Raw genomic sequence first — 144179 nt, forward strand, 5'->3', positions numbered from 1 at the left:
GCACTCCTGTTAACGGGACTAATTCAGTGCAAGCTATTCTAGTCTCGTAGATTAACTGAGATATTCAGCACCACAACTGGCCCTTTGGCCCAACTATCCATGCTGACCAAGGTGCCCACCAGAGCTAGCCCCACGCCTGCATTTGGCTCTATCCCTTTAAATCTTTCCTATCATGGGATGTCCAAACCACTCAGAGATTAGTCAAATTTTGATTGAAAGTTTTCACACTTGTTGGTGCACGTAACAAGAAACAGTTCAATTCAATAATCCGACAAGGCAGGCAACTTGAAATATGTAGCCATTCCAAATCAAAATGAAATGAATGAGATGCATTTCTTCAGTTATTATGATTATTTGTGAATGGCCAAGTGGTTGTACCAAGCTACTCACTGAGATTTAGACTTTGTAGTTGTGATTAATTGGGGAGAGATGGGTGGAGCAAATGCTTTTTTATTGTTCATTTTGGAACCTGTTCTGTGAGTTTTACATTAACCTGAAACTTAATTCCAGTCTTTGTTGGATCAGCTGTCATTGTAAAGGAACCTCCCTAAAAACTGGGCTCTAACTGAGCACTGGAGTGTTTATAGTGAACTCACACAGAGTGTATGCAAGTGTATGGGTGTGTGTGTAAGGGGCACCATCCCACATTGACAACTACAAGCTACAAAGAAAATCAGTGTGAGACTAACCGATTCACAGATCAGAAATCATGTTTTCAAAAAAGAAGCCGTTCAAGATTTCGTCAGGCAGCAAGTATTCCAGGTACGTGGGAATCCTTCCAAATCGGGAACAATTTGGAGCTGACAGTGTGAATGGATTTTGATCTGATGCTGACGAGTAGCATTATTTTCATGCTGCATTTTCTCTTAAACAGAGTTATTGATCTAAGCAGACTGCCAGGTGGTAGCTGAAGTCTGAGGAGCTGAGCTAGTCCAGGGTCCAAATAAGCTTGGAATCAGTGCAGCATGCTGGCCAAATTCATGCAGGAACAAGGCAGAGAGATGGTGGACGTGGGAACAAGAGGTCGAGGCGGTCACCCAGATTAGGAGAGGCAGAGGTGGATAGCCAGCATCTTTTTCCTGGGGTGGCAGAGTTGAAGGGAGGAAAATTTAGGGGAGATGTCAGAAGTAAGTTTTTTTTACACAGTGGTGGGTGCCTGGAATAGATTGCCAGGGGTGGAGGTGGAGGCTGATGCAATAGGGAAATTTAAAATATTCTTAAAAAAAGGTGATGGGTGTGAGGGAGGGGAGGGTTCGATTTATATGAAGTAGGTTATATGGTTGGCACATCGTGGGCCAAAGGGTGAGGAACTGTGCTGTATGTTCAAGAGGCTGTGGTAGTAAATGAAGGATTACTCTTGTGTTTGCTGAATCATTTTGAGGCAAGATTTGTGAACTCCAAACTGTAAATTTACTTCTGGCTGCAGCTGGATTCTCAGGATGTATTTTACGGATGTATTTGAAAGCTGCATATTTGACACCTGTCCATTCATTTTGTGAATTTTGCATTTGTAAACCCGGGAGTTGGGTCTTTGGGAACGAGCAGAGCTTTAGGAACCACATTCTTTAAGAAGTGCAGAGATAACGAAGTAAATGCGAGCATTCTGCAGCTTGTCATGGGCAGACTTGGGCAATGCTTGCTGATAAATATTCCCATAAATTCGAATCCATGTCTCCGATGAGTATGGTTTAGTTCTGGAAATAATAGGGATGCCATATCATTCAGTTTAACAATGGTGATGACATCCTCAATTAAAAGGAGGAAATTCATAATACTGGATGATTGTTATGTTTAATAAATCAGAGATGTTGTTGTCAGTGATAACTAATTCTTCAGAAGCATTGAATCGATCCAACTAATTTCTGTGGGGCAAACCAGAATATTCAAACACTGGGTGTTAATTCCAACGAAGAGACGGATCATTGAGACAAAATGATCGCTTCTATTGAGAGAACAGTATAAATTGAAATGATCTTATATGACTACCAAAAATTTGCGAGAGGGAAGCTTTTTTCCACTTTACACCCATGATTATCCTTGGCCTCTGTCCAACATTCTGCCCGTATCTGTTCTTCAGAACCATTCCATTTGGATGAAACTTTGGGGATTATCCTGAAGGGAAATTAACACAAGCGGTTTTTGTTACACTTTTCTGGATGATAGTTTTGTCAGCTGGTGGTGGGCTGTAGAACAGAGAAGTGTAAGTGGCAAGTGATCATTTATTTCAGCACTGGGGTTCCTTGAAGATGAGATGTTAAGCAGAGGTTTGCACATATTATTGTTGAGGTGGATGCTTTTGGAAGAGAACCCAATGTTTCTCCCCTCCCCCTACAACAACTACCCACCTGAACATCCCTCCCATGACAAAGAATACCTTTCCCTCTTATCTCAGTTTCTGTGTTTAGGGATCCTGCTGTCCACATCCCAGATGCTGCATCAGTTGGAAGGTGTTTGCAGTGCCGTGAAAGTGTAGATGGACACCAGTTTTCCCAGCTTTTCAGCAAGATTAGTTTCCTTTATCAATGGGACCATCAGGAGTCCTCTGGGCTTCACTTGTGAGTGGAGCCTTTACCCGAAAGGTTAAGAGTGAAACAAAAACTGGCTTCTGTCTCCATTTTCAGTGCATTGCCACATTTTCCAAAGTATGCAGTGGCTGGGCAGGCACAGAAAGATCCCATAAATGGAAAATTAGACTAGAGGGAAGGCTAAAACACACAAATGCTGGAGAAACAGCAGGTCAAACAGTGCCTTTATGTAGCAAAGGTAAAGATACAGAACTGATGTTTCGGGCTGCAGCCCTTCATCACGGCGTGGGGAAACATGAGAGATGTCCCGTGGAAAGATCATTTATATCTACGACTATGTACTCAACCAGATTAGATTTAGTTCGGACATCTCTCATGTTCCCCCACACCTTGATGAAGGGCTCAAGTGTTGGTGATGTACCTTTGCTACATAAAGGCACTGTTTGGCCTGCTGTGTTTTTTCACTTAACCACCAGTGTCAACAGAATCCTGTGTTTTACCCCAGAGGGAAGGCTGTTTCCAGGAAGAGCGAGTTGGTCTGTTGTTAACCTCCCCTCTTCAGATGCTGTCAGAGTGCAGTATATTTTCAGACTATCATATTCCAGAGTCCCAATTTTTTTTGTTTGGTTTGTTGAATGCCTACAGGTGGTTTTCAATTGAGACTGAGGACACCTGTCTCTGAAAACCCATGTAAGAATGCCAGGAATTCAGGGTGGGGTGAAAGTAAGCCAATGGAGAGAACTACACCCCATTCTTCAGCCGCAATGGAATTATTATCAGAATTGTTAACCAGTAACTTGGCGGGGTGATTGTGATTCACTTCCATCAAGGGAGGGTGTTTAACTAGTGGTGATCACAGATCCAAACCATTACTAACTCCTCACTTCAGTGTCTCTGGGCACCTCCTCAGGGGCAAGTAACCACCCTTTAGTTCCTCCTGTAAGGTCACATAAGCGTGGAAACAGGTCCTTTGGCCCAAACTGACCACTCTGACCAAAATGTCCCACCCACACATTAGTCCCACCCACATTCATTTCAGCTGCCTGCATTTGCCACGTATCCCTCTAAACCCATCCCATCCATGTATCCGTTCAATTACTTCTTAAACGTTACAATAGTCCTCGTCTCAACCACCACTTCCAGCAGCCCATTCCATACACTCCGTGAAAGAAATCTTCCTATTAAATCTTTCCCCTTTACCTTAAACATATCCTCTGATTAAGGATTCCCTTACTCTGGTGAAAAAGACTCCTGCATTCATCCAATCTACTCCTTTCATGACTTTGTATGCCTCTAGGAGATCACCCCTCATCCTCCTGCGCTCCAAGGAATAAAACCCCTACTTGCTCAACCTCACCTCTAGCTTAGACCCTCCAGTGCTGGCAATATCCTTTAACCATTGATCGTTCACTCCTGAGTATAGAAAATTAGAGGTAGGCACCTAAGGTGAACGTGGGCTTGTGGTTTAGCCCATCATTGGTTTACTTCCATCCGCTCCCTGTTTGGAATGGCTTGGACGAGTTAATTCAACTCCAGCAGAACTCCATCCGAGCTCATGTCCTGAAACCAGAATTCCCTGGTCTTCTTGGTGATGCTCCGCCCCAAGGCATGGAAGGCTGAAGACCAGATAGTTTCTTTCCAATGGCTGTTCAGGTCCTGAACCTCCCCCCACCCACCCCCCTCCTTGTTACACCAAGCAGGGATTGCTCCAACACCCCTAAAAGGACAGTCTGCACTATTTTAACACCTTTTTTCTTGCACAGGGATAACTGTAAATATCTTTCTATCCATTGTATATGTTATCTATTTTTAATTTAACATACATTATTGTAGTTGTTTTTCTCCCTTATTAAGATCCCGTTTGGCTGCAGCAAGTAAAAATGTTTCAGACAATAATCTCATTATCAGTTTCTTCATTACCTCAAAGAAAACTTCCCTGCTGTGAGCTCTGGGCTTCCTGATGCACTTCTGCTGGCAGGGAACTTTCGAACTGTTGCCACTATATCGTGCAGAAAGAGCATGCGCAGAATCTGGTGATTGTCTAGAAATTGAGTTTGACCTATTTAGAGATTCAAAATTCCTTTATTATTATGTAACATTACAATATTATATGAAGTTTGCCTTCTACCTGCTGTAAGACAGGCAGAGAGTCCCCATCATTGTTGCCTGGCCGTATTATGGTATGAGAGAAAAAGAAACAAAAAGGCTTCTTCAGGTGCGTTCTCTGCCAAGAATCTGCCTGCAGAAGCGGATTCAGACCTGTGGATTGGTCTTTCAGATGCCAGCGCTGAAAGTGCAGCACTGCCCATCTGAAAGAAACAGCTGCAAGGCAGGCATGTCGGAGCTCACTCCGGCTCCTCTCCCTTTGGGCTGTCAGTGCTGGGGCAGCCGGCGCAGGCTGTTAGCACTGGGGTGGCTGGCGTGGGCTGTCAGAGCTGGGGTAGCTGGCACGGGATTTCCCCACACTGCCCTATTTTCTCCCCACAGCCCGTATCAGTCCCCACACGGTGGGGTAGCCGGCGTGGGATGTCCCCACACTGATCCCACTGCCCTGTGCTTTTCCCACAGCTCTGTAACAGTCCCCACACTGTGGGGCGGCCGGTGCGGGCTGTCAGTGATGGGGCGGCCTGCGCGGGACGTCCCCACACTGATCCCACTTCTCTGCTCTCTCCCACAGCCCTGTATCTGTCCCCAGCTCTGACAGCCCGCCTGGGATGCCCCACACAATGGGGACTGATACAGGGCTGTGGGGAGAGAGCAGGGAAATGGGATCAGAGAGGGGACGTCCCATGCCGGCTGCCCCTGCCCTAACATCCCGCACTGGGGGGCAGGGGCAGCGGGGAGGAGGGATGTCAGGAGCTCGCCAGCTGATTGTCATCCCCTTAGCAGCCGCTTTCAGGTGGCTGCATTCATGTGCCGGGGGAACCTTAGTGTTCTGGCGATTATCCCTCCCGGAGGAGGGTTACAAAGTTCACCTCGCATGCGCCTCCTGTGCTTTCAAGTGGCCTCCCAACAGCCGCATATGGGCACAATATGCGGCTTTACATCGGGGTATCTTGGCCACCTGAAAGTGCCTGTAGAGAGTCCATTCTGTGTGTGGATTCACCTCCAGCACTCCCGCAGCCTCAGCAGCCTCATAGACTCCTGTCATCCTGGGCAGTCTCCGTCTCGGCCATCCACCATCCTGGCTATTCTCCATACCGGCCAGTCACCATCATGGGCAGTCACCCCTCCTCACCAGACAGATAGTACACAATGAGCATTGTGGGCTGAGTTTGCTGGAAACATTTGGACCGCCCCTTTTTTCTCATCGCCCCCGTGGTTCTTTCCACTGCCCCGTTTGGGAATGACTGGTGTAGGCTGTGCTCCATCCACATTACCATTGGAAGGACTTTAGCCAGAAATGGGGGCTTTCATCTTAACGACTTCAGTGTTCATTTTGCACGTAAAACATGGATACTGGGGAAAATCTGTGTTGTGAATCTGAATTTATTTTTAAATTTTAAATTGAGACATTCAACACGGCGACTGGCCCTTTCAGTCAATTACACCCAATTGTCCTACAGCCTCTGATACGTTTTGATCAGTGGCAGGAAACTGGAGATCCCACTTCCCTGCTCTCTCCCCACAGCCCTGTATCAGTCCCCACTCTGTGGGGCGTCCCGCACGGGCTGTCAGAGCTGGGGACAGATACAGGGAGAATGTACTAATTCCTTACAGACAACGCAAGATTTGAACCCTGGTCCTGATCACTAACGCTCTATCAGTGTGGCGCTAACTGCTATGCCAACCGTGCCGCCCTGCCCAATGGTGGCTTTAACCCACTCCAGACACAGGAGACGAGGTCCAACCTGCCATTACAGTGTATTCAACCATTTACATGAGTGGATTGGGATAAGGGGCAGCTCGGACAGCGCAGCGATTATCGCTATGCTATTACAGCAACAGCGACCCGGGATTGAATCCAGAGCTGCCTGAATGGAGTTTGTACTTTATTTCCATGACCTCCAGGTGCTCTAGTTTGCTCCACCTTCGAAAACATATAAGGGGTTATAGGCTAATTGCTAAATCTTGGGTGACACAGATTCATGGGCTGGAAGAGCCTGCTTCCGCGCTGTATGTCTAAATATAAAAACAATTTAAATAGTTGGCAGTGGGGAAGAAGCTGTCCTTGTGCCGCTGAGTACTCATCTTTAGGCTCCTGGACCTTTTCCCCGATGGTGGCAGAGTGAAGAGGGAATGGCTCGGGTGGTAGGGGATTGTGAGGATAGAGGCTGCTTATTTAAGACCCCACCTCATGTAGATGTCCTTGATGGAATAAGGTCTGGTGCCAGCAGGCTGAGTTAACAACCCTCTGGAGTTTATTCCTTTCCTGAAAGATAATGAGGTAATGTACATATGCACCAAATCATTACTTTCTGCAGTAAAAACACGGAACTGCTGGAGGTACTCAGCCAATCTTACAGCGTCAATAGGAGGTAAAGATATATAGCCGAAATTTCGGCCCTGAGCCCTTCTTTAAGGGGTGAGTGAAAAGCAGGCAGGTGTCAGAATTAAAGATTGGGGAGAGAAAGGGGAAAGAAAGGGAGGGGATAGGGGGAGGAGTCCAGACCAACAGACAAAGTTGTCAATTGGATTTGATAAGAGGAAAGGTTCTGGCTCTGTGAAAGGAGACAGAGGGAAAGGACACACACACACACACACACACACACACACACACACACACACACACACACACACACACACACACACACACACACACACACACACACACACACACACACACACACACACACACACACACACAGAGCTAGAGGAAAGGAGACAAGGGACAGAAACCAGAGAAGTTGATGTTAATGCCATCCGGTTGGAGGATACCCAGATAGAAGATGAGGTGTTGTTTTTCTAATTTGTGGTGGTCTCAGTCTGGCAGTGCATGAGACCATGGACAAGCATGCCAGTGAGGGAATGGGACGGGCAATTGAAATGGTGGCCACTGGGAGATCCACGCTATTGGAGCAGACAGAGCGGAGATGCTATGTATTTTTACTTCTTTGGCTTGGCTTCGCGGACGAAGATTTATGGAGGGGGTAAAAAAGTCCACGTCAGCTGCAGGCTCGTTTGTGGCTGACCAGTCCGATGCGGGACAGGCAGACACGATTGCAGCGGTTGCAAGGGAAAATTGGTTGGTTGGGGTTGGGTGTTGGGTTTTTCCTCCTTTGCCTTTTGTCAGTGAGGTGGGCTCTGCGGTCTTCTTCAAAGGAGGCTGCTGCCCGCCAAACTGTAAGGCGCCAAGATGCACGGTTTGAGGCGTTATCAGCCCACTGGCGGTGGTCAATGTGGCAGGCACCAAGAGATTTCTTTAGGCAGTCCTTGTACCTTTTCTTTGGTGCACCTCTGTCACGGTGGCCAGTGGAGAGCTCGCCATATAATACGATCTTGGGAAGGCGATGGTCCTCCATTCTGGAGACGTGGCCCATCCAGCGCAGCTGGATCTTCAGCAGCGTGGACTCGATGCTGTCGACCTCTGCCATCTCGAGTACCTCGACGTTAGGGGTGTGAGCGCTCCAATGGATGTTGAGGATGGAGCGGAGACAACGCTGGTGGAAGCGTTCTAGGAGCCGTAGGTGGTGCCGGTAGAGGACCCATGATTCGGAGCCGAACAGGAGTGTGGGTATGACAACGGCTCTGTATACGCTTATCTTTGTGAGGTTTTTCAGTTGGTTGTTTTTCCAGACTCTTTTGTGTAGTCTTCCAAAGGCGCTATTTGCCTTGGCGAGTCTGTTGTCTATCTCATTGTCGATCCTTGCATCTGATGAAATGGTGCAGCCGAGATAGGTAAACTGGTTGACCGTTTTGAGTTTTGTGTGCCCGATGGAGATGTGGGGGGGCTGGTAGTCATGGTGGGGAGCTGGCTGATGGAGGACCTCAGTTTTCTTCAGGCTGACTTCCAGGCCAAACATTTTGGCAGTTTCCGCAAAGCAGGACGTCAAGCGCTGAAGAGCTGGCTCTGAATGGGCAACTAAAGCGGCATCATCTGCAAAGAGTAGTTCACGGACAAGTTTCTCTTGTGTCTTGGTGTGAGCTTGCAGGCGCCTCAGATTGAAGAGACTGCCATCCGTGCAGTACCGGATGTAAACAGCGTCTTCATTGTTGGGGTCTTTCATGGCTTGGTTCAGCATCATGCTGAAGAAGATTGAAAAGAGGGTTGGTGCGAGAACACAGCCTTGCTTCACGCCATTGTTAATGGAGAAGGGTTCAGAGAGCTCATTGCTGTATCTGACCCGACCTTGTTGGTTTTCGTGCAGTTGGATAATCATGTTGAGGAACTTTGGGGGACATCCGATGCGCTCTAGTATTTGCCAAAGCCCTTTCCTGCTCACGGTGTCGAAGGCTTTGGTGAGGTCAACAAAGGTGATGTAGAGTCCTTTGTTTTGTTCTCTGCACTTTTCTTGGAGCTACAATCACACTACAATTACTACAATCACAGCATCCGCAGACTTTCCTGTTTCACTTCCTTTCTGCAGCCCAATAGAAAAACTACAATCATAAACTAATTCAATTAAATAATAAATATTCACAGTAATTCTAGTGCAAAAAAATGACTTGAAATTGTGCAAACAGTCCCTGATTAGTGCACTATCCTACTGTGAAACCTCTCCACATGATCCTCCACATGAAAAGGTTCAAGAGCCTGATATCTGTTGGAAAGAAACTGTTCTTGAACCCAAAGGGGCTGGTCTTTAGGGTCCTGTACATCTGCCCAAAGGTAGCAGTGAGAAGTATGTTGGCTGCCTTCTGGAGGTAGCATCTCACGTAGATGTCTGCAATTGATGGGTGGTCAGAGCCTGTGATGGACCTGGCTAGGTCTATTACCTATAGCAGCCTCCTAGGCACTGTGTTCCCATGCACCTGCAGCTCTCATCCTCCTCAGAACCAGATCCCATTTGTTTCGGAGAGATTGCTGGATGAGTAACTGCAGTGGTTTTGTAGATATTTAGGACTGTAGTGGCCAAGCACCAATGGGGAAGGGAATAAATAGTTAGGATTTATGATTAATGCTTCACTTTACTGCTGTCAAGCCACCAATCCAATATGAACTGTCCCACCCCTGCCTCAGCACAGACTCACAGCTGAACCATCTTTTTGGGTGAAGTTTTTGACTTTTGATCAACCAATGTTAATTTGCTATGGTAACCCATTGGTTAGGACACAAACTCGTGAAACTACTCCACATAATGGTGGAATCTGGGATTGAATTTGGTTCTCACTCAAGTCATTGGAACAAAATCCTGAATGGCCTCAGTTTCCTGATTGAATAATAGTTGGGACAGATATTAAAAAGGTCCCCATTTGGAGCAGAGGAAGGGGAGAAGTTTTTGAGATCGCAGATCTGATGGGCTCTTCTGAAGATCAGAGTGCCAGAACCAGCTTTTGCAGAGTCCCATATCAGTGACCATCCTGGAGTGACCTGGGCCCTGAACTCGCTTTCCATTCAAAGACTGAATACCAGCCAGAAGGAGGAACTTGGGTTCTCTTCATTATTCTTCTCCCTGGCTCAAGGCAATGAAGCAGGTGTCACCTTCCAGTTATCTATTGAGATGTGCAGAGCAACAAAGGGATTTAGGAGTGATGGTAAATAGTACCCTCAAGGCTGATACTCAGGTAGATGGTGTGGTGAAGAAGGCATTTGGAATGTTGGCCTTCATAAATCGGAGTATTGAATTCAAGAGTAGGGAGGTTATGATGAAATTGTACTAGTCATTGGTGAGGCCAAATTTGGAGTACTGTGTACAGTTTTGGTCACCAAATTATAGGAAAGATATAAACAAAATAGAGAGAGTACAGAGAAGGTTCACAAGAATGTTGACAGGATTTCATGGTTTGACTTACAGGGAAAGGTTGTGCAGACTAGGGCTTTTTCCTCTGGAGTGTAGAAGATTGAGGGGATAGAGGTGTTTAAGATTTTAAAAGGGACAGACAGAGTAAACGTGGATAGGCTTTTTCAATTAAGAGTGGGGGAGATTCAAACTAGAGGGCATGGTTTAAGATTGAAGGGGGAAAATTATAAGGGGAACATGAGGGGAAATTTCTTTACGCAAAGGGTGGTAGGGATGTGGAATGAGCTTCCGGCAGACGTGGTTGAGGCGGGATCATTGGTTACATTTAAGGAAAGACTGGATCGTTACATGGATAGGAGGGGACTAGAGGGGTATGGACCGGGTGCTGGTCAGTGGGACTAGGAGGGTGGGGATTTGTTACGGCATGGACTAGTAGGGCCGAACTGGCCTGTTCTGTGCTGTAAGTGGTTATATGGTTATATGGTAAAATGGTTATCTCCCAACCTGAGAACAAATTGCAAAAGAAAACAACTCACTTTTTTTTATAGCATCTTGCATGATCTTACCATGTCTCACAGACACTAAACCAATTGAATAATGATAAAATTGTTGTTATACAGGAAATGCAACAACTGATTGGTTCCTTAAACAAAAATGTGATTTTTAATGGATATTTTATTGAGTTTATTGTAGGACAAGCATCAGATGAGTATGAATGGAAATCAGCTACAAAACATTTTTAGATCAGTTGAACTAACGAAAAGTGTCAGCATCATTATGAGTAATTCTTTTTTTTGAAAATTTTATTTATTGATCATAATAAATCAGACAATAAAAATACAAGTAAATAGATAGTATTTTACCCCATATAACCCCCAACCCTAATCCACCCCTCCAAACCCCCCTCTAAACTACCCCAAAAGAAAGAAAGAAGAGAATAGAATAGGAGATCAAATTACATAACCGTCCACAATTATTGCCATGGCTTGGGGCAACACCATCAACTTGTGGGAAAAAAAATCTATTACAAATTCAACCTCATATATTTCATATACGGGTTCCAAGTTTTAACAAAGAAGGAATAATCATTACATAAATTATATGTTATCTTTTCCAAATGATTTCCAAATGCCTTCATTGAGTACTCAAATCAGTCTAGTTTTTTCAAAAAAATTGCCAAACATTTTCTATCTACAGCTAAGGCCAATCTCAAAAAAGCAATATGAAATTTATCTAATTTTAATTCCAAACTCAATTTTTTAATATAGCCCAGTAAAAGTACCATAGGATCAAGTGAAATTTTAAATTTGAATATAGCTTCTAAAAGTTCCTTAAATCTATTCCAAAAAGGTTTCACTGTCTCACGTGACAAAGTAGAATGTAAAAAGGAACCAACTTGTTTATGGCACCTAAAACATAAATCAGAAGAAATAAACATATTTCCTTAATTTCTCTGGAGTTAAGTATAACTGATGAAGAAAATTATAATGAACCAATCTATATCGTACATTCACAATTTTTGTCATACTATCCTAGCAATCATCCTGACAAATAGATATGGACAAATCTTTTTTCTATTATAATTTAGATTTATAAACATCCAGCTTAAGTATTTTATTCTGCAATAAAGCATACATCTCAAATATAAATCCTTTCTTACCAGTAAGTAAAATTTCAAATTTAGATCACCTAGGTAACCGTAACGTAAATTATCCAACAATAATGTTTTAACTAGATAATAAGAAAACAAAGCATTCAAAGATATTTCATATTTCTCTTTCATTCTTTGAAATGAAATAAAATATCCAGCTTCATAGCAATCTTCTACCAATCTAATTCTTTTCTGTTCCCACAACTTCAAAAGTTGATTATTAAATGTAAAAGGAAAAGCTTATTTTGAAACAAAGGAGTTTTAGCCGAAATTTTACCTTTAGTACCTATAATTTCATTCTTCTTAGTCCATAACTCCATTAAATGTTTCAACACAGGCAAATTATAATTATTTAATAACTGAGAATTCCATCTATAAATAATCTGATCCATCCTCTTCTCACCAATCTGAGATAATTCAATATTAGCTCATATCAAAGGTTTATCCACTTCAAACATCCTATGAATACATTTCAACTGTGCTGATCCATAATAATTCTGAATATCCTCCTAAAGCATACTTCTAAGTCAATTTCTGAAATGAAATACTCGCCATTTTACCTTTCTACAAAAATTTCCTCACTGAAGCATTCAAATCTTTAAAAAGTTTTTGAGGAATCTTACAAGGAATAGACTGAAAGAGGTGTTGAATATGGGGAAAGATATTCATTTTAACACAGTTAATGTGTCCTATTAATGTTATAGGTAATTCTTTCCCCCAATTTAAATCATGCTTAATTTTAGACAACAAAGGTAAATAGTTCAATTCATACAAATAATTATAATTACTATCTATTATAATACCTAAATATTTAATCCAATCAGACCACTTAAATTTCGAAAATTGCCTACAAAGCGAATAATCCACATCAGCCAAAGGCATAATTTCACTCTTTTCCCAGTTAATTTTATATCCCGATACTTCACCAAACTGCTCCAATCTATCATGCAAACTCCCCAAAGATTTCAAAGGTGTGTTATTTATTTTATATTCTTCTGCTTTCACCTTAATACCCTTACTATTACCATCTTGTCTAATCAACTGAGCCAAAGGTTCAATAACCCATGCAAATAGAGCTGGTGATGAAACACCTCTGTCTAATTAATCTAGAAGAAGATATCTGTCCATTTGTCTCAACCCTAGCTGAAGGATTTTTATATAAAGCCTTAATCTAACCAATAAAAAGAGCCCAAAATTGAACTTCTCCAAAAGTTTAAACAAAAAACTCCATTCCATTCTTCTTCTTTGGCTTGGCTTCGCGGACGAAGATTTATGGAGGGGGTAAAAAGTCCACGTCAGCTGCAGGCTCGTTTGTGGCTGACAAGTCCGATGCGGGACAGGCAGACACGGTTGCAGCGGCTGCAGGGGAAAATTGGTTGGTTGGGGTTGGGTGTTGGGTTTTTCCTCCTTTGCCTTTTGTCAGTGAGGTGGGCTCTGCGGTCTTCTTCAAAGGAGGTTGCTGCCCGCCAAACTGTGAGGCGCCAAGATGCACGGTTTGAGGCGTTATCAGCCCACTGGCGGTGGTCAATGTGGCAGGCACCAAGAGATTTCTTTAGGCAGTCCTTGTACCTTTTCTTTGGTGCACCTCTGTCACGGTGGCCAGTGGAGAGCTCACCATATAACACGATCTTGGGAAGGCAATGGTCCTCCATTCTGGAGACGTGACCCATCCAGCGCAGCTGGATCTTCAGCAGCGTGGACTCGATGCTGTCGACCTCTGCCATCTCGAGTACTTCGACGTTAGGGATGAAAGCGCTCCAATGGATGTTGAGGATGGAGCGGAGACAACGCTGGTGGAAGCGTTCTAGGAGCCGTAGGTGGTGCCGGTAGAGGACCCATGATTCGGAGCCGAACAGGCCTTATCGAAGGCCTTTTCTGTATCGACCAATTATCATAGGTTGGTTGGATTGCTCCTGAGAAATATTACTTAAAGAAATCAACTTTACAGTGTTATCTGCTGAATACCGATTTTTAATAAAACCCGTCTGATCTATATGGATCAAATCTGGTAAGTATTTAGCTAAATCTATTAGCCAGAACCTTGGCAACAATTTTATAATCTACATTTAATAGAGAAACAGGTCTATAAGATCCTGCTTCTAATGGGTTTCTGTCCTTCTTAAGAATAACTGTAATAATTGCTCTAGAAAAAGAATATTGGGAAGAACCAATCTCTGTTACCTGTTTCAATACATCCATCAATATAGGAAATAATAAATACTGAAATTCTTTGTAAAATTCAGAAGTAAAACCATCCTCTCCCGGATACTTCCCACTAGACATAGATCAAAGGGCTTCCCTCACTTCCCTCACTTCTGTAACAGTAAATGGCATCTAAATCCTTAATATTCATATTTTTCAAAGAAGGTAAAGCAAAATTGGACAAAAAATTATCAATTTTAGCTTTCCAAACTTCAGAAGTTTACAATTTCTCATAAAATGTACAACATTCATCTTTAATTTCCTGAGGTTTATATGTAATCATTGAATAATTGAATTATTGTTCTAGAAGCTTGCTCTGTTTTTAACTGCAATGCAAAATTTAAATTAGCCATATATATCCTACATGAGTGGTGAAGCACCTCCCCATGGCGCAATTACAAACCAGTATAAGGATCTTTCTTCAAAAAAAGAAACAAAAATGCCCTATACAGAAAAACCCCTAAAAGAATACTACAATACGATAATAGTATTACCCCCCCCTCAATTGTACGTGAGTGACAAATGCCATAAAGTGGCTAATGACTTTGGATGATTGGTAGTCAAATCAACTCCCCCCCCCCCACCCTGAATAGAACAATAAAAAAACATGCATAATTCAATAAATTCAATTTAATGTTTCTCCAACTTCCTATGTGATACAACAAATCTCAAATGACCTTTGTGTTCAGCTTGACGTTGACTGTCAGAATCCCTTTTTCTCATAAAGCAAACTTCTTGAAAAAAAGATGTCTTCAGTGTTTTCTGAATTTGAGAATTTCTAATAATTTGACTCTCGTATCTCATTTTTTTACTACTTTATTTATAAATTTTTAACCACAATATAATTATGTTACATTCAAATGAAAATGAATTCAAAAGAAATTACATATGTGGGATATTCCCTCCCATCCCCTTCAACCCACCCTCCTACCCACCCTTCCAATGCCTCACCCTCCCTCCCAACCCCCACCTCTAATAAAGAAAAAAGAAAAGAAAGGAAAAGGAAGAAAAATTAGAGAATGCCAAGAAATAAAACTTTTATACAATAAAATCTATTGGTGTTTTTCAGAGATTCAATCATCCATCCAAACCAACATTTTGTAAATATAGACTTCATACTTTCCAAAAAAGTATTAATCTTGCAGATATTAAGTAATTTTCTCTCGTGGTTTACAACTACAAAGTTCTGCATGCCACCTTTACATGCCTAAATCTATTTCTGACTTCCATGATATTACTGTACATTTCCTAGCAATTGCTAAAGCAATGAACATAAATTCAATTTGATAAACATTTAATTTTATTTTGGCCTTATAACCTTAGTATTACTCAGTAAAAATAAAATTGGATCCTGTGGGAATTTGACCCCTGTAATTCATTCCAAAAAATTACCTACCCCCTAATCAAAATTGTCTAACTTTAGGGCATTTCCAAATGGAATAAAAAAGGTTCCAACCTCAGAATGACATCTAAAAACATTAATTTGATACAGCAGAATTTAATCTATTTAATTTTTGTGGAGTCAATTATAACTGATGTAAAAGATTATATGGAACTAACCTATTAGACAAATCCATCCAGTCCTTTTCACTTATTTGAGTATTTAAATCTAATTCCCACCTTAATTCCCACTTACCATCTCTTTCTCTGGAAATGGCAGATTTAATACACGCTCGTCCCCACATCTCCCTCTGTGTCTGCTGCCTATGCAACAGATGGAAAGTTGTGTGATTGTGCATTGGAAGTCTCTCTTTTCTTCCATAAAGCAGATCTCCAATGGAAACATATAAAAACATGAGGGACATAAGTAAGATGAAAGTTTGTAGTAAGTATTTGAATATGGATGGGCAGGTGATAGAGAAGGGAAATGCTCTGGAAGAAGATGAAGGGCAATTGGCAGGAAAAGTAAATAATGTTGTTCTTAAAGATGAGGGAAAACAGGGATTAAAAAATGGGAAATCCCCGAAATTCATATATTTTAATGCCAGGAGTATTGTAAAAAAGGTGGATGAGCTGAAGGTGTGGATTGATACTTGGAAGTATGATGTGGTAGCGATTAGTGAGACATGGTTGCAGGAGGGATGTGATTGGCAACTGAATATCCCTGGGTTTCGTTGTTTTAGGTGTGATAGAGTCAGAGAGGCAAGAGGAGGTGGGGTTGCATTGCTTGTCAGGGAAAATATTACAGCGGTGCCTAGGAAGGATAGATTAGAGGGCACATCCACGGAGGCTATTTGGGTGGAACTGAGGAGAAGGAAAGGAGAGGTTACACTTGTAGGGGTGTATTATAGACCACCCGGAGGGGACCGAGACCTAGAGGAGCAAATCTGTAGGGAGATAGTAGATATTTGTGATAAGCACAGGGTTGTAATTATGGGAGATTTTAATTTTCCACATATAGATTGGGAAACACATTCTGTGAAAGGAATGGATGGGTTAGAGTTTGTGAAATGTGTGCAAGATAGTTTTTTACAACAATATGTAGAGGTGCCGACCAGAGAAGGAGCAGTGTAAGATCTACTGTTGGCAAATGGGATGGGTCAAGTGACGGAGGTTAGTGTTGGTGAGCACTTCGGGTCCAGTGATCATAATGCCATCAGCTTCAATGTCATTATGGAAAGAGAGAAATCAGGGCCAAGGATTGAGGTTTTTGATTGGGGAAAAGCTAGATTTGAGGAGATGCGAAAGGACTTGCAGGGTGTGCATTGGGACAATTTGTTTTATGGGCAGGATGTAGTAGAGAGATGGAAGTCTTTTAAAGATCAGATTTTGAGAGTGCAAAAGCTTTATGTTCCTGTTAGGTTAAAAGGAGGGGCAAAAGGTTTGAGAGAGTCGTGGTTTTCAAGGAATATTGGAAACTTGGTTCGAAGAAAAAGGGAGGCGTACATTAGATATAAGAAGCATGGAGTTAAGGAGATGTTTGAAAGATACATTGAATGTAAGAGGAATCTTAAGAGAGGAATTAGGAAAGCTAAAAGAAGGTACGAGAAAACTATGGCAAGCAGGGTGAAAACTAATCCAAAAGAGTTCTACAAATATGTTAATGGTAAGAGGAAAGCTAGAGACAAAATTGGTCCCTTAGAAAATCAGAGTGGAAAACTGTGTGTGGAACCTAGAGAAATGGGGGAGATATTGAACAGTTTCTTTTCTTCGGTATTCACTAAGGAGAAGGATATTGGGAGATGTGGGATAAAAAAAAGCAAATTGGGTAAATATGGGGAATATAGAAATTACAAAAGGTGTAGTTTTAAGGCTTTTGAAGAATATAAAGGTGGATAAGTCTCCGGGACCAGATGGGATCTTCCCCAGGACATTGAGAGAAGTGAAGGAGGAAATAGCAGAGGCTCTGGCGGTAATTTTTCAAATGTCATTAGATATGGGGATAGTTCCGGAGGATTGGCGCATTGTGCATGTGGTTCCGTTATTTAAAAAGAGTTCAAGGAGGAAGCCTGGCAACTATCGGCCTGTAAGTTTGACGTCTGTGGTAGGTAAATTAATGGAGAAAATTCTTAGAGATAGTACTTATAAACATCTGGATAGACAGGGTCTGATCAGGAGCACTCAACATGGATTTGTGGGAGGAAGGTCATGTTTGACCAATCTGATTGAATTTTTTGAAGAGGTGACTAGGAATGTGGATGAGGGTAGCGCAGTGGATGTTGTCTATATGGACTTCAGTAAGGCCTTCGATAAGGTACTACATGGAAGGTTAGTTAGGAAGGTGCAGTCTTTAGGTATAAATTTTGAGATAGTCAAATGGATTGAACATTGGCTGAAAGGGAGAGGCCAGAGAGTGGTAGTGGATAATTGTCTGTCAGGTTGGAGGCCGGTGACCAGTGGTGTGCCTCAAGGATCTGTATTGGGCCCATTGTTGTTCATTATATACATTAATGATCTAGATGATGGGGTGGTGAATTGGATTAGTAAATATGCAGACGATACTAAGATAGGTGGAATAGTGGATAATGAAGAAGGTTTTCAAGGATTGCAGAGGGATTTGGGCTGCTTAGAAAAGTGGGCTGAAAAATGGCAGATGGAATTTAATGCTGATAAGTGTGAGGTGCTTCATTTTGGTAAGAAGAATCAGAATAGGACATATGTGGTAAATGGGAGAGCATTGAGGAATACAGAAGAGCAGAAAGATTTAGGAGTGACGGTACATCGTTCCCTGAAGGTAGAAACTCACGTGAATAGGGTGGTGAAGAAGGCTTTTAGTATTTTGGCCTTTATCAATCATTGCATGGAATATAGGAGTTGGGAGGTGATGTTGAGATTGTATAAGACGTTGGTGCGGCCTAATTTGGAGTTCTGTGTGCAGTTCTGGTCGCCTAATTATAGGAAGGATATAAACAGAGTGGAGAGAGTGCAGAGAAGGTTTACCAGAATGTTGCCTGGGTTTAAGCATCTGGAGTATGGGGAGAGATTGGACAGATTGGGTCTTTATTCTTTGGAGTGTAGAAGGTTGAGAGGGGATTTGATAGAAGTATTTAAGATTATGAAAGGGATAGACAGAATGGATGTGGATAGACTATTTCCGTTAAGAGGAGGAAAGTTTAAAACAAGAGGACATGAGTTAAGAATTAAGGGGCAGAGGTTTAGAGGTAACATGAGGGGGAACTTCTTTACTCAGAGAGTGGTAGCTGTGTGGAATGATCTTCCGGGAGAAATAGTGGCGGCGGAGTCAATTGTATTATTTAAGAAAAGGTTGGAGGTGGAGGGTTATGGGCATTGTGCAGGGAGGAGGGACTAGAAAGGTGTGTTTGGTTCGGTGCGGACTAGAAGGGCCTAATGGCCTGTTTCCGTGCTGTAATTGTTATGTTATGTTATGTTATGTTAAGATGAATGGTCTCCGTGGTTTTCTCAGGCTAGGCAAGTCTGACATTTAAGGTGAAAGGGGAAAGATTTCAAAGGGACCCGAGGGGCACGTTTTCATACTAAGGGTGGTGGATGTAAAGAATGGAAGTTGTCTTGCAGGTACATCTTTACATTTATTGAAGACCCCTACCATCTATCACACAGGATTTTGACCCACTACTATTAGGAAGGAGGTATAGGAACATCCAGATTGCCAGGTTGAGAAATAGCTTCTACCTGCTGGTTGTGAGATTGAGGAAGAGTTACTTTGGGTCTCTTGGAAATAAAATGAGTAAATTATTCCAAAACATTTTAGATAATTATTTCATATTTTTATATATAAATCTATGGCAGTCTGTCTGCCTATCTATTGATGTGTGTGTACATGTGTGTGCGTGTGTGTACATGTGTGGGCGTGTGCGCATGTGTGTGCGTGCGCATGTGTGTGTGCACATGTGAGTGTGTGTATGAGTATGTGTGTGTGTGCACATATGTGTGTGAGTGTGTGTGTATGTGTGTGTGCATGCATATGTGCATGTGTGTGTGTGCATGTGTGAGTGCAGTGTGTGTGTGCATGCATGTGTGTGCATGCGTGCATGTGCATGCATGTGTGTGTGGTCTTTTTTGTGTGCGTGTGTGCATGTGTGAGTGCGCATGTGAGTGTGGTGTGAGTGGGCATTTCTGTGTGTACAGTATGTGTGTGTGTGAGGGCATGCATGTGTGTGTGCCTGCGTGAATGAGCATGCATGTGCATGTGGTGTGCATGCGTGTGTGTATGTGAGTTGTCTTTTGTGTGTGCGTGAGTGTGTGCATGTGTGTGTGTGTGCGTGTGCGCGTGAGCATGTGTGTGTGTGCGCATGTGAGTGTGTGTATGAGTATGTGTGTGTGCATATTTATGTGTGTGAGGGTATGTGCGTGCATGCATGTGTATGTGTGAGTGCAGTGTGCGTGTGTGCATGCATGTGTGCGCGTGCATGCGTGTGCGTGCATGTGTGTGTGGTCTTTTGTGTGTGCGTGTGTGCATGTGTGAGTGCGCATGTGAGTGTGTGTGAGTGGGCCTTTCTGTGTGTGCTGTATGTGTGTGCGTGAGGGCATGCATGTGTGTGTGCATGCGTGAATGAGCATGCATGTGCGTGTGTATGTGCATGCGTGTGTGTGTATGTGAGTTGTCTTTTGTGTGTGTGTGAGTGTGTGCATGTGTGTGTGTGTGTGTGTGTGTGTGTGTGTGTGTGTGTGTGTGTGTGTGTGTGTGTGTGTGTGTGTGTGTGTGTGTGTGATTTTTATGTGCTGTGTTTTATTTATATATGGGAGCACCATAATCCACAAAAACACTGTTTGGTCTGGTTGTATATGTAAGTTGAACTTAAATTTGGACAGATATTTGGATGGGAAATATTTGTTGGGATAGCAGCCAAATGTACTCAAATCGGACCTGGGCAGCAATGTGATGGCGGGGTTGGTGATGTGCAGGAAGGTGATGGCTGGGTTGGATGATGTGTAGGAAGATGATAGCTGGGTTGGACGATTGCAGGAAGGTGATGGCTTGGTTGCACGATGTACAGGAAGGTGATGGCTGGCTTGGACGATGAGAAGAAAGGTGATGACAGAGTTGGACAATGTGCAGGAAGGTGATGGATGGGTTGGATGATGTGCAGGAAGGTGATGGCTAGGTTTGATGATGTGCAGGAAGGTGATGGCTGGGTTGGATGATGTGTAGGAAGATGATGGCTGGGTTGGACGATGTGCAGGAAGGTGATGGCTTGGTTGGACGATGTACAGGAAGGTGATGGCTAGGTTGGATGATGTGCAGGAAGGTGATGGCTGGGTTGGACGATGAGAATGAAGGTGATGACTGGGTTGGACGATGTGCAAGAAGGTGATGGCTGCATTGGACGATGTGCAGGAAGGTGATGGCTGGGTTGGATGATGTGGAGGAAGGTGATGGCTGGCTTGGACGATGAGAAGAAAGGTGATGACAGAGTTGGACAATGTGCAGGAAGGTGATGGCTGGGTTGGACGATGTGCAAGAAGGTGATGTGGGTTGGACAATGTGGAGGAAGGTGATGAGTGGGTTGGATGTTTAGCAGGATGGCAATGGCTGGGTTGGGCGTGCAGGAAGGCCATGGCTAGTTTGGACGATGTGCAGGAAGAAGATGGCTGGATGGACGATGAGCAGGAAGGTGATAGGTGGATTGGAGGAAGGTGATGGCTGTGTTGGGTGTGCAGGAAGGCGATGGCTGGGTTGGATGATGAGCTGGAAGGTATGGCTGAGTTGGACGATGTGCAGGAAAGTGATGACTGGGTTGCACCTGCAGGTTGGTGATGTCTGGGTTGGACGATGAGAAGGAAGGTGATGGCTGGGTTAGACGATCAGCAAGAAGGTGAGGAATAGGTTGGACGATGTGATGGAAGGTGATGGATGGATTGGATGATGTGCAGGAAGGTGATGGCTGGGTTGGACGTTGTCCTGGAAAGTGATGGCTGCATTGGATGATGGACCTCGGCTGGAAGCCAATGACTAGGTCGTACAGATTGGGCTGATCAGCCTGTTCCTGTATTGTTGTTGGGTGCTACCAGTTGCCCCAGTAATCACAGAGACAAATACTGAGGGGAACGATTGACTTTACTATACAAGAGACTGTATAGTCTCTTCCACCAGCGTTGTCTCCGCTCCATCCTCAACATCCATTGGAGCGCTTTCATCCCTAACGTCGAAGTACTCGAGATGGCAGAGGTCGACAGCATTGAGTCCACGCTGCTGAAGATCCAGCTGCGCTGGGTGGGTCACGTCTCCAGAATGGAGGACCATCGCCTTCCCAAGATCGTGTTATATGGCGAGCTCTCCACTGGCCACCGTAACAGAGGTGCACCAAAGAAAAGGTACAAGGACTGCCTAAAGAAATCTCTTGGTGCCTGCCACATTGACCACCGCCAGTGGGCTGATATCGCCTCAAACCGTGCATCTTGGCGCCTCACAGTTCGGCGGGCAGCAACCTCCTTTGAAGAAGACCGCAGAGCCCACCTCACTGACAAAAGGCAAAGGAGGAAAAACCCAACACCCAACCCCAACCAACCAATTTTCCCCTGCAGCCGCTGCAACCGTGTCTGCCTGTCCCGCATCGGATTTGTCAGCCACAAACGAGCCTGCAGCTGACGTGGACTTTTACCCCCTCCATAAATCTTCGTCCGCGAAGCCAAGCCTAAGAAGAAGACAAGAGACTGCTGGCCCGGGTCAAGGCTAGGGAAAATGAGGAGAGGAAGAGGGGACTCCACCTTTATGGCTTGGGTCACATGGGAGGAGTCCAGGGAGGAGTCTAGGAGTGGATGTCATTGGGATGGCAGGCCAGCCTATACATACAACCACATAATTACAATTGTCTACCTCCATGACTCTAAATTAGCCACACCATAAAAACAGGTAAACGAGAAAGAACCGGTCAGTCCACTTTAATGAATGCAAGGACAGAGTTGTATTGCAGCAGATTGCTGGTTGTTCATGCAGTACTTCATCACCAACATCGAAGTACTTGAGGTGGCAGAGTCCGCAAGCATCGAATCCACGCTGCTGAAGACACAACTGCGCTGGGTGGGTCACGTCTCCAGAATGGAGGGCCATCGCCTTCCCAAGATCGTGTTCTATGGCGAGCTCTCCACTGGCCACCGAGATAGAGGTGCACCAAAGAAGAGGTACAAGGACTGCTTAAAGAAATCTCTTGGTGCCTGCCACATTGACCACTGCCAGTGGGCTGATATCGCCTCAAACCGTGCATCTTGGCGCCTCACAGTTCAGCGGGCAGCAACCTCCTTTGAAGAAGACCACAGAGCCCACCTCACTGACAAAAGACAAAGGAGGAAAAACCCAACACCCAACCCCAACCAACCAATTTTCCCTTGCAACCGTTGCAACCGTGCCTGCCTGTCCCGCATCGGACTTGTCAGTCACCAACGAGCCTGCAGCAGATGTGGACATACCCCTCCATAAATCCTCGTCTGCGAAGCCAAGCCAAAGATAAGAAAGAAAGAAGACGTGCACTGCCAAATAGCTTTGTGTTCCACTGTGCTCTTCCAGCTTGGTGAAGCCAGACCTCTGGTCACACTGAATCAGTCAGAATGAAACCGATATTGAGAGGTGAAATTGTGAGGATAATTATGTTTCAGAAGACCGAAGGGTCTGGTCTTTGAAGAGACACAGAAGTCTTGTCAGGGGTCGGACCTTTCAAACTGGGCAGTAAACCAAAGCCTCTAAACTGCCATTGAATATCCCTTCTCACTCTTCTGAAGGCAATAATTATTCCACAGGCAACCATACAAAAGATGTAATCTATTAATGTGTTGGAGAAATACAGCAGGGCACACTCAGGGAGTAAAAGGCTAACCAATGTTTTGGACCTGGGCCCTACCCTTCACTTCCTGTGGATGCTATGACGTGCTGCCAGCACGTTTGTGTATTGCCTTCAACCCAGCATCCACAGTATTTATTGTTTAACCAAAAAGAGGGCAGACTCTCTGGTCCTCATCACATTGCAGTTTGAGGATTTTACTGTTTGCAAACAGTCTGTCATGTTTACTGTTTTGATGTCAGTTACTTGACTTCACAAGTTCCTTGAAGAAGGGCTCAGGCTCGGAACGTCAGTTATTTACCTCCTATGGACACTATGGAGTTACTTCAGAGATTCTGTGTTTTTACTTTTTTCACAAGTTGTAAAGCACTTGAAGCATTGCCAAGATAAACTAATGCCCATGCATTTACTAAACAGCAGGTGAAACCAAGATACAGACACAAGAATTGCCTTGGCCATCAGAACTCTCTGGGTGTCACTGAAAGAGTGTGACTGGGTGGAGCGACTACACCAGGCAGCTGTGGGATTGATATATTGTGTCTCATTTGCATGACGTTGGAAGTTTTTAAACATTTGTCATAGCGGATGTGACTCCACCTGAATTCCACACCTTCAGCTGCTACATTATCCCTAACTACAACACACACAACGTGTTTTATTTTTGCTCATCTGGTCCATTCTACCCCTCCCTAATTCCCTGTACAACTCACTCTCTTGGACATGACTATCTTCTACCCTTTGATTTTGCCACGTATCAAAAGTGTGGCCATTTAACCTATCAGCTTGCCTTTGAGATGTAGGAGGAAACTGGAGTGCCCAGAGAAAGCCCATGTGGGAACAAGGAGATTGTGTGCCCTCTACACAGACAGCACCCGAGGATGGGATTGAATCTGCAGATGTGAGGCAGTAATGAACATAAGAACATAAGGAACAGGAGCAGGAGTCTACCATCTGGCCCAACGAGCCTGTTCTGACCGTGGGCTCAGGTCGACCTACCCACCATAATCTAACTATTTCAGACATATTTAATGAGCCACCTCTAGTTCTTCCTTGAGCAGTTTCATCACTCTCCGGGAAAAGCAGTTCCTCCTCATCCTCGTCCTAAATCTACTCCCCCAAATCTTTTTTAAAATATTTTATTTAAAGTTAAACATCACAAAACATAACAATAGTTATTTGATTACAATAGTTACTACAATGTGATTAATCATTTTTTTATAAACCCACCCCAACCTCCCCAACCTCCCTATCCCAACTACAAAGAAAGAAAAGGAGATAATTATTGAATACATACAGTTTTTAAAGCTTCTTGGCTGCAGGAGTGGCGACATCCACTGGAGCAGACTGAGACTTCACATTTTAACATTAACAGTTTTCAAATAGGGGCTCCAAACTTCAGCAAAGAAATAATATTTATCTCTCCAATTATATGTAATATTTCTTTAAGGAATACAAGCTTTCATTTCATTATTGCCATCTTTTCATCCATAAATTCAAATCTGATTTCCATGTAATAGCTAAACACTTTTTAGAAACCGCACATTAGGGTTAGGGTTAGCGCAAAAATTCAATTTGATACACATTCAATTTCGATCTTAAAGCTATTGATTTAATATCTCCTAATAAAAACAACATTGGGTCAAAAGGTAAATTTATTTTTAATATCTGCTCCAAAAATAATTTAATTTGCAACCAAAAACTTTTAACCTGAGGACAAGTCCATGTCGAATGGAAAAAAAGTACCTACCTCTTGGCCACATCTAAAACATAAATCTGAAGAAGGCTGGCTTCACCAAGCTGGAAACGCACAGTGGAACACAAAGTTGAAAAATTTTCAGTTTATATGGAGTCAAATACAATTGACGTAAAAGATTGTAAATTGTAAAATAAAGTACATTTATTTCCTTTCATCATACGATCTTTACACTTATTTTTCCAAACATTTTCATCAATCTTTCTATCTGCTTCCCATTTCATTTATGATCAGATTTAGGTAATTTATTTTGTAACAACTTGAACATTTCAGAAATAAATTTTTTCGATTCATCTTTAGTAAGTAGTAATTCTAAAGAAGATGGTCTAGGTGGTTTTAAATCATGACTCAATTGTTCTAATAAAAATGTTTTAACTTGGTAATAACAAAAAAAAAGTATTTGAAGGAATTTGGAATTCATCTTGCATGTGGTTAAAGGACAAAAATTTCCCTGCTTCAAAACAGTTTTCAATTTTTAAAATTCCCTTTTGATTCCAAACTTTCAAAAATTGATTATCCACAGTAAAAGAAAAATGTTTATTCTGGTATAAAGGTGTGATAATCAATTTTATTCCATAATTCAAGTAAATGCTTTAAAATGGGTGGGTCTATTCCAGTTAATAATTTTGAATTCCATTTATAAATAAATTCCATCATAGACTTTTCATCAATTTTATCCAATTCTATTTTAACCCAAGCAGTAGTTTTCGGGTCATCATACATTGCATTAATAAATTTTAATTGTGCCATCTTATTGCCCTAAATCTTGAGCCTGACTTCCCTAGTTCTACTTGCAGCTACCAGTGAAAACAACCTTTTTGTCTCGATCTTATCTATTCCATTCTTGATATTTTATGTTGCTTGTCAGATTGCCTCTCATTCTTTGAATTCCAGTGAGTATTGTCTCAGGCAACTCAATCTCTCCTCATAGGCTAACCCCTCATCTCTAGAGTCATTCTGGTGAACTTCCTCTGCGTCGCCTCCAAAGCCAGTACATCCTTCCTAATGTAAGGAGACCAGAAGAACACATGGTACTCTAGATGCAGCCTCACTTGTACCTGGTACAGTGGCAGCAGAACCACTCTTAAATCGTTCTCTGACAAAGAAGGCCATCATTCCATTTACCTTCTTGATAACCTGCTGGATCTGCAAACTAACCTTTTGAAATTCATGCACGTGTTCCCAAGTCCCTCTGCCCAACAGCATGCTCCAATCTTTCACCAGTTGAATAATAATCCAATATTCCATTTTTCCTTTCATAAAGATGACCTCCCTTTATCCAACATTGTATTCCATTTGCCAGACCCTTGCCCCCACTCACTTAATTTATCTATATCTCTCTGCAGACTCTGCACAGTTTGCTTTTGCATAAACGGTATTGCAAAAACAACAAATGCAAACACACTGTGTATATATAGTAAACTGAATTTCCACTCAGTGTGGTATTATCAACCAACTTTGGCATGCTGCATGGCCTTGTTCCAACTCATTAATTGTGAAGAAATAGCTGCTCTACTGCCTTCATGTAGACCTGGTGATGGAGTGGGTTACATCAGTGGAGGGAGTAAGATCCATGGCCACTCAATGTCTTTCTTTTAATGGTGCTGGAACTTGGCAACACCCTGTTTGTCTTTGCAGGGCAGGTTTCAGGGTTTCAGGGCCTCTCATGAACAGAACAATGTACTGAAGGGGTAAACACCAAAGTCTGCAGATATAGAGAGAAGTTAAAACGCAATGCTGGAGAAACTCAGCAGGTCAAACAGTGTCTTTTATGTAGCAAAGTATGTAGCAATGTATTGAATATTGAACTGCAAACAAAGCAGTTTCAGTGGGCTGAGGAATTACGAGAAGGCCCATGCAAATACCAAGTCTCTCTCCTTAATTTATTAAGCCTCATTATGTATGGCATTCTGTTTTGCTAATTTTTGTAGAGCAGCATTTGGCAGCAAAGTTATGCCCTCTGATCTGTTCATGCAAGGCACAGGCCATAACAGTTGTGGTCTCTGTCTCCTAGGGGGCTATGCTGGACCCACCCACAAGCAATCTCAATGCAACAATTCCGGAATTATGTGTTTCCGGGGAAAGTTTAATCTTGGCAGCTCCATTTCTCTTTTGTTCCCCAAATCCTAAAGAATTACAAATCACTCTAATTTGTGCAAAATCTTATTATTTGTCCTCTCCTCTCCACTGGTTTGCCTCTTAAGGATGGTTGTCAGAAGTAGACCTCTTACTTCCAATAACAAAATATAGTGCATTTCCTCAGTCAGGTTCATGTATGTTCGGCATGGCCCCACCATTAGTCACTGTGCATCAGCAATGATATGCTTTGTCATGTCCTTTGAGGTATCAGTTAGTTCATCCTTTGTGTACTTGGAAATTCTCTCACTCTTTGGCAACAAGACGCTTATTTTGCATATTTTTATATGCACTAAAATGTTTTAAAAGTGCTTTAAAAGCATAGAACAATTCAGACCAGAAACAGGTCCTTCGGCTCTTCTCGTCCATGCTGATCCATTTTTTTCTCTAGATCCATTGTCCTGAACCCTCCATACCTCTCCCATTCATGTGCCTGTCCAAATTTTTCTTAAATGTTAAAATTGAGCCTACATTTACCACTTCATCTGGTAGCTCATTCCACACTCCCACTGATCTCTATGTGAAGAAGTTCCTCCTCCTGTTCCCTAACCTTTCCCCATGTCCTCTGGTTTATATCTCACCTACCCTCAGTGGAAAAACATATCTACATTTACATTAAATATCTCCACTCCAGGGAATAAAGTCCTATCCTGTTTAACCTTTCCATGTAACTCAGTTCCTGAAGTACCCCCGCCATCCTAGTAAACCTTCTCTGCACTCTTTCTATCTTATTGATAACTTTCCTGTAGTTAGGTGACCAAAACTGCACACAATATTCCAAATTTATCTTCACCAATATCTTGTACAATTTTACCATAACATTCCAATTCCTATGTTCAATATGAAGACCAATATGCTAAAAACTCTCTACCTATCACACCACTTTTAGGGAATTATGTATCTGTATTCTCAGATCCCTGTGTTCTATCACACTCCTCAATAACATTTACAGTGTATGTCCTTTCTTGGTTTGTCCTTCCACAATGCAATACCCTACACTTGTTTGCATTAAATTAAAAACCAGTACAGTATTTTAACCTCACCATGGTGTTGGAAAAATCAATGTGCCAATGTGCACATAGAATTCACCTACAAATAGATAATCAGGCAATGTTTTGCTGTCATTGTTTGAGGATAAACATTGGTCTAGTCATTGAGGAGATTAACTATTCTTTTGAAAATAGTGCTCTAGAACATTTTATCATTCATATGAGAGAACATAGGGACTCAGGTAGCCATGTCCATCATAGGCTCCAACCTCCCACCATTTAATGCATTGATGTGAAGTGATGCCTCAAGAAGACAGACAACATCATAAAGGACCCCCATCACCCTGGTCACAACCTCTTCTCACTTCTACCTTAGGCAGAAGATACAGGAGCCTGACCAGCACCTCTAGGCTGTCAGGCTCTTGAACACATGGCGGTTCATGTGGGGCAGTTCAACAGAATTTTGGTGCATATGTCCAATGGACAATGTTTCTGATAATAAGCTCATTATTATTATCATTAGATCACTACAGCACAGTACTGGCCTTTTGGCCCTCGATGTTGTGCCGACCAATATATTCCTTCCTAAAAAAATGTACTAAACCCTCCCTACCTTGTAACCCTCTAATTTTCTTCCATCCTTGTGCCTGTCTAAGAGTCTCTTGAATGCCTCCAATATTTCATCCTCCACCACCATCCCCAGCAAGACATTCCAGAACCCCACAACTCTCTGTGTAAAAAATTTACCCTAACATCTCCCCTAAACTTCCCTCCCTTCACTTTGTACACATATCCTCTGGTGTTTACTGATCCTGCCCTGCGAAACAGGCGCTGGCTGTCCACTCTATCTATGTCTCGCAGAACCTTGTAGACCTCAATCAAGTCTCCTCTCATCCTTCTTCACTCCAAAGAGAAAAGTCCCAGCTCTACTAACCTTGCCTCAAAAGACTTGTTTTCCAATCCAGGCATTTTCCTGGTAAATCTCCTCTGCACCCTCTCCAGAGCTTCCACTTCCTTCCTATTGTCACCAAGGCTTCATGAGCAGTATCTCCCAAATCTCGATCCAGCAGTTTCATTCCAACTGCTATCACTCTCTAATCAGACATTGCCCCAAGACCACAAAAGGACAATCTGCACCATTGCAAAGTCACTTTAGAATTAACTGTAACATTGATTATCTATATTTTTGTATTTGTTTTCTCTTTTTAAATTCATTTTAGATGTTTAGTTGTTTTTTATAAAGTACCTTCAGCCAGTAAGAATTCCAGTGCAGCTGTATGTTGCATGATGTATATGACAATAATCTCATCATCATTATCGTTACATGGCATCTATACCAGGGTAGTGGCAGCATAGTGATGTGTTGAAATATTAGGCCAATCCAAGATCTAAAAGATGATTGATAGTGTGTCGTTGCAAAGGTTTGAAGACTCACGGATTCTGGACTGTGAGGGGGAGTCTGTGTAGACTGATGTGTGATGGACGAAAGGTAGGTGGACACTTGTGTGGGTTAACATATTTTTGCAGAAAGGTTCAACAGCATCCCTTGGTTCTTCTGCAGTGCTGTTTAGAAAAGCAAGAGTCAAGCATTCCTTCATTGAAGGTGAACAAAACCTGACCAACAGTAGGATTTGATGTACAATGGGTCAACGTTCATAGCACATGGCATGCATTGCTCTTAGTCAAGTCAAGGCTCCTTTATTTATCGTTCATCCCATGCTTGCATGGTAAAGTTGAGTTCTCGTTTCTCCAGGACCACGGAGCATAGTTACATAAATATAAGTTAGAATAGAAGTTAAACACATTACAATATTAAGACGTATACAGTAACAATCTACCGTACACTATCCACAAATGTTTGGGGAATTCAGGAACCTGATGGCTTGGGTGGAAAAAGTTGTTGCCCGATCTGGACGTAAGGGCCCGAGTGCTGTGGTACCTCCTTCCAGATGGCAGAAGGGAGAACAGTTTACGTGAGGGGTGTGTGGAGTCCTTCTCCATGTTTATTGCCGTTTGCCTGTGTTGAGTGGTAGACGTCCATCATGGTAGGAAGAGATGCCCCAACGATCTTTTCCGCTGTCTTAGGGTATGTGAACAACTGATGTACCTCACTGCTCTCCCTTAATAAAAAATAACACACCTTTCACATCAATAACTGAATGTATATTAGATTATTTCATCAACTATTTATTTATAAATCAAATTATATGAATCATTAATTATTCACAGGCACCCTATCAGTCACAGCGAAACAAGGATGTGGTTTGTCATCCTTTTAAGATTCCATTTCTCATGTACACAAAATACACAAAAATCTTAGTTTGCCCTGAAAAAGCAAACCAAGAGTCCCCAGTAATCCAGCGTCCTTGTTAAAACAAGGAAGAGAAGTAAAAGAGAGTCACTTCGGAGATATTGAGTGGCCGTGGGTCTTACTGCCTCCTCTGATGTCACTGCCTCAGTACCCCATAACCTCCGTGGCCACACAGCCTCCTGTCCAATGGAGACCCCAAGGTCGAAGTCCCCGTGGCCAGATGGTACCTGCCAGCTCCTCCTCTTTTGATATGACATCACTACTCAGAGACCTCAGTTCCTTAAACTCTATGATCCTCTCCACAGTCAATGCAGATGAGAAGTATTCCTTTAAGTCCTTACTCCTGTGGCTCTCCACCAGTAGTTTTCAAACTTTTTCTTTCCACTCACATACCACCTTCAGTAATCCCTATGCCAGAAGTGCTCTGTGATTAGTAAGGGATTGCTGAAGGTGGCATGTGAGTGGGAAGAAAAGGTTTGAGGACCACTGTTTTAATCATCCCTAATTGACTCGATGTGTGCACAGTTTCAGAACCGTGCCAATTATCATTTTTCAAGTATTTCAGTAACAATTGGGTCTAGAGCAGTGATTCTCAACCTTCCCTTCCCACCCTCATCCCACCTTAAGCAATCTCTTACTAATCACAGAGCATCGATGGCATAGGGATTACTTAAAGTGGAATGTGAGTTTAGGGGGCAGTTTGAAAGCTTCTGATCTGGACATATATACAGTGCAAGGCCTTTTCACATTCGTATTTGTCTGAACATTCAGGGTGTCTGGAATGCAATGATGGTAGAGGCTGGTACAATAGGGTCTCTCAAATAGAGGGTTATGGGTGTGAAGTTGGGAAGGACTAGACTGACATGGAGTAGGTTTACATAGGTCGGCACAACCTCGTGGGTCTGCAGCGTGCTGCAATGTTCTATGTTCTGTTTTGTTGTTGTAACATTGACCCATTTATAGCACGATTGAGAATAATGTGAAGCCCCTCTCCACGGATTACTCCCCTTCTGTTGTTTGAAATGTTTCCCTACCAATCTCAGCCCCTCAATCCCCAGTTGTAGCAAATACTATTTTCTAGTCATTCACAATATCACAAGATAAAGGAACAGAAGTAGGCCATTTGACCCATCAAGTCTGTTCCATTCACAGGGTAAAGGTCACCCTTATCAGAATTCCTTTCCAGATTTTTTAGTGATCGTTCTAGAATTCAGGCTTCTCATTCCTGACTCTCCACGAGTTCTTTGACCACCTTTGAAATATTTTAAAATGTAATTTCAATTTTTAATTTAGACATACAGTATAGTAACAGGCCTCCTGTCCCACGAATCTGTGCTGCCCAAATACAACCTTGTGACCAATTAACCCTTTTCATCCTTGAAAGATGGGAGGAAACAGGAGCCCCCAGAAGTAGATATCTTTACGGACTGCACCGAATTCGAAACAGGGTCGCTGGTGTTGAGATAGTGTTCTGCTAACCACGACACTAACCCTGCCGTGCAGTGAAACGCACATCTTTCACAGATTGTGAGACTGCAAGCAAAGCCATTTCTGAGCTGAAGGTGTGTGGAGAAGAATCCACGGGTGCTTGTCACAGTTCATCTCCAGCAGCAGCACGACTGGGAATCCTCTGATTTAAAGGCTTGTCCTGCGGATGCATGCAGAGACAGACATCCTCAGCTGCTGGAAGATCATCATCTCAGTGAGAGATGCCATATTATCTGCCCTGAGGTTGTTGGTCATTCAGCACCATGGAGATGTCGGTGAGCGAATGCTGTTGACTGGCATATTGTAGGAGCACGTGCTGAAGGACGCACTGAAACTTGGTGCAGCCAACGAGAGGACACTGTGGGGAAGGATTGTAGTCTTGAGTCCTTCCATTACCATGCACTGAAGGGCTGAGGCTAAGGGAAATCCCTCAAACCACAGGGGTTGTAACTGCAAGGGGCCAGAGAACGATGTAACAATGAAGAGTCTTGGAAATGTATGGATGTGACACTAAGGATGAGAAAGGACTTTGAACGGTTTTCTTTTGTAAATGTTTTTGTGAATAAAGTTTATTTTGGTAAAAAGATTTCTGAGGTGTAGGCAGTTTTGAGGGTTCATGATACCCATATTGTCATCTGATTGTACAAGTACAACCCGATGAAACAGCGTTCTCCAGTCCTTGGTCCTAACATGCAGATACGTAATTAGACATAAACACTTCTTCTTTGGCTTGGCTTCGCGGACAAAGATTTATGGAGGGGGTAAAAAAGTCCACGTCAGCTGCAGGCTCGTTTGTGGCTGACAAGTCCGATGTGGGACAGGCAGACACGATTGCAGCGGTTGCAGGGGAAAATTGGTTGGTTGGGGTTGGGTGTTGGGTTTTTCCTCCTTTGCCTTTTGTCAGTGAGGTGGGCTCTGCGGTCTTCTTCAAAGGAGGTAGCTGCCCGCCAAACTGTGAGGCGCCAAGATGCACGGTTTGAAGCGTTATCAGCCCACTGGCGGTGGTCAATGTGGCAGGCACCAAGAGATTTCTTTAGGCAGTCCTTGTACCTTTTCTTTGGTGCACCTCTGTCACGGTGGCCAGTGGAGAGCTCGCCATATAACACGATCTTGGGAAGGCGATGGTCCTCCATTCTGGAGACGTGACCCATCCAGCGCAGCTGGATCTTCAGCAGCGTGGACTCGATGCTGTCGACCTCTGCCATCTCGAGTACTTCGACGTTAGGGATGTAAGCGCTCCAATGGATGTTGAGGATGGAGCGGAGACAACGCTGGTGGAAGCGTTCTAGGAGCCGTAGGTGGTGCCGGTAGAGGACCCATGATTCGGAGCCGAACAGGAGTGTGGGTATGACAACGGCTCTGTATACGCTTATCTTTGTGAGGTTTTTCAGTTGGTTGTTTTTCCAGACTCTTTTGTGTAGTCTTCCAAAGGCGCTATTTGCCTTGGCGAGTCTGTTGTCTATCTCATTGTCGATCCTTGCATCTGATGAAATGGTGCAGCCGAGATAGGTAAACTGGTTGACCGTTTTGAGTTTTGTGTGCCCGATGGAGATGTGGGGGGGCTGGTAGTCATGGTGGGGAGCTGGCTGATGGAGGACCTCAGTTTTCTTCAGGCTGACTTCCAGGCCAAACATTTTAGCAGTTTCCGCAAAGCAGGACGTCAAGCGCTGAAGAGCTGGCTCTGAATGGGCAACTAAAGCGGCATCGTCTGCAAAGCGGCATCGACCCAAGGACCTCGCTGCCACGTCCCAGCTTGCTTGGCCAGACATAAACACACAGACAGAGAAACAATACATATGCAGAAAAAGTATTTTATCAATATAAATAAATATTGTTTCAGGTATATGAGAATTTCAGATGGTCAATGTGAGCAGTTCCTTTGCTTGTTCAACATTCTCACTGTCCGTGAGAAGAAACTATTCCTCGGCTGGCTCTGATTCCCCTGTATCTCTTTCCCGATGGGAGCAGCTGAAATATGCAGTGTTCAGGGTGGAAGGGGTCCTCAATGATTTTGTGCGCCCTCTTCAGACAATAATCCTGGTAGATCACGTCAGTGAAGGAGACGGAGACTCCATTGATCTTCACTGCCACTCGCATAGTCCAGTGGAGTGCAGCAACCAGACCACATCTGCTTTGTTTTGTCCACGTTGAGACTCAGGTTGTTACCCTCGCACCATTTCACGAGATTTTCCACCTCTTCTCTGCAGTGCGACTCATCGTTGTTGCTGATGAGGCCGACGACTGTTGTGCCATCTGCAAACTTGATGATACTGTTGGAGCTGGATCTGGTGATGCAGTCATGGATCAGTAGCATGAACAGGAGCAGGTTGAGCACACAGTCCTGAGGTTTGCCAGTGTTGGTGCTCAATTTCTGCTATCAACTCGGACAGACTGTGGTCTTTCCGTTCAGAAGTCCAAAATCTATTTGCAGAGAGAGGTGAAGAGGATGGCGAGGACAACTTCTCCATCAGCCAGTGGATTAAATTGTCTTGTGAAATGAGGTTAAACAGGCAATTTTAGGTTGAAGACCCAGGTGTAGGGCTATTTGAAAGGGCGGAACCGGGCAAGGCCAGTCAAAATCCACCCGGAGGTGGTCAGGGAACCCAGTAAAACTTACTTGCGTATCCTCGCCTATTTAAAAGCTCACCCAGTTACTGTGGAACTTTAAACAGGAAGGGAACAGGAAAAACAAGGGAACAGGGAATGGTCATCGCAGGGGTGGGATCCCCCTTAAATTGCAAGGTTGGCGATTTCAAAGGTAGGTTAGGCTGCTATTTGAAAGGTGCAGGAGGCACACATGACTCAGTCATCTCACCCGGGTCCCAGGTGGGCTACCGGGTACTGCCTGATGTATTTTATGTGAGTTTATGGTCATCTGTAAAACTTTACTGTTGCAGCCAGACACTCATTGCAATGGTAATACTGACACTTCCTCAGAAGTCCAGACACATAAAGAGGAAATAAATACAAAAGGATGGATAAATTAATGTTCATAGTTGCAGTTTGTGCCATAAAAAAAGTGACTTTGATAAAAACCAGAGAACCAGGTGGGTTTCACAACAATTCAGCAGTTTCATGGTTATTGTTACTGAGAAAAAAAAGTGCAGATATATTTCACTGCATAAAGTTGAATTCCTGAGGCTGAGGGGTGTACCGTGAATAAAAGCTCTCTCGACTGGAGAGAGAGCAAACACTTTTATAAGCTTAGATCTGAGGGTAGGGTCTCACAGTCGTCTTCAGGAGGGTTCTGGGTTTAGGTGGGAACCCAGGGTTATTTATTTATTTATATATTAGTTATTTATATATGGGCAGATGGGGGCAGAGCTGGGAGGCAGAGCCAGGCATCAGCACAACACACTACCAGTGAATCCCAGTTCACTGCTTTCACCCCTTCCTGCAGAATTTAGGGTCTGTGAATGATGACAGAGAACAGAAAAAAATGGTTGAAAAATATAGTTATTTTTAAATTTACAGAGTTAAGAGGTCCGGTGGTCTGGAGATCCTTGTGGAAAGCCTTAGCACCGGGGGGCCTTGGGCTCCTTGGGTCTCCTGGTCCCCTTGTGATGGAGGAGAGGTGGGCTGGCTCTCCTGCTCGATGGTGGAGAGAGATGCACTTTCCTGCTGAACCGGATACCCCGAGGCCCTGGCTGGGGGTGGCGAGAATGAGCTCCATGGCGCGTGAGGCAACAGACGCTCTGTTCCAATGGGTGCCAGGTCCCTGATGGAGATGGTTTCATCCCTGCCATCCGGGTACTGCATGTAAGTGTACATGGGATTGGCGTGGAGCAGTTTCACCCTTTCCACCAGGGGTTCAGCCTGATTCTCCTCACGCGCTTCCTGAGAAGGGCTGGACCAGGAGTGGTGAGTCAGATTGGGAATGTAGTTCCCAATGCCGACCTTCTTTCAAAAGTGAATAGGAGCTTGTGAGGAGTAACATTGGTCGCAGTACATATTAGTGACCAGATGGAATGGAGCGTCATGGGGAGGACTTCCTGTCAGTATTAGTGTGGAAGGCCTTTTGACTTCAGTGCCAGTTTGACAGCCTTCCAGACTGTGGCACTTTCCTTTTCAACCTGCCCATTCCCACGGGGGTTGTAGCTAGTGGTCCTGCTGGATGTGATGCCCCTCACCAGCAGATACTGACATAGCTCGTCACTCATAAAGGACAAGCCCTGGTCGCTATGAATATAACTGGGATACCTGAACAGGGCGAAAATGGAATCTGGGGCCTTCATAACTGATGAGGTGGACGTGTATGGACATGGAATGGTGAACGTGAGGCGGGAGTATTCGTCAATGATAGAGAGAAAGAAGGTGTTCCCATTCGTGGAGAGGAGAGGCCCCTTAAAATCAACACAGCCTAGATGACTTGATCCGGTGCGCCTTTGAGGGGCAATAGAAGTGCGGCTTGCAGACCTGGCAAGATCTGGTCATTTCCCTGATGTCTTCCATGGAGTTTTCCATGGAGATTGCGTGCCTTGACAAAATGAGCCATGTGGGTAACCCCTGGATGGCAGAGCTCATTATGCAGAGACCACAGTTGACCGGTGTGTGCAGAGGCACAGCTTCCTCTGGATAAGGCATCTGGACAATGTCATAATTGTAGGTGAAGAGCTCGATCCTCCACCTAGCAATCTTGTCATTTTTGATTTTTCCCCTCTTGACATTATTAAACATGAATGTGACCGAGCGCTGATCAGTGAGGAGTGTAAATTTCCTACCAGCCAGGTAGTGCCTCACGGCTTCTACAATGGCTTGAGCCTCTTTTTCCACAGATGGGTTCTGGAGCTTGTGGCCTTGTAATGTCTGTGAAAAAATGCAATCGGCCTGCCCGTCTGCTTGAGGGTAGTGGCCAGGGCTACGTCTGAAGTGTTGCTTTCCACTTGGAAAGGCATATTCTTGTCCACTGCTTTCGTAATGTGGTTCCGGAGGTAGTTAAAAGCCATTTGGGCTCCAGCCGAGAGGGGGAAAATATGGCTTTTAAGAGATGGCAAAACTTATTAGTTTATTGAGGGATCCACTGGACGTAAAATGAGAAAAACCCCAGGCATCTCCTCAAAGCTCTAACAGGGGGAACATTCTTTTGTTATCAGGGACAATGATACCATTTCCACCACATAGCCAAGGATAATCAGCCATTTAGTTCTGAACATGCACTTGCCAGAGTTATGTGAGGTTCAGAGCATTTGCAACATGGAGAAAGCTCTGGAGGTTGGCGTCATGGTCTTCCAAGGTGTGGCCACAGATGGTGACATTATTGAGGAAGGGGAAGGTAGCCTTCAATCCATACTCGTCCACCATTCTGTCCATCTGCCTCTGGAAGATAGAAACCCCATTAGTAATATCAAAAGGGACCCTCTGGAATTGATAAGATGACTGTTACCCTCAAATGCCATATATGGACAGTCTTCGGAATAGATTGGCAGCTGGTGATAAGCAACTTTCAGGTTAATAGTCAAATAGACCTGATACTGTGCATTCACCATGTCCGAAATTCGAGGGAGGGGGGTATGTGTTCAGGAGTGTGTACCAATTAATAGTGTGTTTCTAGTCAATTCCTAGCCTGGACTTGTTTTCCCCTTTTACCACTACCACTTTCACTCTTCACGGGCTGGTGCTAGGTTCGATGATACCTTCGTCAAGCAGACAATTTGTCTCAGACTTTATAAAATCTCGGTCTCCTGCACTGTACCTTCTGCTCTTAGTAGCAATGGGCTTGCAGTCTGTGGACAGATTCGGGAAGGGGTGGGGGGGGGGGTCGATATTCAGTGAGGAGAGGCTGCATGTGGGTTCTGATTTTAGGGGCCCTCCGTTCCAAACTGTTACAGTGGAGAGGGGTTCAGAATACTCTAAGGTCACACTTATAAGGTGACACAGAATGTCCAGACCCAACAACACCGACCGGAGCACTCAATTTATCAAGTGTATATAGGTGAAAGTTACAGAATTCCCCCCTTCAAATGAATGTTGTTGAACATGCGTAGAATGCAATGAGAAATGAGAAATATGCGATATTTGGAAGGATACATCGTCAAGTTGTATTTTTTCACAGTCAGTGAGTCTATGAAGCTTTCAGTAGAGCCTATGTCAATTAAGCATTTAGTGGAAAGTCCGTTTACCTTTACAGTCACTATGGAGTTGCTGAGCTGGTGAGATCTGTCCTGATCTAGGACCATTGAGGCTAGGTCTTCAGCGACTCCATGCTCCTGACTCGAGTGGCCCCACGTCGTGGCACAGCAAGATGGCCACCCTCCTCTCTCCTCCTCTGATGAAGGCACTGAGTTTGAATTTGGATCACGGCAAAATGGCCACCAAGACTTTCCGCGCTGTTTCCTCACCGCCACCCTCTGTCAGCATGTAGCATAGCAAGTGATTTCAGGTGAATTCTGGGCAGACAACTTGGGGCTGGAGTCAGATCCAAGAGCGGTGCAGGCTGCAGACTTCCCCGGGCTTCCTCTCATGCAGCAAACCCGCGTCCAATGCCCTTTCTTGCTACAGCTGGAAAACACTGAGTCTTTAGCTGGGCAATGAGATTGGGGAGGCTGGCTCTTGCTGCAGAAAAAGCACTCCCTGGCATGGGAAGTGGCAGCCATTAGGGCAGGGGTAGCGGGAGCAGCTGGTCCTTGGAAGGGACCACTTGGGTGAGCGAGCTCGCTGGCTTCAAGCTTGGCCTGTTCCAGCAATTTGGCCAGTTCGACATGGCTAGCCAGGTCCTTCTTACCCAATTCAAGCAGTTGCTGCTCGTACTTCGAGCGGACCCACACGACACGAACAGCTGCTTTGTACCTGCACTTCTTGGCAAGTGTCCACAGATCCAGCAGGTAATCATCAATGGTCTCTCCTGGCCACTGGCGATGTAGAGCGAGTCGGTGCACGCTAGTACCTCATTCTGCAATTTCAGGTACTTAGCCTCAATGGCAGTCTCTGATGACTGAATATCCTTTCGTTCCTACCCTCGAAATGAGTGTGGACCTGGCTTGAGTAGCACTTCCATTGTTAGAGATTAAGCCAATAAAATTGTAGCGTGAATAAAAGCTCTCATGACTGGAGGGAGAAGAAGGGCTTTTATAAGCTTATAACTAAGGGTAGGGTCTCACAGTCGTTTGTGGAAGGGTTCTGGGTTTAGGCGGGAAACCAGGGTTATATGTGAGGAGCAGATGCGGGCAGAGCCGGGAGGTGGGGACAGCCATCAGCACAACACACTATCAGTGAATCCCAGTTGACTGGGAAAAGTTAGGTTAGGCAGCAAAAGTAAAAAATCAGAAAGAGCAAGGAGGGTGAAAAAAGCAAATCTGAAGGCTTTATATCTTAATGCAAGAAACATTCAGAACAAGGTAGATGAATTAGCTGTGGAGATTGAGATAAACAAATATGATTTGATTGGGATTACAGAAACATGGCTGCAGGGTGGACAAGCCTGGGAACTTAACATCCTGGGGTATACGATGTTTAGGAGGGATCGGCAGGAAAGAAAAGGGGGTGGGGTAATATTGATGGTGAGAGAAGGGACCGACACGATTGTCGGAAGATGCGGAATCTATATGGGTAGAACTGAGGAATAGCAAGGGGCGGAAAACGTTAGTGGGGGTGGTGTATAGGCCTCCAAATAGTAGTGTAGAGGTGAGGGAAGGCATTAAAAGAGAAATTAGAAAAGCGTGCAATAAGGGAACAGCTGTCATCATGGGAGACTTTAATTTGCATATGGATTGGACTAGCCAAATTAGTAAAAATACTGAGGAGGAGGAATTCCTTGAATGTTTACGGGACGGTTATCTAGACCAATATGTCGAGGAACCAACTCGGGAGCAGGCCATTTTAGATTGGGTATTATGCAATGATAAGGGGCTAATCAACAGTCTTGTTGTACGAGGCCCTTTGGGTAGGAGCAATCACAATATGATCGAATTCTCACTCGACATGGAGAGTGATGAAATTAAAACCGAGACTAAGGTCCTGAATTTAAATAAAGGGAATTATGATGGTATGAGACGGGAGTTGAGTAAGATTGATTGGGTGGTGTTTATGGGGGAGTTGACTGTGGATAGACAATAGAAAGCATTCACAGATCTAATGGAGAAATTGCAAAAATCGTTTATACCGGTTTGGCATAAAAATAAACCAAAAAAGGTGACTCAACCGTGGATAACAAGGGAAATTAGAGAGAGCATTAGGTCCAAAGAGAGAGCATATCAATTGGCCAAAAAAAGTACCACAACCGAAGACTGGGAGCAGTTCAAGATGCACCCAAGGAGGACAAAAGGATTAATTAAGAGAGCAAAAATAAATTACGAAAGAAAGCTTGCGGCAAATATAAAAACCGACTGCAAAAGCTTTTATAAACATGTCAAGAGGAAAAGATTGGTGAAATCCAGAGTAGGTCCTTTGCAGTCGGAATCAGGGGAATATATAATGGGGAATAAGGAAATGGCAGAGCAATTAAATTCTTACTTTAGTTCTGTTTTTACAAGAGAGGATACAAATAACCTCCCAAGGATGTTGGGAAACATAGAGACTAATGCAAGGGAGGAACTGAAAGAAATCAGTATCTCTAAGGACATGGTCTTGGGGAAATTGATGGGATTGAAGGCAGATAAATCCCAAGGGCCTGATAATCTACATCCTAGGGTACTTAAGGAAGTGGCCATTCAGATAGCAGATGCTTTAAGAATTATTTTCCAGAACTCGATAGACTCAGGATCAGTACCAATGGATTGGAGGGTAGCTAATGTTACCCCACTATTTAAAAAGGAGGGTAGAGAAAAAGCGGGGAATTATAGGCCGGTGAGCCTTACATCAGTAGTGGGCAAAATTATGGAATCCATTATTAAGGATGTAATGGCGGAGCATATGACTAGCAGAGAAGGGATCGGACAGAGTCAACATGGATTTATCTTTCATTTGTTCAAATGTTATAAATTTCCCATTCTCAAGACAATCCTCACTCTTCTTTATATCTCTGAGATGGTGACAGGTAAAATAGATGGGGGAGAGCCAGTGGATGTGGTGTACCTGGACTTCCAAAAGGCCTTTGATAAGGTCCCGCATAAACGACTGGCTTACAAAATCAAGGCTCATGGGATTGGGGGCAAAGTATTGATGTGGATTGAGAACTGGCTGGCAGGTAGAAGACAGAGAGTTGGGATAAATGGCTCATTTTCTGAGTGGCAGGCGGTGACCAGTGGGGTGCCACAGGGATCTGTACTGGGACCCCAGCTGTTCACAACTTACATTAATGATCTGGATGAGGGGATTGGATGTAATATTTCCAAATTTGCTGATGACACTAAGCTAGGAGGGGTTGTGTGCACGGAAGAAGGGGTCAGGAAGCTCCAGTGTGATTTGGATAAATTGAGGGACTGGGCAGATACATGGCAAATGCACTACAATGTTGATAAATGTGAGGTTATCCACTTTGGTAATACAAACCGGAGGGCAGATTACTATTTGAATGGCAATAGATTAAGAGATGGGGAAGTGCAGAGAGACCTAAGGGTACTTGTACACCAGTCTCTGAAGGTGAGCATGCAGGTACAGCAGGCGGTTAAAAAGGCAAATGGTATGTTGGCCTTCATATCAAGAAGGTTTGAGTATAGGAACAAGGATACCTTAATGCAGCTGTACAGGGCCTTGGTGAGACCACACCTGGAGTATTATGTGCAGTTTTGGTCACCTTATCTAAGGAGGGATGTTCTTGCGATGGAGGGAGTGCAGAGGCGATTCACCAGGCTGATACCTGGAATGGCAGGAATGACTTATGAGGAAAGATCGCGCAAATTGGGATTGTACTCGCTGGAGTTTAGAAGATTGAGAGGGGATCTCATAGAGCATATAAAATTCTGGCAGGACTGGACAGAATGGATGCAGATGGGATGTTTCCAATGATGGGAAAATCCAGAACCCGGGGCCATGGTTTGAGGATAATAGGCAAACCATTTAGGTCCGAGATGAGGAGGAATTTCTTTACCCAGAGGGTGGTGAATCTGTGGAATTTATTGCCACAGAGGGCAGTAGAGGCAGGTTCATTAAATATATATAAGAGGGAATTAGATATATTTCTTCAGTATAAGGGTATTGAAGGTTACGGAGAGAAGGCGGGGACGGGGTACTGAACTTTAAGATCAGCCATGATCTCGTTGAATGGCGGAGCAGGCTCGAAGAGTCGAATGACCTACTCCTGCTCCTATCTTCTATGTTTCTATGTTTCTATGACTGCAAGGATTGATAGGGAGTAATCAGCATGGTTTTGTCAGGGGTAGATCATACTTGACAAACCTGATTGAGTTCTTCGAGGGGGTTACAAAAAAGGTTGATGAAGGGAAAGCTGTGGATGTTGTCTATTTGGACTTTAGTAAAGCTTTTGACAACGTTCCCCACAGGAGGTTAGGCAAAAAGGTGGAGGCATTAGGTATAAATAAAGAGGTAGTGAAATGGATTCAGCAGTGGTTGGATGGGAGGTGTCAGAGAGTAGTGGTAGAAAATTGTTTGTCCAATTGGAGGCCGGTGACTAGTGGAGTTCCTCAGGGTTCGGTCCTGGGTCCACTATTATTTGTTATATTTTTTAACGATCTGGATGTAGGGGTGGAGAATTGGATAAGCAAGTTTGCGGATGACACAAAGATTGGTGGTGTTGTGGACAGTGAGGTAGATTACCGTAGATTAAAAGATGATTTAGGAAGGCTGGAGGTGTGGGCTGAGAAATGGCTGATGGAATTTAATACAGATAAATGTGAGGTGCTACATTTTGCAAAGGCAAACTTAAATAGGTCATATACATTGAATGGTAGACAATTGAGGAGTGCAGAGCAACAAAGGAGTTATGGTAAATAGTACCCTCAAGGCTGATACTCAGGTAGATGGTGTGGTGAAGAAGGCATTTGGAATGTTAGCCTTCATAAATCGGAGTATTGAATTCAAGAGTAGGGAGGTTATGATGAAATTGTACAAGGCATTGGTGAGGCCAAATTTGGAGTACTGTGTACAGTTTTGGTCACCAAATTATAGGAAAGATATAAAGAAAATAGAGAGAGTGCAGAGAAGGTTCACGAGAATGTTGACAGGATTTCAGGGTCTGAGTTACAGGGAAAGGTTGTGCAGACTGGAGCTTTTTTCTCTGGAGCGTAGAAGATTGAGAGGGGACTTGATAGAAGTGTTTAAGATTTTAAAAGGGACAGACAGAGTAAATGTGGATAGGCTTTTTCAATTAAGAGTGGGGGAGATTCAAACTAGAGGACATGGTTTAAGATTGAAGGGGGAAAATTATAAGGGGAACATGAGGGGAAATTTCTTTACGCAGAGGGTGGTGGGGATGTGGAATGAGCTTCCGGCAGACGTGGTTGAGGCGGGATCATTGGTTACATTTAAGGAAAGACTGGATCGTTACATGGATAGGAGGGGACTAGAGGGGTATGGACCGGGTGCTGGTCAGTGGGATTAGGAGGGTGGGGAATTGCTACGGCATTGACTAGTAGGGCCGAACTGGACTGTTCTGTGCTGTAAGTGGTTATATGGTTATAATAAGTTAATTGGTCATGAGAGTGTGTTTGAGTAATGCGTGCTTGTGGGCCAGAAAGGCCTGTTACCAAGCTGTATCTCAGTTTAAAGGTAATTGGCGAGAATGGCAAAAGTAACCTGAAAATGCAGTATCCACTATGGTGGAGGACATAGATGAAATGGAGAATTGGAGGCTGAAGGTTAGTCTGGTGGATGGAAGCAACTGGAAAAGGTTTTTTAAGGAGCTGACAAAAAGCATGATGGGCCAAATGGCCTTCCCAATGCTACATTTTCTGCATTGATCTGTGTCTCCTGATGATTCTTCTTCTTATTTCCAGTGATCTCCCAGTGCTGATATCGCGGATGCAGAAGAGTGGTGACCAGGTGGAGCGGGACATTTTGGACACCGAGGAGAAGCTGCGTGCGGTGAGCATGTCAAGGTCACGGGGCAAGGTTGTAGATGAGAGCATGTGGTTATTCAGCAAAACGATGCTGGATTGAACAAGAAATCATGGTGCCGCTTCCATAACTTCTGAACATCCTGGAGCATTTTCCATCCAGATGGATGCTTGTGAAATGCAGTAGCTTGTCACCATGCAGGGAGTTAGGCAGCATTGAGAAGATGGTCAGGCAGCATCCAAGGGCAGACTTCATCTCGATGCAGGGTCCTGATCTGAAACGTTGGCTGACTATTTCTCCCTATGGGTGCTCAGCTGTATTCCTGGATTTTCAGTTTTTTGTGTTTTACAAGGAAATTGGCCAGTTGGCCAACAGCAATAACTCCTGAACAACAGTGAACAAAGCAAGCACATCACTGTAAAGGAATAGCAGTGATCAGGATGGACACTTTGGTCTTCCCTTGAACAAAGCTTTGTGCAATTTCTTGACATACATCTCAGAAAGTTGATGGAACCTCTCTCTATGGCCTCGTCCAAATGAAGGTTGTGCTTCCTTCCTTCACTATCGCCATAAAACGATTACAGCACAGAAAGAGGCCAACTTGGTCCTTCTAGTCCATGATGAACATTTACATCCACCTAAACCCACTGACCCATGTAACGATTACAGCATAGAAAAAGGCCAACTTGGCCCTTCTAGTCCATGATGAACACTTACATCCACCTAAACCCACTGACCCATGTAACGATTACAGCACAGAAACAGGCCAACTTGGCCTGTAAGTCAAACAACAACCTTGGTTAGAAGTTTTGGAGACTTTTTCAGAGACAAATCCAGTAGATTCTCTTCCTCCACATTTTCCCATATGTCACAATATAAGTATTTACCTCATTCTCTTGTGAAAGTGACTCTCATATGTCCATCCATTCTATACAGGATTGCATTCCAGTGTGTGCTGTGAAATGATCATTTCACATGGATCTCTGGTGCTTTCGGTAACCACTTTAAATCTGCACCCTCTGCTTGCAAAGCTTCGTTATTGGAAATAGTCTCCTGCAATTCTTTCAAGGCCATTCTAAATTTTAAATCCATCACAATAAATGGAACAACTCCCTCGGCTTCCATCCTCAAGGACCCCCCCCCCCCCCCCCCACCCAGGCCATGCCCTCTTCACTCTGCTACCTTTGAGGAAAAGGTCCAGGAGCCTGAAGCCGAGCACCCAGCAGCACAAGGACAGCTTCTTCCCTACTGCCATCAGATTCCTGAAGGATCAATGAACCAGTGGAATGAGCTGCCATCTGATGTAGTGAATGCAGATTCAATCTTGAGTTTTAAAACTAAATTGGATAAATATATGGATGGGAGAGGTCTGGAGGGTTACAGAATGGGAGCAAGTCAGTGGGACTAGCTAGTTTTATTGGTCAGCACAGACCAGAAATGTCAAATGCCTGTTTTTCTGTGCTGCAACATTCATACTTTGACTTTTTGTGCACTATTAGTTTAGTTTAGGTATTTTCACTGTGAAGCTGCTGCAAAACAACAAATTTCATGACTTGTTCATGACGATAAATTCTGATTCTGAATCATCGCTGGAGCTCAGACAAGAGAAGGTTGTCTACTGAACTGCCATTCCCGATCACATTTCCCAAACCACAACTGCTCCAAAGCCTCATCTGCTGGAAAGTATTAACATTCAACGAGTTCAAGGGGTTGGTGCTTGAGAGCTTCCAAACTATGGTGGGACTGTTATATTGCATTTGATTTTGACAGTTCTCTATCCACCTTCTTTGCCTTGTTGTCTAGCATTGGAAGTAAATTTATCATTGTCGTCCAGATTTTGGATGTAGATCATGGTGTCTGGAATGACTGTGTAATTTTGAGAAACCACACAAGAGAAGGATGGAGGGAGGCAAATGAGAAAGTGTGCAGGTGACCACTGGTACAGCACTCAAAAATGCTGGAGAAACTCAGCAGATCAAAGAGCATCAATAGGAAGTTAAAAACAGTTGATGTTTTGGGCTTGAGCCCTTTGTCGAGAATGTCAAAAATCAGGCTTAAGTTGGGGGGGAAGAAAGGGGGGGGAAAAGCACAGCTTAACTGGTCGATGCAGGTGGAAGAGTAGAAGAGAAGGTAGCCAGGATGGGGGAGAGGCCAGTGGGGCAAAGAAGGCTGGTTCTCTGACAGGTGCAAGAATGGAAGTTGAAGGAAGGGAGACGAGAGGCTGAGGGAAAGAGAGAGACCAGGGAGGGATTAACAAGAGAGGGAGTGAGAATGGAGACCGTGGTATAAGGGGTGTGCACCATTCTTCGACATTGCTGCAGTCACAATCAGGAATTTGAAACCGTGAAAGGTGACTGCATCTTCATTTTCTGGTTCTCTATATATTGTGTTCAATGCAGAGTTGCATGGGTAAATAACAGGGATTCTATCTGGGGTGTAGATGATGCTCCATTGTTCTGCAGTCTTGAAAGAGCTGTGTTTTTGGAGGCTGTCCTGTGGTAGCATCCTTGGTTTTAGTTGTGACCTTGGGATGTCCTCTTTTCTGCGATGGATTGTGTGTAATAGTGATGTTGGTGATGGAAGTTTCCCTTTTACTGCTGGGGAAATCATATTCATTGATGTGACGTATAGAGTCTATGTTGGGCATGGCTATTCCTCGTAGTCGAGGATGATGGCATTCGTTCCGTTGATCCACCGAGTGAAGGCGCCTGTGTGTGGATTTGTTTAACGTGGACTTGATGTCGCGCTCCAAGAAGTACACAATACTTCACAAATCAACCAACTAGTTCCAGTGGCCTGGAAACCACGATGACTGGAGCTGATGGATTTGTAGTAGGCTTTGTCTGCCTTCACAGATATTGAGTTCAGAGAAACTCCTTCTGCCTATTCCACCATTGAGGTCTTGGTTGGATTGTTCTTTGTCAGGGACCTCACCCTCAATCTTACCACCATGGGTGGTCCTACCAGGAGGATTGCTCCAGATGGCATTGCTCTCGGGATCTCAGGACCACACAAGCTTCTCCACCACAACAAGGTGACAGTCCATGGAGAAGGATTGAATGTACCCATTTAAGAGATGTATCATGTGACCCACCACTCCCTTGTGGTCACAAGAACTTCACTGTCATGGAGCTTAGGAGTAACCACAAGTTGGATGGTGTCCCTCAAGTTGTCTTTCTTTCATTGAATATATTACCCTTTCTATTATTGTGAATCATTCAGTGCTCTCAGAGGAGAGATTCTGGGACCCACTACTTTCTGTACTATTGACCCAATCATGATCCATGTGACTGTGTTTTCTGGCACGTCCAGCATGGTGGCATGGCACCTGTCTATCCTCACACAGTACCCACAGATCACCACAGACCTGACAGTGCAAGGACGAGGTTGTGGATATACGAAGGAAGGAGGGGTAGGTGATATGATAGCTCTGCTGGGAACCAGCATGGAATGAGAGCATTGAATGGCCTCCTTCTATAAGATGGAACAGTCTCCTGGTTCTGAGATGGCAAGTTTGTTTATTGTACCAAGGTGTAGTGAGAAAGTTCAATTTCCGAGCAGTCCAGCAAGACATAGTACAGCAGTTAAAATCACAGTACAGAGTTACAGTGAGAGATCGATTAGAACAGAGAAAAATATATTATTTTACTTGTGAAACCTCCATTCAGGAGCCTGATGACAGCAGAAACTGTCTTTGAAACTGCTGGTGCCTGACCTGGCACTTGTTAATCTACTTCCCAATAGAAGGGGAGGGGAGGTGGTGAAGTCGGCAAGTCAGTGGGAAGTGTCGATGGAGAGGGGTGAGCGATGTTCACAAGTCTTTTGTAAGACAGCAAATTACACATTATTGAAGAAAGGAGAGAGAGAGGGACTTGCAGAAATGTGCACAGGCGCAATGCTCGTCAAGCACTGCAGATAGATTTGCTCTGTTTTTTTTGATCATTTCAGGATAAGTTAAACTACGAGAACAAGCGTCCATTCAAGTACGAGCCAGTGAACAAGGATAACTTAGCCCGGACGGAAGGACTCCTCAAGGACCTTTTCCTGGACGCTAACAAGGCAATAAAGCTGGGACATCCACAGGGGAAAGAGATTGAAGATGAGTGAGTTGAGAAACCTTTGTGTTCTGCAGGAGGATGTCTGGTCTGATAATCCAGAGGAAGCAAGTTCAAGTCCCACCAGGGCCTGCTGAGGATTTGAATTCCAGACAATTTGAAATTGCTAAGCTATGCTAACCATCCATCATCCAGGGGTTGGATGGTTACTGTACATTTGTGGATATGGACTTGTGCAGTCTATTCCAACTCCTAGTCCAAACTGAATACCATCCAAACTCTGGAGAATTTTGTTATCCATGTTAAAAGTAAAACCAGATTGGCGTGGTTAATGTAGTGGTTAGCACAACACTATTACAGTGCCAGCAACTTGGGTTCGAATCTGTCTGTAATGAGTTTGACCTGTAGTGGGTTTCTGAATTTTAAATTTTATACAAGTTAGACATGCAGCACGGTAATAAGCCCTTTTGGCCCATGAGCCTGTGCCACCCAATTACACCGAATTAACCTACAACCCAGTATGTTTCGAATGGTGAGACGAAACCAGGCTCCCGGGGAAAACCCACACAGACACAGGGAGAATGTACAAACTCCTAACAGACAGTGCAGGATTTGACCCCAAGTTCTGATCACTGGTGCTGTAACAGCTTGGCACTGACTGCTATGCCAACCGTGCATAGCACGGTTGTGTGGGATGGTAGGCTTATTGGATATAATTGGGCTGCATGGGTTTCAGGGCCTTCTCATGTGCTCTATCAATACAAAAAGATTGGACCAATGTTCCAGAAGAATCATTCCTCCCCCTATTATTACCATTAGAGATGCCTCTCCCTGCCCCCAAGTCTGAGGCATCTTCCCAACACCCTCAAGCTTTCAACCCTCTCCCCACCCATTTCTCCCATCCATTCATTTGCTGATCTGACCCTCCCCTACTGTCCATCTCATGTGTAGAATGAGCTGACAGTTGAAGTGGTGAATGTGGGCTTGATTTTGATATTTAATAAAAATTTGGACAGGTACATGGATTGGAGGGGTATGGAGTACGATGGTCCAGGTGGAGGTCAATGGGACGAGGCATTGCTTGGCTCAGACTAGAAGGGCCAAAGGGGCCTGTTTCTGTGTTGTAGTGTTCTCCAGTTTAGTTGGGACTTCCCCCACTGATTGGCAATTCTCACGACCTAATCCTGATCCAGAGGCCAATCGTTCTCCCATCAGCTGACCCTCACCCATCCACCAACTTGTCCTCATCCTGCCCACCACTTCTAGTCTGCCTTCACCCAACTCCACAGACCCTTTCGTTCTCATTCTACTTCATACACTTTCACTGCCACGCTTAACAATAGAACATTCCAGAACAGTACAGGCCCTTCAGCCCATAAACAACAATTTAGCCCTTCCCTCCCTCACAACCATCACCTTCTATATTTCATACACCCATGTACCTGTCTAAGAGTCTTTTGTACCAGCCTCGACCACCACCCCTACCAATGCATTCCATTCACCCATCCATCTCTGTTTAAAGAAACATAGCTCTGACATCTCCCCACTCACTGTGCCACAGGTTAAAGACACTGGCTGTCCACCCATCTAAGCCCCTCATTATCTTAAATACCTCTATAAGCCATCTCTCATCCTTTGTCGCTCCAGAGAGAAAAGCCCTAGCTCAGTCAACTTTGCTTCATAAGACATATTCAACCTAGGCCTAGTCAATCTCCTCTGGACCCTCTCCGAGCATCTGCATATTTCTTGTAATGAGGGGAGCAGCAGTGAATGCAGTACTGCAAGTGGACTGAAACTTGGAAGTCTGCAGACACTGTGAATGTAGTAAAAACACAGTGAATGGTGGAGGAACTCAGCTGGCTTGCAGTGTCCATGGGAGGTAAAGCATCGGTAATATATCTTCACCTCCTATGGATGCTGTGAGACCAGCTGAGCTCCACCAGCCATACTGCAAGTGTGGTCTTACCAGAGTTTTACAGATCTGCAACATCACCTCACGGCTCTTGAACTCAATCCCATGACTAATGAAGGCCAACGCACCGTACTTCTTTGGTCCCACCTTATCAATGTGCACAGCAACCTTGAGGGATCTATCAACCTGGACCCCAAGATCTTTCTGGTCTTCCATGCTGCTAAGAATCCTTCCATTAACCAACTGACCTGCTTTAACCTGTGACAACGTACAACACCTCCAGCCTTCGTGTCATCTGCAAACTTAATGACACACCCTTCCACTCCTTCATTCCAATTATTTATAAAAATCACAAAGAGCAGAGGTCCCAGACCTCGAAGCAGAACATGTCCCATCTCCTAAAACACTTTGCTTTCTGTAGGCAACCCAATATAAAAATCTCCCTCACTTATTGAGACTATCGACTAGGATCAGGCCATCACTGTGTTGTGACCACAGTATGTGCCAGGCATAAGATGTTCAGGAGTCATGGCCCAAACTGTCACGTTTAACTGCAATCCTGCGGCTCTCAGTGGCAACCTCTAATTGGCCGGTTAATGTACTTCTACTGGACCATCAACCAAATTTCCTGGCACAGGACCAGCTCCAGGTTACCACATAGACCAGAGCATGAGCCATCTGTCTAAATTACCTTTCCAATCATTCACAAAATGGGTGGCATGGTTGATGTAGCAGTTAGCACAATGCGGTTACAGCGCCAGCGATTGGGACTTGGATTTGAATCTGCGCTGTCTGTAAGGAGTTTAAACATTCTTCCTGATTCTGGGTGGGTTTTCCCGGTGTGGGGGGAGCAGATCCGGTTTATTCCCACCCTTCAAAAACGTACCAGGGGCGCAATTGGTTGGCACGGGCTCGTGGATGGAAGGGTCTGTTCCCGTGCTGTACGTTTAAATTTTAAAAAATTGTACACTGAAATTTGGCTACCATTGGGAAGGCCTGTTGGTATTATCCTGATGGCCCTCAAGTTAATTTCTTAGTGATGTTAAAATTGTTTGGGTCAGGAGTGATATCAGGGGCAGGATGTGTAAGGTGACAGATTTCCTTTCCAGTTTGGCCATGGTTACGATTGTTTTGCAATTATACAATTTTTCTTCTCCTTGGGATTTCACTTTGTGTTTCTGGATTGGAAATCAGTGACCTAACCCGTATCCTCAATACACATAATATTTTAAATGTTTAAAATTTTATTTACAGCACAGTTGAAGACATTTCTGGCCATTTAAAATAGTGCTACCCAATTACACCTAAATTAACCTACAACCACCTTTGTTTTGGAGGGTGAGAAGAAACAGGAGCTCTCGGAGGAAAACCCAAACAGACATGGGAGAAGGAGCTGGATTCAGACTTGGGTCACTGGTGCTGTACCACTGCAGGAGAGCCCCACACCCACACCCATGGCCCATAGAATCAGGGGACTAGACCACATTTGGGGCAATGTGTGTGATTCAGGTCACTGCACTACATGAAGGGCATGATTAAGATAGAGAGGGTGCAGCAAAAATTCACAAGGATATTGCTGTGAGTGGAGGGCTTGAGTTCTCAGGAGAGGCTGGATAGGCTGGGACTTCTCTTTGTGGTGTGAGGGAGTGAGGGGTGACCTTCGAAAGGAGCAGATAAGAGGGATGGTTACTGTCTTTTTCCCAGACTTGGGGAGTCTAAAGCTATGGGTTTAAGGTGCAAGGGGATAGACTGCAAGGGGATCTGAAGGCCACGGTTTTCCACCCAGAGGGTGGTGGATTTGGGGAACAAGCTTCCAGTAGAGGTAGGTCCAATTTTAAAATACAGTTCAGATCAAATGCAGCCAAATGGGGTGGCTTCAGTTGGACAACTTGGTCAGCATGGATGATGGGCCGAAGAGCCTGTTTCCAAGCTGTAAAATTATGACTCTGCAGCAAATCACAACCACATTCACAAGGGAGATTTCTCACTGATGATGTACAGTTTTGCTCATGATGCCCACCTACTGAACACATATTAAAGAAAAAATGAAATTAAAAGACTGTTACTGATGGAACTGGGAAGTTCCCATTAGCCAGAATATCAGAGTCTGGCTATCACTGAGGGTTTACTATGCTCTGTGGCATGATTAACAATGTGGAAGGATAGAGGGATCTTGGGGTCCAGGTCTAGGTTGAGATTCTGCACAAGTTGATACAATGGTTAAGAAGGTGTACGGTGTATTGGCTTTCATTCATCGGAGGGCTGTGGTCAAGAGTGGTGAAGAAATGTGGCTGCTCCATAAAACTCAGGTTTACCCACACTTGGATGTGTTGTCTTCAGTTCTGGTCATCTCATTACAAGAAGAATGGAGATGTTTTAAAGATGGTACAGAGGAGATTAACCAGGATGCTGCCATGATGGGAGAACATGTAATGTGAAGCAAGTTGACATACCTAGGGCTTTTCTCTGTGAAACAATAGAGAAGTGACTTAACAAAGGTATACAAGATTATGAGGGACATCGATAAGGTGGACAATCAGCACCTTGTTCTTGGGGCAACTGTTTAAGTTGAGTGCATTCTGATATCAAGCACCAGAGACCAGGAAATGGCTGCCCAGGAGGTGAGCATGAGGTGCCAGGTGTTACTGACGAGTAAGGCTCGCAGATTACAAAAGATCAACATACTCAAGGAGTAAGCAACAGGTTGGTGTGGAGCATATTGTTGATGCACATTGTCTGTACCTTCCTTCATTATGGGGTGACTCTTCTGACCCTGCACGTGACACTGCCATGGTTGGACTTAATGGCATGACACAAAACATTCAGTTATGGTGGGATTAGAATTGGTCATTGAGAAGGAAGTGACAGTTCTTGACATGGTTAAAATCTGCTTCTGTTTAGCATCAAGAGAATGCATGACCGCTGGGTGCAACAATGTTCAGTATATCGGGATCTCTACGAGAAGCTTAAACTGCCCAATATTGATAAATCCATCAATTGGGAAGACATCCTGGCACAGAAGCAGGTACGGTAATCAGATGGCTGGAGACAGCTTGAGAGAGTTTCATTGCCCTCTTTCCTGCTGTACTTGCTGACTGCGTGCAGTGCGTCATGTACTATGGTCAATCCCTGACTCAAAGTAGGCAATGAGGACAAAACTACAATTTGCTGGAGGAACTCAGTGGGTCAAACAGCATCCAGCATGGTAACAGACCATCTCGGCCCACGACTCCGTGCCTCCCAAATACACCCAATTAGCACATTTCAAATTGTGGGAGGAAACTGGAGCCCATGCAGACGTAGAGAGAACGTACAAGCTCCTTACATCCATGGAAGATTAAAATCGGTTGGCCTTTCAGACCAGTGCCCATCATTCCAGAGCATTCTTCCTCCCCCATGGATGCTGCTCACCTGTTGAGCTCCTCCAGCAGATTGTTTGGTTGCAAATGCCTGTGGATCTGTAGACTGACGGAACACTGATTTGTAGAAAACCTCTCCCCTTCCTCATCATCCCTCTTAAGTTACATGTAGATACTCACCTGCTTAGTCACAGACAGCCATACCACTCGCTCGCAGTCACACAGACTGCCATCCCCATCGCCATCTGGTACACTCACTCCCATCTCCTTTGCTCTCTTTGTTATACAATAACCCTTACCTCCCTCCCCCTCAGTGATATACATTGCCTCAGCCACATGCATCTTAGCACTCTTTCTTTCACTAATCACAGCTCGAGATCAATGAAGGTGGCTATGGACCGCAGCTGCCAGAACTGGAACAACAGGTTGCATCCCACTACATACTGAGTAGAGAAATCGAAGCCTATGGACCACAGATTAATAGCCAGAACATTTCCAAACCGGTAAGTCAGAACAGCAAAGACGTTTGGGTCATGCCTCAATCCTGGAATTTATTTTGGAGATCGCCAGCCTTTTAATTAATTTTTTTAAAGTTTAGATGTACAACACGGTCACGGTTACAGGCCCTTCTGGCCCACGAGTCCTTGGTGCCCAAAACCCCCAATTAACCTACAATCCCTGGTACATTTTGAAAGGTGGGAATGAACCGGAGGCACTGGGGAAAACCCACACAGACACGGGGAAAGCGTACAAACTCCTTGCAGATAGTGCGGGATTCAAACCATTGTCACTGGCGTTATAACAGCGTGGCTCAAACTCTGCCACTATTTTTGGTTGGGTGTATTTGTGGGCATTTACCTTTTACCTCTGAGTTCATTCAAGATTCAAAGAGATGGGTTGGGGGGTAAGTCTTGGGATTTAGACCATGTCCCCTGCAGGAATGGAGACAATTTCCATTCTAGTTGAAGGTGCCATCAGTCTGGTTCAGTGGTTTGCACACACTTCTAGTTGGAAGATTTCGATCCGGTGCCGAGGTCAGGATAAAACCCAAGTCTCTGGCAATATGAGGCAGCACCCCTGGCTTCTGCTGCCCTGAGTGATCTGAGAATTAGTTCACCAATGTCCACCAAGGCAAACCTCAGGACTTTGGTGAAATAACTCAGTCAGCAATAGTACAGCAACTAAAATGGTCACGATTGTGTTGAATTTATGAATTGGCTTTGATTATGTTCGTTGAGTGATGTTGAAGCCATATATTCAAGACTTCCTGCCAGAAGGGGATCACATTAACAGTGAGAAAAGGTTTAAGGTAACATGCTGGTTGAATGTTGTGCAACAAGCATTTCAAGAGTTGATAAACTGTACTGCAGCCAAGCGTAGGAAAGCTGTTTGAAAGATAAATTTGGCAGAAGTACGTTGTTTAATCATTTTTATTTTCTCACAGGAGGAACTCAAGAACGTTCAGAAGCAGTACAAAAAGCTAGTGGTGAGTCACTGTTTCCCACATGCAAGTGATCTCTGAAGTGATCGTCAGTGAGCCTGTGTCAGGATGTGGAATGCTGTTCATCGCAGGTCCAATCTGTTGATGAACCCTAGAGTAGCATTCTTGCCTTCAGAGGTTGGGCTATGGAATATGAGATGTTTTGTGGCAGTGGTTAGACTGCACTTTGAGTATTTATTGTGTGCATGGAATATAGTCACCGTACTATTGGAAGGATGTTGTGCACTAGAAAGGAGGCTCACCACAATGTTGCCTAGATTGAAGGACTTTAGTTATTGGGAGACATGGAAGGTACATTCTGGACTTCCTAACAGAAAGACCATGGTCTGGCTGGGTTGGCTGCAGAATGCTGAGCACCATCACACTGAGCACTGGTGCCCCTCAGGGCTGTGTACTCTGCCTGATCTTGATACTGCATCACCAGATCCAGCTTTAAGAGAGTCATTAGTTTGCTGATGACACGACAGTAGTTGGCCTTATCAGCAACAAGACATAGGAGCAGAAATAGACCAGTCAGCCCAATGAATAGGTCCTGCCATTTAACCATTTCCCCGCTCAGACCCACTGCCTGGCCTTCTCCCCATAACCTTTGATGCCCTGACTAATAAAGAACCTATCAATTTCTGTCCTAAATATGCCCAATGACCTGGCCTCCACAACCATCTGTGGCAACAGATTCTACAGATTCACCACCCTCTGGCTGAGAAATTCCTCCACATCTCCATTCTAAGCGGATGCCCTTCAATCCTGAAGTTGTGCCCTCTTGTCCTATATTCCCAATGTAGGAGAGACCTTTCAACATCTACTCTGTCCACGCCTTTCAACTTTGTTTCAATGAAATCCCTCCTCATTCTCATAAATTCCAACAGATACAGGCCAAGAGCTCCTCGTGTTAACCATTTCATTCTCAGAATCATCCTTGAACTCTCTCCAACGTCAGCACATCTTTTCTTAAATAAATAGCCCAAAACTGCTCACAATACTGTGTGAGGTCTCATTAGTGGCAGATAAAGCCTCAACATCACATCCCTGCTCTTGTGCTCTATTTCTCTTGAAATGAATGCCAGCATTTCACTTGCCTTCTTTACTACTGACTCAACCTGCAGGTTTACCTTCAGGCTCTCCTTTACGAGGATTCCCAGGTCCCTTTGCATCTGGGTATTTTCAATTTACTCCCCATTTAAAAAATAGTCTACTCATTTATTTTTTTATATTAAAGTGCATGACTGTACATTTTCCAACATTATATTTCATTTTCCGCTTTTTTACCAGTTCTCCTAATCTGTCTATGTCCTTCTGTAGCCTCCGTGTTTCTTCCACACGACCTACTCCTCCACTTACCTTCATATTGTCTGCAAACTTGGCCACAAACGCATTCGTTCTATAACCCAAATCATTAATATACAACATTAAAAGAAGTGGCCCCACACCGACCCCCTGTGGACACCACCAGCAACTGGCAGCCAATCAGAATATGATCCCTGTCTTCCAACTCTCTGGTATCTATCTGTCAGTCAGCCAATGCTCTACCCGTGCTAGTATGGTTCTTGTTATATCACGGGCTCATAGTGTTAAGTAGCTTCATGTGTAGCACCTTGTCAAAGGCCTTCAAAGGACAACATCCACCTTATCTCTCTTATCCAGCTGGCTGGTCACTCCCTCAAAGAATTCCAATAGGTTTGTCAAGCAAGATATTCCCTTAAGGAAACTATACTGGCTTTAGTCTATCCTGTTACGTGCCTCCAATTTCTCCGTAACCTCCAAATGACTCCAACATCTTTCCAACCACTGACGTCAGACTAACAGGTCTATAATTTCCTTTGCACTGCCCCCTCCCTTCGTGGAGTGACATCTGGGACCTTATCAGAATCTATTGATTCCTGAAAGATCATTACCAATCCCTCCACACTCTCTCCCCATGCTTCTTTCAGAACCTGCAAGTGCTATTTAGCCACACGACACTTCCAATACGGTTTGGAGGGTTGCCACTTCACCGTTTTTATGGACCATAAGCCTCTCACTTTTGCCTTCAGCAAAATATCAGACCCGTGGTCGGCCAGGCAGCAATGCCACTTGTCATACATTTCTGAATTCACAACGGATGTGCATCATGTCTCAGGGAAAAACAATCTGGTCGCTGATGTGCTATCCAGACCGACAATGCATCATATCCAGGGTGGTGTTGATATCTCTGACTTGGCCAGTGCACAGGCCATGGATCGCAATGTTCAGGCGTATGGTACTGCCATTACCAACCTGGACATACAGCGGGTGGCATCACAACTAGGCAGCCTATTCTGCTTTGTGACATGTCTTTGGGCTACCCTTGACCGGTGATTCTGGGATCTTGGAGGTGATATCTTTTTAACCAAATTCACAACTTGCCTCATCCCTCCATCGGAGCAACCGTCAAGCTCATGGCAACTAAATACGTATGGCATGGACTTAAGAAGGACAGTGGGCCCAGACGTGTACCTCCTGCCAGACTTCAAAAATTCAGCGTCACACCAAGGCACCTCTCCAATCTTTCCCTGCGGTACGCCAGTGTTTTGAACATGTGCTTGTAGTCCTGGTTGGACCATTGCCAGTATCTCAGAAATGAGATACCTCCTGATGGTCACAGATCGATTCACGCGCTGGGCAGAGGCCACTCAAAGCCCAACTCATTAGGCCCAATTGGATCAATGAGTTACTGTGGGTCTGCTGGGAGTGCACACTGCCCCCAAGGAAGACATGCCAGCATCTTCTGCGGAGATGGTTTACTGTTCAATTCTCTCGGTTCCACGTGACGTTCACTTCTCGTTCAACTCTGACCTGGACGAGCTTCAGCAACTTCGAAGCAGCGTCACATTTAGTAAACCTATTCCAAACAACTGGCATGTAACCCCTAAACAGTATGTGCCTCCACCTCTTCTCGATGCTGACTTTGTGTTTGTGCACAGACAGGTCCCAGGAGCACAGTTGCAACGGCCGTATGATGGCCCTTTCCAAGTGATTAAGAGGTTGTGTATACTTTGGACATTGGGGAGCATTTGTGACTGTTTAGTGTGGACAGACTCAAGCCTGCACATATGGATCCTACTTCCCCTATTCGTTACCCCAAGCTCAGGCGACGAGGGTGTCCGCCAAAGGCGCATGTGGCCAGTTCATTTGTTTTGGGCGATGATTCTGGGGGGGGGTTGGTGTAGCGGGCTGAGCAGGTGCATAACACGGTATCGCGAACCGTTGCTGGTGCGGCTCACCAGCAGATGCGCGGATCTGCTGGCTGGGCCACTATGCACTCACCTGGGGAATGGACCACCTACATACAGAACTGCGTGCTAAGCAATGGCTTGCTGGGTTGCTATGCCATTTTCTAGAGGGCACGGGGCTTCTACTGTGTTTACTTTAAACCCACCAGCCCTGCAGATTGGCGGCAAACACATAGTGACATCACCCCCTATCCTGTGGAGCCTGGGATGGGAAGGATATAAAAGAAGGATGGCAAACTCATATAACCCTAGGTATATGTGTTGATTTAGTGGTTCTACCGGAGTGGAACCTTTACCTTTACATACAGACAAATGATTCACATGCAGGACAAGTATCTTAGCTATACAAATAAACAAATAAATAACATTTGCTTTGTACAAATGAGAGTCAGGGAATGGAGGGGTGTGGATCATGTCCAAATGGTAGAGTTGCCCTTTGATTTGGGCACCATGTTCAGGACAGGCACGTTGGCCATAGGGCCAGTCCCTGTGCCCTTCAGTGTTTGATGCAGCTTTACTGCTCTATTATATTTCACCATCAATGGCATCGCCCACAAACATGAAGTGGAAGCCTATGCCATGACCATCTCTGACCATGACCATCAGTGTCAACCAGTTATCTAAACATTATCCTGTGAAGTCCCCTCACTGGTGATAACATGCCCAAAATTTTCTCCTCCTTAAACTCTTTCTGTATTCCGTGTTTTATTCCTCTCTGAATTTCATTGTCTCTTCTGACAATTCCTTCACTTTCTGTTCGTCTTTTGGATAGTTTCTGGACCCAGGTCAGAGGCTTTGCTCCTCCTGCTTGCACTAAATTTAATTTTAGATATAAATACAGACATACAGTGCAGGGTAACATGCCCTTTCTGCCACTAGCACATGCTGCCCAATTACACCCAATTGACCAACAATCCTCGGTATGTTTCGAAGGGTGGGAGGAAACTGGAGACCCAGGGAAAACCACGCAGACACAGGGAGAACGTACAAACTCCTTAAAGACAGCATTGGATTTGAACCCTGGTCCTGATCGCTGGTGCTATAATGGCATTGCACTGACCACTACATCAACTGTGCTGCCCCAAGCCACTCTTGGCCAAATCCAGTCAGAATCCTGCACCTAACTCCTCTGTCCCCATCCAGTTTCATGGTTTGGTTCCTCAGTCTCACATGACACCACCTACTAATCCAGAGCACACACTGTCCATGAGTTTGAGAGGGCCTGGGTAGCTGTGGCTTTATCGTCAGTCCTCAGTTATAGAGAGTTGCCTCAATGGTGGTGCCCAGAAACATTGCATTTGTTTTTATGCAGGACTCCTCCAAGTTGCGTGAACACCAGCTGGACAGTCTCTACAACTACATGCAGGACTGCACCAAGCAGCTGGTGTTCATGAATGATCAACAGGACAAAATCCAGATGCAGGACTGGAGCGACAAGATGCTGGAGCCAGAGGAATTGCGTAAACAGTATGAGGTGCATGGGGCTTCTTAAACAATGTCATCAGTATGCTCTTGTCTTAATACCAATGATGAGTTGGTACATATGTGTGTGGCCTCCATCAGTCGTGGTCAACCGTGGGTAGTCACTGAAGCTGGAGTGGCCTTTCCAGGGTGCAAGCCAGGGCAGAGTTAATATGGTGGGACCCCCCCTCCCCAATGCTAATGAAAGTTCCAAAGGAACGATGATGGTTGATACAGTTGGTGCCAGCAGCATCGCAGGAGTTGCCGAGCTGGTGCTGAGTACCGCAGCCTTTGACTCCGGATTTTTCCTCAGTGTTTACTCCCAAAGCCTTTCCCATAAATGGGTATAGCTTCAAAGCAGCAGAGGATTGATATCGGAAATTTTCCCTTTCCTAGATGAGTTAACCAGCCCCATTTACCCAGATCAACTGGTTTCAGGGCACCAGTGGCCCGCCTTTGACCCTTCTTTCAGTGAGAAGAGCTCCGCCGGGTGTAAAACCTGTGCCATATGTGAAGGTCAGACGCTGTTTGAGACTCACCCCATGTCGAGCATTTGTGTGGCAGGGGGAGCTCGTCCCCACCACCACCCTTTGGCTATGACAACCTTTAGACTTAAAATGGGTTAATTTAACTGTGACATGAGTGTTTATTGTCACATACATAAATGTAAGTGCAGACACACAGAAATTCTTGCTTCCAACGATGGCAAGATGTATTTCACTGGTTATTTCTGTAAATCCATTTCCCTTCAGGGCCATATTCTTCACATCATCTACTTCATGCTTCAGACATAATCTCAAGAGGCCCGGTAGCATCTGTGGAGGGAGATGGATGGTCAATGTTTTGGATTGGGACCCAACCAAGGTTTCTGTCCTTAGATGGTGACTGACCATTTCTCTCGACGGATGCTGGCTGATCTACAACCTCTCTTTCTTTACTCCAGTTTCAGCATCTGCCTCCCAATCGCCAAGATGGTCCACTCCATAATATCACCAGACTCAAGCTACCCTTCTGCTGAAACCTCCTAAATCTTTCTAGCCACCAGAGGTGACCATTCAAATACACTCCTGGCCAAATGTCCACCTTCCAACTTACAGCAAACTAAAATCATCCAATTATCTGCTCTCCATATTTCCCCTCAGTCTGTCTGCTAGGCACAAGGCGATTTGCTTCTCCTCCACTTTTGTTGATGTGAAGGTAACTGATGAGTTCAACGTGGGAACTGCAGATGCTTCCACAGGAGGTGGTGATGGGAGAGAGGGAGGGTGGTTCATTAGGAGGTTGTCACCTTCTGCCCCTAACATGGCACTGTGTGCTCCTGAGCACCATCCTGAATGCTCCACTTTCATAGGCCAGAGATCCTCCATGGGGATGTTCGTCAGTCGACAACAATGTGTTCATGTCTGATCTGACAAGAACTTAACTTACATCCTCACCTTCAATTTCAAATTCAAACTCACTTAAAAATCTTTAAAATTTTCAAACTTCCCCTTTTGAGATAACCGCACTCTTTCCATCCTGGTTTCTTACACTTTCATTGTGGGAATGTTTTCAGATGCCTGGGTTCTAAGACCTGAAATTCTGTCCTTAGATGGCTCACCACCCATCTCAATATCAGCTGGTAGCTGAGTCATGGGGTTGGGTTCAAATTTTATTTCAAAGGCAAACATGGAAATCTCATTTTGCACGATACCAAGCAGAACATCCTATCTGCTCAAAGAAGATCCGACAAATTCCCCCTCATGTTGAGCTGATCAAAACATCATCCAGATCAAAACAAGTCTGGTTGATGATAGACTTGGCTGCAGTTTGGAGAGACGAATTGACACTATGTTTGCCAGAAAGACTAATTGGTTGTTTCAGAAAGCACACTTCATGAACCATCCTCCCTCTCACCCCATCAGCACCTTCTGCCCTGTCTGTAGAAGAAATTGGAGTTCCTGTGTTGAACTCGTCAATCACCTTAGTACCAATAAAACTGGAGGGGAAGCAAGTCATCCTCTTTCCCCAGAAACTACCTGAGAGGAAACGAGGAGAACACAAATTCAGATGATTCTAATCTAATGCAAGTTGGACGACGGGCATCTGTCCAGGAGTGCAGTTGAATGGTCAACTCTGGTGTTCAAAAAGACTTTGGAGGTTTCAATAGCGGATGGCTTGTGACATTGTGGCATGTAGGCAGACTCGATGGGCTGAATAGCTGGTTTCTCTCCTCCGCCTGCTTGTCTTATTATTGAGTAGCCTGTCCTGGTGATTGAAAGGAAGATATGATAAACTAAGAGAAATTCAGATGCTGTACAGCAGCCCTTATATTCATCTGAAATCAGGTTGAGATGAAGGATGTGGTGCAGTGGTTCAACTATTTGATCAGTAATCTAGTGGCCTGGGCAAGCATCACCACAGCATCTGGGAAATTCCAATTCATTTATCAATTTAGAATTTGGAACAATTATTCCAAGCATCAATTATCTTCTCCCCAAAGCTGATTGTTTGGTTGTGAATCTGACTCATTCGTAATCCCCCAAGAAGAGATCCACCTTCCTTACTTGATCTGGCTCATTTGTGATCCCAATCTTGTTGACTCTTAAAAAATTGTGGTCCTATAAACTACAATTGTCACCATCTTCTTATAGACCAGTTAGAGCTGGATAATAAATGTCTGACATTTTGAAGATTAAATTGTAAAAAATCTTCTTCTGCCACTCTTATCTAGATTGTGCAATAGGTTGAACCCAAAGTCCAGTTTGCAATTATGTCTCAAATCTCAATATCCTCAATGTTCAAGACAAAATTCACAATGAAAAGTTGTTCACTCTTTCTAATTTTCCTCTAGAGTTTCAAAGAAAATGGGCTGCTGGCTGAGGAAGAAGCTGTCAACAGAATTCAGGATGATGGAGAAAATCTGATGAAACTGAAGCATCCAGGCAGCCCTGCAATTGAAGTACTGACAGAGCACATATCGGGGATGACCAGATCAGCTATTGACCCATACACCTCAGAGCAGACCAGTCCAGGGCCACATATTACTGACTCAAATGAATATTGTCAATCACATTTAGAAACTATTAAAGCATCCAGATCATTCAATATCAAATCTTTCCATTCCAAAGAGATCTACGAGGCTAATACCTGAGATGAGAGGATTGTCCTATGACCAGCTTGCATTAGTGGGAGAGTCTCGAAGGAGGGGACATAGTTGAGGCTAATACCTGAGATGAAAGGATTGCCCTATGACCAGCTTGCATTAGTGGGAGAATCTCGAAGGAGGGGACATAGTTGCAAGATTAGGGGTGGCCACTTCAAATGGTAATGAATCTCTGGAGTTTTCTGCCATTAAGAATTGTGGAGATTGGATAATTGGGCATCTTGGAAGAGGAACCAGGTAACATTTTGGAAAATTGGGGAATTGAGGACTCCAGGGAATAGGTAGAGAAGAAGAGATAAGGTCAGGGGCAGATTATTTATGATCATGTTGAACTGCAGGACAGGCCCCAATTGCTGCCTCCTACTGCTATTATCTCGATAGTTTTTTAGATGAAACAGACAAATTGAAACATTCCAAACTGAATATCATACTCAATACAAATCAATCAAGTTGACATCATAATATCAATCAAATTGAACCATTCTGAGCCCACCAAATAGAACTAATGGAGCCAAATCTAAGCCAGGGCCTTAATGGAAATTATTATGTTTCTCAGATAGGGAGAGAAGTGGGTGTCGTTCAATCAACAAGATATTCAGGCTTGTTTCTCAGCTCTTTTCTGACATCATATATACACTAGATATAGTGGCTAATCAGTGTCAGGGTTGGAAGAGAAGCTACAGGAGCTGAAACTCAGGAGCATTGGCAGTTCATGTTCTGAATCACAAACTTCATTAGGAATAGCAAGAGAAAGACAGAAGGGTATGGGGGAAGGGGAAGGGTGCAGCATGGCAGATGACAGGTGAATGCAGACCAGAGGGAAAACAAATCAATGATAGGAGGTAGAGGCAGATTGAGGAAGATCGACTCTGAGATGGTGGTGGTAGATGGTCATGGAATGAAAGGACGTGGGTGAGGAGTTGGAGAAAGGAAGGTATGGGCAATAGGGAAAGTTGACAGGGCTGTGGAGGGAAAAGAGGAGAAATTGGACCAGAGAGGATTGAGAAAATCTGGAGGAGTTGAGGCGTTCAACAAAAAAAGGGATGCTTTGTAAATTGGAGAAGCTGATGTTGATGCCGTCTGGTTGGAAAGTGCCAAGATGGTGCTATTCCACCAATTTGTCATTAACATACATCAGTATGGGGATGGGAACTGGAATTGGAGTAGCTGGTCACCGTAAGTTCCTGGCTGTTGTGGGGATTAGGAAGTGGAATTGGAGTGGCTAGTCACCGGGAGATCCTGGCTGTTGTGGGGATGGGAAGTGAAATTGGAGTGGCTAGTCACCGGGAGATCCTGGCTGTTGTGGGGATGGGAAGTGAAATTGGAGTGGCCGGCCACCGGCAGATCATGGCTGTTGTCAAGATGGGAAGTGGAATTGGAGTAGCTGGTCATTGGAAGATCCTAGCAGTTGTGGGGATGGGAAGTGGAATTGGAGTGGCTAGTCACCGGGAGATCCTGGCTGTTGTGGGTGTGGGATGTGGTAATGGAGTATCTGGCTACCTGGAGATCCACGAGATCTTGTCTGTTGTGAGGATAGGAAGTGGAATTGGAGTGGCTGGCCACCAGTAGATCCCAGCTTTTGTGGGGAATGGAAGTGGAATTGGAGTGGCTGGCCACTGGGAGATTCTGGTTCTGGTGGATGTGGGAAGTTGGATTGGAGTGGCTGGCCACTGGGAGATCCTTCCTGTTGTGGGGATGGGAAGACGAATTGGAGTGGCCGACCTCCAGGAGATTCCGGCTGTTTTGGGGGTGGGAGGGGGAATTGCAGTGGCTGGCCACCAGCAGATCCTTGCTCTTGTGGGGGCATTGGAGTGGCTGGCCACCACGAGATCTTGTCTGTTGTGGGGATGGGAAGGGGAATTGGAGTAGCTGGCCACTGGGAGATCCCGGCTGTTGTGGGGTGGGAAAGTGGAATTGGAGTGGCTGGCCACCGGGATATCCTTGTTCTTGTGGGGGCATTGGAGTGACTGGCCACCAGGAGATCTTGTCTGTTGTGGGGACAGGAAGGGGAATTGGAGTGGCTGGCCACCGGGATATCCTTGTTCTTGTGGGGGCATTGGAGTGACTGGCCACCAGGAGATCTTGTCTGTTGTGGGGACAGGAAGGGGAATTGGAGTGGCTGGCCACTGGGAGATCCTTTCTGTTCTGGGGATGGGAAGGGGAATTGGAATGGCTGGCCACAGGGAGATCCCTGCTGTTATGGGGGCATTGGAGAAGCTGGCCAAAAGGAGATCCTGTCTGTTATGGGGATGGGAAGTGGAATTGGAGTGGCTGGTCACTGGGAGATCCCGGCTGCTGTGGCAATGGGAAGTGGAATTGGAGTGGTTAGTCACCAGAGATCCTGGATGTTGTAGGGATGGGAAGTGGAATTGAAGTGGCCGGCCACCGGGAGATCCTGGTTGTTGTTGGTATGGCAAGTGGAATTGGAGTTGTTGGCCATTGGGAGATCCCAGCTGTTCTGGGGGTGAGGGAGTGGGAATTGGAGTGGCTGGTCACCGGGAGATACTGGCTGTTGTGAAGGTGGGAAGTGGAATTGGGCTAGTTGGTCACCGGGAGATGCTGGCTGTGGTGGGTATGGGAAGTTGGATTGGAGTGGCTGGCCACTGGGAGATTCCAGCTGTTCTGGGGGTGGGAGTGGGAATTGGAGTGGCTGGCCACCGGGAGATTACAGCTGTTATGGGGGCATTGGAGTGGCTGGTCACCGGGAGATCCTGGCTGTTGTGGGGGTGGGAAGTGGGATTGGAGTGGCTGGTCACTGGGAGATCCTGGCTGTTGTGGGGGTGGGAAGTGGGATTGGAGTGGCTGGTCACCGGGAGATCCTGGCTGTTGTGAAGGTGGGAAGTGGAATTCAACTAGTTGGTCACTGGGAGATCCTGGCTGTGGTGGATATGGGAAGTTGGATTGGAGTGGCTGGCCACTGGGAGATTCCAGCTGTTCTGGGGGTGGGAGTGGAAATTGGAGTGGCTGACCACTGGGAGATTACAGCTGTTGAGGGGGCATTGGAGTGGCTGGTCACCGGGAGATCCTGGCTGTTGTGGTGATGGGAAGTGGAATTGGAGTGGCCAGCTACCAGGAGATCCTGTCTGTTGTGGGGATGGGAAGTGGAATTGAAGTTGCTGGCCACCAGGAGATCCTGGTTGTTTTGTGGATGGGAAGTGGAATTGGAGTGGTCGCCCACTGGGAAATCCTGGCTGTTGTGGGAGTGGGAAGTGGAATTGGAATGGATGGCCACCGGGAGATCTTGTCTGTTGTGTGTATGGGAAGTGGAATAGGAGTGGCTGACCACTGGGAGATCCTGGCTGTGGTAGGAGAGAAGGTGCAAAATGTTTGTCCACTCATCTTATCACTGTGCCAACCATCCAGTTCTGATTTTATGGAATATTTTAACTTTCTCAAGATTTCTGGCTGTTTCCAGTAAATGTATATGTGCAAAAGGTATAGTTAAGCAATAAATAAACATGCCTTGCCCCACTAGTCTGTGCTGCCCCATTTACCTACAACGCCCGGAACGTTTTGAATGGTGGGAGGAAACCATAGCTCCCGGGGAAAACTCACACAGACACAGTGAAAACATACAAACCCCTTACAAAAATCACGGGATTCGAACCTCCATCCTGATCGCTGGCGCTGTAGCCTAACTGCTACGCCAACCGTGCCACTTGTTAATCATATTAAATTTTGAAATCTTCTGGGCAAGTGACATGGAAATGTTAAAAGGAATCTTTAGATCTGGATCATTGTTTTTATTAATTTAGAGATACAACACGGTAACATGCCCTGCCCATATATACCCATTTGACCAATTAACCTACTAACCCCACATGTTTTTTGAACATGGAAGGAAACCAGAGCACCCGAATGAAATCCACGTGGACACAGGGAGGACATACAAACTCCAAAAGACAGCAGCGGATTTGAACCTATAATAGCCTTGCATTGACTGCCACACTAACCATGACTTGGGGCACTATACACATAGTGTATAGTGTCCTATACACATTGGATTGAAGTTTCTAACATGTACAAAACTTCTTGTCCAGGCTCACAAGGAGGCAGTGAAGAATGAATGGCAGCAGTTTCTGAATCTCTGCATCTGCCAGGAGGCTCACCTGAACAATGTGGAGGACTACAAAAAGGTACCCTGGTATTGGGAGGCTGTAGTGCGGACACCTTTGGCTCAATGTGAACATGTTGATCTTTCAAAAATATGTGCATTCTGGGCTTTGGCAGCCCTAACTGAGAAAGGGAAAAATCTGTAACCACTCATGAGCAAATAGAGCCCGGCATGAATAAAATTCCTAACCTTTAGGTTCTTATAATTTGGGTTGTTATGATAAGATGCATAAGACATTGGTGAGGCAAAATATTGTGGGTCGTTTTGGTCATTAAATTAAAGGAAAGATAGAAAGCGAGCAGAGAAGATTTACTAAAATGTTGCCCACACTTCAGGGCCTGGGCTACAGGGAAAGGTGAAACATGTCAGTTTCCCTGGAGCGTAGAAGAATGATGGGAGATTTGATGGAGGTATTTAAAATTATGAGGGGATAGACGGAGTAAATGTAGATAGGCTTTTTTTCACTGAGGGTAGGTGAGATACAAACCAGAGAACATGGGTTAAGAGTAAAAGGGGAAGTGTTTAGTGGGAACATGACGGGGAACTTCTTCACACAGAGAGTGGTGGGAGTGTGAAATGTGCTGCTGGCTAAAGTGTGAACACAGGGTCAATTTTAACATTTAAAAAGAATTTGGACTGGTACATGGGTGGGAGGGGTATGGAGGGCTATGGGCAGTGTGCAGGTCAGTGGGATAAGGCAAAAAAATGGTTTGGCATAGACTAGAAGGGTTGAAGAGGCCAGTTTCTGTGCTGCAATGTTCTGTTGTCCTATGGTTCTATAGTGGAAGGAAAATATTCTGCCTGGAGGTCAGTGACTAGTGGAGTTCCACAGGGATTTGATCTAGGACCCCTGCTCTTTATAAATGGCCTGGATGAAGAGGGGGAAGGATGGGTCAGTAAGTTTGTGGATGATATGAAAGTTGGAGGAGTTGTGGATGCAGCTGAAAGTTGTTGAAAGTTACAAGGATATAGACAGGATGCAGAGTTGGCCAGAAAAGTGGCAGATGGATTTCAATATGGATAAGTGTGAGGTGATGCAATTTGGAAGGACAAAGCAAAAAGCTGAGTACAGGGTTAATGGTCAGTTACTTAAGAGTGTGGTTGAACAGATGGACCTTGGGGGTTCAAATCCATACATCCATCAAGGTCACCGCACAGGTTGATAGGATAGTTAAGAAGGGTGATTAGATGCTGGGATTCATTAATAGGGGGATTGAATTCAGGAATTGAAAGGTCATGTTGCAACTCTACAAATCCCTGGTGAGACCGCACTGAGAGTGTTGTGTTCAGCTCTGGTCACCTCATTATAGAAAGGATGTGGAAGCTATGGAGAGAGTGCAGAGTAGATTTACCAGGATGTTGCCTGGATTGGAAGATAAGTCTTATGAGGCAAGTTTATCAGAGCTGGGACTTTTCACCTTGGAGTGTAGAAGGAAATAAGGAGATTTGGTAGAGGTCAGTGAGAGACCAGTGAGATGCTGGTGGACAGCCAGCATTTGTTTCCCAGGGCAGGATCAGCAAACACCAGAGAATATATGCACAAAGTGAAGGGAGGGAAGTTGAGAGGAGACATGAGGGGTGTTTTTTTTACACAGAGAGTTGTGGAGTCCTGGAATGCCTTGGTTGGGGTGATGGAGAAGGCTGAAACATTGGGGGCATTTAAGAGGCTCTTATACATACACATGGAAGAAAAATAGAGGGAAAAATAGAGAGGGGTTAGTACTTTTTTAAAGGAATATATGGGCCAGCACAACATCGAGGGCCTGTACTGTGCTGTAGTGTTCTATGTTCTATGTTAATTATTCTTTGAGCCCTTTTTAAGCAATGCTTCTGAAGAAAGTCATCAGTAAAGGATAGGGAGACCCTAATGATTTTCTCGGTGAAGTTAATTGTCTGACTCTAAACTAGGGTAGTGGGATGTGGGGTAAGTGTGATGTCGTCCATTTTCTGAGCCTTTCCCACCTCCTCTCTGTAACAACTGTTGTATCATCCGCGCACATGATGATTCTGTTAGAACGGAATCTGGCAGATCAGTCGCGAGTTAGCAGAGTGAACAGTAGTGGCTGAGCCCACCGCCCTGATGAGAACTTGAGATATTGCTGCCAACACAGACTGACTGCGGTCTTTTGGTCAAGAAAGCCAATATCCAGTTTCAGAATGGGGTAACACACCAAAATGCTGGAGGAACTGAGCTGGTCTTTCAGCATCCAAAGGAGACAAAGATATACTGCTGATGTTTTGGGCCTGATCCCTTCTTCATTCCTTGTAGAAGGGCTCTGGCCTGAAACGTTGACAATAAATCTTTGTCTCTATGGATGCTGAAAGACTGCTGAGTTCCTCTAGCATGTTGGTGTGTTTCTGATACAATCATAGTGTCTGCAGACTTTTGTGTTTCACTCAGTTGAGTCCCAGCGAGAACAGTTTATCCCCCGGCCTCTTAAGTATGATCGTGTTGAATGCCGGGCTGAAGTCAATGAACAACAGCCTGGCATATTAGGCACCATTCTCCATGTGGAAATTTAAGCCCCTGGAGAAAACCCACACAGACAAAGGGGAGATTGTACAAACTCCTTACAGACAGCGCGGGATTCAAACCCTTGTCCCAGTCGATGGCACTGTAACAGCGTGGCACTAACCGCTATGCCAACCAAGCTGATATAATTCTGCTTTTAAAGATAGAGAGTCGCCACGAGCCCTTAACTCTAAGAACATGTGCCAAAGTGAGAATGAGTCTTTTGAGGGGACTCAGTGGGTCGAGTAGAATCAATCTGAGAAACGGAATGATTGATGTTTAAAGCAGGTACTCTTCTTCCCCCAACTCTCCTTTCCCCCACTTCGCTCCCATCTGATCTCTCTTCAGATCACAATTCTCACTCAAGTCCTGATTGGCTCGAAATGCCATTCTCTCCCATTGATGCTGTTCAAGATGCTGAGTTCCACCAGCAGACGGCATTTTCCTTCAGATTCCATCATTTATAGGTTCTTGAATCACCAATGTGCCAAACTATTTCTGCTACCCCTCTTCAGGAGAACTTTTTCCCTTCTCCATTCTCCCTTTCCCCCACCCATCACCCCCCTCCATGCTGGACTTTCTATTTGTATATCCACCAGCCTTGGATTGCACCTTCCTGAATATTTTGAATATCAGGCTATCCAAGGTTATGGGGAGAAGGCAGGGGAGTGGGGTTGAATGGGAAAATGGAAAAGATATTGCTCCTGTATCTTGTGACCTTCTTCCTGTTTACATGCTCCTATGGTTTCACTTATTGTTAAAAGAAAATGATTCATGAATTCCACCCATTAAAGCCTCTGCATAACAGGGAGGGATGTAACATCGAAACACCTTGGGGGAAAGGGTGGGTGGGGAGCATATAACACAATGCCGTATTGTGACAGCATGTACTAGTATAATTTTTATTGTTTTATAATAAATACAGTACAATGAAGAAAGGGAATTAAACTGAAAATACAACATCACACGTGTGTATATAAAGATAAAACTTCAAACTCGGTCCCCCTTCCACTGCCATGGGTGAAGTCCCAAATGATATAAAAAAAATGATTTATGTAAATATATAAACGCCACCTAACCTACTTTATTAAAAAAAAAGAATAACCAAAAGAAAACCCATTTGATCAGCTTATCCTGAGAGTTACGTATATTTTGTAGCTTGAATCAAAAATTAAAGGTAAGACTATATCTCATCTGGAAGAGCGAGTGCATCTAATCACATTAAAAACATTTACATCAAATGAAAATAAGGTCGCCATGTATCTTCAAATTTCATCGATGAATCAAATACATGATATCTAATTTTTTATGAACTTAAACAGGATGTAATATCAGAAAACCATTGAATCACTATTGGAGGTCTAGATCTTTCCATTTGAAAAAGATGGCTCTTCTGGCCAACAATGTAGAGAAGGCCATAACCCATTGTGCAAGTAAAGAAAAACTCCTTCTGTCTGGTTTAATAACCCCAAAAAGAGCAGATATTGGATTGGGTCATGGATCCACCTGAAATACTGTTGAAAAGATGTTAAAAATTTCTTTCCAATAGATTTCTAAAATGGACAAGACCATAACATCTGTGTCAATGTTTTGCATCTGTCGCAAACAAGGTTAATATTAGAAAAGATACAAGCCATCTTATCTTTGGGCATGTGAACACAATGCACCACTTTGAATTGGATTAACAAATGTCGGGCACATATTGAAGATGTATTCACCAGTTTAAGAATCTTGTCCCATAGATCATCCAATAAGGGTCTTGCAAGTTTCAGTTTCCAAGCCTTTTTAATCTTGTCGTGAAGTACTGGACTTAATTTCAATAATCTATCATATATAATTCCAATGAATCCTTTGTAAGAAGGATTCAATTGAAAAATATTATCCACTAGATCTGGTAGATAAACAAATAGAAAGTCCAGCAATATGGTATTTAAGAAATGTCTAATCAGTAAATATCTAAAAAATGAATATTTGATTAGTCATATTTACTTTCCAGCTGTTCAAAAGACTTTAAACAAGTTTCCATAAATTTGCAAAATAAATAATCCCTTTGATTTTCCATTAGGAGAAGGATTGATGGTTGAAAAATACAATTATGAGAGAGAGCACTAGATAAAACAAAGTTTTTTAAAATTAAAAAAATCCTAAATTGAACCATATTCGCAATATTTGTTTGAGTATTAGATTACATATATCCTATTGATCATGGAAAAACTAAATGGAAGAGAGGCCCCAATAAAGAGGCCACTGAACACTGCTGTAGATATTTCAATTCGAAATCTGTCCATCATGGATGATACAATTTGTTAGAATAAAAAAAATCCAAAAAGTTAGATAACAAATATGAACAGCCCAGTAATAAAATCTGGAATTAGGTGAGGCCAGACCAGACCTCAATCTTTTTCAATTTTTGTAAATGAAATTTACTAATTCTAGAGTTTTGTTTCTTCCAAATAAAGCAAGAAATTTTTAAGTCAATATTACCAAAAAAAAGACTTTGGGAGGGTGAAAACTGGAGTAGCTTGAAATAGATATAAAAACTTAGGTGATATTGCATTAATATGACCTATTAATGATAAAGGAGATCATCTAAAAAAAAAGGGACCTGCATATTAATTGGAAAAAGTTCATAGAAACATAGAAACATAGAAGATAGGAGCAGGAGTAGGTCATTCGACCCTTCGAGCCTGCTCCGCCATTCAACGAGATCATGGCTGATCTTAAAGTTCAGTACTCCGGCCCCGCCTTCTCTCTGTAACCTTCAATACCCTTATACTGAAGAAATATATCTAATTCCCTCTTAAATATATTTAATGAACCTGCCTCTACTGCCCTCTGTGGCAATGAATTCCACAGATTCACCACCCTCTGGGTCAAGAAATTCCTCCTCATCTTGGTCCTAAATGGTTTGCCTATTATCCTCAAACCATGGCCCCGGGTTCTGGATTTTCCCATCATTGGAAACATCCCATCTGCATCCATACTGTCCAGATCCCTGCTTTTTCTCTACCCCCCTTTTTAAATAGTGGGGTAACATTAGCTACCCTCCAATCCATGGGTACTGATCCTGAGTCTATCGAGTTCTGGAAAATAATTCTTAAAGCATCTACTATCTGAATGGCCACTTCCTTAAGTACCCTAGGATGTAGATTATCAGGCCCTTGGGATTTATCTGCCTTCAATCCCATCAATTTCCCCAAGACCATGTCCTTAGAGATGCTGATTTCTTTCAGCACTTTTATGAAGGTTTAATTTATATTGTAGTGGGCTGTCGAACGCGCCATGCCCGAAGTGGCGACCAGGAACTGGGAGCCCGCAGCCTACACAGCCGGTCAAGATGGGCTACGCGCTTTGAAGTCGGCACCTGACTCAGCAGCACGTGGCTGCAGTGCCCCACTCCGATGGGCTGGCCAGTGGCAGCCAATTGGGTGGAGCTAGGGAGGCAGCCACATCCAGGGATGAGAGGGGCTCACTGATTGGCCGCTCCCCAGGTAGCACTGAATGACCAATCCCAGGAAGCGGATCGTAATCCCACTAGTCAGGTGGCATGATGACGTCAGAGATGGGCTTCTGAGCCCTTTATAAGCAGAGATGCCTACACAATAAGCTAGTGTTGAATTCACTCCCGTAGTGTGTGTCTCTTCTTTGAGCATAACCTCTCCAGCAGTAGCAGCTGCTACAATATCCAGAGAAAGAGCTGAATTGAGAAAACACAGATAACGTAGCTCCTTCATTGTCATGTACAACAATACACTAAACATTTGCTTGCCGCCCCTTTAACCTCTGTAGCCACACAATCTCCTGTCCAGTCGAGCGGCGAATCTGTGAGCCATGTGTCGGAGACCCCTCCTCAGCCCCTGGATCCCAATCCCCAATATGACCAGGAAGCTCTCAGTGGCCCTTTGGGAGTCCTGCTTGCCACTGTTGGTCCCGATCCCTGGTTTAAGAGGTTATTCATCATCACTCCCACTGTGCGTTTGATATTGGGTATCAGATTGGAAACAGTCCAACTTGACTCATCCATGGTTCAAATCCATGTTCTTGGCCTTTTCTATCTCACAACTAAACTGAGATATATTCATTTAAATTTTAAAATTTAGGCATACAGTGCGGTAACAGGCCATTTCAGCCCATGAGTCTTTGCTGCCCAATTTACACCCAGTTTGACCTGCACCCCTGGTACATTGCAAAAGATGGGAGGAAATCGGAGTCCGTGGGGAAAACCCAAACAGACATGGGGAGAACATACAAACTCCTTACGGACAGCATGGCATTCGATCCCCGGTCCTGATCACTGGAGCTGGAGCTGTAACACTAACCATGCTACCCAGTTAAAAAAATTGCTTTGAATGTTATCCCTGCAAGTCAACCCCTACGGAGTTCAAGTTCATTTATTTGGAACATAGAACACTACTGCACAGTACAGGTCCTTTGGCCCTCAATGTTGTGCCGACCCATATATTCCATCCTTAAAAGAAGTACTAAACCCTCCCTACCCCATAACCCTCTATTTTTCTTTCATCCATGCATCTGTATAAGAATTTCTTAAATGCCCTCAATGTTTCACCCTCCACTACCATCCTGGCAAGCCATTCCAGGCACCCACAACTTTGTACACATGTCCTCTGGTGTTTGCTGATCCTGCACTGGGAAACAGGTGCTGGCTGTCCATACTATCTATGTCTCTCAGAATCTTGTAGTCTTCTCTCATCCTTCCACCCTCCAAGGTGAAAAGCTAACCTGCTAACCTTGCCGCATAAGACTTGTTTCCCAATCCAGGCAACATCCTAGTAAATCTCCTCTGCACCCTCTCCAGAGCTTTCACATCCTTCTTATAATGAGGTGACCAGAGCTGAACACAATACTCTGTGTGGTCTCAATAGAGATTTGTAGAGTTGCAATATGACCTCTCTACTCCTGAACTCAATCCCCCTTTTATGAATCCCAACATCCCATTGGCCTTCTTAACTATCCTGTCAACCTGCGTGACGACCTTGAGGGATGCATGAATTTGTACCCAAAGGTTCCTCTGTTCCTCCACACTCTTAAGTAACTGACCATTAACCCTGTACTCAGCCTTCTGGTTTGTCCTTCCAAAATGCATCACCTTGCACTTATCTGGATTGAAATCCATCTGCCACTTTTCTGCCCAACTCTCCATCCTGTCTATATCCTCTTGTAACCTTCGACATTCTCAGCTCATCCACAGCTCCTCCAAGCTTCATGTCATCCACAAACTTACTGACCCATCCTTCCACCTCTTCGTCCAAGTCATTTATAAAGTTCACAAACAGCAGGGGTCCCAGAACAGATCCCTGCAGCCCCTCCACTAGTCACTGCCCCCCAGGCAGAATCCTTCCACTACTACTCTCTGCTTTCTTCCCACAAGCTAATTTTTTTATTTGCACAACCAAGGTTCCACTGGTCCTGTGTCTCCTGACTTTCTGGATGAGTCTTTTGTGGGGAACCTTGTGAAATGTCTTACTAAAATCCACGTAGACCACATCTACCGCCCTCCTCAAAAAACTCAATTAGACTCATGAGGCATGACCTTCCCTTCACAAAGCTGTGCTGACTATCCTTGAGTAGACTGGACTTCTCCAAATGCTCATAGATGACATCCTTAAGAATCCTCTCCAATAGTTTGCACACCACTATAATTCCCAGAATTTTCCCTGTTACCTTTTTTTAAACAAGGGGACTCAATTTGCCGTTCTCCAATCCTCCAGCACCTCCCCTGCAGCCAAAGAGGATTCAAAGATCATCGCTGATGCCTCAGTTCTCTCTTCCCTCATTTTAACATCCGATTGTACCAGTACTACCGGACGAAACAGTGTCCTTTGGTCCACAATACAAAACAAATTTTTAAAATAAATATTATATTTATATATATTGGAGTCTTGGAGAGTTGTTTTAACAGTTCATGTCATTCCGTGGGAAGAAGCTGTTCCTCAGCCTGGTGAATCTGGCTCTGACACTTCTGCATGTGTTTCCTGATGGGAGTAGCTGGAAGATGCTGCATGTGAGGTGGTAAAGGTCCCTAATCACATCGATGGAGTTATGGTGGGGGTGGGGGGTGAGGAAGGGAGACCCCAGTGATCCTCTCCTCTAGTTCTATAGTCCTGTGGATTAACCTCTGATCCATTGTAATACAGCAACTGTACCTCACTGTAATGCAGCCAATCGAGCTCATGTAGAAAGTTGATAGTGGAAGAATAAATTAATTAGTTTTGGAATAAAACAAAAGCCAAGAACATAGTGATAAAGAGAAAAGAACAGTTAAACGATACGACCCATAATTTTATGCTAATGGAAGGACTGAGAGAAAGCGTACTTGAATCTCCAGCTCTCCAACCTTCTGTTCTCAGTGCTCTCTCTTTTTGTTGGACCTTCTGCATCCACTATTGAACCATATTCTCTGGAGTATCTTTTGAAATCTCTCTGTTCCTCTGCCTAATGACCCTCCCTGAAACTTTTCTCTTTCACCGAGGTGAAACATGAAAGTCTGCAGACCCCGTGGTTGAAGTAAAAACACAAGACGGGAGAAACTCAGCAGGTCAAACAGTGTCCTTCATAGAGCGAAGGTAAAGACGCAGAATTGACATTTCGGGCTTGAGTTCTTCATCAAGGAGCAGTGACCATCTTAAAACCCTGATAAAGGGCTCAAGCCCGAAACGTCGGTCATGTGTCTTTACCTTTGCTCTATAAAGGACACTGTTTGACCTGCTGAGTTTCTCCAGCCTTGTGTGTTTACTCTTTAACCAAAGTTTTGTTTACCTGCCATGGTATTACATTTAAGTGTCTCAGTGTTTGACAATGCGCTACATCTCATCTGTGGTGCCACATTATTGTTCCATCAGCCTTGTGAAATTCTTCCTTTCTCCACTGCTTCACCCTTGTGTTTTCTATTTTTCCCTCCATCACAGTTTCAATACGACGCAGACACTCTCAGCCAGTCCATCAACAAGTACAACGCAGAGCTGGACAGCAAGTACACCAGGTTCAAGGACAATCCCCGTGTCGTCTCTGAGCTGCTTAACCAGCTGGAGGTGAGTGCCTCTACAGCTGATTCTGATAAACCCACCCGTTGTTCCCTTTCAATCCTGTGAACGAGAATCAATATTCCAATTAATTAAAATCTCTGATGGATCAAACAATACGAAGACTAAATCTTCAGACCATCACCCCTCCACTAGAGGGTGGAGTTTCCATTAACAAATCATCTCCTGGACATAATTCCACGCAACCTGGAAGAGAATTCACAGCACTTAAAAATATAGGTCTGGTTTATTCGTTGTGTAACATTAGACACTAATCCCCCTATTACATGCACTGCTCTGGCAGGGAAAAAAGAACTGTCATCTATTTTTGCTTTAGGATCACTGCGAACATTTTAAATTAAATTTGGACATACAGCATGGTAACAGGCCCATTCGTCCCACAAGCCTGTGCCATCCAATTGCATCCAATTAACCTACAACCCCCGGTGTGCTTTGAATGGTGGGAGGAAACTGGAGCCCCCAGGGAAAACCCACATGGACACGGGGAGAATGTGCAAATTCCTTACAGACAGCATGGAATTTGAACCCTGGCCCTGGTCACTGGTGCTTTAACAGTGTTGTGCTAACTGCTACAATAACCATAACAGTAGTAATGGTTATTATCTGATTATCTTCTGCATCTATTGTATTTTTAGTTCAATTAGGTTTACTCTTTTTTTACAAGTACCTTATGGCAGCAGTTAATGCAACACCTTTACAGCACCAGCGATCAAGACCAGAGTTCAAATCCCAAGCTGTCTGTAAGGAGTTTTTACATTCTCCCTGTGTCTGCGTGGGTTTTCCCAGGGGCACCAGTTTCCTTGCACTGTTCTAAACGTACTGGTGTTTTATAGGTCAATTGGGTGTAATTGGATGGCACGAGCTCCGAAAGGGCCTGTTACCGTGCTGTATGTGTATGTTTTTTTAAAAAGTAACCATTTTGATTCATCTCACTGACAAAAGACAAAGGAGGAAAAACCCAACACCCAACCCCAACCAACCAATTTTCCCTTGCAACTACTGCAACCGTGCCTGCCTGTCCCGCATCAGACTTGTCAGTCACCAACGAGCCTGCAGCAGACGTGGACATACCCCTCCATAAATCTTCCTCCGCGAAGCCAAGCCAAAGAACAACAAATATGACAACAAACTCATCATCATTATGTGCACCAAGTTCTTGCTTGTTACTGCCAAGCAGGTACTTCACAAAAAAAATTACATTATATTACAATTAGATAATAAAACATGAGGGTGGTACATTTAATATAGTCTGAATTTTTGCATTTTTGGTAAGGTCAGGATTAGACAGTAAAATAAACATCTTAGTGTAAGGGAAATTGGCAAATTGGTCCGGTAATTGGCACAGAGACTGGAAGGGAAGTGTAATTAATGATGGGTGTTTTTGCAATTGGAAGACTTAATTAGTTCCTTGCAATTACACAGCCTAGGATAAGGTCCTTGCAGTACATAATATCTTTAACGATTTAAGACCTGATACAGGTGACCTGTTGAAAATGTTTGTTGATGGTACAAAAATTGGTGGTGTGGTTTATAGGAAGGGAAGTTTTAGACTGCAGGAAGATATAGGGTGCATGGTGGCACAGTGGTTCATTTCCTCAACCAACAACATGCATCCACACCATTAATCGAGAATTGTGAATTAAAATCCCAGGAAAGGAATAGAAACTCAAGAAAATGTTGAATTTAAAGCAAAAGCTAAATTTGATGTTTCCAACACTTCCAGATTGGTGTAATGACCCAATGAAGGGTTCAACATCCAAATTTTGACAAGACCTTTTTTAGAGATACAGAAGCATTCTGGCCCACATCCCAGCACTGCCCAAATACACCCACGTGACTAATTAATCTATTAACTCTGGTGTGTTTTTTTGGAACGTGGGAGGAAACAGGCACCCAGAGAAAGCCCACGCAGACACACGGAGAATGTTCAGACCCCTTCCAGACAGTGGCAGATTCGAACCAAGGTCGCTAGCACTGCACCAACTGTGCCCCCAACTGCAGGGTTTGGACCCAGAGCTGAGTGGTGCGATAAAGATGGGAACCTATCCTTAATTAGCACAGATACAGTGGGCTTTGAGGCCTCCTTCTGTGTCAGGTTTTCAACAGTCTCTATTTTTTGTGCTTGATACATTGGATCAGTTTGTTCATGACAGAACCAGGAATGTGGTTAAATTAACTTGATTGGCTTGTGGACCTGTAAAAATGGCAAAATTTCAATGAGAATTATTGATATATTCCAATGTAAGGATATGTCAACATGAATTTTCTAATGTATTTGGCAATTTTTGGGTAATTGACTGATACTGATTGAAAACCTGAGAGTTGATTAATATTGGCATACAGTTGTGGGACACAGTAGCTGGAGGGGTTGTTACTGTGGCCCTCCTGCCACTTGGTATCTCTGACTCTTCGCCAGGGTGGACAGACTAGTGTGGTACCAGCACTGAGGGTGCCAGGCTGACAAATAGGTTGCCAGATAAAATGCAAACTCAGTCAAAACCTGGAGGCCTTTCAGGTGTAAATCCTTCCAAAGGTTCCCCTCTCCCTTCTTGTCCAGGTTTCAATATTTATCAGTCTGCTTAGACTCAATTCCCAGATCCTGTCTGACAGGATTCTCAGATCCCACTCCGGATAGACTGGATTCAGAATCAGAATCAGAATTTATTGTCATGGACAAGGCACAAAATTCAGTGTTTTGTGGCAGCATCACAGTGTGAACATTCATATAAACCACCTTAAAACAATAAATAAAAATAGTGCACAAAAGGACAAAGTGATGCAGTGTCTGTGGTTCATTGATTATTCAGGAATTTGATGTCAGAGGGGGAGAACTTGTCCTTGTGCTGCTGAGTGCTCCAACCTTTTTCCTGAAGGTAGCAGAGTGAAGAGGGCATGGCCTGGGTGGTGGAGGCTGCTTTCTTAAAACATCGCCTCTTGTAGATATCCTCGATGGAGTGAAGTCTGGTGCCCTTGATGTCACAGGTCGAGTTAACAACCCTCTGGAGCTTATTTTTGTCCTGAGAGTTGGTTCCTCTGTACCAGACAGTGATGCAACCAGCCAGAAGGCTCTCCACAGTACACCTGTAAAGGTTTTCTAGAGTTTTCAGTGACATACTGGATCTCCTCAAACACCTCACAATGTATAGCCACTGGCGAGCCTTCTTTGTGATTCTTCTTTATTCTAGATGCTGCTCCAGTCTGACTCGATTCCTGCATCCCACTCTTGTTTGGATTTTCAGTTCCCACTGGAAGGGAATCCCAAAAAGTGTTTGTTTTGAGTGAAATTCTGGATATCAGATACTTCTGTGACTGGATTCCCAGATCCTGTTGTTCTGTTAGATGGACTCTAACTCCCTCATCTTCCTCTCTCTCAGGGCGATGAGAAAAACATTATCCAAATGGACAAGGAGATGAATGACCTGAGGAGACGGAGCCAGCAGATTGCCCCACTGAAAGCCCGACGCACTCCCGTTTCCAAACCCCTCCCCGTCACTGTCTTATGTGACTGGGATGACGGGCAGGTGAGGAAGAGGAAGACAGGCAAGTGGGACAACCTGGGTCAACTGAAGAAACACACAAAGAGCGGGATGAACTCAATGGGGAAGTTAAGGTTTTGCCTTCCACGAATGCTAACTGACCCATTGAGTTCCTCCAGCATTTGTGTGTTGCCCTAGATTTCCACAGGGCTTCTACCTTGCCCGTGAGACAGCTGCACTACCTGCTGCTACCGCTCTGAGCCTCAGTGAGTTATTCCTCTTGAAGCCCTAAGTGGTTTTCAGAGTAAGGAAAACTGGCAGTGACCAGGTTTGGTGGTACCAGAAGGTGACCTGACCAGAATCCTTTCTGTTCTTTGCAGAATGAAGTCAGCCGCGGTGAAAAGCTCATGCTCCAAAACAACAATGATCCCGAGAACTGGGTGGTGGTGAATAGCGCAAGAGACACCAAGCATGTCCCCGGTGTCTGCTTCAACATTCCTCCTCCTGATCCAGATGTCATCGCTCAAACAAATAGGTCAATATCCACTTTACAAAACCATGTGTCCATTCTTCCAGCACTTCGACAAGGTCCTGCATAGGAGATTGGTCATGAAGCTTCAGGCACTCGGGATTCAGGATAAGGTAGTAAACTGGATTAGACCAGTGTTTCTCAACCTTTTTTTCTCACTCACATAACTCCTTGTAATCCCTGACTAATCATAGGGCATCTATTCCTTAGGTTCTGTGCGGTTAGTCAAGGATTTCTTAAGATGGTATGTGAGTGAGGAAAAAAAAAGGTTGAGAACCACTGCATTTGACATTGGCTTTGCAGGAGAAGCCAGAGACTGGAGGTCTGTACCTTGTGGGTGCTTCGGGGACCATTGTTGTTTGCCATCTATATCAATGATCTGGATGATAATGTGCAAGTTTGGAGACGCCACTAAAAATGGAGGCGTTGTGGATGGCGAGGAAGGTTTTCAAAGCTTGCAGAGGGATCTAGACCAGCTGGCAAAATGGGCTGAAAAATGGCAGATGGAACTTAATGTGGAGGTGTTGTACTTTGAAAGGACTAACCGAGATAGGACTTGCATGGTAAACTGGAGGGTGCTGTGTGATGCAGTAGAACAGAGGGACCTGGGAATATCAGATTTCAGATTTGTTATCAGAGTACATACAGCCCCGAGATTCCTTTTTCTTGCGGGCATGGAAGAATTACCACTAATTGGCAGTACAAAAACTAAACAGTGAACAATGTAAACAAATAATGAATGTGAACAAACTGATTGCAATATAGAGAGAATTTAAAAAATGAATAAAGTACACAAGTAAGAGTTCTTTAAATGAGTTTGTCATTGAGGAATCTGATGGTGGAGGGCTAGCAGCTGTTCCTGAACCTGCTGGAGTGAGTCTTGTGGCAACTATACCTCTTTCCTGATGGCTGAAGCAAGAACAGAGCGAGTGCTGGGTGGTATGGATTCCTTGATGATTGTTGCTGCTCTCTGATGGCAATGTTCCCTGTAGATGTTCTCGATGGTGGGGAGGGGTCTGCTTTTGATGTCTTAGGCTGTGTCCACTATTTCTTGCAGGGCTTTCCAATTAGGTATGTCCACATTTCAGACTGTTATACAGCCGGTCAGCACACTTTCCACCAAATATCTGTAGAAATTTGGCAGGGTTTTTGATGTATCAAACCTCCTCAAATTCCTAATAAGTAGAGATGCTATCATGCTTTCTTCATGATGCCATTAGTGTGTTGGGTCCAGGAAAGATCCTCTGCGATAGTGACTCCCAAGAACTTAAATTTTCTCACCCTCTTCACCTCTGATCTCAATGATCACTGGTCATATATCTGGTTTTTCACTTCCTGATGTTGGTTTTGCTGACATTGAGTTGTTGTTGGTGCACCACTCAGCCAAGTTTTCAATCTAAGTCCCTGAAAGTGGTCTCACAGGTAGATAGGGTTGTAAAGAGAGCTATTGGTACATTGGCCTTCATGAATCAAAGTTTCGAGTATGGAACATTATGTTGAAGTTGTATAAGAAATTGATGAAATATTGTTTGCAGTTTTGGTCATTTACCCACAAGTATAAATATCAATAAGATTGAAAAAGTGCAGCGAAGATTTACTAGGATATTGCTGGGACTTAAGGAACCGAGTTACAGGTTTAGACATTATTCTCTGGAACACTGAAGAATAAGGAGAGATTTGAGATGGTGTACAAAATTATAATGTGTTTAGATAGAGTAATTATAAGTAGGTATTTCCACTGAATTGGGGGGACAAGAACACAAGGACCTGCGTTAGGGGTGAAATGTGAAATGTTTAAAGGGAAACAGGGCAATCTCTTCATGCAGAGAGTGGCGCCAGCTGCCAGATGAGGTGGCCGATTAGATTTTGACATATAAGAGAAATATGGACAGATATATGAATGGGAAAAGTATGAAGGGTGATGCGACTAGGTGGAAGAAATAGTTTGGTGTGGACTAGATGGGCTGTGGGGCCTGTTTCTGCACTGTTGTGTTCTAGGTATTAGTCTGTCCGGTGACTCCTCACTGAATGTGTTACTAATGGAAGTAAAAACACAAGGCTGGATAAATTCATCAGGTCACACTGTCCTTTATAGAGCAAAGATAAAGATACTTAACCAACGTTTTGGGCTTGGGCCCTCCATCAAGGTATGAGCAAAATGTAGACAGGTGCCCCAACAAAATCGCAGGGAGAGGGGCAGGGAGAGAAACACAGGCAGGAGGTAATAATATGATCTTTGCTACATAAAGGACACTGCTTGACCTGCTGAGTTTCTCCAGCATCGTGTTTTTACTTCAACCAGTGTCTGCAAACGCCTGTGTTTTACTCTCGTGTTACTGATGGTAACTTGATAGACCTAAATATGCTCTGTGGAACATTGGATGGGTTGCCCACCATTTCTTCAACAAGCAAAGACATGTTTGACTAACTTGGTTGAATCTTTAAGGAGGTAATGTGGAAAAAGAATGCAAGATATTTGACAATCCCATATGGCAGACTGATTACAAGGTTAAAAAAAAGACCAGGGTATCAAAAGAAATTGGAAAGTAAGATCCAAAATTGATCTCACACACAACTCTAGTTGACATTGTGCAGGGAGCACCAGAGAAGTTACAACAGAGGATTAAAGAAGATGTTTGCAGGTTTTTTACATTAGAGAAACACAAAAGCTATAGATGTTGGAATTGTTCGAGCAGATAAACACATTTTAATGAAAGTATTTTAACATTGTTCTCTCTTGCATGCATGTGCGCGCGTGCACACACACACACACACACACACACACACACACACACACACACACACACACACACACACACACACACACACACACACACACACACACACACACACACACACACACACACACTCCCACCCTCGCCATGCTTTGTCCTCCTATCTACCTCGTCAGATCTCGCATTTTATGGCCTATCACCTCTGGGTTCCTTCCCAAGATCATGGCAGGTTCAAAGCAGTTTGAATACAGAATAAAACTCCTCTTTAGCATACTTCTGATGCATTGCACCCGCTCAATCCATAAGTTTTGTCATTCCATCCAAAAGTTCAGTTGGACTTTGCTATTTGTTTCTAGACTGGCGAAGGATTTGGATGATTTGAAGAGGAGACGCTCAGACACTGAAAACAAGCTGAAGAATCGTTACAATGAATTGAAGCAAATGAAGCCCATAAACCAGGATTTCCCAACCAAGGAGACCAGCTTCCTGACACAGGCTGCAGCACCAGGTGAGGGAAGGGCTCAGTGGGGTTTCACATCTTGCAGGTCCACAGTGTCTCCGAGTGTCAGGCCCCAGGGCCAATCACTGGCTGGTTGCATAACTATCTGTTACGGAGGTGCCAACACTCAGGAGAAGAATAAACTCCAGAGGGTTGTTAACATGGCCTGAGACCTCACAGGCACCAGACTTCACTCCATCAGGGAGCTGGTATCTTAAAAAAGCATCCTCTATTCTCAAGGACACCCACTACCCAGGCCATGCACTCTGCTACCATCGGGGAAAAAGTACAGGAGCCTAAAGACAACCACTCCTCAGCACAAGGACAGCTTCTTCCCCACTGCCATCAGATTCCTGAATAACCAATGAACCAAAGACCCTGTCTGACTTTGACTTTTCGTACACTATTTCTATTTATTGTTGGAAGGTGGTCTATACGAATGTTTGCAATGTGAAGCTGCCGCAAAACACTGAATTTTGTGACTTGTTCATGACAATAAGATCTGATTCTGATTTATGTGGATGGGTTAGTTTAAAGAACTTCTTTCTTTTCTGCACGACTCTGTGACTATATGATCATCTCTACTAGTTGTCTCTCCTGCATTTGTTCCTTGTCTGTTTGCCCAGGTTCAGGAATGGATGATCCCCAGAGCAAAGATCTCCTATCCAAGCTCAACAAGATCAACAACAACCTGGATGAGACTGAGAAGGAGGTGTTGTCCCAGCTTCACCTGCCAATCAATCGGCGTGCTCCCACTCAGGACATTGCCAATCGCCTCAGGGACCAGCAGGTAGGACTGGCTTGAATAAAATTGGAGGAGTGAAACAGGACAGTCTGCAAAAACACAGATGCTGGAGGAACTCAGTCAGTTTTGCAATGTCCAGAGGAGGGAAAGAGATTGAACCAATGTTTTGGGCCTGAGCCCTTCCTCTATATGTTAAAAGCTCTCTTTGCATTCCTATCTCATTGTCTTTGCCACAGATTCCTAGTCGTACCCTCACTGGCATGTGATAAAGACAGCAATTCTGAAATAACCACCATTGTGGACCTGTTCCTCACCTTCCTTCCAAACTCCCTACATTCCCTCTTCATGGAAAATGTGGTCTTGTCGTGGTGTCCTCTACATCAGGGAGACTGGATGCAGACTGGGAGATCACTTTGTTGAGCCCCTCAGGTCTGTCTGCTGCTATAGTGTAGATCGTCCAGTGGCTACTTATTTCAATTCCCCGTCCCATTCCCACGCTGCCATGTCTGTCCATGGACTCACCACCAGACTGAGACCACCCGCAATCTGGAGGAACAATAATTCATCTTCTGTCTGGGCCCCCTCCAACTGGACGGCATTAACACCAACTTCACCGGATCCTGTGAATCCCCCCTTAACTGCTTCGCTGGGCAGAGAATTCCACAGATTCACAGCCCTCTGGAAAAAACAGCTTTTCCTTATCTCCGTCTTAAATCTACTCCCCTGAATCTTGAGGCTGTGCTCCCTAGTTCTGGTCTCACCTACCAGTGAAAATAATTTTCCTACCTCTATCTTATCTATCCCTTTCATAATTTTATATGTTTCTGAATTCAAGTGAGTATAATCCCAGGTGATTTAGTCTCTCCTCGAAGGTCATAAGATCACAAGATAAAGGAACAGAAGCAGGCCACTAGGCCTATCAGGTCTGTTCTGAGACTATGCACTAAGTTAAACTCGGCCCTGGTTCCAATTTCCAGCCTTTTCTCCATATTCCTTGATACCATTACTAATGAGATATTTATCCATTTCCTGTTTAAATACTCCCAGTGACCTGGCCTCCACTGTTTTATGTGGCAGTGAGTTTCACAGATCCACAACCCTTTGACTAAGGAAGTTCTTCCTCCTCTCTGTTTTAATTGAATAGCTTCTAATTTTAAGACTATGACCCTTTTTCCTTGATTCACCCATCAAGGGAAACATCCACGTTCACTCTGTCAAAACCTTTCAATATTTGAAATTTCTCTATGAGATCCCCCCCCATCCCCCTCACTCCAACGAATACAACCCAAGAGCTGCCAAACGTTCCACATGCTCCAGCCCCTGCAATTCAGGAACCATCCTGGTAAATTTCCTTTGCACCCTTTCCAACATCACATCTTTTCTAAGATAGGGGGCCCAAAACTGTACACAGTTCTCCAAATGGGGAACATCAGTTCACCATAGAGTTTCATTAACACCTCTCTGCTCTTAAACACAATACCTCTCGAAATTAATTCTAGCATAGCACTTGCCTTCTTCACTACCAATCCTCAACCCCCTCAGCTCCAGGATCTACCTGATGAACCTCCTCTGGATTGCCTCTGAGGCCAGTATATCCTTCCTCAAGCACGGAGACATTTATCTCCCTTGCCTTTTAATAAAGACATCTGTCTCTTTTTTTTTTAAACATACTTTGATGAAGAACTCAGGCCTGAAACATCTTTACTTCTGATGGATGCAGCAAGATCTGCCGAATTCCTCCAGCATTTCTGTGTTTTAAATAAAATCAGTAGAAGCTGGAACTGCTCAACTGATCTGGCAGCATCTGGAGAGAGAAAAGGTTCCAGCTCAATTACTTAATCAGAACCAAGGTTTGTCTAAAGTTTTGGAGAAGATGGGAGGGTGGACAAAACAAAGGAAGTGTCTGTGATGGGGTGGAGATGATGCCAGCTGAGAGACGGTGGGTGAAATCGTGTTAATGCAGATGATCTGTCTGAAGGAGATGTAAAGGGAAGGAAATGGAATGACTCAGGGAGAAGGATATGCACCTCGAGAGGCTGAGAGGCAAAAGTGATCGAAACAATGAAAAAATCTTGTGGGAAAGTGAGTGAAGATGTCAGATCAGGTAGCCATACACAACCATTCAATACTTGAGGGCAGACATACCCCCAGGTAAGGGCAGTATGATTATTGTAGGCTTTCAGTTCAGGAGTGGAGAATTTAGCTTTGAGTGCATGTATCCTGTTCAAACCATATGTTGACTGAGAAAGAAGGAATCAGGAAATGTACAAAGCAATGGGAAAGGTAGGCACTCTTTTCAATCCAGTCAGTGACTGTAAGAATGGCCTGTTCAGGAGTGGAGAAACCTTTAAAAAAAGCAGTAGGAGATGTAGGCGTTCTTTTCAATCCCTCCATTGGCCAATTAGCTGTAGCCAATAAAAAGAGGGGAGGATCAAGAGGAGCAACTAGTGTGTGAGTGGCCCAGTGTGTGAGTGACGCAGTATGTGAGCAGCTAGTGTGTGAGTGGCCCAGTGTGTGAGTGGCCCAGTGTGTTAGTGGCCTAGTATGCGAGTGGCCCAGTGTAGCAGTGGTGGTTTGAGGCTTTGGCTCAAGCGGCTACAGGGCATATAACAGGTAAGGTCAGGTAATATCTTTGCATAGTAACAGAGAATAGGTAGTGGAATGGCAACTGGGGCAGTGGAATGCTCTGATTGCAGGATATGAGAAATCTGGGGCAGCACAATTGCCCCTAATGACTTCACCTGCAAGATGTGCATCCAGCTGCAGTTCCTTACAGACCAAGTTAGCAAGCTAGGGGTGATAGACAGCATCTATAGGGAGACAGTTACACCAAAAGGTAAGAGGCAGATAACTGGGAGAGGGAAGGGAAATCGGCAAAAAGTGCAGAGCACCCCTGTGGTTGTTCCCCTCAACAATAGGTATATCAATTTGGATACTGTTGCAAGGGACCATCTACCAGGGACATCATAGTGGTCAGGTCTGTGGCACAGAGTCTGGCCTTTCATCTCAGAAAGGGGGGGGGGGGGTGTGGTGTAGAGAGGAGAGCTATGGTGATTGGTTAGGCAAGTAGATTGGAGGTTCTGTGAATGAGATCAAGACTCCTGGATGGTATGTTGCCTCCCAAATGCCAGGATCAGGGATGTCTGAGATCGAGTCTACAACATTCTGAAGTGGAAGAGAGAGCAGCTAGATGTTGTGATCCACGTTGGTACCAATGACATATTGAGGAGGACTGGCAGGAGAGGAAGCAGTAATGTTGTCACTTGGAGGGTTTGAAATGTGTCTATTTCAATGCAAGGAGCATTAGGAATGAAGGAGATGAACTTAGAGCATGGATCAGTATATGGAACTACAATGTTGTGGCCGTTACAGAGACATGGCTGATACAGGGACACGATTGGCTGATGAATGTACCGAGGTTAAATGTTTTAAAATGGATAAGATGGGGGCAAAAGAGGGAGGAGAGCAGCATTACTGGTCAGGGACAGTATCACAGCTGCAGAAAGTGCACTGTGGAAGGAGTGTCCACTGAGTTGGTGTGGGTGGATGTCAGAAATGGGAAGGGAGCTATCACTGTGCTGGGAGTAGTCTATAGGCCCCCAAATAGCACTTGGGACACCAAGGAACAGATAAGCTGGCAGATTTTGGAATGGAGCAGAAATGACAGATATGTGATGGGAAGCTTCAACTTCCCTAATGTCTAGTGGCACTTCCTGACTGGAAGAGGGATAGCGGCAGAATTTGTCGTGTGTATCTAAAACCCCTTCCACACTTGCATCCCACTAAATTGGCTGCTCAGTGTCGTTGGTTAGGAATGGGAGGTTTGGCTTTTCACACTTGACCACTCCTAACTGAGACACTGTTCACTCTTGCAAAGACCCATCCCCAGGGTTAGGACTGTTCTACCTTCTACTGGTGACATTATGACTCATCGAGCGATGGTGGACCTGCCCTAAATCCTGATCAATGTATTGTGATCTTCTATTCAAAAAAAATTATTCACGCCTAATTATAACATAATTAAACTTTATGTACAGCACAGTATGAGCCCTTCAGCCACTGTTGTTGTGCTGACCTATATAAACCTTTATAAATGACCATGGGAATAAATAGTAAAAGTGGACAATTTTTAAACAGGGTGGGAAAGTTGGAAGCACTATAGCGCACAATTTATAAATACTGTGGGAAGAAACAATGGGGGACCTCCCAGAATTCTATGTGGCAGAGAAAGGGCTGTGTGCCCAGCTGCATGCATGGAGCATTCATAGAGGGGTTTCTCTGCCACACAACATTCTGGAAAGTGAGGTCTGCCATTGCTATTTTCCCACGATCTTTATAAATTGTGCGCTATAGCGCTACCAACTTTCCCAGGCTATTGCTATTTCTCTCTCTCACTCACTCTCTCTCTCTCTCTCTCTCTCTCTCTCTCTCTCTCTCTCTCTCTCTCTCTCTCTCTCTCTCTCTCTCTCTTCCCCCCTCCCCCCTCACTGAGACTTTCCCAAGGCACAGTTTATAGCTTCATTTTAATCTTTTCTTCCTGCAGTCACATAAAAACTTGGGTAATTTCAATCCCACAATGCAATCACCCATTTCACACTTGCCTAATTGCAATGCTGGCATCTGCAGGCGCTGGGGATTGTACTATGGGTCGAGGCCATCAATCTCCGGTGTGAGATGACATCTCCTGATGCCGGTGTTGAGTTGATTTTGCTTTCACACCAGACACTTTAAAAGCCAATTGGCATTTCATTTCCTGGGATCACTTGCAAGTGTGAAAGGGGCTAAAGAAGGAGTCCTGACTCATTATGCAGACCAGCCGACTAGAGGAGAGGCCATACTGGATCTCGCACTGGGTAATGAACCTGGTCAGGTGACAGACTTCTCAGTGGGGGAGCATTTCAGTGCTAGTGACCACAATTCCCTGAGCTGTAGTAGAGCTGTGGACAAGGATAAAAGAAGACAAAATGGCAAAGTTTTAAACTGGGTAAGGGTGAATTATGATGAGATGAGGCAGGAACTAGGAAGAGCAAATTGGGAATAGATGTTCTCAGAAAAAGCACAAAAGTAACGTGGAGGATGTTTAGGGACCAATGGCACCAAGTTCAGGATAGGTTTGTCCCACTGAGATAGGGAAAAGACGTAGGAAAAGGGAAGTGTGGTTGACAAAACAGGTGAGGCGGCTTGTTAAGAGGAAGATGGAAGCTTACATTAGATTTAGGAAGCAGGAAACAGGAAGGGCTCATGAGAATTACATGGTAGCCAGGAAGGAAGAAACGACTTAGGAGAGCTGGAAGGGGGAAAGAAAAGGCCTTGGCTTGTAAGATTAAGGAGAACCCCAAGGAGTTCTATGAGTATGTGATGAAGATAAAGATGACGAGAATGAAGGTGGGGCTGCTAAAGGATAAAGGAGGCAACATGTGCCTGGAGGCAGAGGTGGTTGGGGAGATCCTGAATTAACACTTTGCTTCAATATTCACCAGAGAAAATGACTTTGATCAGGGGAAAGTTGGAATAGAAAAGGCCTATGTGCTGAACCAGGAAGTGCTGGATCTTCATAAAAACATAAGTCCCTGCAGCAGCACACGATATAACCTGGGTTGCTCTGGGAAGGGAGGGAAGAGGTAGCTGGGGCCTTGGCAATCATTTTTGTGTCCTCCTTGGCCATGGTGCGGGGGGGGTGGGGTTGCTGGAGGAATGCAAATGTAGTCCCCTTGTTTAAAAAAGGGATCAGGGAGAATCCAGGGAATTATCCAAAAGAGGAAGATAAAGGTAGCCAATTAGAGGGGTTGAATGTATCTATTTCAATGCAAGGAGATGAACTTGGAGCATGGATCAGTACATGGAATTACAATATTCTGGCTATTACTGAGACATGGCATGGACCCATGGACAGGATTGGCTGATGCAGGTACTGGGGGTGGGGGGAGGTTAGATATTTTAAAATGAATATGATTGATTGGGGATAAAAGAGGGAGAGAGCAGCATTACTGGTCAGGGATAGTATCATGGCTGCAGAAAGGGAGGACACTGAGAAGGGGGTAGAAGTCAGAAATGGGAAGGGAGCAATCACTGTGTTGGGGGTAGTCAATAGGCCCCCAGATACCTCTTGGGACACCGAGAAACAGATTTTGGAATGGAGCTGAAATAGCAGTCCCTGATGAGAAACTTCAACTTCCCCAATATTGACTGGCACCTCGTAACTGCGAGACGGATAGATGGGGTAGAATTTGTCAGGAGTGTATAAGATGTGATCGCAGTGGAGAGATTTACCAGGATGTTGCCCAATTAAAAAAATATGTCTTATGAGACAAGGTTAGCAGAGCTGGGACTTTTCTCTTTGGAGTGAAGGATGAGAGGTGACTTGATAGAGGTTTCAAAATTATGAGAGGCATAGATAGGGTGGACAGTCAGTACCATTATTCCCAGGGTAGGAATAGAAAAGACCATAAGAAATCTGTGCAAAGTGAAAGGAGGAGAATTAGGGGAGACATCAGGGTATGTTTTGTGCACAGAGAGTTGGGTGTACCTGGAATGCATTGCCAGGGGTGGTGGTGGAGTCTGGAATTTATAGGGGTATTTAAGAGACTCTTTGACAGGCATATGGATGAAAGAAAAATAGAAGGTTATGAGGTAAAGAGGGTTTAGGGGAAACACGGTTGTTGTAGTGGTCAGCGCAATGCCTTTACAGCGCTAGCGATCGGGGCAAGAGTTTGAATTCTGTGCTGTCTGTAAGGAATTTGTATGTTCTCCTCGTGCATGCCTGGGTTTTCCCCGTGGGGTTCCAGTTTTGAAATGTACCAGGGGTGTAGGTTAATTGGATGGCATAGACTCATTGTTCGAAATGGCCTGTCACAGTGCTGTATGTCTAAATATAAATTTAAATTTAATTTAAATTTAAATTTAAAATTTAATTTTTTTGGGGGGAGGAGGAATAAATAGATCAGTACACCACCGTGGGCTGAAGGGTTCTCCTGTGCTGTAATATTTCTGTTTCTATAACCCTGAGGGAGGCATGTTTGTGTTGAATGGAAAATAAGGGATTAGTTCTTTTAATGGATTATACATGAAAACTTTCCACACCCTCTTCACTCAATTTGCAGGGTATAAATAGCCGCTTGCAGAAGATTGAAGCAGAGAAGGACTCTGTGAAGAAAGAGTGTGATTCACTCCTTCAGAAGAAGCCAAAAGAATCCTCTGCATCGTTGCTTCCTAAACTCAATGACGTGATAAATAAACACAAAAATGTCACCTTGCTGGCCAACCAATACCAGAACAAGTGAGTAGGCCGTACCCACTTCTGTTTCACCCGCCCCCGCCCACTTCTGTTTCCCCCCACCTCCTTCCTTCCCACAGGTTTTCACTTCAGGGGCAAGTTTATTATCATCTGAATGTACATATACAACCAGCCGAAACTGCTTCTCCAGACCACAGTGCATCCATGTACACACACAAATGGGCTGCACAGTTGGTGTAGCAGTTTGCGCAACACTGTTACAGCACCAGCAATCAGGGCCAGGGTTCGAATCCCATTCTGTCTGTAAGGAGTTTGTATATTCTCCACGTGTCTGTGTGGGTTTTCTCTTGGGGGCTCCAGTTTCCTCCCACTGCTTGAAACATCCCAGGAGTGTAGGTTAATTGGGTGTAATTGGGCGGGATGGACTCGTGGGCTGAAAAATTTAAAAAAATACACACAACAGAATAATCACATAAAGATATCATTTTAAATACAGTACAACTCCAATTGTCCAAAATCGAATTCTCCAAAATCCTCGGTTTTCTGAAATTTAAAAAAAAAATTTCAGATGTGAGGATATCTGAAATCCTCATTTTCCTGAAAAATTTTCAGAGACGAACTGACCGGGGATGTCGGGCTCCTGGTGCCGGCAACAGAGGTCTTCGGGCTCCTGCCGGCAGCGGGGACTTCAAGCTCTCAGGCAGGAGTATGACCCTCAGGCTCCCGGATCGAATGGGGCCTCGGTGGGAAAGTGTCGGTGATCGGCAGTGGCCAGCATTTTTTTTGGTGAAAATTAAACATTATTTTAATGCTCAAAAAGCCTTCTTGTTGTTTAAACACTTTCACAAGTAATTTGCTGTTGTTACTTGGTCGTTTTTTAAAAATGACGGGTTCTCTGAAAAATCGTTCATCCAAAATGGGCCTGGTCCCCACCATTTTGGATAATCAGAGTTGTCCTGTAAATATATATAAATAATTTGTTTTGACTTCCCTGATCCCTGGCTTCCTCCAGTCAGAGTTAAGGAAATGAATGCCAGCATCTCCTTCAACCATTGGGGAGCTGGGCGAATTGTCCACCCATCAGCGAAGGTTGAGGAAAGCTTCTACTCAGCTGTTCCCAATAAAGCTGGCTGTTCTTAGCTCAGAGACCAGAAGGCACAGGTTTATGATAACTGGCAAAAGGGATGACAGGAAAATGAACATTGGTTTTTAGACCATAGGTGTTGTGATCAGACACTTCCTACTGCTGGAAAGGGTGTTGCAGACAGATGCAATGGAACGTTTCAGAACTGAATTTGAAATGCTTGAGTGGACATTTTCAGTGCTAGGGGAAAGGGCATGACTGGTACCACCCAAATGCAGTTACTTCACTGTGTCACATAACCATCCTCAGGTAACCTGGCACCAACAAATTTTCATCAGTCCACCTCTCCTTTAGGGCCTTCCTGCTGCTATTTGCTTGTTGGGCTAATATATAGGATCACAGACAATAGCTAGTCACTGGGGAAACTCAAAAGCTGCAGATACTGGAACTTGAGATGACAAGGAATGGCTGGAGAGACTCAGTAAGGTAGACAGCAAGCGCCTATGGGTAGAAATGGTCAGTCAACAGTGCAGACAGGCTTGAAACTGGCTGAAAGGGGTACAGATTTTGGAACTGGGATGGGAGAGGGCGCCGAGGGCACTGAAGGGTTCCTAATCGATTCGGAGGTTCAGACATCGGGCTGCCGATGGTTTGGACTGAACTCTGTGTCGCTGCGGAGGCTGCGGGAGCCCTGGAGGTGAGTCCACAGACTCTCGGTGACTGGGAAGAACTTTCTTTTGCTTCTCTTTCTAAGACTGTAGGAACTCTGCCATTGATGAATCTGACTACGTTAAAGAAGACAAAACCAATTTCATGTAATATGACACTTTTTAATTACATGTTAATAAATTGAACCTTGGATCTTGAAGTCAGGACCCTTTATCAAACTCATTCTTGATGTCCTTCCTCAAAGTCTTGATTATTGTGAATTGTCTTCCAGAGCAACATCTCAATTAGAGTTGGAAACCAGCATGAAGAAAGCCAACGATGCTATAAATAGAATCGAATCCAATCTTGCCGAGGAGTATTGTGTTCCTGCTACCCCAAATGCCATACAGCAGAGGAAGACAGAGCTCCAGGTAATGTATTTGGAGAGAAAGGGAAACTTAGCACAAAGCAGAGAGAGCCAAGACCAGGCCCTTACCCCATGGATCTCAACTCCACTGTCCCACCATCAATCTAGTCTCTCTCTGGAAATGTATTGGACCCCAAAATGTAGAAGCAGGATGTTTGAAACATGCAAATCAAAGCTTGATTTGCTCAAATGCTGGAAGTTTACAAATCATAGAACACAAAAGAAATAGGCTCTTTGTCCCATCTAAGACCTGCTGAACTGTTATTCTATACCTAGTCAAGTGGTTCTCAACCTTTTTCTTTGTATGCACATACCAATTTACATAATCCTTTTCAAATCACATACATTCTATGCCACAGGTGCTCTGTGGTTAGTCAGGAATTAGGTAAGTTAGTATGTGAGTGGAAAGAATTTCACCTTTCACATAACCTCAGTGGAAAAAGCTTGTTTCCATCATCACCCATCATACTCATGGGAACAAGAGCCTACCCCGAAGAACCATAGAACATCACAAGACAGAAACAAGCCCCTTCAGCCCTTCTAGTTTGTGCTGATCCATTTTTTTGCCTTGTCCCACTGATCTGCACCCAGTCTATAGCCATCCATACCCCTCCCATCCATCTACCTGTCCAAATTCTTCTTAAATATTAAAATTGAGCCCACATTCACCATTTCAGCTAGAGGCTCATTCCACATTCCCACCACTCACTGTGTGAAAAAGTTCCCCTTCATGTTCCCCGTAAACTTTTCCCCTTTTACTCTTAACCCATGTCCTCTGGTTTGAATCTCACCTACCCTCAGGGAAAAAGCCTATCTACATTTGCTCTGTCTATCCCCCTCATAATTTTAAATACCTCTATCAAATCTCCCCTCATTCTTCTCTGCTCCTGGGAATAAAGTCCTAACCTGCTTAACCTTTCCCTGCAATTCAGGCAACATCCTAATAAATCTCATCTGCACTCTTTCTATCTTATTGATATCTTTCCTGTAGTTCAGTGCCCAAAACTTCACACAATTCTCCAAATTTGGCCTCACCAATATCTTATACAACTTTACCATAACATCCCAACTCCTATACTCAATACTTTGATTTATGAAGGCCAATATGCCAAAAGCTCTCTTTACAACCCTGTCCACCTGTGACACCACTTTCAGGGAATTAGGTTTCTGTTTTCCTAGGTCCCTCTGTTTTACCACACTCCTCAGTGCCCTACCATTCACCGTGGACATCCTTTCTTGGTTTGTCCTTCCAAAATGCAACACCTCACACTTATCTGCATTAAATTCCATCTGCCATTTTTCAGCCCAATTTTACAGCTGTTCCAGATCCTTCTGCAAGCTTTGATAACCTTTCTTCACTGTCCACACACCTCTATGTTAGTGTCATCTGCAAACTTGCCGATCCAATTTACCACATTATCCTCCAGATCATTGATATAGATGACAGATAACAAGGGTCCCAACACTGATCTCTGAGGCACCCCACCAGTCACAGGCCTCCATTCTGAGAAGCATCATCCACCACTACTCTCTGGCCTCTCTTATCCAGCCATTGTCGAATCCAGTTCTCTACTTCACCATGAATACCTAGTGTCTGAATCTTCCTGACTAACCTTCCATGCAGGACCTAGTCAAACACCTTACTAAAGTCACGTAGACAACATCCACAGCCTTTCTTTTGTCAACTTTCCTGGTAACCTCCTCGAAAAATATAGATTGGTTAAACATGACCTACCACACCCAAAACAATGTTGATGATCCCTAATTAGTTTCTGGCTATCCAAATAATTGTATATCCGATCTCTTAGAACACCATCCAATAATTTACCCACTACTGACATCAGGCTCACCAGTTTATAATTTCCAGGGTTACTTTTGGAGACTTTTTTAAACAGCGGATCAACGTGAGCCACCCTCCAATACTCTGGCACCTCACACGTGGCTAAGGACATTTTAAATATTTCTGCTAGAGCCCTTGCTATTTCTACACTGGCCTTCCTCAAGGTCTGAGGGAATATCTTGTCAGGCCCTAGGGATTTATCCACCCTTATTTGCTTTAAGACAGCCATTCCCTCCTCTTGTATAATCTGTACGGGTTCTATGACCTCCTTGTTTTCTGTATTTCCCATGACTCTGTGGGAGTAGTTGGTATGGGTACAAGCAGAAATCGTCAAAATAGAGGATGCTGAAACAGCAAGCTCCCTGTGGTATTCACAAAGCTCTCTTATCATTCATCAGTGAAGCTGTTAGATTGGCCCCAATACTGCATAGAAACAGGTTAAAGTAGAGACTACAGCTTCCCCACACCAGGAAAAAAATGTTCCTGCCCTTCGGTCATTGTAAGATGTACCCAGTATTCCACATTCCCTTTGTTCCACTGGCGAACGTGGGAAGGAATCCAATTTCTGATCGCCTTTTATCTCAGGGTTCCAAGTGAAGGAAGGTGCATTGTGTCAGAAAATCCATGAGCCTTCTTCTTTGCTGATTTTTATGTGGTATACACAACCTCTTAAGCAGGCATTCATTGTGGACTGCATATATGTGGGTCATTTGGGATTATTTATCGTGAGAAGCCTTCTCTCCCCTGATGTTGCTTGGTCTTCTTTCAGAGGTTGAGGCGAGATCTCAGCAAAGACCAAGATAAGCTGGAGAAGGTGAACCAGGATCTGAGAAATACTGAGAACAGCTGCAAACCTTTGGAGTTGAACTTCCAGGAATACTGTCCTGATGTCAAGAAGCAACAGGCTGAGGTTGAACAGCTGAACAACCGCTTTCAGAATGCCAGTGATCAACTAAACTTGAGGTAGGCAATCCACCTTCTCAGAAGACCATCCCCATCTAAGCATTGGATCCACCTGGTCCTGAAGGGATCGGTGCACTAGCTTTTTGAACTCAGCAGCATGGCAAAATCATTCCCAGAGCGTCACTGCTGGGGGAGTTCTTGGATATTGACCAAGAATTGGTGAAGAGTCAGTGATATCTTCCAGGACAAGACGATATGTGACTGACATAGAACAGGCCCTTCTGCCCATAATGTTGTGTAGACTTATGCAAACATATTCCAACATCAATCTAACCCCTTCCCTCCCTCACAGCCCAATAACCCAGCATTTTTTTCTGGCATCCACATGCTTACCTGGAGTCTTTTGAAAGTCCCTTTTATACCAGCTTCCACCACAAGCCCTGGCAATGCATTCCAGGTCATTTGGAATGTGTGAAAATCCTTCCTCTGACATATAACACGGTTCACTTGAACAACTCCGCTAGCTCCTCCGCAAACTCCTGAGGAAGTAGAGGCTTTCTTCCTGATGCCATTGGTGTGTCCTTTCTTTAATGGTCATCTTCTTCTAGGTTTCCTGTTCAACTCTCCCCTAAATTTCCTCCACTCACCCTCCGGTGGTTCTCAGCCTTTCTTGGTCTAAGGCCCACCTGCCTTCTGGCTTAACATTCCATGCCCCACTAGTAGCAATGACTGGGAAATATTTTCAAGTCAAAGGCAGCTCTGTGAAAAACACAGAGCCACACGGAAACAAGCTGCAGCCGTTCAGGGGGCCATGGCCCACTGGTTGGCAACCACTGCAGCAGACGTCCTCCAGTATTGAGCCTTGTCGCCCTGGGAAAAAGGTGTTGACTGTCCATCCAGTTTAAGCCCCTCACAACCTTATACTCCTCTACCAGGCCTCGTCTCATCCTCCATCATTCGAAAGAGAAAAATTCTGAAAGCAATACTGTTTCATAAACCTGTTGTCTTCTCCTTCTAGGTGAGTGAGCCTAAGGGTTTGGTGTCCATGAGCTGTTAGCAAAATGTTGTGCCACATCTTTAACTAACCAACTCGCTGGACTTCATACATATATAGGTGACTACCACATCGGTAGACTAGTGGAGATCACTGAATGTACACTAACTCTTCACCCAGATTATTGCTTCATACACATGTCGTTCTTGGTACATTCTTTAACCAGGACGTTCCAGTCCTATTTTTATTGAAGTCCTTATCCACGACTTTTTTAAAAACCTTTCCAGTGATTCTGGAGAGTTTGATTTGTGACTTTTGAAATCCATGTTTTTGCTGCTTAAATCCGAGACAAATATAAAATGGTAGTGAGCGTGTCGGGTCCTACGGCTCCTAGTTCTCAAGTTGTTTTGTAGCCACTCCTGAACCTGCTGTAGAATTTTGGTTTCTTGTTTGCTTTTGGAGCACAAAGCTGTGATTTTTGATCATTTGGAGGATGAGTTTATTGTAGAAATTCTCACTTGCTGCAGCTAAACAGCTGCTTTGTGAAAAATAAACTACCATAGAAGTGATGGGAGTAAAAGAGATGATGCAGTCTTAGTGAAGTGAGTTTGTTCAAGTTGGGGATGGTGCCTAGATCAATGCAAAGGGAGCCTATATCAATGCAAAGGTCAATGCAAAGGGAGCCTAGATCAATGCAAAGGTCAATGCAAAGGGAGCCTAGATCAATGCAAAGGTCAATGCAAAGGGAGCCTAGATCAATGCAAAGGTCAATGAAAAGGGAGCCTTTGGTCATTAAAGCGCAGGGAAAATCCTGTGGATCGGTTATTACACACAACCCTAGTGTCGAGCTGAGCCATTTTCCAACTGTTCATTTACTGCCATCAGCTGCCCTTTGACAGGACTTGTGCTTTGTCATCTTTCCAGAGAGCAAATGCTTCAGAATGCCGATGTCACCCATCAGCGATACAAAACATCCCTGCAGGATCTCAACTCCTGGATGGACAATCTTCCTAACAATCAAGTGAAACCCAATGTCAGTCTAAACGACGTCCAAACCAAACTCCAAGCTCAAAAGGTTGGTGTTTTACCCATCCAAGCAAATAGAAATATAATTTCCTGTCCATGTTTTGCAACATTTGAATATATTGGGGATGCAAACACATTTCAGAATTATGTGTACCATGTGATATGAAATCTGATCCATTGTCATGTCAGCCACTGCTCTAAATTGAGCGGTGTCCCTCTTCAATAAAGGATGTCTGCTTGCAAGTTCGACCATGTTAACTTGTCATGTGAGAGATCACTGAGGAGAATATATCCAGCCAGCATCTGCAATCTCTCTTGTTTGCCTAGGAAAATGTGGAACTGACAATTTAACAGCAGAAATGAAAAAGAAGTCTTTATTTCTAATGTCGAGGTGTTGCAGAGCTGTGGGATGCAAAGGGATCTATGGATCCTAGTGTCAAATTCCAGGATACCAATGGGGATGCTCATTTTTATTGTTCGTGGGAATGACATAGAAAGCTAGGGAGATTATTCCAACCAGCAACACTAAAGACTTAATCAGACCTTAATCAGGAATGATTGACAAATTACAATAGGAGCAAATTAGGCCATTCAGCCCATCAAAGCTGCTACATAGGCATGGTGAGATGTCATCTGGAGTATCACTGTACAATGTTGTTCTCCTTATTTCATAAAGGATAACATGAAAGAAGTTCTGAAAGGATTTACAAGACTGATTCTTAGTATTAAAGGGTTGTGTCATGGGACAAAATTGGTCAGGTGAGGTTTGTATCTGCTAGAGTTCTACCTTGTTATACCATGATTCGCTGTATTGTTTAGTATTGTACCTTGATGAAGGGCTCAAGCCCAAAACATTGGTTATGTATCTTTGCTCTATAAAGGACACTGTTTGACCTGCTGAGTTTCTCCAGCATGGTGTGTTTACCCTTACTTTGTAACCATGTCACGCAGTTTGCAACTCTCCCATGAGTTAAAACATCTCAACATTTCCCCTGTTAAGTTCCCTGAAGATCTGATATGTATGAATAAAGTCACTCTTCTAAATTCCCTCAAACCCCAGGAATCAGCTGGTGAATCTCCTTTAGACTGTGATGTAATATTGCATCTGTAAGTACCTTAAAAAATGAGGTGCTATATTTTCGAGGCCTGGTTTAACTCCATGTGTCCCCTGAGCTAACTGCATCTCAGTAAGGCCAAGCAGAGCTTGGCAGAAAGCGATCTAGGGCTCTGGATGGGTGGAATTCTTCTGAATTAATTTAAACTAGCACTCCACTCATAAATCGTTATGAGCATCTCAAGTTTGGTTTAGAGATTCTCATTTTGGTTTCACTGTTGATTTTATCTTTAATTTTACAGAAATTGGTGAATGATATTAAGAAGAAGGAGCCTGAGAAAGACGAAGTCCTCCATCTCTCCCATGATCTGCAGTCAACTTTGAAGGTACATGCTGGCGGAAAATTACTCCCATCTTGTCATGCTACCAGTTGTCGCTGCCTCTTCAAAACCCCAAAGATAAATTTATATTGCCTCTACTCGTCCCTCTGAAACTTCTACAGGTATACCACCAGAAGCAGATTTGCTGTAGGCAGCACAGCACAGTTTGAAAGAAGCTGCAGAAGGTGATAAATGCAGCTTGTAACATAACAAAAATGTCCTTCCCCTCCATGGACTCTTATGCACATCTCCTGCAGTAAATAGTGCTCTTCTATAACTGTATAAATGTTAGCAATTCTTTGGCTTGGCTTCGCGGACGAAGATTTATGGAGGGGGTAAAAAGTCCACGTCAGCTGCAGGCTCGTTTGTGGCTGACAAGTCCGATGCGGGACAGGCAGACACGACTGCAGCGGTTGCAAGGGAAAATTGGTTTGTTGGGGTTGGGTGTTGGGTTTTTCCTCCTTTGCCTTTTATCAGTGAGGTGGGCTCTGCGGTCTTCTTCAAAGGAGGTTGCTGCCCGCCAAACTGTGAGGCGCCAAGATGCACGGTTTGAGGCGTTATCAGCCCACTGGCGGTGGTCAATGTGGCAGGCACCAAGAGATTTCTTTAGGCAGTCCTTGTACCTTTTCTTTGGTGCACCTCTGTCACGGTGGCCAGTGGAGAGCTCGCCATATAACAGGATCTTGGGAAGGCGATGGTCCTCCATTCTGGAGACGTGACCCATCCAGCGCAGCTGGATCTTCAGCAGCGTGGACTCGATGCTGTCGACCTCTGCCATCTCGAGTACTTCGACGTTAGAGGTGTAAGCGCTCCAAGAGAAACTTGTCCGTGAACTACTCTTTGCAGATGATGCCACTTTAGTTGCCCATTCAGAGCCAGCTTTTCAGCGCTTGACGTCCTGCTTTGCGGAAACTGCCAAAATGTTTGGCCTGGAAGTCAGCCTGAAGAAAACTGAGGTCCTCCATCAGCCAGCTCCCCACCATGACTACCAGCCCCCCCACATCTCCATCGGGCACACAAAACTCAAAACGGTCAACCAGTTTACCTATCTCGGCTGCACCATTTCATCAGATGCAAGGATCGACAATGAGATAGACAACAGACTCGCCAAGGCAAATATCGCCTTTGGAAGACTACACAAAAGAGTCTGGAAAAACAACCAACTGAAAAACCTCACAAAGATAAGCGTATACAGAGCCGTTGTCATACCCACACTCCTGTTCGGCTCCGAATCATGGGTCATCTACCGGCACCACCTACGGCTCCTAGAACGCTTCCACCAGCGTTGTCTCCGCTCCATGTTAGCAATTAATGTATATTTAAAGGATAAGGTTTCAATGAATTAATGCCTGTAGTGCTTAAACATTTTGATTTGAGTTTTTAAAGTAATAATCTTGACACTGTGGTGGTGTGAGCAGTGGAAGAAACACAGCCACCACGTTAAGGGTCGTTAACCACTGTTGTTATTCAAATTCAGCACGTCCCTTTAAGGGCAACATGAGCTCAGTCACCAGGTGCATTGTGACATCATAATCGTTGCCCAAGATGCACGCTGTAAGGGATCCTGGAGTCGGAGAAAAACCTCTGACGACGCCATTTCCCCATGGCTGCCCTGGCACGTGGCGATATAAGTGGGGCCGGTTCGCCATAAGGATGTGCGCCGCCACAACACCATATTTTCATTTAATTAGTTTACACTGTTTAGTTTACTGATTCTTTTTTAACCATTTACATCAATATTTTAATTTGTCTATTTTTAATTTAAGATTTTTCTTTTGTTGTCAATGGTCAAAAATGTGGCCTCAGTTCTGTGAAAGTCTAACCATGAAATGAATTGCAGTAGAAATGTTTTGGAATACATTTTAGATTTCAATATAATATTGGAATTTTGCCAGCATGGATTTTGGGTGATGGGCAGATTAGTTATTAGTATGCTGTCTATCTTTTGGTCGGCTCTCTGGTCGGAGGTGGGAGGAGGAGGTTAACTCTTTTCTGGAAGCTGTTTTGGCCATGAAGAAATACATCTGCTTTTGGTTACTTTATTTTCAACTTTTGTTAAATCTAACTGAAATTAGATTTTCCTACTTCTTTAAAATACTTAAAATGCGTCAAGCAATTAACTTAATTCATTTTAACATTAATGGTTTGAATTACCTTGTAAAATGAAATAAGATGTTTGCTTGCATTAAAAAATTTAAGGTTCCAATTATATTTCTGTAAGAAATGCATATACGCAAAAGTATTTTAGGTAGTGAATGGGCTGTTGTATCACTTCATTCCAGGCTAAATCCAGAGACGTATCGATCTTTATAGATCATGCAGTTCCCTTTGTTCAACATAAAGTTGTCTCAGACAAAAATGGTTGTTTTGTTATTGTGACAGGGAAATTGTAGAATAAATTGGTGGTGTTTACTAATGTCTCTGCTCCAAATGTGGATGTCCCTGGATGTCTGGAATGTTTTTTTTCACTCTTACCTGATCTAACTCTTTATTAATTAGTGATGGAGGGAGAATTTAATTGCTGGTAAGACCCAGTTCTAGATTGTTCTTCTCCTAAACTAGCCACTTTGAACAAATTGGCTTTATTCATTCAATTTTTATTAAAACGTGGTATTATTGATGTCTGCCATTTTTTCATCCAGTTACAGGGAACATCCATTTTTTTCTTCTGTTCTTCATACATATTCACAGATTGACTTTTTTTTATTGACAGTCAAATGATTCCATTAACTCATTCTTGCAAATACAAAAATATCGTTATTTCTGATTATGCTCCTGTGTTACTATCTTTAAACTTTCCTGGTTTTCCTCTAATAAATAGACATTGCCGTTTCACTTTGACTTTACTGTTTGATAAGGAATTTTTGAAGTTATTGGAGGAACAAATTGCTCTTTTTCTTAAAAATACTACTGTGGAAGAGACCTAGTTTTTTGTACAGGATGCGTTTAAGGCTTTTATTAGGAGACAAATCATCTATTATATTGCAAGCATTAGGAAAAAGGCTGATCAGGAGAAAACTGACTTAGCTAAAAACAATTAGATCAAAGGTCTTCTCTGTCTCCAGATCCCGCTCTGTATAAACAGCGTGTGGAAATTAAAGCTAAATGTGACCTTATTTTAATATATCTAATTGAAGGGGGATGGCGTGATGGCATAGAGAAAAGAGTCTAAAAAATGTTTTTTAAAACTATTGATTATATTGTTGAAGTACAATTAGGCATGAGGAACACGAGAACTCAAACAGCAAAGTAAACAGCTACTAAACAGTTAACAATTACTGAAGAAACTCGGCCTACCTCGCAAACGGAGCCTCCGGAGTTGATTTCAACTCAGCCCCGACTGCAGCGTCAATCCACTGGTAAATTCTATACTACACCGGCGCCCCCTTTGTGTACCACTATGCAAGATGGTGCCAGTGCCTGATGTCGATCTCCTTCAGATCAGGAAGATCAACTGCAAAACTTTGCGCATACACGCTACATTTGAAACGGCCCAGGTTGCGGGGGGACCCAACCTCCCTCATCCCAGCAACTCTGGACTGACGGGGGTGGGGGGGGTCCACACCCATAGTCGGGTCGAGGCAACCTCCGTATCGATGGAGGAGGATGAGGACATTGCTGGATCGGAAGAAGGAAGAATTATATTTAAGGGTAGACCTGTGATGAGGCAGACTTTTAAACTTAAGTCTGATCCTCATCATTCAGATTCAACCTTATCTGATTTATCTAAACAAATGGAGAATTTGGCTATGCAAGTGAGCATAAACAAATTTTCAGTTATAAAGGAGCAATTGGGCTGAAATGAAGGAAGAAAAGTCTTCTATTAAAATGGATGTGGCAAAGTGCCTGAAAGCAGTGGACAATGTTCAAGATAAATTTAAGATTGAAGAAGTATTTATTGATTATAAAGATGATGTGGACCGATGTAAAGAAAGGATGGGACAGATGGAGGATTTGTTTACTGGTTGGGAGATTCAGAAAAGTGATTTGTTGAAGAAGATTGATGTTTTGGAAAATCAGTGTTGGAGGAATAATTTTGGTCTTCCGGAAGATTTTGAAGGTCCGGATTGAGTTCAGTTTTTTCATAAGTGGACTCCTGAAGTCTTGGAAACAATCTATTTCTGAATGGTCTGGAATTAGATAGAGCTCACTGAGCAATAAGAAGGAAGCTACTTCCCAGTCAAGCTCCTCGTTCTGTTTTGATCCAATGTTTGCATTATCAAGATAGAGAACTGATTCTAAGACTTGCTGTACAGAATGCCAGAAGTAATCAGGGTCCTTTACTTATTTAGAATAATAGAGTATTTTTCTATGTTGATTTGAGCCAGGCTGTAATTAAACGTCATAAAAAATTTAATTCAGCTAAAGCTGTTCTGTGGAAGAAGGGTTATAAGTTTGCTTTTCATTATCTTGCTGTGCTTAAAGTTTTTGATGGGGATGACCAAACTCAGTGTTTTAATAATGATGCTGAAGCTTTCACTTTTCCTAATACTTTACCTGATAATAAACAGGGACGAGGTCAAGAAAAGTTTCCTCAACAGCTTGTTTTGGTTCCGAAAGGGAAGAATGGAAAGGGAGAGATGGAAACTCAAGAGTTGATTGATCTTGGAATTGATGATGATCAGGTTAATCGAGATTTGGAAGAAGCTTACCATACTTGAATTGAATACGTTTTATTTTTGATTGTTCTGTTCGACTACCAATTCTTCCGAAGTTGTTAGCCACTTTATGGCATTTGTCATGCTCGTACAATTGAGGGGGGATAATATTGTTATACTATTGTAATATTCTTTTAGGGGTTTTTCTTTATGGTTTTTTTTTGTTTCTTTCTTTGAGAAGATCATTAAACTTGTTTGTGATAGTGTCATGGCAAGGCATTTTGCCACTTATATAGGATATATATGTGATGTTTTATGGCTAATTTAAATTTTGCTACTTTTAATGTTAACAGTCTTAATAACCCGATTAAGAGAAAAAATAGACACATTTGACTGAAAAGTAACTCCAGAAGTTATAGCATCTTCTTTTAATTCTAAAGCAAGGTGTTGCTCTTTTAATTCATAAGAAGTTATCTTTTAAATTGGATTCAGTTTTTGAAACAGCCGGTTTGCTTTTGATTGTTAACTATAAAAGTTTTTCTGAATCTTGGACTGTTCTGATTGTTTATGCTCCTAACACAGATGATTAGCAATTTATGGTAGATTTTTTTCTTAATCTAAGTCAAGCATATGATAAAATTTTGGTAGGGGGAGATTTTAATTGTTGCTTAGATAAATCTCCAAAATCGATAGAACAAAAAATAAATTTCCTGAATACTTACCAGATTTGATCCATGTAGATCAGGTAGGTTTTATTAAAATTCGGTATTTAACAGATAACATTGTGAAATTGGTTTTTTAATTAATATTTCTCGGGAGCAGTTTGACCAACCTATGGTAATTGCTCTTGATGCAGAAAAGGCCTTAGATAGAATGGAATGGAGTAAAAAAAAACATATCTAATTGAAAGCCAACTTTTAAAAGCAAAAAGTCTATTTTATATCCATGGAAATAAAACAGGCAAACTATTGTCTAAGTAGCTAAAGCTTTAGCAGCTGAATGATAAATTAAAGAAATTAAAGAATTATATACTGAACTGTACAGTTCTGATTCTCCAAAGGTTAATATTGTATAAGATAAGTTGAATATTCCTGTATTTTCTGTTGCTAATAAATAGCAATTGAATCAACCCATTTCCCATGAAGAAATTGTTGAAGCTGTATGCCCACTGCACTCTGGAAAGTTACCAGGACCTGATGGATTTCCTGGAGAATTTTATGGCTTTTTCTTTATTACTTCCACCTTATTTATGACTGTTCTTTCTGATTCTTTTAAACTTGGCAAGTTGCCACAGTCTTTTGATGAGGTTTCTATCTCAATAATTCTTAAAAGGAATAAAATTCCAGTTAAATGCTCCTCTTATAGGCCAATTTCTTTACTCAATGTTAACAATTCTGTCTAAAGTTTTGGCTCATAGACCTGAAAATATTTTACCACATTATATCTGATGATCAGGCTAGATTTATTAAAAATTTGTACTCCCATTTCAATATACGCCATTTATTAAATATTATATGCTCCTTATAAGGAGGTTTCAGAATGTGTGATATCTCTGGATGTGGAGAAGGTTTTTGATTGGGTAGAATGGGATGATTTATTTAAGACTTTAGAAAATTTTAATTTTGGGGCTGGCTTTATTCGATGGATTAAGTTACTTTATTTTGATCCATTTCTGCCTGTGTTCTTACCAATTTTCAGATTTGTAAACCATTTAGACTTCAGTGAGGAACCAGACAAGGATGTGCTTTAAGTCCATTGCATTTTGACCTAGCTCTAGAACCATTGAGTGTTGCTTTTCGGGAATCTAATGACATTTTAAGGAAGGGTTGTTTGTTTTATGCTGAAGATTTATTGCTTTTTATTTCTAATCTTCAGACCTCATTGCCTTCGATGCCTTCTTTAATTTCTCATTTCAGGTTATGTTAAATCTTCATAAGAGTGATTCATTTGAATAATTTGGCACTGTTAAATATGAACTTTTCTTGTAAAATTGTAAGAAATCCATGTACCTATTTAGGTGTGACAATTACAACAAACTATAAAAATTTATTCAGAGAAAATGTTATCACCTTAAACATTTCCCTTTCTTGAATCAACTCTATTCAAATGAATATATTATATTATCTACATTTTTATACCTTTTTCAGGCTTTCCCTGTTTTTATTCCTGTATTTTTTGACTCAATATTGTCTTCTTATACATGGAAGAATAAACATCCTCACCTAAATAAAGTTCATTTACAAAAACTTAAAAAGAATGGAGGCTTAGCCTTGCCAAACTTTAGCGTCTAACCATGATTGTACTTTGGCAAATCTGATCACCTGGCTGTACTTCTACTCCCGGTGTATGTACAAGTAGAGACTGAAGACTACAGCACCAGTGGTGAAGATGGTGAAAGTATGGTCAAGGGAAGCGGAGGAATTGGTGAACTGGAACATATTCAAGATCTCATCCATAGACTTGAATGAATATGCAACAGGTGTCACCGACTTCATCAAGACCTGCTTGAATGAGTGTTCCCTAACCAGAAGTCATGGACGGACCAGAGAATCAGCAACCTGCTGAGGGTGAGAACAGAGACAGATACATGCCAGCTATGGCAGGGAGTGCAAGCCTATAAAGCGTGGGCGAATACCATAGAGGGATGTGATGCTTCATTACTCAATGAGCTGAACACCTCCTTTGCCTGATAAAGAACCAAGCAATGCTGACTCGAATCCCTGAAAAGGTTGAGGACCCTGTGATATCTGTCTCTGAGCATGACGTTAGAACATCATTCAAGAGGGTGAACTCTCACAAGGAATCAAGCCATGACAGCATACCTGGCAGGGGACTGAAAATCTGTGCCAACCAACTAGCTGGAGTGTTCACAGACAATTTCAACCTCTCATTGCTGCAGTCAAAAGGGCATCAATCATCCTGGTCCCCAAGAAGAGTAGAGTGAGCTGCCTCAACGACTACCGCCCAGTGGCACTAACATCTACTGTGATAAAATGCTTCAAGAGGCATGCCAGAATTAACACATACCTCAACAAAGATCTGGACCCACTCCAATTCACCTATCGTCTCAATCGCTCCACATCAGATGCAATATCGCTAGCTCTCCACTCAGCTCTGGATCACCTCAAAAACATCAACTCATACATACGGCTGCTCTTCATTGACCACAGCTCAGTCTTCCATATCATTATTCCCCTCAGTGCTGGTCAAGAAGCTACAAATTCTAGGCCTCTGTACCTGCCTTTGCAACTGAACCTTGACTTTCCTGTGGGAAGACCACCATCAGTATGAATTGGAAACAACATTTCCCCCTCACTGATCATCAGCACAAGGGCACCCCAAGGATGCGAGCTTAGCCCACTGCTTTCCTCATGACTGTGTAGCCTGGCAAAATTCTAAAGCCCTCTTACAACTTAGCTGATGACGGCCCAGTTGTCAGCATAATCGCAAACAGCAATGAGGAAGCGTACAGGAGGGAGATGGATCAGCTCGTTCAATGGTGTAATGACAACAACCTTGTGCTCAATATTAGCAAAACCAAGGAGATGATTGTGGAGGTCAGGAGGAAGTCGAGGAACATGACCCAGTCCTCATCGAGGGCTCAATAGTGGAGAGGATCAAGATCTTCAAATTCCTGGGTGTCAACATTTCCAAGGATCTTTCCTGGAGCCTCCTCGTTGATGCAATCACAAAGAAGACTCACCAGCGGCTATACTTTATGAGGAGCTGAGGAGATTCAGTATCTCTCGAAAACTTATGTTGGTGTATCACGGAGAGCATTCTGGCTGGTTGCATCACTGCTTGTTATGGAGGTGCCAACTCTCAGGGCAAGAATAAACTCCATAGGGTTGTTAACTAGGCCTGCGACATCACAGGCACCAGACTTCACTCCAACAAGGGCATCTACATGAGACAGTGTCTTAAAAAAAGCAGCCTCTATCCTCAAAAGACCCCCACCACCCAGGCCATGCCCTCTGCTACCATCAGGAAAAAGGTCCAGGAGGCTGAAGACGAGCACTCAGCAGCACAAGGACAGCTTCTTCACAACTGGCATCAGATTCCACAGACACGGCCTGACTTTTCATGCACTTTTAAATTTTTTTAATCTAATTGTTGGAAGATGGTTATAATATAAATATTTGCATTAAGATCCTGCTGCAAAACATCAAATTTTGTGACTTATTCATGACAATAGATTCTGATTCTAATTATTATTGGGCTGTTGATGTACTAAATCTTGGCTTAACTGTGAACAAACTGTCCAATATGGCATCTCCTTGGAATCCAAATCTGTTACACATTTTCTTTCATTTAATGTCATTTTTAATTTACAACCTTTTTTTAATGGTTCAATATCTAACATTTATGACATGCTGTTGGGAATAAGAGAGGCTCCCTTAGATAAAATTTAAAAAATCTGGGAACAGGACCTACAGCTTTTAATCTCTGAAGAAACTGTGAGGACCCTTTTTGAGTTACTTTTATTATCTTTGATTTGTTATGAATGTAGAAATGTTGATTCATGAGGTAATTTATCACTCCAATATGTCTTTTTCTTTGGCCAAACAGCTTCTTTATTGGTTGTGGGTTTAGATTTTCCATTTTTATAATAAAATATGAAGAACCTTCTCACTAAACTAGGTAATTTGTGACTAATAAATGTAATATCAGTAATGGGGGGGGGAGGAGGTGGCACAAGGTTGGCGTAGTGGTGAGCACAATATTGTTACAGCCCCAGTGATCAGGACCAGGGTTCGAGTCCCACGCTGTCTGTAAGGAGTTTGTACATTCTCTCCATGTCTACGTGGGTTTTCCCCAGGGGCTCTGGTTTCCTCCCACTGTTCAAAATGTACTGGAGGTTGTAGGTTAATTGGGTGTAATTGGCAGCACAAGCTTGGAGCCAAAATGGCCTGTTACCGAGATGTGTGTCTAAAAAAAGTAGTTAAGAAAGAAAGATCTTGTAACTGCTGAAGCTTCCTTGGTCCCAGATTGGCTTAAAGCAGACTGCAGGGGTATGATCAGGCCAAAATGGATCACGGATCAGAGAGAGAAGTAATTTAAAGAGGTGGATCCTGCTTTAGAGGCAAATGATCTTTGTGGCAAAAATACAGTGGTTTCAACATGAGGAAAGAATCCAATTTTTACAGAGAAATGGGCAAAAGGCTTTGTGACAATGTCTGTGTTGGAGATATTGAGATTTGGTTCTCTGCACTTCCGCTGAAAGCAATGTTTTAGCCACCACACAACTATCTGGGGCGGTGAGTCCCCACTGATCTGGCCCACTCCTCAGAAGCTGAAATGTCCAGGCAGGAGGGAGAATTGGGCTCAGGACACAGTGGGGTTGAGCAGTTTTGGGAGGATGTGGTGATGTTGGAGACGGTCCAGAGGATGCTTACACGAGAATGATACCAGGGTTGAAAGGGATAATATACAAAGAGTGTTGATGCTTCTGGGCCTGTATTCATTGGAGTTTAGAAGCATGAGGGGGGAAGTGGATCTCATTGAAACATACCAAATATTCAAAGGGTTACCTAGCAGATGTTTCCAGTGGTGAGAGAGTCCGGGACCAGAGGGCACAGCTCAGAATAAAAGGACATTTAGGGATGCAGCCCTCCCAGCCCATGAACCTGCACTAACATATACAACCAATTAACTTACTAACCTTGTACTAACCCTGAGTGTGGGAGAAAACTGGAGCCCCTGCAGGAAACCCACGTGCTCATGGGGAGAAAGTACAAGCTCCTTTCCGACAGCGGTGAATTCCAACCTGAGTCTCTGCCATTGTAAAAGCATTGTGCTAACCATTGCACTAACCGTGCCACCTCAACTGTGGTGAGGAGAAATGTCTTCAGCCAGGGGATGGTGAATCTGTGGAATGTGCTGCCACAGATGGCTGTGGAGGTCGAGTCAGTGGGAGATTTAAAGCGCAGGTTGATAGCTTCTTGATTAATGAGGGCATCAAACGTTATAGGGAGGAGGCAGGAGAATGGGGTTGAATGGCCTGGCTTTGCTCCTATATTTTATGTTCCTAACCTCCAAGCCAGCACTTATTAAAGAGTAATGTTTTGTGTGTTTTATTTTTGAAGAATTATGAGACGAACAACGACAAGTACCGAGCATCTCTGAGCATTACCTCTGACGCCCCTATTGCAAAAAAACTAAGGACATTGACCCTGGAAGAGAACATTAAAGATCAGGTAAAGTCAAAATCTTGGCCTAAACATTTTTTGACCAACTGCATCTTTGAATGAGCCTCTTGCTTCCACCAGGAGGGATTTTGGTGCGAAGTATGGGTACATAAACATGCGGAGAACCCGATATATCCAGATGATATATGTAGATATCCAGAAGGTAACACACATAGCCGGGTCCTTACAGATTCTGACCTCCCACCCAATGAATGCATGCACGTGCGGCTCTGCCAGCAGCATCAAGGACCCACTTCTCTCTGGTCACAACTTATCCCACTGCTGCCTTTGAGTAGAAGGGGCAGAAGCCCGAAGACCAGCACTTCTAGGTTCACGTGCTTGATAGCTGGTTGAAAATAAATTGGCTCTTGAATTGTTTCTTCCCAGCAACTGTCATCAGGCTCTTGAATCTCCCCTTGTTGCTCTAATCATGGACTGCTCCAACATTCAGAATTGGACTGTCTGTACGACTGCAGTTTTGCACAAGAATAACTGAATATGTATTCAGCCATACTGAATATGTATCGTTTTTGTATTTATTGCCTCTTTTAAGTAGTTTTTTGACCTGCAGCAATTTTGAATTTCAGTGCATCCATACATTACACCATGTGTTTAACAATAAACTCATTATCTTTCTCATGCTGAGAGGTTGGATGAGGTGGAAGGTGGCAGGGGCAAGGTCACTGGGAGGAAACCTGGGAAGTAAAATGCTGGTTCAAATTAGCTGGACTCCTGACCTGCTTCTCTGCTGTTCGTTTTTAAATTTTAAATTCAGACATACAACACAGTAACAGGCCATTTCAGCCCACGAATCCGTGCCGCCCAATTTACACCCCATTAATCTAGAACCCCAGTACTTTTTGAACGGTGGGAGGAAAGTGGGCCCCCCAGGGAAAACCCACACAGACACACAGACATGGGGAGAACGTACAGATAGCACAGGGTTCAAACCCCGGTCCCAATAGCTGGCTCTGTAAAGGCCTTGCAAAGCCAATCGCGCCACTTGGTGTGATTTCTACTCTGCGTATCATTCCATTGATCAGAAATGACTTTCAATTCTACCAGCCAAATTATCAATTTATATTCCTTCCTCGTCCTTCCTATTAACCCCATCAGGATGAAACCATGTGGAATGCTGCATTGTGCCCTTGATCCTGATCCAATACTCTGCTAATGTCCTGTCAGGAGCACCATTCCATGCCATTTTCAGTAAAAATGCTAAAACCCAGACTACTTGGGGATTGGGACGGTCTGGATTCTCCAGATTCTTTCAAAATTCAAATGTAAGGAGAATAAAGAAGAGATGAATAGGCACATTATGATAGTTTATAAATGAAACATTTTTTTCATATAAAATGCAAAGTAAAAAAAACAAATATTTATTTGTTCATTTCCAAGATTTCTGTGCATCCGTGGCGTTTATGTTCACATACAAAAGCCCGCTAAATTTATAAAGTTGGAGGTTTTTGAGAAGTCTAGTTCTCGGGTGATCCAGATTGGTGGCATCTGGATTTTTGGACTTTTACTGTTCTAGGATGTGTGCAAAGTTCAGCAGCTACATCACAGGCGAATGCTAGACCATGGAACAGTACAGCGCAGGTTTGACACGATGACGATGCTGAGCACGAGGCCAATCTGAACTAAGTCTCTGGTGCATGATGCATCTCCTCCCCTCTCTACGTCCTCATGTGTCTATGAGCTCTTCACCATAGGATCTTCCAAGCCAATTCGAATCAGCTTTTTAAAGGAAGCTTTACATACCTGTCTCCACCACTTCGTTTGGCAGCTTGTTCCATGTGCCCACCACCCTCTGAGTGAAGCACTGCCTCCTAAATTTCACCCCCCTCACCTTATAGTTGTGTCCTCTCGATTTAAAGTGATGGGGAGGGGGGTAGGCAAGTCAATTCCATTGATGTGAAATTCACCAGTAACGAGAAGAAGAGGACAATATTTCTGTGTTGCCAATTGCTGCGACCTGGACTGCACCTGCTTGTATCAGAGGAAGCAGGTTCAATGAAAAATTGAAAAGGAAGGAAATTTGGGCTTACAGGTAGGAGGGGGGAGCGGAACTCACTGGAACTAATTTGAAGAGCCAGTAGGGCACAATGGGTAGAATGGACTTCTTCAGCATTGTTCATAACCCAGCTACCCAAGACAGTGAATACAGAAACCCCCAAATGACCTGCTTTGTTTCTGTTGCAGGAGAAGGACATGGTGAAGCATTTTGCTGAAGTCTCCTCTTCCAACGACCAGCTGCTGAACCAGCTGGACTTTGTGACAAAGGTGAAGCAAAAGGTAATGCAGCTGATAACTGCTGAAGGGGTTTGCTGCCTGAGCAAGACTCATAAATATGGCCCCTTCCTTATTCTGTACAGCTCTCACTCAGCTCAGTGACCCGAGACCATCCTTCAGTTCACTAGTAGGTTGTAGGGGGCAGTTGGCTCCCTGAAGCATTTCTGACTGTTCAGACAACAGTGCTTCCTTCTCTCTTCTTTCTCTTCTCTCTCTTCTCCCACCCACCCTCTTTCTCCTACTTTCTCTCTAGGACACAGCTCGTTCTCACTTTCACTCGCACACACACACACAGGCACACACAGACACAAACACAGATACACACACATGCACACACAGATACACACGCACACAGATATACACAGACACATGCACACACAGGCACATACACACAGACACACACACACATGCACACACACAGATACACACACATGCACACCCTCACATGCACACACACAGATACACACATAGACACACACACATGCACATACAGTCATACACATGTACACACAGACACACACACATATGCACACACAGATACACACACATGCACACACAAGACACAGATACACACAGAGAGACACACATGCACATACAGTCACACACATGCACACACACACACGCACATACACACACACGCACACATAGACATACACACAGACACATGCATACAGATAAACACAGACACACATACACACAAACACACTCAAACACACATTGATACACATACAAATACACATAGACAAACATACATATACATTAATACACACAAAACACAGAAGCACCCATATATAGATACACACACATAAAGATACTCACACACAGACACCCTCAGTGAGACACACACACACACACACACACACACACACAAACACACACACACACACACACACACATACACACACGCACACACACACATACACACACGCACGCACACACACAACAAGTCATAACCCACAGAAGAAATTACCAGCAGTCCAAAATGAGAACTGCAAACAATCTTCTTCCCACATCTTGCAATTCAAAGCTCCTGTCATGGAGGTGACTTCTGCAATGACCATAACTATATAACCATTTAACAATTACAGTCCGGAAACAGCCCATCTCAGCCCCTCTAGTCCGCATCGATTTATGTGATCTCCTCTAGTCCCATCTGACTGCTCCCTGCCCATAACCTTCCAATCCCCTCTCATCCATGCACCTATCCAACTTTTTCTTAAATGACAAAATTGACCTTGCTGCAACCACCTCTTCACGAAGGTCATTTCACTCAGCCACCACTCTCCTTTCAGATGCATTCCCCAGGATCCTATCACACCTCCACCAAATGGACAGACCAACTGTTGAGCTTGCAGAGGAAAAGTGATCATAGATCACAACCATCCTTGATTTAAGGGGGAACTAAATTACATGAGACTGGGAGGAGTGGAGGGAACAGAACATAAATATAAATGAAGGTGAGAGGAAGGTAATGGTAGTTGGTAACAAAATAAATATATGTGGAAGACAGTCAATCGTGCATATATTTTAATGCAAGGAGCATTGTAAATAAGAAGGATGAGCTTAAGGCATGGATGGCTACATGGAAATTCGATAATGTGGCCATCAGTGAAACTTGGTTGCAGGAAGGGCATGTTTGGCATTTAAATATTCCAGGATTCCATTGTTTTAGGCATGATAGAATGAGGGGATAAAAGGTGGAGGAGATGCATTGCTTATTAGAGAGAACATTACAGCAGGGCTGTGGCAGGATGGCTTGGTGGGATCATCCAGTAGGGCTATTTGGGTGGAATTGAGGAATAGCACAGACATGAATACATTGATGGGAATGCATTATAGACCACCGAATGGACTGAAGGAATTAGAGGAGCAAATTTATAAGGAGAATACACATATGTGTAATAAACATAAGGTGGTAGATGTGGGAGATTTCAACTTTCCGAACGTTAACTGAGACGCCCATCCAGTAAGAGGGCTGAATGGGGTAGAGTTTGTTAAGTGTGTTCAAGGAAGTTTTCTTAATCAATATGTAGAAGAACCAACCCAACAAGGGGCAGTATTGGATTTCCTATTCGGGAACGAGGTAGGTCAGGTGATAGACGTTTATGTTGGAGAACACTTTGGGTCCAGTGATCACAATACGATTAGTTTTAGGCTAGTAATGGAAAAGAATAGAAATAGTCCAAAGGTTGAGATTTTTGATTGGAAGAAAGCAAATTTTGAGGGGATGAGAAAAGATTTGGAGGGTGTGGATTGGGATAAGTTATTTTCAGGGAAGGATATTCAGGGAAGGATATTCAGAGGAGAAGTTCTGAGAGCGCAGAGTCGGTCTGACCCCGTGAGGGTTAAAGGAAAGATTAGAAACTGTGGGGAACCTTGGTTTTCAAAAGATATTGGGAAGATGGTTCAGATGAAGAGGGATGTGTACAACATGCACAAACAGCAGGGAATGGATGAACTGCTTGAGGAATATAAGGAGAGTAAAAAAATACAAGAAGGAAATTAGAAAGGCAAAAAAGAGATAGGAAGCTGTGTTGGCAGGAAAAGTAAAAATAAATTCAAAGGGTTTTTATAGGTACATTAAAAGTAAAAGAATCGTGAGGGATAAAAAGATAAGTGAGAAGCCAGAGGAGATGGGTGAAATTTTAAACAATTTATTTTCTACAGTATTCACTAAGGAAAAGAATATTGAGCCAGATGAAGTGAAGAAATATGGATAATATAAGAATTAATGAGGAGGTAGTGTTGACTATATTGAAAAAGATCAAGGTGGATAAATCTCAAGGTCCTGACAAAATATTCACTCGGACCTTGAGGGAGGTTAGTGAACAAATTATGGGGGCGTTGACGGAAATATTTAAAATGTTACTGGCCACGGGGGAGGTGCCGGAGGACTGAAGGGTGGCTCATGCTGTTCTGCTGTTCAAAAAATGATCCAAAAGTAAACCTGGTAATTATAGGCCTGTCAGTCTGACATTGTTGGTGAGTAAATTAATGGAAAGTGTTTTTAGAGATGGTATATACAACTCTTTGGAAAGACAGGGATTGATTCGGAGTAATCAGCATGGTTTTATACATGGTAGATCATGCCTAACAAATCTTATACAGTTTTTCAAGGAGGTTACTAAAAAGGTTGATGAGGGGAAGGTGGTGGATGTTGTCTATTTGGACTTTAGTAAGGCTTTAGACAAGGTTCCCCATAAGGGGTTAGTAAGGAAGGTGAAAGCATTAGGTATTAATGCTGAAGTAGAGAAATGGATTCAGCAATTGTTGGAGGGGAGATGACGAAGAGTCGTGGTGGAAAATTGTTTGTCAAATTGGAAGCCAGAGTCGAGTGGATTTGCCTCAGGGATTGGTATTGGGTCCATTGCTGTTGTCATATATATTAACAATCTGGATGATAGGGTGGCAAATTGGATTAGTAAATTTGTAGATGATACAAAATTAGTGGTGTTGTGGACAGTGAGGAAGATTATCAAAGCTTACAGGGTGATATAGGACAGTTAGAAGAGTGGGCTGGAAGATGGCAGATGGGGTTTAATATGTGAGGTGCTACATTTTGGTAGAACTAATCAAAATAGGACAACCTTCTCTGAAGGTTGAATCACATGGTGGTGATTAATGTTGACTCATAAATCAAGAGTCCAGATGTTATGTTGAAACTATATAAGGCATTGGTGATTCCAAATTTGGAATATTGTGTGCAGTTTTGGTCACCAAATTACAGGAAGGATATAAACAGTATAGAGAGGTTTGGGTTGGAAACCTTTAAGCAGAGAGCAGTTGGAATATGGAGCCATGTGGGCTGATGAGACAATTGGATATATGTAAGTAAGAAAGCAATAGGAAGATATGAGGAAAGGATTATATGGAGGGTAGAAGTGTTGGTTGGGACAAATGACCTTTTTGTCTGCTTTCAATCATTTACAAGGATGCTTCTAGGACTTGGGGGTGGGGGCTAGAGGGAGAGGTTGGAGTGCAGAAGGATGAGGGGTGATGTCATCGAGATTATGTAAAATGATGAGAGGAATAGATCGGGTGAACACACAGTCTTTTGCTCAAAGCATGGGAATTGATAACCAGAAGATACAGGTTTAAGGAGAGAAGGGAGAGATTTAATAGAAGCCTGAGGAGTTAAGCTTTTGACGCAGAGGGTGATGGGTGTATGGAATTGACTGCTGGAGGAGGTGGTTGAGGTAGGGACTACTGCAACATTTAAGAAACATTTAGGCAGATACATGCATAGGGATGAGGATAGAGCAATATGGGGCAGGAGGGACTAGAGTGGGTGGGACATTTTGTGGTCAACGTGGGCAGATTGAGCTGAAGGGGCTGCTTCCACACTCTATAATGTGTGGTCAAATGTAAATGATGAACATTATGATCTGAATCTTTTCATTATCTCTCTCAAGCAACAAGAACAACCTGTAGACGATGTGATCATACTGCAGAACGTACAATCATCCTTTGCCAGCAAAGGGGGGGAACTCCAACAACAATACAAAGATGAAGATAAAAAAACCAAATTAGCTAAAGCATCTCTTCTGGAGCAGAGCAAGAAACTGAGTCTTCTCAGAGCACGACGTCCTGTGGATAAAATGGAAGAAAAAGAAGTGGTGGAATATTACCGGGACCCCGAGGTAGAAACCAACCTTTCCAAGTTACGCAATGCAATCCATCAGGTCAAGAAACAAAGACAAGAAACCCAGCAGGAAATAAATACAACAAAGCACAAAATCAGCTTAATCCAGGATGAGAAAAATGCCAAAATTGGCTTGCTCACCAAGGAAATAAAGAGAATCGAGAGGGACCCCACTCTAGACACCAAGGCTGAAGACTTGCGCAGTGAAATTGGTAGTCTGAGGAACGAAAGGAACAAAACCATCTCTGACTGGGATCGTCTGAAAAGAGAGGTCACCATCCTAGAGCAGAAACCAGACAAAATCAAAGAAAAGGTTGTTGTGGTTGAAAAAGTCAAGGTCGAGAAGGACCCAGGCATGCTGAAGGCATCTAAAAGTCTTCAAAATGAGATTGATGATGAGGGTCATAAAAGTCAGGTATTGACTGAAAAGATACACTTCATTCGGGCCCAGATTGAGAACTTGGAAAAACAATCTGGAAAGATTGATCCAAAGGTCATGATCAAGGAAATCAAGAAGATTGAAAGAGACCCTCAACTTGAGAAGGACTTAGTCAGGCTCAGAAACCTCTGTGAGGAAGATAATCACAATAATCTTGTGCTGGAGAAAGAACTGAATGATCTGCAGATGAAATACAAAACCATTGCTGACCAGAAACCAAAAATAGAGACAAAGGAGATAGTTCAAGAGAATTTCCGTGTCCTTCCCGAAACTGAGCAAGAGATAGCGAAATTGAGAAAAGAAATACGAGAAACTGCCAAAAGAAGGGGTGATGTGGAAATGGAAATCACCATTGCACACGGGGACCTGGAAGTCTTGAAAGACAGGAAGCCTCAAATTCAGTACAAAGATATCACCAAAGAAGTTGTGAAGCTCCAAAAAAGCCCAGAAATGCTCAAAGAGATAGATCAACTCAAGTTTAAGCTCCCTCAAATGGACAATGAGCACGACGATATGCAGGAGAAGATTAAGAGGTTGAAATCCGAAAGAGATGAATGGCGGAAAGAGCGGTCAAAGATTGAGACAAAAGTAGTGACCAAGGATGTTGTGAAGTATGAAGACGACCCAATGCTAGATAAGGAAGTTAGACGACTCCGAACAATAATCCGTGAAGAATCAGAGAAGCGAAAGAATATTGAGTCAATCGTCTTTGACTTGCAGAATGTGTACTCTCAATTGCAGAAGAAGAAGCCTGAAGAGAAGATTGTTGTTCAGGAAGTAGTTCGTTTAGAGAAAGATCCAAAACTTGCCAGAGAGCATGATCAACTGGGAAGAAACTTGGATGAAGAACGCCAAAAAAGACGGAACCTGGAGAGAGATGTGCAGCATCTGAGCGCTCTGGTAGAGGAAAAAGAGAAAGAACTGAATCTTGAGGAAGAAAAGGCTATTCACCAGGATGTGAAAGATGAAATGAAGAAAATTAAACACAAAATATTTGAGCTCGAGTCAGCTCCTCCTCCAATAGAAGAGAATATTGTTACTGAGGATGTCCTCAAGGTGGAAAAGGACCCAGTTCTTGAAGGAATAGCTACGTCTCTACGGCAGCAACTAGAACAAGAAAGAAATAAAGCTGCTGGTTTGGACAAAGAAATCAAGAAAATCCAACTCCAGCTGGAGATTCTTCACAAAGAGAAATCCCAAGAAAAACTTATTTGCAAAGAGGTTATCCGGATAGAAAAAGACAAGGCACTGGAGGCAGAGCGTGCCCAAGCTCGAAATTTGTTCATCAAGGAGAAGAACTCCAGGCTGGATATAGAAGAGGAGATAAGCAGGCTTAAAGAAAGGTGTAAGAAATTAGAAGACTCCATGGCGTCTCGGTCCAAGGTGGAAGCTGACCTGAGGAAGGCCAGGGATGGCTCTCTCCATGAGAAGGCACAATTGGAGGATGAGTTGAAAAATCTGGAGACTGAAATACAACAAAAGACCTTTGTCCACAAAGAAGAGTCCAAGCGCTTGAGCCAGTATCAGGTGAAAGAAAAACAAAGGAAGCAAGAGCTGGATGATAAACTGTCATGGATCGAGAGGGAGATCATGAAGGAAAGGGACAAGATCCACAAGAAGGGATATCAGATCAGAGACCTTGAAGCACAGATCAGCAGGGAGGAAGCTCGTCAACGTGACATCCAGATGAAAGAAACCAACCTCTCCACAAAGATATCCATTGTGGATCCAACCACTGGGGAGGACTTGTCACCCTATGATGCTTACAGGAGGAACATAATCGATCGAGAACAATACATCAACTTGCAAGAGCTGGAATGTGACTGGGAGGAGGTTTTCACCCATGGTATATCAGGGGAAACCTCTGTTCTTCAAGACAAGAAAAGTGGGAAACAATATTCCATTGAGGCTGCTTTGAAGGAAGGAAGAATCACGAAAGAGGAGCTGCAGGCCTATCGAGACGGGAAGCTCCCGATATCTGAGTTTGCATTGCTGGTAGCTGGAGAAAACAAGCCAACAGTGTTACATGTAAGCTCGGTAAATTCCATACCACCAATTTCTCCAAGGTATCAATCAAAAAACTATTCCAGCCCAGGCTTTGCAATGTACAGGGCACACAGTGATCGGGATCAGCAACCCATTGCAGGATTATACGATGATACCACTAACTCGAAGCTGTCCATCACAAATGCCTTGAACAGGAAACTACTCAACCCCATCACTGCCCAGAGACTGCTGGAAGCACAGGCAGCCACTGGAGGGATCATAGACATCACCACCCGGGAAAGGCACTCCATCCATAAGGCATTGGAATGGAACCTCGTGGACAAAACCCATGAGAGAAGGTTGCTCAACGCACAGAAGGCTTTCACTGGGCTCGAAGACCCTGTCACAAAAGAACGCCTCTCAGTTGGCTTGGCCCTTCAGAAGGGCTGGCTGCCTGTTGAAAATGCCTACCAGTATATGGAAGCCCAATACCTCACTGGTGGCCTGGTGGACCCCAATCACTCAGGCCGCATTGACATCAAGGATGCCCTCAAGTCGAAGATGATTGATGATAGCATTGCGAGAGTCCTGCAGGATGACTCCAATTATGCCAAGGATCTCACTGATCCGATCACCAAGGAGCAAGTCAATTACAAAGAACTAATGAGGCGCTGCAGAAGAGATGAGCTTTCTGGCCTATTGCTACTGCCAGTCAAGTCGGATCCTCAAGCGTATTCCAGCTATCAAGCACGAAGCCGCTTTGATAATAAGTCTCAGTACTCTCCTTATTCAAGCTTGTATTAATCACTGCCAGCCAATACCACCAAGTGTTAAGCACAGTCACCCGCAACTTCGAAGCCAAACTTTCCCTTCTTAACTGTTTGAAATTACGTCACCTCTTTGTCTACTTCCGCTGTGGGTTTAAAAGGCTACTATAGTCATCCTGTTTTATATTTAAAGGTTTCTATCAAAAGGGATATCAATGCTATTTCATTCTCTGTTAATACATTTCTTCAATTAAAATATGGAAATTGTAAGGTGTCAGATGTGAAGTGTTAGTCTTTTCTTGTGTCGTACAGAATTCTTTGCCATATCAAATAATTTCATTAATAAACAAGTATATGAAACAGTCTACATTGCTCGATTCATTAGTCAATTTAATGAGAGTATTTTTTTCAGGGTCCTGTGGCATCACAGACCTTTACTTTGTTCATGTTTGGAGTTTGAGTTGTGCTGGCAAGGCCATCGTTTATTGGCCTTCTACTGCTGCGGTCCTCCACAGTGTCAGTAGGGAGAGGGCTCTGGGATTGAAACCCCATGATGGCAATGTGTTTCCAATCAGAATAGCTTGCTGCTTGGTAGGGAACCTGAAGGGGGCGGTGTTCCTCTGCACCTGTGACCTTGGTCCTTCTTGGTGGTGAGGTGCGTCAGAGTAGCCTGGCGAGTAACTGGAGTCCTCCTTATGCACATGTATTGTGGAAGGTTGTGTGACCTCTCGGGCAGGAACCTGATCAGAAGCCAACACATCGAGGCCAAGACTGAGCACTCACCTTGCAACTGGCCTTTTCAAAAATCCATACACGTTGCCACTGGCTCCATTACTCACCTGCCCTATTGTGGGCAAACCTGGGCCAGCCCCACACTGACCAGCAGGGGGATATAAAGCCCAACTTGTGGAGCAGCTGGATTTCTTTGCCCTCAGAAATGCACCCAATCTCTACACCAGTTCACGGGACAGGGCTGATGCTGGAGAATCGATATCAAGGTGAGTCCCAGTAACCAGACCAGGATTTTCGTGGTGCACGCTAATGAATCATCGTTTTCTTCTTAACTAACCTTAGTGCCACACCTGCACCAGGAGGAGGAGTGTGTGCACTTTTGTTGGATCTTCCTCTACATTATATCGAGCACGACTTCTAGTCATTGCTTGTTGTGTCTGATGCAACTGTTGAATATGCCTAGTGTGTGAGAGTGAGTGAATGAGTGACTAGTGTGATTCCTGGTGGCAAATTTCCCTCGTGGACTCATTGTTTCTCAGACCCATTGAACTTGTTCCTTGCATAACATAACGGTTGGTGCAATGGTTACAGCGCCAGCGATTGGGACCAGGGTTCAAATCCAACGCTGTCTGTAAGGAGTTTGCATGTTGTCCCCATTTCTGCGTGGGTTTTCCCTGGGGGTTCCATTTTCCTTCCACCATTTGAAAGGTTGTTGGTCAATTGGGTGTAATTGGGCGGCACGGTTCGCTGGCTGAAAGGGCCTGTTGCCATGGTGGATGTCTAAATTTAAAAAAACACAACAACCACTGGTGGAAGGGATGAAAGTTCAGAATGGCTCATCGGCCATTTGAGAAAACAGAGAGCTTCTGGCAGAACTCAGTGGGTCAGACTGCATCCATGAGTATAAATATTCTGTCATCATTTTGGCCATTTAGTCTCAATAAAGTGTCGTGACCTGAATCATTGAGTTTCTTAGGAATTGTTCCACCACACTCGTGACTTGTGCTTTGCAGATAATGGAAAACCTTGGGGTATGAGGGGGAAAATCAATCACTTCAGGAAAGCCAGCCTTTGGCCTGCTCCTACAACATGACTGGTCCACTTGAGTTTCTGGCCAATAGAGACTCCAGTTGGGAGATCTGAGAATGGTTATGCCATTGAAGTCAAGAGTAAGTAGTGTTACGAGCCCAGAGGACCCCAAAACCCAGCAACAGCAGATATTCAACAAGAAAAATGGTTACTTAATCAAAAGTTGTTTTAAATTATCTTTAAACATGAAAACAGGATCAAACTCTAACTTGTTATATTAACTTAACTAACCTAACTTAACTCCCTTCTAATTCTAAGCGCACGTGTATTTAATGTGTGTGTAAGTTTAGAAAAGTTCTTTGATTCACAGTCCAATCTCACTTCGCATTCCTCCAAGTTCACTGGTTGCAGGGAATTCTTATACTGTGCACAGAATTTAACATGTATAAAGTTCACCAGGCTTTGGTGCTTTAAAGGTAAATGGTTACCACTCAGGAAGGTTCTTGTCAGGTCTCAGAGAGATATTTGTTGTTCCTGGACACAAACTGATTCCTTCCAATCAGCCACTTCAGTGTCTTGTGAAGAAACCTGCGCGATCAGGGTTTTCCAGATGATAACCTCTTTCTTTCAGGTCATCACAGAGTTCCTTTTTGTTTTGCTTATTCCAAGTGAAACATTAGATAGCCAGTTCACTCCTCTTGTATGGACCACAAGGGCTTTGACCAAGCTGATCTAAGAACTCGACTGTGAAACTGTAGAACTGATCTCTCTCTCTCTCTCTCTCTCTCTCTCTCTCTCTCTCTTTCTCTCCCTCTCTCACATGCACGCACACACACACACACACACACACACACACACACACACACACACGCACACACACACACACACACACACACACACACTCACTCCTCACTCACTCACTCAGAGAAAGCCTGTTTGACTCTCTCTGCTTGCAGAACCATATGACCCTCTGGGTCACAAACTGCAACCAGACAGCCTGTGGCTCTGAACCTAACCCTCCAATTTCTTTCATCTGTGGCTTTTCAAAACAACAATCCATTACTGAAGTCATTTGGGCACTCCTCAAAGCTTTTGCAAAGGTTTTCGGAGCCAGGCTGTCTGGCTTGAGCAGAGCTCTAGTATTTTAAATGAGATCTGTTCTGAAATGTTTGTATGTGACCTACACTAAAAAAAATTCCCCAATTTATCTCCTTTAAAACATATATATTTACAATATAAAATATAACATAATCTGTCACAATGGTTAAAGGTTTCTTGTCAAAAATAGTTATTGCCATGCACGTTATTTGAAATTTATCAGCTCAGGCCTGACTGTGGCTGATGACTGCTTCATTTGGTGAGGTATCAGAATTAGAATCAGAATTTATTGTCATGAACAAATCACATCCAAGACCAGAGGAGCGAACACACTCAACCACTGCTACACCACCATGAAGAACACCTTCCAAGCCAGCCCACACCTGTACTACGGCAAGTCTGATCACCTGGCTGTACCTCTAATGTCAGTGCATAAGCGGAAACTGAGGACCACAGCACCAGTGGTGAAGACGGCGAAAGTATGGTCAAGAGAGGCCTTTGAATTGGATTGGACCATATTCAATAACTTGAATGAATATGCAACACAGGTGTCAGCAACTTCATCAAGACTTGCGTGGATGAATGTGTGCCCATGCACATATACCGGGTGTTCCCCAATCAGAAGCCTTGGATGAATCAGAGAATTTGCATCCTGTTGAAGGTGAGATCAAGGGCGTTTCAGGCTGGGGATCCACATCTCTACAAGAAGTCCGGGTATGACCTGCTGAAGGCTATCTCTAACAAAGTGGCAATTCCGGAGGAAGCTACAGACAAAGACAGAAACACATCAGCTATGGCAGGGAGTGCAGGACATTGTAGCCTACAAAGCGAGGGCAATCACCATAGATAGCTGTGATGCTTCACTGCTCGATGACCTGAACACCTCTATGCCCGCTTTGAGAAGGAGAACCTAACAGTGCTCACTTGAATCCCTGCAAAGGTTGAGGACCCTGTGATAAATGTCTCCGAGGGTGACATCAGAACATCATTCAAGAGGGTGAACCCTTGCAAGGCATCAGGCCCTGATGGCGTACCGGGCAGGGGACTAAAAATCTGTTCCAACCAAATAGCCAGAGTGTTCATGGACATTTTCAACTTGTCATTGCTGCTTCAAAAGGGCATTACTCATCCCAGTGTCTAAGAAGAGCAGAGTGGATTACCTCAATGACTAGCGTCCAGCTGCACTCACATCTACTGGGATGAATTGCTTTCAGATGTTGGTCATGGCCAGAATTAACTCATACCAAAGTAAAGGTCTGAATGAAAAAGAATGGAATTAAACATTAAACTGGTCATCTCCTGCATCCAGTGCCCCTGTTGTGGTCTCCTCTCCATCGGAGAGACTGGATAAAGACTGGGAGATCACTTTGTTGAGCACTTCAGCTTTGTCCTTCCCAATAGAGTAGATTTCCCAGTGGCCACCAATTTCAATTCCCCATTCCATTCTCCTGCTGACGAGTCTGTCCATGGTTTCATGCACGGCCAGACTGAGACCACCCGCAAATTGGAGGAACAACACCTCATCTTCCTACTGGGTTCCCTCCACCCAGATGGCATTAACATCAACTTCTCTGGCTTTCGTTAAACCCCCTCACTTCTTTCCCCCGTCAACTTCCCTGTCTCTTTTCGCACAGACAGGATTAATTCTCACCTCTCCCGTTATCATAACCAATTTGCAGCTTTTGTTGGTCTGGATTCCTCCCCCAGCCAACACTTTCTGAATTCTGAGACTTTCTAAGATTCTGCTTTTTCCTTGAAGAAGGGCTCAGGCCCAAAATGTCGGGAATATATCTTTGCTTTTTATGGATGCTGAAAGACTGGCTGAGTTTCTCCAGCATTTTGGTGTGTTTTTAAACATTATTCAGTCACCAGTGAATGTTCCCACTTCATGCACAGAAGGTAATTGAACCTTTGACATTGCCTGCTTGAGGAACTCCTATAACGATGTTCTGGGGTGAGATATTTCAACTCCTCTGTGTGAAATACTGCTGTGCAGTGACAGAGAGATTGAATCATGTTCTCTTCAGTACGATATGATCTAGTTCCAAATCTGCCCCAATGAGTTTATTGAGCTAGCTCCTCCAGGTGCAATTGGACCAGTCAGGATATTGGACTGGACTTTTATTTCTTTTAAATGTGAATTTAGACAGACAGCATGGAAACAGGCCATTTTGGCCCACGAGCCCATGCTGCCCAATTTACACCCAATTAACCTACACCCCGGGATGCTTTGAATGGTGGGAGGAAACCAGAGCCCCAGGGAAAACTCACACTGACACGGAGAGAATGTACAACTCCTTACAGACAGCGCGGGATTCGAATCCCAGTCCCGATCGCTAGCGCTATAACAGCATTGCGCTGACCGCGATGCACCCTCTGCATCAGGAATGTTTCTAGTATGCAACACTACAACACAGAAACAGGCCCTTCGGCCCTTCTAATCTGTATCAAATTATTAATCTCACTGATGTGCGCCCAGACCATACCACTTCCATCAATGGACCTGTCCAAATGTATTTTAAATGTCAAAATTAAGTTTGCATTCACAACTTCAGCTGGCAGCTCGTTCCACACTCCCACCACTCTCTGTGGGAAGAAATTCCTATCATCATCCGTTTAAAATATTCCCTTTATGATTTTTTTAAACATGCAACACAGTAACAGGTCCTACCTGCCATGACCCTGTGCCATGCAAATACCCAATTAACATACAACCCCATATGTTTTAAAGGTAATCTCCTCGAAAAGCTCTATAAAATTGGTTGAACATGACCTACCATGCACAAAGCCACATTGACTACCCCTGATCAGAAAGGTTTCACCAAGACATTGCAACCATGGAAAAGCAGTATCAGGGCAACTGGAATCCATCAATGCTGGCCGACTATTGTTGGGCACTGATACAAGAAAGCATTCAATGCTGAATGCAAATGATCTAGTTTCAAATCTGCTCCTCCAGGTGCAATTAGACCTAAAACATTTTTAGGTCAGTTGAACTAACACAATGTGTCAGCATAATTGTGCAATTAAACATGCTAAATTCCACAAAAGTTAATGTTTTTCCAACCTCCTCCTACATGATACAGCAAATCTGAATGTATCTTTGTGTTCATCTTGAAGTTGTCTATCCTAATCCACAATTTTTTTTCAGGAACCAAACATTTTGAAAAGAAATCTGTTGTCCAGTGATATTAGAACACACTAAATGATTGAACCAATGTCAATTAGGCAGTGTGTGGTGCATTGCCAAATTTGGGAGGTGCATCCAGCTTCCAAACAGGGCTAGAGAATTGGAGCTGGAGTTGGAGTGACGCTCGAGAGGCTGAGTGGGTGATGGACAAGAGTTTCAGGGACACTATCACACCTAGAAGGCAGGAGGAAGGTAGCAGGCAGTCAGGAGAGGGAAAGTGAGCAGGCGGTCAGTGCTGGGCACCCCTGTGGCCATTCCCCTCACAAACATGTATACCATTTGGAAAGAAAAACATCAAAATATTAACAAAATAGTACAAACATTGATCAGCATGTCAATGTTAAAGAACATGAGAAAAAGAAGAAAAGAGTCAACATGTGATTCAATTATTATAAAGAAAATTACACTAATACTACAAAATTGGAAATTCAATGTCCATGTTGAACCAATGGGGGAAAAAGATCACAGAGAAAAAGAGGAACAAAATAAGAGGAGCCCTCCCACCCCCAAGAACCAAGAAAAAAAAGTAAAAAAGAACGAATGAGAAAAAAGAAAGGATAAACCCCACTCCCATCAAGGGACAAATAACCTGACTTACGAGGGTCCTCGGTGCCATGAGCACTGAGACAGGAGGCGGGAATTGTTAAAGATTTACCCCGAGGTACCTTGGGTATTAATTCCATATACAGGTACACAATCCTTTATCCAGATATCTAAAATCCGGAAAGCTCCAAAATCCGGCCAGTGGGGACTGGCGGTTGGGGGAGGTGGCTGGGGGTTCGGTGGTCAGGGGAGGTGGCCGAGGGACCGGTGGTCATGGGAGGTGGCTGGGGGAGACTGCCAGGTGGCAGGGGAGGCTGCTGGGGAAGACTGCTGGGTGGTTGGGGGAGGCGACCAGAGGATGCGGCCAGTTGGCCGAAGAACCGCGGTTGGGGAAGGCAGCTGAGGTACTGGCGGTCGGGGGAGACGTCCAGGCGGCCGAGGGGCTGGTGGTTGGGGGAGGCAGCCGGGTGACTGGAAGAGGGTGGGGGTGGATACGGCAGCACAATTCGGGTGGACTTTCTGAAATATGTAAAAATCTGAAATTCGGAACACACTGTCCCCAAAGGGTTCTGGATAAAGGATCATGTACCTGTACTTGAAAATACATTCTACTTGTTTCTGAGGTTATAGGCAATCTTCTCCAGGGGAACACAATTATGCATTTCTATCTCCCAGCGGGCTAAAACGAGTTGGGAATCAGATTTCCAAGCAACTGCTATGCATTTCCTGGCCACTACTAAAGTGAGCTTAACAAATTTTAATTGATATTTTGTCAGCCTCATTTTAGGTCTTGCTTCTTCCAAATTCAGGTGCCTGAGGATATTGAATTCCAGTGATTTTATTTTTTCAGATTACCTAAATATTCCTAGAAAGCCCTCACTTCAGGGCATGACCAGATTGATTTCAAGAAAGTACCTACTTCTTGACCACATCGAAAACATTGGTCTGATATTTCCGATTTGAATTTACAGAACTTTGGTAGAGTGAGGTAAAGCTGAGTTACATTGCACCAGTCGATCCCTTACATTAACAGTGTTAATCATGTTGTTTCAACATAAGTTGGACCAGCAAAATGGATCAATTTTTATACCCAAATCTGATTTCCACCTTTAAATGTGCTTCTCTTTCGAACCAGAGTCCCTATTTTGCTACACTGCAGTAAGGTAGGGGCTGAACATAATTTGTTCCTTAAATAAGATCTTAAATGAAGATAGCAGAAAAAAAAGATTTATTTCAAACTCCATATTTATTCCTAATTTGCTCAAATGTCATAAATTGCCCCTGCTCATTACAATGCTCAATACACTTGACCCCTCTCTGGGACCAAGTGTCCAGGATTTTATTATCAGTCGTTAATGGAATTAACTTATTTTGAGCCAGGGGTGTTTGAGGTGAAAGACACCCCCTTGGCCCCAATTTGACCATTAACTTTATTACATATTGTAATTATATGTTGTAACGGTTGGGGGGTGGGGGGCGCTTATGCATACCATGTTGGTGGGACACCTACTAGGGACAAGCCATAGTGATCAGGTCTCTGGCAGGGAGTCTGGTCCTGTGGCTGAGAAGGGAAAGGAGGAGAAGAGGCGAGCTGTAGTGATAGGGGACTCCATCACTAGGAGGACAGATAAGAGGTTCTGTGGGAGAGATCATCTCAGATCGTATATTGCCTCCCTGGTGCCAAGACTTGAGGTAGCTCAGATCGAGCTCACGGCATTCTCAGGAAGGAGGGTGAGCAGCCAGATGTTGAGGTTCTGCAAGGAGAATTCAGGGAGTTAGGCGCTAAGTTGAAGGACAGCCCTCCAAGACTGTGATCTCAGGATTGCTACCCGCGCCATGTGCTGGTGAGGTTAGAAATAGGAGGATGATGCAGCTCAACACGTGACTAAAGACCTGGTACAGGAGGAAAGGCCTCAGGTTTCTGGATCATTGGGCTCTTCCAGGGAAGGTGGGACCTGTCTCGATGGGACGGTTTGGATCTGAACTTGAGGGGGACTAATATCCTTGTTAGTGTTTCTCTGGGGGGTTTAAACTAGATTTACAAGGGGTGGTCCCGGCTTCGGTCGAGTGAGGCAGGCGGTAGCCCCGATCCGGGCAAGAGCGAAGGGGAGGCGGCGGCCCCGGCCTCGGTCGAGTGAGGCAGGCGGCGGCCCCAATCCGGGCAAGAGCGAAGGGGAGGCGGCGGCCCCGGCCTCGTTGCGTGAGGGAGGCGGAGGCCCCAGTCCGGGCAGAAGCGAGGGGGAGGCAGTGGCCCTGGCCTCGGTCGAGTGAGGCAGGCGGCGGCCCTAATCCGGGCAAGAGCGAAGGGGAGGCGGCGGCCCCAGCCTCGGTCGAGTGAGGCAGGCGGAGGCCCCGGTCCGGGCAGAAAGTAGGAGGCGGCGGCCCCGGTCCGGGCACAGGGAAAGCAGCGGCGGCCTCGGCCCCGGTCCAGGCAGTATGGTCCGACCTAGGAGGGGAGGCAGGCCCCTCCAGCCCGGGTAAGAAACCTGCATAGGAGAAAGCCACTCTGATATAAAACCTACGACCCAAGGACCTCGCTGCCACGTCACAGCTTGCTTGGCCACGGCACACGAACCATGGGTGTAAAAGGTGGGGCCAGTACTGCGCGCACTGCACTCCACCTAAAAGCTCCTTTGCGCAGGCCCGAGGACAGGTCCACGTCCTCCCCCTACACGTCCTCCCCCTCAAAAGATGCTCACAAACTCAAACTAGCATGCTGGAACATCAGAACCATGCTAGACAAGGCCGACAGACACCAACCTGAACCTCGGTCAGCCCTCATCACACATGAACTCCTCAGACTTGACATCGACATAGCCGCTCTCAGCGAAGTCCGCCTTGCAGATGTAGGCAGCCTCCAAGAACGTGGCGTGGGCTACACACTCTACTGGTCTGGCTAGTCTATGGATGAACGACGCCTATCTGGTGTAGGCTTCATGGTCAAGAACTCCATTGCCTCTAAACTCGAAAACCACCCGACAGGCCACTCGGACCGGATCATGTCCATGCGACTCCCCCTTCAAAACAAGCGTCGCATCACCCTCATCAGTGTCTATGCTCCAACCCTCCAGGCAGAACCAGCAGAAAAGGACAAGTTCTACACTGATCTGCGCAACCTCATTCAACGCACCCCTACAGCCGACAAGGTTGTCATCATCATCAACGCTCGCGTCGGCAAAGACTCATAAACCTGGCCAGGAATCCTGGGCAAGCATGGTGTCGGCAAGTGCAACAACAATGGGCACCTCTTGTTGGAGCTCTGCGCAGAACAGCGGCTTGTCATTACAAACACCCTTTTTCAGCAGAGGGACAGCCTTAAGACTACCTGGATGCATCCACGATCCAAACACTGGCACCTCCTGGACTACGTCCTGGTGCGAGAAAGAGACAAACGAGATGTGCTCCACACCAGGGTCATGCCCAGCGCGGAATGCCACACTGATCACCAGCTGGTTCGCTGCAAGCTCAACCTTCATTTCAAGCCAAAGCCCAGGAACAGTAAAGCCCCCAGAAAGAGGTTCAATGCTGGAAACCTGCAATCAGACGAAGTGAGAGGAAACTTCCAGGCAAACCTCCAAGCAGAGCTCGAGGATGCAATCCACCTCACGGACTCGTCCCCTGAAACCCTCTGGGATCAGCTGAAGACTACCATACTGCAATCCACTGAAGAGGTACTGGGCTTCTCCTCCAGAAAAATCAAGGACTGGTTCAACGATAACAGCCAGGAAATCCAGGAGCTGCTGGCAAGGAAGCGAGCTGCCCACCAGGCTCACCTTACAAAGCCGTCCTGGCCAGAGAAGAAACAAGCCTTCCGTCGCGCATGCAGCCATCTTCAGCGCAAACTCTGGGAGATCCAAAATGAGTGGTGGACTAGCCTCGCCAAACGAACCCAGCTCAGCGCAGACATTGGCGACTTTAGGGGTTTTTACGAGGCTCTAAAGGCTGTGTACGGCCCCTCACCCCAAGTCCAAAGCCCGCTGCGCAGCTCAGACGGCAAAGTCCTCCTCAGCGACAAGATCTCCATCCTCAACCGATGGTCAGAACACTTCCAATCTCTTTTCAGTGCCAACTGCTCAGTCCAAGATTCCGCCCTGCTCCAGCTCCCTCAACAGCCCCTAAGGCTAGAGCTGGATGAGGTCCTCACCCGGGAAGAGACATATAAGGCAATTGAACAACTGAAAAGTGGCAAAGCAGCAGGTATGGATGGAATCCCCCCCAGAGGTCTGGAAGGCTGGCGGCAAAACTGCATGAGTTTTCAAGCTTTGCTGGGACCAAGGAAAACTGCCTCAGGACCTTCGTGATGCCATCATCATCACCCTGTATAAAAACAAAGGCGAGAAATCAGACTGCTCAAACTACAGGAGAATCATGCTGCTCTCCATTGCAGGCAAGATCTTCGCTAAGATTCTCCTAAATAGAATAATACCTAGTGTCGCCGAGAATATTCTCCCAGAATCACAGTGCAGCTTTCGCTCAGAGGAAATACTGACATGGTCTTTGCCCTCAGACAGCTCCAAGAAAAGTGCAGAGAACAAAACAAAGGACTCTACATCACCTTTGTTGACCTCACCAAAGCCTTCAACACCGTGAGCAGGAAAGGGCTTTGGCAAATACTAGAGCGCCTCGGATGCCCCCCAAAGTTCCTCAATATGGTTATCCAACTGCACGAAAACCAACAAGGTCGGGTCAGATACAGCAATGAGCTCTCTGAACCCTTCTCTATTAACAATGGCGTGAAGCAAGGCTGCGTTCTCGCACCAACCCTCTTTTCAATCTTCTTCAGCATGATGCTGAACTAAGCCATGAAAGACCTCCACAATGAAGACGCTGTTTACATCCGGTACCGGACGGATGGCAGTCTCTTCAATCTGAGGTGCCTGCAAGCTCACACCAAGACACAAGAGCATCTTGTCCGTGAACTACTCTTTGCAGATGATGCCGCTTTAGTTGCCCATTCAGAGCCAGCTCTTCAGCGCTTGACGTCATGTTTTGCGGAAACTGCCAAAATGTTTGGCCTGGAAGTCAGCCTGAAGAAAACTGAGGTCCTCCATCAGCCAGCTCCCCACCATGACTACCAGCCCCCCACCATGACTACCAGCCCCCCCCACATCTCCATCGGGCACACAAAACTCAAAACGGTCAACCAGTTTCATCGGATGCAAGGATCGACAACGAGATAGACAACAGACTCGCCAAGGCAAATAGCGCCTTTGGAAGACTACACAAAAGAGTCTGGAAAAACAACCAACTGAAAAACCTCACAAAGATAAGCGTATACAGAGCCGTTGTCATACCCACACTCCTGTTCGGTTCCGAATCATGGGTCCTCTACCGGCATCACCTACGGCTCCTAGAACGCTTCCACCAGTGTTGTCTCCATTCCATCCTCAACATTCATTGGAGCGACTTCATCCCTAACATCGAAGTACTTGAGATGGCAGAGGCCGACAGCATCGAATCCACACTGTTGAAGATCCAACTGCGCTGGGTAGGTCACGTCTCCAGAATGGAGGACCATAGCCTCCCCAAGATCGTGTTATATGGCGAGCTCTCCACTGGCCATTGTGTCAGAGGAGCACCAAAGAAGAGGTACAAGGACTGCCTAAAGAAATCTCTTGGTGCCTGCCACATTGACCACCACCAGTGGGCTGGTATCGCCTCAAACCGTGCATCTTGGCGCCTCACAGTTCGGCGGGCAGCAACCTCCTTTGAAGAAGACCGTAGAGCCCACCTCACTGACAAAAGACAAAGGAGGAAAAACCCAACACCCAACCTCAATCAACCAATTTTCCCCTGCAAACGCTGCAACCATGTCTGCCTGTCCCGCATCGGACTTGTCAGCCACAAACGAGCCTGCAGCTGATGTGGACATTTACCCCTCCATAAATCTTCATCCGCGAAGCCAAGCCAAAGAAAAGAGAAGAAGAACAAGGGGATGGGAATCAGAGGGTCAGAACAAATAGTGGAGGGTGATAAAGATGATATGAAGACTGCATGTAAAGTCTGAAATCTAAGGATTGTAGTGGTGAAAATGTTCTCAAATACATCTATTTCAATGCAAGGAGTATTGTAGGAAAGGTAGACAAGCTTAGAGCGTGGATTGGCACATGGAATTATGTCATTGTGGCCATTAGTGAAACTTGGTTGCAGGAGGGGCAGGACAGGCAGCTCAATGTTCTGGGCTTCCGTTGCTTTGGACATGAAAGAACAAGAGGGATTGGGGAAGAGAATGAACAGGGGAAGAGTAGCATTACTCATCAGGGAAAATATCATGTACTCAAGACAAGACAGACCTGAGGGTTCATTTACTGAGGTTATATGGGTGGAGCTGATGAACTGGTAAGGTCTGACCATATTGAACACGTTGTATTATAGACTATTTTATAGTCAACAAGAATTGGTGTAAATCTGTAGAGAGAATGCAGATAGCTGCAGTAAACATAAGGTTGTGATAGTAGGAGATTTTAACTTTCCACATATTGACTGGGACTCCCAGACTGTAAAAGGGCTGGATGGCTTTGAGTTTGTCAAATGTGTTCAGGAAAGTTTTCTAAATCAATAAGTAAAGATACCAACTAGAGATCGAGTGCAATACTGGATCTCCGATTAGGACAGGTGACAGAAGGGGAACATTTTGGGTCCAGTGATCATAATGCCATTAGTTTCTTTTTTGAAGACTTTATTTAAAATTTTATAACATGAATACAAAAGAGAATTACATTTAAAGAAAAATTAAAAAAAAATTAAAATAGTATGATTACAATATTACATCAGAAAACTACACAAAATAACCCCCCCCCCCGTTAACTGTAACACAATATTAATAGTCTAACTTAAAATTAGTCCAACCCTCCCCCCCCCAAATAAAGAGTGAAGAGTTAATAAAATTAACAATATTATATATGGAAAAAAATACCCACTTACAAAAAAAGAGATAAAACTTAACCTAAATAAAATTCTAAAAACAAAAAAAATTGTCAATTCTAAAATATCACACTTAAACATATATTTAAATCAAACTTAAATGCATATAATTAGCAAACGGATTCCACTTTAACTTATAAAAAGACATCTTATCCTGAATTGAAAAAGATATCCTTTCCATAGTCAAACAAAATTTCATTTCCAAATACCACTTATCTAAAGTTAGTATATTTCTATCTTTCCAAGTAAGTGCTATACATTTCTTAGCCACGACTAAAGCTAAATAGATAAATGAAATCTGATAATCCTCTAAACCTAAATCAATTAATGATTGCATGTTCCCTAATAAAAATATATCGGCATCTAATACAAGATGGATATTATATAAACTGTTAAAAATAGATTGAATACCTTTCCAAAACTGTTGCAATCGATCACAAAGCCAAACAGTATGAAAAAAAATATTGGCCGTCTGATCACATTGAAAACAAGAATCCAACTTACTAAGACCAAATTTTTTAAATTTCTCCGGCGTTAAATATAGCTGATGATAATGCCATTAGTTTCAAGTTAATTATAGAGAAGGATAGGTCAGGGCCTCGGGTTGAGATTCTAAACTGGAAAAAGGCCAATTTTAAGGAAATAAGAAAGGATCAAGAATGCATAGATTAGGATAAGTTGTTTTCGGGCAAGGTAAGTGGTGGACCTTCAAAGGTGAAATTTTGAGAGGACAAAGTTTGTATGTTCCTGTCAGTATTAAAGGCACAGTTTGCAGGCACAGGGAACCTTGGTTTTTGGAAGGACATTGAGGATCTGGTTCAGAAAAAGAAGAGAGGTATACAACATGGAGCAAATGAGGTACTTGAGGAGTATAAAATATGCAAATTAAAAAAAGGAAATCAGGAGGGCTAGAAGAAGACATGAGATTACTTTGGTAGACAAGGTGGAAGAAAGTCCTAAGAGCAGAAGGATAGTAAGGGACAAAATTGGTCCCTTTGGGGATCAGAGTGGTCGGCTATGTATTGAGCCAGGAGAGATCGGGGAGATCTTAAAAGAGTTTTTTGGATATCAGAAAGCTGGCAAAGAATCAAGGAAAGTAAGGAAAACAAGCAGTGAGGTCATGGAACCTCTACAAATTAATGAGGAGGAAATGCTTGTTGTCTTAAAGTAAATAAGGATTTATAAATCCCCAGGGCTTGACAAGATATTCTCTAGGACCTTGAGGAAGCCTTGTGTAGAAATTTTAGGGGCTCTTAAGGTGTGGTGCCGGAGGATTGATTGTTCTTTAGTTTAAAAAAGGCTTGAAAAGTAACCCAGGAAATTAGAGGCCAGTGACTTTGATGTAATAGTAACTATGTTTGCAGTAGGTAAATTTGTTCTAAGAGATCAGATATCAGATTCAGAATCATAACTTATTGTCATGAACAAGTCATGAAATTTGGTGTTTTGCAGCAGGATCATAGTGCAAACATTCATATTAAAAACTATCTTACAGCAAATTTACTTTAAAAAATTCAAATAATAGTGCACAAAAAGTAAGGCAGTGTCTTTGGCAGCAGGGAAGAAGCTGTCCTTGTGCTGCTGAGTGCCTGTCTTCAGGCTCTTTACCTTTTTCCCTTTGGTAATAGTGTGAAGAGGGCATAGCCTGGGTGGTGGGGGTTCCTTGAGGACAGAGTCTGCTTTCTTAAGACACAGCCTCATGTATATGTTCTCAATGGAGGGAAGTCTGAGTTAACAACCCTCTGGAGTTTATTCTTGTTCTGAGAGTTGACGCCTCTGTATCAGGCAGTGATGCAACCAGCCAGAATGGTCTCCACAGGACACCTGTATTTGTACAACTGTTTGGACAGCCAAGAACTGATTAGTCATCATGGCTTTGTGCGTGAAAGGTTATGTTTAACCAATCTTATAGTTTTTCAAGGAGGTTACCAGGAAACTTGATGAAGGAAAGGATGTGGATGTTGCCTTTGTGAGAGATGAGTAAACTTGACATGAAAATATGAAAGATGGGGAAACTAGTACAGACACATGGAGTGATGGATTAAACCAGTATGAACAGGCTAAGCATGGAAATTAGGATGCAGGAAGCAGAGTCAGCCTATGTAAGATAAGAACCTTCTAGTCCTTTCGACAGGATCAGTGAGCCCACCATATGAATAAGATAAGGAGAGGCAAGGAATAATAGAATCTAGGAAGTAGAGGTAGTCTGGGTGAGATAAGGGTCTCCTAGCCCTAGACAGAAGTGCCAAGTTCTACATATTTAATTAGTAAGCCTTACACGGATGTACCAAGTTATACATATTAAATTAGTAAACCCTAGACAGGATTAGCGAACTCTGCATATGAAGAGACTGTAGCTCTAAGTTGGAAAGGTGTGAATGGGGACAAGGGCAGGGTTGTGAATAAGGACAATTAGGATAATAACATGAAGGGACACCGACAGGATACCCCCTGGTCCTCCAAGTCACAGAAACAGCACGTAGGCAGGTAGGATTGCCTAATGCCAAACCCATCCAGGAGGCAGAAGAATGTAAGGGGGAGGGTATTCACTGTATAAAAGTTGGGTGAGCCCCAGTGTGTGTGTGTGTGTATTCCCAGGGTAAGGGGAAGCACCCAACTTTGCATTGTTGTTATAATAAATGTTATTTGTTCTCAATTTTTGTCTCGAGCAATTTCTGTTAAGGTATTTCTATTTCTAACACCTTTGACTAGGTCGCACATGGGAGGTTAAACAGGAAGGTTTAGATGCTCGGTATTCATGGTGAGGTAGTGAACGGGATTTGACATTGGAAAAGCCAGAGAGTGGTGGTGCAACACAATTCTCAGACTGGAGGCCTGTGACTAGTGGTGTGCCTCAGGGATCGGTGCTGGGGCCATTGTCGTTTGCAGTTGACACTAATATTTGAGGTGTTGAGGACAGAGAAGAAGGTTTTCAAAGCTCACAGCTGAGAAACAGAAGATGGAATTTGATGCAGACAGATGTGAGGTGCTGCATTTTGTCAGGACAAACCAAGGTAGGACATCCACAATAAATGGTAGGGCATTGAGGAGTGCAGTAGAACAGAGGGATCTGGGAATACAGATACATAATACCCTGAAAGTGGTGTCACAGGCAGATAGGGTTATAAAGAGAGATTTTGGCACACTGGACTTCAGAAATCAGATGACTGAGTATGAGTTGGAATGTTATGGTAAAGTTGTATAAGAAATTGATGAGGCCAAATTTGGAGTATTATGTGCAGGTTTGGTCATCTGACTACAGGAAAGATATCAATAAGATTGAAAGAGTGTAGAGAAGATTTACTAGGATGTTGTTGGGACTTCAGGAACTAAGTTTCAGAGAATGGGCTGGTTAATACTTTATTCCCTGGAACGTAGAAGATTTAGGGGTGTACAAAATTGTGAGGGACATACACAGAGTAAACGTAGATCAGCTTTTTCCACTGAAGATAGGTAAGAGGACATGGGTTAAAAGTGAACAGGGCAAAGTTTAGGGGGAACAATAGGGGAAACCTCTACACACAGAGAGGGGTGGGGATGTGGAACGAGTGAGCTGCCAACTGAAGTCGAGAATGTGCACTGAATTTAAACATTTAAGAAAAATTTGGACAGGTACATTGACGAATGGAGGTGGGGTATGGAGGGCTATGGACTGGGTGCAAATCAGTGGGAGTAGGCAGAATAATAGCTTGGCACAGATTAGTAGGGCCCAAGAGGCTATTTTTTGTGCTGTAATGTTCTATGGTTCTATGGAACAGAGAAATTGGATTAATGGAGAATTAGTGTTAATAGACTTTTGTGCCTGATGCAGATTCAATGAAATGAAGGTATTCTTTCCAACTGTTATTTCTGCAATTCCAGGATGATATTGTTGAATTCAGATAATATAAGTGCCCACATTATTTAGCAGCAATCGATGAGAGATACTGGACATGTTAACACAGTCAGCCTCTTCCCTGAACTTAGTCTGTGTCACAACAACTCAGCGTCTGGGGCACGTATCCCATTTCCACTACATGAGGAGTAACAGGGTGAGAATATAATACCAAATACCACCTTTGTTCCATTATTGAACACAGAGTAATGACTTTCCACAACACACTGACATTTCTGGAGATGAGCAACAGCTGCAAAACTGATTTTCATCAGCTTTCTATCCTGGTGTCTCTGCAATACTCTTCCATTAATCTCATGTTTTTCTGAGCACAGAGCCTTTTGCGGGACCTACTGGCCACTAAAATATGTCTAACTGTTAAAATATTGAGCATTAAGATCAAAAAGATGTTAGGATGAAATAAAGAAATTCAGTGGTTGCCCACTTGCTGGAAACCATAATGATGGTCTGAATGAAACAAAATCATGACTTTGGTCATGGCCTGTATGAAGATGTGAGCATAAAATACAAGAAAAAATTCTTTAATCAACTCAATATAATCACCATCCTCAGAACTGCAGTCACTCTGAACAATATCCAGATTGGCAACAAGTCGGTGAAGCACACTGAGCAGTCTGTCACTGCACGAAGCAGATTAGCATGGAAATCACACAATGGGATCGACTTCAAAAACAGCATGTGATAAAAAAAGCATTTGAAAATATTTCTCAAAATTACATAGAACTCAGCACAGAAAATAGGCCATTCAGCCCTTCTAGTCTGCGCTGACCATTATTCCACTAGTTCCAATGACCTCCTCCCACTCCATAATCCTCCAGACCTCTATCCAATTTATCCTTAAAAATTAAGAGTGAACCCGTATTCACCACATCAGATGGCAGCTTGTTCCACATTCCCAACACTCTCTGAATATAGAGCTTCCCACTAATGTTTCCCTTAAACATTTCCCCTTTCAGCTTAAAACTATGACTTCTCGTATTTAACTCTCTCAATCTGTGGAAAAACCCTACTCACATCCATTCTGTCTATAACTCTCATAATCTTGTAAAACTCGATCAAATCTCTTCTCATCCTTCTTCACTCCAAGGAATAAAGTCCTAACCTGTTTAATCTTTCCCTGTAACTCAACTCCTGAAGACCCAGCAACATCCTGGTAAATCTTCTCTGCACTCTTTTAATCGCCTGTAGTTAGGCGACCAAAACTGCACACAATTTGCCAAATTTGGCCTGACCATAACATCCCAACTCCTGGACTCAATACTTTGATTTATAAAGGTTAAGATGGCAAAAGTTTTCTTTACAACCCTGTCCACCTGTGATGCCACCTTCAGGTCACAATGTACCTGTATTCCCAGATCATTTTGTTCCTCTCCACTTCTCAGTCCCTGACCATTTTCTGTGTATGTCCTACCTTGGTTGGCCCTTCCAAAATGCATTAAACTCCATCTGCCATTTTTGGCCCATTCTCCCAGTTGGTCCAGTTCCATCTCCAAGCTTTGAAAATCTTCCTCACTGTCCACAATGCTTCTAATCTTTGTGTCATCAGCAAACTTGTTGATCCAATTTGCCAAGTATCATCCAGATAATTGATATAGACAACAAACAACAATAGTCTCAATACAAATCCCTGAGGCACACCATTAGTCACAGGACTCCAGTCTGGGAAGCAACCATCCACTACCAATCTCTCACAATCTACCAATCTGTCTTCTCTCACACAGCCAATTTCAAATCCAGTTTACAACCTCTCCATAGATATCTCGCGTCTTAATCTTCTGAACTAACCTCCCATCAGGGACCTTGTCAAAGGCTTTACTAAAGTTCACTGACTTTCATTCTCAACTACCTTTCTGGTAACTGCCTTGAAAAACTCTATAAGATTCATGGCTGTCCAAATACCTATATATCCTATCTTTCAGAACTCCTTCCAATAATTTACACACTACGGACATCAGGCTCACTGGCCTATAATTACCTGATTTATTTTTGGAGCCTGTTTTTATACAATGGTGCAACATGAGCTCCCCTACAATCCTCTGGCACCTCACCCATGGATAAGGACTTTTTAAATATTTCTGCCAGGGCCCCTGAAATTTCCACACTCGTCTCCCTCAAGGTCTGAGGGAATATCATATCTGGATTGGAGGATTTGTCTACCTTTATTCGCTGTAAGGCAGCATCACCTCCTCCACCTTAATGTCCATCTGTTCCATGACTCTTCTGTTTATTTCCCTTCCTTCCTTATGTCAGTGTCCTGAGTAAATATTAATGCAGAAAAAACTGTTTGAGATCTCTCCCGTTACATGAGGTTCCACATATAATTGACACTGTGATCCTCTCAGGGACCAATTTTGTCCCTTATATACCTGTAGAAAACCTTCGGGTTTACCTTCACATTATCTGCCAGAGCAACCTTATGTCTTCTTTCTGCCTTCCTGATTTCCTTCCTAAGTATTTTCTTGCTTTCTCTGCAGTGATGAGTATCGGGGGGATTCCAGAGGGTGATTCCAGTTCTGGCTGAGTTGTACGAGGAGTGCTCCTGCTTTACGTTGGGGGCCTAGAGTGGAGAATGTTGCCCAGAATTCACAGACACTCTACTTGCCTATCACTTCTGTGGCTCGGAGGAGACAGTGCACCATGTATACATGGAGTGTGTGAGGCTGTAGCCCCTCTTTGCACACCTGAAGGGGCTGCTCCTCAAGTTCTGGATGCACATGATCTATGGTCACCTGATGAGCGGGTTGGGGGAGGTCAGATGTTCAGTGGATCTCCTAGTGGGGTTGTTGCTGGGCCTGGCCAAGCTGGCTATTCGTGAGTTGAGGCGGTGGATGGTCAAGGAGATGGGGTGTGCTGACTGCCTGCCCATATTTCTGGGTTATGTCTGGGCCCATGTGGAGTTGGATTGGGGGCATGCGGTATCCGAGGGGACAGTGGCCTGTACTATGTAAGTGATCTCCAGCTGCACTGCTCTCTCTCTCTCTCTCTCTCTCTCTCTCTCACACTCAGAGAAAACCACATGACCCACTTAGAACAGCAAACTGCACTCACAGACCATGGCACCGGACCCGATCTTTGAGTCCATTCATCTGTTGCTTTCCAAAACAATAATCCATTACTCCACAGCATGTCCAATTAACACCTACTTGTGAAGTCCTGATCGGCATCCTTCAAAGTTTTTGCAAAACCACCTGGAGCCTGGACTGTCTGGCTTGAGCAGAGCTCTGGCATTTTAAATGAGGTCTGTTTTGAAATGTTTGCATGTGACCTACACTAAACAACCCCACAATTAAAACATATCTATATGCAATATAAAATATAACATAATTCGTGACACCATCTCTTGGCAACCACTGGCTCCATTATTATTATTGAATATTTTCATATGTATTTTGTTGCCTTGAGATTCTCCAGTTTCTGTTTTCCCCTATTTTTCTTCATTTTGGATTATATTTTGAGGGGACGGGGGGGGGGGGTGGGGAGGGGGGCGGAAGGGTGAGGATCGTGGGAGGGAGGGAGGGAGGGAGGGAGGGATGGAGGGAGGGAGGGAGGGAGGGAGGGAAGGAGGGGTATTATATCACATGTATAATGTTTTGAAAGTCTTTATTAAAGACATGTATTCATTGTTATGGTTTAAATGTTTAAATAAAATAATCCAAAAAAGTGCTGTAAGATGTATATGACCCAACTGAAATGAACATTCCATTCCAGAACATCCCAGATGACTTCTTTCAAATAAAGAAGGATTCCCCTTGACTGCCATTAACTCAGCGTATCTATTTCTGACACATCTGCCCTGGTTCCTTCCTCTGAGATGAGACAAGGGCAGGATTCCCTTTGTCTTCGCCCACAACCCCACCAGCCACCATACCCAACATAATATCCTCTGCAAATTCTGCCATTGACAATGTGATCCCACCAGCAGACACATCTTCCCCTCCCCTCTCTGCTTTCAGAGGTAGGGACTGCTTCCTCTGAGGCTCCAATACCATGACAGTACAAAAAATCAGGTGCAAAAATATTTCCTTTACACTCCCTCCAAACCATAAATAGATACACTCCAGTGTGTGACATTCTCTCCTAAGACTGTCTACTTTATCAATACCTCTAATAATTTAATCAATTATATCTGGTCTCACCTCCACCTCCAATGCACCAGAGAAAACAGCCTGTGTCTGTCCAAACTGCTTCTTGCTAACACTCTCTCACCTAATACACATCCTTGTAAATTTCTTCTGTATCCTGTCCAAAGCCTCCACCTTCCTGTAACAGGGTGAAAAGAACTGCAAGCAAAACTTCAATACATTAAAGGCATTGAGATTAGTGTTTCAAACATTTGAAGATGACCATTGTAAAATTGATGTGTTGGATTAGACAAACTAACAGTGGGACCAACACAGCGCTATATCGGGCCTCTGACCTGTCTGGGTAACATCGGACGGCCTTGGCTGGGTTCTCCTCTGCACCTTATTTCACACCACTTTGCTCTTTGGGCACACTCGACAGAGGCGTAACAAACTGCCCCGCAAAGTTCCATGTGAACTTTCAGCTGCTCACATACTCTTGTGCCTATTATTTTAAAACTATCTTCACCGTAAATTTGAAAGACAATTTCCCCACCTATTCACATCTACTCTATCTATTCCCTTCATAATTTTAAATACTTCTATCAAATTTCCTCTAAACCTTCTACGCTCCAACGAATAAAGTCCCAGTCTACTCAATCTTTCTCTGTATTCAAGATACTGCAATCCAGGCAACATTTTCGTAAACCTTCTTTGGACCCTCTCAACCTTATTTATATCCTTCCTATAATTTGGAGACCAGAACTGCACACAATACTCCAAACTTGCCCTCACCAATGCCTTAAACAGTCTCCTGTCAGCTCCTATATTCTATGCTATGATTTATAAAGCCCAGCATATCAAAAGCCTTCTTCACCACCATATCCAAATGGGAATCCACCATCAAGGAACACTGAACCGTTATTCCAAGATCCCTCTGTTCCTCAGCATTCCTCAATGCCCTCCCCTTCACTGCATACATCCTATTTTGGATATTCTTCCCAAAATGAAGCACCTCACACTTATCCACATTAAACTCCATCTGCCACCTTCAGCCCACCTTTCTAAACAGTCCAAATCCTTCTGTAGTCCATGAAAACCCTCCTCACGATCCACAACTCCTCCTATTTTTGTATCGTCCGCATATTTACTCACCCAATTTACCACCCCATTACCAAAATCATTAATATAAATGATGAACAACAAAGGACCCAACACCGATCCCTGAGGCACACCGCTCATCACCGGCCTCCATCCTGACAGACATTTGCCCACCATGACTCTCTGGTGTCTATCTTCTAGCCACCGTTGAACCCATCTGACTATCTCTATATTAATTCTTAGAGATTGAACCTTCCTCACTTATCAAAAGCCCTACTAAAATCCAAATAGACCACATCAGCTTCTCAACCATCAACCTTTCTGGTCACCTCTTCAAAAAATTCAACATTCGTCAAACACAACTTTCGCCTCACAAACCCATGTTGGGTGTCCCTGATCAAACCCTGCCTCTCCATATATTTATATGTATTACCGCTAAGAATTCCTTCGATTAGTTTCCCCACCACCGATGTCAAACTTACTGGCCTATAATTGCTTGGCCTACACCTTGCGCCCTTTTTAAACAATAGAGCCATGTTTTCAACCCGCCAATAACACGGCACCACACCCTCCTCCAGTGACCATTGAAAAATCACTGTCAGAGCCTCCGCTATTTCCTCCCTGACCTCCCTTAAGGGCCTGGGAAAAATCCCATCAGGACCAGGAGACTTATCTACCTTTATATATCCCAGAAGGTCTAAAAACCCCTCTTTACTAATCCCTATCCTTTGCATAAATAATCTTTTTTCATCACATCCTACATGATTCAA

At 43.9% G+C, this 144179-nt stretch overlaps 1 protein-coding gene across 1 annotated transcript; it reads left to right on the forward strand.

Annotated features, from left to right (window-relative positions):
• Window positions 1–532: 532 nt before the first annotated feature.
• evpla (envoplakin a) lies at window positions 533–121203 on the forward strand. Its single transcript, XM_069928996.1, has 22 exons — window positions 533–762; window positions 43919–44006; window positions 47928–48082; window positions 52848–52971; window positions 53677–53808; window positions 54750–54791; window positions 59370–59531; window positions 62352–62459; window positions 66704–66799; window positions 76216–76338; window positions 79725–79871; window positions 80207–80361; window positions 83447–83598; window positions 84216–84379; window positions 91435–91610; window positions 93593–93731; window positions 96337–96530; window positions 98389–98539; window positions 99847–99930; window positions 110609–110719; window positions 112913–113005; window positions 117415–121203. Exons 1-22 carry the CDS (start codon window positions 710–712, stop codon window positions 120871–120873), a joined length of 6108 nt encoding a protein of 2035 aa, XP_069785097.1. The 5' UTR covers window positions 533–709; the 3' UTR covers window positions 120874–121203.
• The last annotated feature ends 22976 nt before the right edge of the window (window positions 121204–144179 follow it).

This window comes from Narcine bancroftii, chromosome 3 (assembly GCF_036971445.1).
Source record: "Narcine bancroftii isolate sNarBan1 chromosome 3, sNarBan1.hap1, whole genome shotgun sequence".
NCBI lineage: Eukaryota > Metazoa > Chordata > Chondrichthyes > Torpediniformes > Narcinidae > Narcine > Narcine bancroftii.

Coding starts and splice junctions, on each gene's coding strand:
- evpla (XM_069928996.1), top strand. CDS start 710: ATGTTTTCAAAAAAGAAGCCGTTCAAGATTTCGTCAGGCAGCAAGTAT. Junction 62,460..66,703: donor CAGGCAGCCCTGCAATTGAA/GTACTGACAGAG, acceptor CTTCTTGTCCAG/GCTCACAAGGAGGCAGTGAA. Junction 93,732..96,336: donor AGAGGAAGACAGAGCTCCAG/GTAATGTATTTG, acceptor GTCTTCTTTCAG/AGGTTGAGGCGAGATCTCAG.